At 38.3% G+C, this 144179-nt stretch overlaps 3 protein-coding genes across 21 annotated transcripts; 2 read left to right on the forward strand and 1 right to left on the reverse strand.

The window, feature by feature from the left end:
* Positions 1-30103: 30103 nt before the first annotated feature.
* Positions 30104-66052, forward strand: CCDC80 (coiled-coil domain containing 80). Of its 2 annotated transcripts, none has more exons than XM_005548157.4 (8): positions 30104-30812; positions 31224-33112; positions 41179-41335; positions 52637-52773; positions 54550-54698; positions 61480-61583; positions 64055-64135; positions 65554-66052. In XM_005548157.4, exons 2-8 carry the CDS (start codon positions 31235-31237, stop codon positions 65898-65900), a joined length of 2853 nt encoding a protein of 950 aa, XP_005548214.3. In that variant the 5' UTR covers positions 30104-30812; positions 31224-31234; the 3' UTR covers positions 65901-66052. The 2 variants fall into 2 exon arrangements, with proteins under 2 accessions (XP_005548214.3, XP_005548216.3); XM_005548159.4 differs by having other exon boundaries at positions 30104-30220.
* A 20420-nt stretch (positions 66053-86472) lies between these two features.
* SLC35A5 (solute carrier family 35 member A5) lies at positions 86473-107236 on the reverse strand. Of its 15 annotated transcripts, none has more exons than XR_012431708.1 (9): positions 107046-107236; positions 105738-105886; positions 101014-101112; positions 99547-99677; positions 96547-96614; positions 89910-90070; positions 89290-89371; positions 87864-87932; positions 86473-86584 (listed from the first exon to the last, which is right to left on the reverse strand). XR_012431708.1 is itself a non-coding variant. In XM_065539197.1 (8 exons), coding segments are annotated over exons 1-7 (651 nt in total). In that variant the 5' UTR covers positions 107048-107236; the 3' UTR covers positions 86473-86584; positions 87864-87891. The 15 variants fall into 15 exon arrangements, 11 of the variants coding, with proteins under 11 accessions (XP_065395269.1, XP_073889560.1, XP_045241365.2 ...); XR_010584659.1 differs by having other exon boundaries at positions 89290-89437; XR_012431709.1 differs by adding an exon at positions 92029-92144 and having other exon boundaries at positions 86473-87932; positions 89290-89437.
* An 82-nt stretch (positions 107237-107318) lies between these two features.
* Positions 107319-135925, forward strand: ATG3 (autophagy related 3). Of its 4 annotated transcripts, XM_074033461.1 has the most exons (13): positions 107319-107826; positions 110889-110930; positions 112051-112184; positions 115023-115072; positions 118241-118311; positions 119834-119941; positions 124384-124433; positions 126579-126660; positions 130282-130316; positions 130569-130724; positions 131811-131938; positions 134107-134175; positions 135654-135925. In XM_074033461.1, the coding sequence occupies exons 6-13, from the start codon at positions 119860-119862 to the stop codon at positions 135733-135735; spliced, it is 684 nt and encodes a 227-aa protein (XP_073889562.1). In that variant the 5' UTR covers positions 107319-107826; positions 110889-110930; positions 112051-112184; positions 115023-115072; positions 118241-118311; positions 119834-119859; the 3' UTR covers positions 135736-135925. The 4 variants fall into 4 exon arrangements, with proteins under 4 accessions (XP_073889562.1, XP_005548217.1, XP_005548218.1 ...); XM_005548160.3 differs by lacking the exon at positions 112051-112184; XM_074033460.1 differs by lacking the exons at positions 107319-107826; positions 112051-112184 and adding an exon at positions 108086-108255.
* Positions 135926-144179: the final 8254 nt, after the last annotated feature.

Genomic DNA, 144179 nt, shown 5'->3' on the forward strand with positions numbered 1-144179 from the left:
GTGATTCTGTTTCTGCCCCAGGCCAACCTTAACACCAAGGCCCTTCACCAGTTGTTACAGCAAACGATTTTTGGTAATTTTAGTGGTGATCTGAAGATTCATGGGAAAGAGTCACATCTCCCAGTGCACTGCTCAATCCCCCACATTCTGCAGCTACCTATTTCTCTAAGCCTCCCACCACTTCTCCAGCCAGACTCCCATCACTCTTCACATTTCCCCTGCAGTGCGTGGGCCCAGTCTTCCATCTACTTTCTTTCTTCACTTAAGACAAAGGCATGTCTTTTACCCACCTCATTGCTATCAAAGCCATTTCTCCCTTAGGAAATTCTCTTGCCACCTACTAAGAAGATAAATTTGCTTCTATGTCCTGACAGAAGTTCTTGCTGTCTTCCCAAGGCTGACCTGACAAGTGTGTTGCTATTGTAACCACATCTAAAAAATGTGTGGCCACTAGCAAAGATATGGAGTCAACCTAAGTGTCCTGTCAATGGATAATAGGATAAAGAAAATGTGGTATATATACACAATGGAATAGTATTCAACCATAAAAAAGAATGAAATAATGTGTTTTGCAGTGACATGGATGGAACTGAAGGCCATGGCCTTAAGTGAAACAACTCACAAACAGAAAGTCAAATACTGCATGTTTTCACTTATAAGTAGGAGCTAAATAATGTGTACTCATGGGCAAAGAGTGTGGAATAATAGACACTAGAGATTTGGAAGGGTGGGGGGCACAGAAGGTGGGGAGATTATGAGAAATTAATTACTGGGTACAAAGTACATGTTTCAGGTAACAAACCAGTAAAAGCCAAGACTTCACCACTATGCAATACATGCATGTAACAAAATTTTGCTTATACCCTTTAAATTTATACAAATAAAAATTGCATAGAGAACCTTCCTCTCAAAGAGAATCTCAGCCCTTGGTTATTAAAACAAAGGCTAGAGCTCATGCACACCTCAGAAATCAGGTATAGAATTTTCAGATTGATATCAGATATCCACTGGTGGCTAGCAGGCTCATCTGCATCAATTTGTATGAGTTCATTAAGGAGGGGATAAAAAAACGTTTGCACACTTCTGTCCTCCTTGCAAACTTTGCACAGCTGCCTTGCTAGGGTTTGCAAAATACAATTTCAAATGTGAAGGGGGCATTTATAACTCAGTATCTCAGGTCTCCAGGGGCAGGAGAAACAATACTAGGATAATGTCTGCCACCAACCAGGATTGTCTCTCTTACCTCCTCTGTGGCTGCATTTGGGAGAATAAGGGCTAGAAAGGCAGGGAGAGAGAGTGGATGGGGCCTCTCCAACAGTTTGGGCAGGATGAGGTGGAGAGCAGAATAAATACTGCTTAAGGAAGTGAAAGCCGCTATGGGATTTGTAATGCCTCTTTGCTGTTCCGCTAGCTCCCGCACTCCAGAGATGACTAAGCAGCTGATTCATTGTGACACACTCAGAAAAACAACTCAGCCTTGAGAAAGGAGGCACACAAGAGCAGAGAGCATGCATGTATGTGTGTGTGGTACGGGGGAGGGAGTGGTGTCTGTCAACATGTCTTTTAATGAGCTGTCACAATGTTTTACAAAGGCTTGAATTAGTTACCAATATGTTTAAAGAAACACAAAGATGAGGTTTTTTGTTTTTTGGTTTTCTTTTTTTGCATGAAAAATCAGAATTAGTGAATATCAGCTGATCCAACACCCTATGTTACTTTAATAGCTTTCTAGCTGGTCTTCCTGCTTCCATCATTTTCTCTTTTACAGTCCGTTTTCGACCCAGCAGCCAGAGGGATCCTTTTCCAATGTAAATCAAACTATGTCACTTCCTTGATTAAAATCCTCCCATGATGTTCCATCTCACTCAGAGGAAAAATGAGAGTCCCAGAAATGCTCTGTGAGACCCTACCTGCTGAGGTACCCGGTTACCTTTCACCTGTCCTGTTCTTCCCTGTCCTCTTCCTCTCCTTCCCCTTCCAGTTTCCTCTCCAGCTCCTCCTCTTTCTTTTCCTCCTCCTCCTAGGATAGAAGATGGAACCAGATTATTCTCTGGCTCTATTTTCTGTATGTTTTTGAGTAAATTACTTAACTGATCTGTGCCTCACTTCCTCATTGGTGAAATGAGGCTAAAAATCATATCTTGTTTGTAATGTTGTTTTGAGGACAAAATGAGTTAATATTTTTAAAGCCCTTAAAACAGTGCCTGACACATAACAAAAACAATCCCATTGCTCTTTTAATCCAGCCATGTAGGTTTTCTTAATTTTGCTCAAATAAGATAGGTTTGCTCCTGCCTCAGCACCTTTGCAGATGCTCCTTTCTCTGCCTGTCTGTGGCTTCCACAAATACCATCTCTTTCAAGCCTTGCTTACCCATCTTTGAGGTGAATCAAAAATTGAAAAACAAAAACCCAAGTGGACCAAAAAATAAGCAAACAAAAGCCAGCCGAAGAAATGAAGAGTATTGATTAAATTTGGGAAATAAATGGAAGGAAAAAAACAAACTATCTCAAAATAAAGACTCATTTACAAGGTGGATTTAGGAAAAGAGATTCAAATTAAAATTTAACAAGAAGCATTGAAGAAAACTGGAAAATAACCAAGAGAATTAAAATTTATAATAATTTTTTTTCTAGAAAATCATGACACCTAAAGTGTAAATTAGATACGGACCAGCACTGTCTAGTTTACAATTTACCTTATAAAGTCAACTTATTGCTCTAAGTATTTGGATCCAGGCGTCTGGGACCAGCTTGTCACCATCTCTGACTACTGGAAAACTTTTGCCAATTGCTTCCCCTCTGCTTCCTTTTCTAGTCCCGTCTGAACTGTCTTGTCTGGCCCTGTTGCCACTCAGGAAGCCACAGATCCTGACTCCTTTTGTTTATTTCTCTGCCCGGATGAGAAACACCCATCACCCCTGACTTTCCAGGGAGCAAATCACGCTCCATGCCCCGCTCCCCCACAATACCCCTCCCTTTTCCTACGTACCTTCCCTTGCAATCTCCAGGTCCTCCTTTGACACTTCACTTCTCCGGAGAATCACACTGCTTCTGTTTCCACTCTGCCTGCCGGAAGTTATTGCTTTCATCTATTCAATAAAGATTTATTTTAAGCAATTGAGTACCTGATATGTTTTCTTTTTTTCCACCAGGGAATTTTGTACAATTTTATGTTTTTAAAAATTATTTCCAGAGTCATCTGAACAATTACAAATGGAGACTTCAGTATGAGTAACTTAAACAAATATCACCTATTATTCAGAGACAAAGAGAGGATGGGAAAGACACATTCCCTCTCTGGTCCTGGGGAGTTGAGGCTGCATAGAGGGGTCTCCTCTACGGAGTCTGGAACGTTGTTTATACCTCCTGGTTGGCGCTGTCCTTGATCATGCCTTTCCTGGACTCCATAGCACCGTGGGGCTATGTAGAAAGGCTCTGTTCAACCAATAAGAAAAAAGACATTTTATGTCATGCCTGGCAAGAACCTGCCTCCCCACTTTATCCTGAAGTGACGCTTGTCTGGGAGACCGGGGCTCACTAAAAGGACTCAGAAATACATAAGCTGTCAAGGTGTGAAAATGAATGTTGTATGACAGAAAAGTTTTCAAAATATTAAAAACTTCAGGAAGGGGAAGAGGAACAAAACTATAGAAAAAAACGAAATCTCAAAATAAGAGTGTGGATTTTGTGTGATGCTTGAATTAGAGCTAGAGGAAGAGTGGAGAGGAGAGAGTCATTGGATTTCCCCTCAGCAACTTTTAAGGCACTTATGAAACTCAGATGTTGATTTTATTTTTTCCTATTTAGTAACCTTGTCTGATGAAGTCTTCATCTAGCCATTCTCTGCCCCTTCAAATGAGATCATTGTTTTCCTAACCTGTTTTGGGGTGGAAAAGAGTTCGGTGAATTTGTTCCAGAATAGACAGTGTCAATTCAACTGAGGTTTATTCTTTGATTACAGAAGATTTCCCTTCTAAAATGCCAACAATATCACCATTCTGCCACATCCCTCTATGCTTCTCTCCTCTTCTTAAACCAGATGCAATGCCCTTTGACCAGAGCGGGGAGGAGGCGAGCTGACTCCACATGTCCACCCAGATGGCATCTGATGAGCATTGGAATGACCTGTTCAGGATGTCACTGCTTACTGTCTCTGACTTTTGGCAGAAAGAAGAAGTTGCTCGAAACAATTCCAGAGAGAGGGATAAATTAAGAGGCCAAACAACATTCATTAATGTTTTTTAATTAAAATTGATGTTCACACAAATGTCAGTCAGCTCTATAAGTACTAATTCTAGAGAAATACTAATGAGTAAATTTTAACAATTGAAGGCTATGTTAATATTCATTTTCATAGATACACAAAATACCACTTACCCCAGTTTCCCCTTGAATCCCAATACTACTGCAGTCTATGATTATGGAAGATTACACCACTTGAGTACTGACTTTTGAAACTACCTATGTTTTTAAATATAAAATGAGCTGATTCTTAAAATTCAGAAGTGAATGGCTTTCAGGGTTTTGGGGGCAATTCTGTACATGTCCCCGCTCCCTTCAGATCTTTCCATCTGCCCCACACATACCATTGCCCACCCCTACTCTCTCCTACCGCCCCTGGATGAAGCCTGCCTGTTGTTCACACGTTTTATGCTGTGTTATATAGAAGAGTAACAGCCTCTTAGCTCCATATGACGTTGGGCAAGTCACTAAATCTCTGTGCTGTATTCCTGTCATCTTTAATATAAGAGATCATTTAGAACTTGTCTCATAAGACTCTAAGGAATAAAATAAATTAAGATGTATACAGTGCCTAGAACAGTTTAGCAATGTAGCGTGAATGTTAAATATTATTTTCCAATCCTGTGTTTACACTATTCGTCTGTGAGCCCCTCCAGAATTGTTCTGTCTGATAATTTAATACCTCCCTGTCCTGTCAATTCAGATGAATTTCTTCTTCACGTGAAATCATTACCTGTACCTTGTACTTGTACAAATCAGTACCTTGTACTTAATACATAATATATTCCATGTGTTATTTATGTTTTCTTATGAGCCTTTTTTACTGTCTCAATTAGACTGATCTCAAGGACAGTAATGCTCTTCACACATTTTTTTTTCTGTGTCCTGTTGAGTGCTTTGCACACAATAGATCCTCAAGTAAATTTTTGTTATTGAGACTATTGGAGATAACAACAATGTAGAATCTGGAAAGAAAAGCATGGCAAAAAAAAAAAAAAAAAAAAACCAAAGCATTTTGGTATGATGTGTTGGTTCCTGTTCTTACATTGAAGAATCCAGATGATCTATGCAAGCAAGAAGACAAAATTTTCATCTTGTCTGGATGGGTGAGCCTGAAATGAATAATTTCCTTTGTGGATACAATGTGGGTTTTATTTGAAATGTCTCTACAAACCACACAGGAATTTTTATCTTTCTGCAAATTGGTCTGCTAAGGAAAGATACTGAGATCTTTCAGTCAATGCAGTTCTCACCCCGTTCAGCACTTCTCCCACCATAGTCTGCAGTCCCTCTGCAGAAATCTCTGCAGAACTTTGGCCTAAGGGTAGCTCAGCACTCTGACACCACATGTGATTATTTAGAAGGCAGGGACCCTGCAGAGACCCATATGACTGATGTTCCTGGTGGGATTCTGGTAGTCAGATGGACCCACAAAGCTAACTGCTAGGGAGTGGAGGACAGACAGAGACATGCATAATGATAACTTTGCACCTCTACAGCTTAGGGGGAAGAGCCTGATCAATCTGACTTAGTTTAGAGGATGTGGGTTTGTCTTGGGAAAAACTGAATGGTAAGAGTTTGCTCTAAGTCTGATCTTAGCACTCGGAAAACAAATGTCAAATTGCTGTCTGTTGAATTAAGAAATTAGTGAATGAGAGAGTGGCTTGAGGAGATCTCGGTAGTTCTAGACCTTCAACTCTGAAATATGGGAAAAAGACCAGGTTGGTCTGTGTATCTGTTTCTGTGGCTCAAGCCACACCTGGGATATCTACTGAGTTATGAAAGAAAATGATATCATGAACTATTGAAATTTTTCTACCCAAGGCTTTTTTCTACCTTAGCCTTATACAATCCTCTGGTCCATTCTTATCTAAGTTACAAAAGTTATCTAAAACACGAATGTGATCATGTTACAGACACTCCTTCAATGGTTTTTTGTTTGTTTGTTTGTTTGTTTGTTTGTTTGTTTTTGCTGCGCTTGGGAAAAGTCCAAAGTCCTTAGCATAGCATGCAAAGTTCTCCGTGTTCTGCCTTCTGCCTTTTATCCCCATCATGTCTCTTATCTCTCCTCTGTTCAGTATCCAAAATTCTATATCTTACACTCTGACTATGGAAAGAATGTACTGTTCTGCAATGTGCCAGATTCTCTTAAGCCTTCCTGCCTTTGCATTCCTCTGCCAGGAGTGACTGCCAGCCTTTTCTGCCTTGCTAATGCCTATAATTCCCCAAAGATTAGCTCACGAGTTTCCTCCTATGTGGCACTTTCTCTGATTCCCTCCAGGAAGAGTTAGGTGCTCTCTTTTCTCTGTTCTCCCAGCAATCTTTGCCAGTCTCTTTTGTTACGTACTTGTCTTTCCCGCCACACTGTGACCTAATTTAAGGCAAATATTCCATTGTACAACAGAGCGTAATTTTGGTAGATAGCTATTGTTATCCATAAATATAATTATGAATTATAATACAGCATAATGCTTATATTACGCATGTTTAAGTTAGCTGAGCCTGTGTTTGCACCATAGGACCTCCATTTTCTGAACTGTGCGAGTTTTGTAACCTCTCTAAGGCTCAATTTGTTCATCTGTAAAATGGAGATAATAATCATATCTTCTTCATAGCCTTGTGTGAGTATTAAATCAGACAGTGACTGTGAATGTTTTAGCCCAGTGCCTTGAACACAGTATGTATTCCATTTTGTAGCAGAGGCCCAGCTGGAGATAGAATTTGGTTTTGTTTTCTCTACTTCAAAAAGAAAGGAGTGGCTGGGCATGGTGGCTCATGCCTGTAATCCCAGCACTTTGGGAGGCCAAGGTGGGTAGATCGCTCGAGATAGGAGTTCGGCACCAGCCCAACCAATATGGTGAAATCCTGTCTCTACTAAAAGTACAAAATTAGCCGGCCGTGCTGAACCCAGGAGGTGGAGGTTGCAGTGAGCCGAGATCACACCACTGCACTCCAGCCTGGGTGACAGAGCAAGATTCTGTCTCAAACAAATAAACAAAAAAATCTATACAAAAATTGTATTATAATAGTTTATGACACTGTTTTAGTCCAGAACTCAGTGGACATCCCAGGTGTGGCTTGAGCCACTGAAACAGATACACAGACCAACCTAGTCTTTTTCACATATACTATACTGATGTCAATTTTTCTTGCAAGTGAATTGCAAGGCATTGTACTTTTATGGTTTTTTGTTTGTTTGTTTGTGTGGTATTTTTGGTTTGTTTGGTTTTTTTTTTTGAGTCTTGCTCTGTCTCCAGGCTGGAGTGCAGTGGCATGATCTCAGCTCACTGCAACCTCTGCCTCCCGGGTTCAAGCGACTCCCCTGCCTCAGCCTCCTGAGTAGCTGGGACTACAAGCGCATGCCACCATACCTGGCTAATTTTTTGTATTTTAGTAGAGACGGGATTTCTCCATGTTGGCCAGATTCACAACTTATACTCAGAAAGCTGGAATTCTAAGCAATGCTATTCAACGTGTGACCCAAAAACTGTTGCTGCAGCCTGTGACAAGATAAGGACAGATATTGACAGGAATATTTAGAAACGTTTGTAGCAGTTTGGTGTTTCTGTGACATCTATGCATGTGTTTGCTTTTCTGGCAATTATTTTTATTGTGTTGTACGAAAGAACTAGTCTGCAACCAAATGTATATAAAACAAAAACAAAACTAGAACTTCACCATACACAATTTGAGAAGCATTGACTGAAAGTACTTAAAAATCAACTAGTTCAGCCTTTTTCATATTGGACTGGAGACTACCAACACCCAGAGAAGTAAAGCGAGAAAATAAGGAACCAGACCTAAAACCCAGGTGTACCAATCCCTGTTCCAATGTACTTTCTCAAAGACTCTCAATCCTGAAACTAGAATTACAAATTGTCATCTGGGTTAGAATATCTAGGTTTACTACTACCTTTTCTCTTCCCTTCTGCAGCTTGTACTTGAGGGCCATTTTCGTGCTCAGAAACATCTCTGCTAGCAGGGGATTCCAATGTATCTTGGAAGAAGGTTCGAGAATGACCCACATTGTGGACTCCTTGGTCCCTGTGTTTTTCTGTTCTGCCAAGTAAGGTGGCTAGGCATCAGACATCATGTACTCATACATAGTATGGACAAGAGCCTAATTTCAGGAACCCTGCCTGTCTAGACCTATATGCACCATTATTAGTCTGTGGCCAGGGATCCCAAATTCCTATTACTAGAGCATTGAAAAGCACCCATTTACCCTTTACCATAATATGGAATTCAGTTTGTTACATTTCTCTCTTTCCTTGGAAATCTGAGGTCTCTCTTTACCTGAAGATGGCTCATTTTTTACTGAGTCCCATTGCCCATCAGGAAAAGCAAACACAAGACCTTGGTAGAGATGGAAAAGAGAACGATGATCAATGGGGAACTGAAAAGGGGCTTGCAAACCTTAGTTCCCAGAGATAATTTTCCAGGAAAGGACCCAGGAGACCAGATTCCCACAACAGTAAGACAATCCAGTCCAAACCATTTGCATTCAGATCTGAGTCTCTCTGAGAAAGGGCATGTTTTCCTTTTAGCCTGTTTCTTCCCATTGGTATTCCCCCAGTTTCCTCTAAAATCTTCTCCTGGAAAATGCCAACTCCTCTCAGCTTATCAAAGGGAGAGATGAAAACTTAACCTAAGACAAGATGCCTATGAGGATCTGAAGGTACTTGGGGCCAGGGGTGGTGGCCACATGCATCTGGGGAGATAAAAGAGAAGGGAGGAAACCATGGGATGACTCTGATTGTGGATCCCTTTCTGACTGGCATTTCTTCAGAAAAGATCCTTTTCCCTTGTCCCATAGTCCCTTGTTTGCATTAGACAACCAAAGGCAGAGGCACGCTCTCCAGAAGTCCTCAACACTTAGGGGGATGGGAAGAAAGACCCATAAAGACTTGAGGCTTCATGAGTACCATCATGAAGATGGAGGAATCCTATTGGATAACTGTCCTCTTGGGTACACAAAGGGCACAGGAATGGAGATTTTGAGGGCAGGGCAGAGCACATAGAAGGGGATAGGAATGCCTAAGGAAAGAAGGCTGGGAAAATATGGATGAAGAGCTAGAACTGAGGGACAGACCCTGAGACAGGAACTAACTATAGAGGGTTAACCCCTTTGTGATTTCCCCAGGATAGGTCTATGATGAAGAGATAATGTAATATAACCTTTGCATGGACCCCTTTAGGCACATACACTCTCTTCAGGTCTCTTGGGTCTGAATGTTTTTAGGAACTACTTCTAAATTGATGAAATTTTATTTTTAATAAAAGCAAGAGTGCTGTGTGAGAAACAATATAAATTATCATTAGAAAAATGAAATTATAGGGACTACACCACCAAATAGCTCAATGTTTCTAAATTTCCAGATATTAAGGAATTGTGAGATCTCAACTACTTGCTAATTGACCATTTATCTATTTATATGGATGTTTTGTCTTCATTTTGTCAAATCCCAAATTTTGGAAAAATAATCTTCTTGGTGTTTCAGGTTCTTTTGTAAGGCTTTTGTGAGCTATTTATGTCTACCATCCCTCATTCAATACCAATCAAACCCACTTATTGATCGTTGCTAACTTCCTAATTTTTCTTCTCTAGTATCTTTAGCATTATCTTAAAATTATGAGCATTCTTCTCAGCAATTCATAAAATTTCTAGAAGAATTTCTGATAATGGAGGCATATATATATAAATGTGCATAAATATGTAATCGTGTGTCTCCTGCTTCAAGCCCCACAGAAACATCTTTATGCCAGGAAGATGGAGACTGAGAGATCATAGAGATTTCTAAGCATGCTTAGCCTGTACTCATGTGTTTCCTTCGTTAGTAGTTTGTACAAAACACTTTTGATGTGGCTAACTGAGCAAAGAAAACATGCAGTACACTGTGCATGGTTGGTCATTGCAAAGTATTTCCTATAACTCACTGTTAGTTATCGAAATAGAGGACTTAATATTAATTTACATGTTTGTATAAAATGGTTTATACCTTTCAACTGGCCCTCATGGATTCTCTAGTTTATTTCTCATCAATTAAAGGTGTCACTATTGTTCCCTTCGTGTTGTGCTTGTGGTTTTGTTTTGTCTATTCTTCTTCACTCATTCTGATTCATCTGCTTCATGTCAGAATAAGAAGAGAAGAGAAAAAGGAAAGAGAGAGAGAGATGGAGACACATAAAGAAGGAGAGAGAATGACAGCTTCTATGGGTGTGTAGAACATCATGACATTAGTCAGGTAACTACTTCCTTCAACATTATTTTCATTTATTATTAATAAGCTCATTGCGTATGTCTTGTCCAAACCTAGAAAGTCAACGCCCCCTGGGTCAACCTTCTAGGGTTATACCTGCTTAGACCAGGCAGGGGCAGTAAAGAGCTACTATGGTAGGAAATTCCAGTGGGAGAAAGAGACTGGAGGGTTTTATAGGAGGGTCGTATGACTGTAAGTAAGCCAGAGTTATTCCAGAACCAGACATCTGAAGGGGGAAACCCTGATGACCATGGAATGACAGTTAACACCAAGGTTCATGACAGTTGTAAATCCTGAGGGGTCAGGACTAAGAACCATGATATAAAAAATTGTTCTCATCACATGCAGGCAGGTAAAGTTGACAGGGTAGATGAACAGAGCTTTAGAGGTATTTGCAAGGACCTCTCCTCTTGCCTTGTGGTTCTTGAAGGATGTTGGTTTCTCTGGACCCGGAAACTCTGCAGAGCTGATCTACAGCCCAGAAGCATGTGTGAAGATAAAGGAGCCAAAGAAAAGACTAGTTCCTTATCTTCAGAGCTGGAACTTCTGTTTCTATTTAAGTTGATGTGATTATTTAGAAAACTCTGTTTAGGGGTATGTTTTAAATTTTTTTGGTGTTGGCATTTTAATGTCCTAAACTTTCTTTACAGATGTTTCTTTCAAGGGGGTTCTTGCAGTGAAAGTGTCTAGCACAACTATTAAGTAAGACCATGAAGACAGTAAAAAGGAGACACACTATAATACCCTTTTGATAGTTCTTTGCTTTGAAAAATTTGTGTTCACAAAAATATTTTGCACTGCATGGGTAGCCACGCGATCAGAAATTTTTACAAAAGATTCTGTGTAATGTTAGTTTTGGATCACATTTTGAGTGTAATGGTTCTATACAAGGATGATTAAATGTTGCTAATCTGTCATGCTTTTAAAATCTTTCTTTAAATCCATATCACAATAATGAGAACATGCTGTGGATACCAAGAAGGGCTCATGGGAATGGTCAAAGCACAAAGCTTTGGCCTTAAGGTCTTCTGTCTTGATCTAATATACTTTGTGATTGACCAATACCTGTTGCTTACCAGTAATTGAGGCCTGCACATAAATTAAGAGAAAACCATTCTGACTACAGTCACAGTGAATATCAAAGATGCAAATTAGATGCGGTAGTAAAAGTAGAATAAGTTAAGCTTGTAAATATGGATAAACTGGATTCCCATAATATTGAAACATTCTTCCTTTCAAAGGAATTAATATTCAAACTTGGCTCCCTATAGGCAAGTTGAGATAGAGATACTGCTAGCATGACAAAAAGAAGGCAAAAAGTTTTAATAAATAAAAATAATAATCAGACACTAAACATTAAACTCCCTCTTTTGCATGCTTGTGTTAACCAAACACAAAATTGCAAGCACAATAATTTGCCCACCAACCACATTGTGAAAACACTATGAAAGAAGACTCAGAAAAATACAAAGCAAAGTTTTCCCTTTTGACTTTAGGTATGAAGAATGCTGTTAAATCAGAAGAAATATATCTTTCCCCAAATTTCATATTAAAGAGAAGGCAGAAGATCTGGACATTCAATGATAAATCAATTTTTTATTCAAATTTTTAAAAAGTCATGCTTAGGAATAAAAGCAGGAATGTTTTTACTTTTAAAGTAGAAGTGATAGAGCAGAACTGAATAAAATTGAGACCCAAAAATCCATACAAAGAATCATTGAAACAAAAAGTTGTTTATTTGAAAGGATAAACAAGATAAATAGACTTTTAATGAATAAAAGAGAGAAGATTTAAATAAACACAATAAGAAATGACAATGGTGATGTTACAACTGACCATACAGAAATACAAAAGATCCTCAGAGGCTACTATGAACACCTATTCACAGAAACTAGGAAATCTAGAAAAAATTGATAAATTCCTGGAAACACACAATCTCCCAAGATTGAATCAGTAAGAAATAGAAACCCTGAACAGACCAACATCAAGTTCCGAAATTGAATCAGTAATAAAAAAAAAACCTATCAGCCATAGCAAGCTCAAGACCAGATGGATTCCCAGCTAAATTCTACCAGTTATACAAAGAAGAACTGGTACCAATTCTGAAACTACTCCAAAAATTTGAGAAGGAGGGACTTCTCTCTAACACATCCTATGAATGCAGTGTCTCCTGATATCAAAACCTGGCAAAGATACAACAAAAAAAGAAAACTACAGGCAAATATCCCCTATGAACACAAATGCAAAAATCCTCAACATAGTACTAGCAAACCAAATCCAACAGGACATAAAAAAAGTTAATTCACCATGACCATATTTGACTTCATTCCTGGGATGCAGGGTTGATTCAACATACATAAATCAATAAACATGATTCATCACATAAACAGAACTACAGACAAAAACATATGATCTCTCAATAGACATGGAAAAAGCTTTTGATACAATCCAACATCCCTTATGATAAAAAAAAAAAACCCTCAACAAACTAGGCATTGAAGGAACAAACCTCAAAATAAGAGCTATCTATGACAAATCCATAGCCAACATCATATTGAATGGACAGAAAGCAGGAAACATTCCCCTTGAGAAATGGAATAAGACAAGGGTGCCCGCTCTCCCCACTCCTATTCAACCTGGCACTGGAAGTCCTAGCCAGAAAGGTCAGGCTAGAGGAAGAAATAAAAGGCATCCAAATAAGAAGAGAAGTCAAACTGTCTATCTTCACTGATGCTATGATTCTATACCCAGAAAACCCTAAAGACTCTGCCAAAAAGGCTCCTGGAGCAGACAAATGACTTCAGTAAAGTTCTAGGATACAAAAGTCAATATACAAAAATCAGTAGCACTTCTATTCACCAATAACGTTCAAGCAAAGAGCCAAATCAATAATTGAATCCCATCCACAATAGCCACAAAAATAATAAAATACTTAGGAATACATCTAAACAAGGAAGTGAAAAATCTCGACAAGGAGAACTACAAAACACTGCTCAAAATAATCACAGATGACACAAACAAATGAAAAAATGTTCCATGTTCATGAATTGGACGAATCAATACCATTAAAATGGCCATACTGTCAAAAGCTATCTACAGATTCAATGCTATTCCTATCAAACTACCAAAAACTACCAGAACTAGTTTTTTCTAGCTCTGTCACTTTTCTCAGAACTAGAAAAAAACTATTCTAAAATTCATATGGAACCAAAAAAGAGTCTGGAGAGTCAATGAAATCCTAAGCCAAAAGAACAAAGCTGGAAGCCTGATTTCAAATACACTATAGGGCTAGAGTAACCAAAACATTATGGTACTGGTACAAACCCAAACACATAGACCTATGGAACAGAATAGATAATTCAGAAATAAAGCTACACTCCTACAGCCATCTGATCTTTGACAAAGTCAACAAAACTAAGCCATGGGGAAAGGATTCCCTATTCAATAAATGGCACCGGGATAGCTGGCTAGACATATAAAGAAGAATGAAACTGCACCTACTTTTCACCATATACAAAATTAACTTAAGATCAAGTGAAGACTCAAATGTAACGCCTCAAACTCTAAGAATACTAGAAGAAAACCTAGGAAACATCATTCTGGACTTTGACCTTGGGACAGGATTTATAACTAAGTCCTCAAAAGCAATTGCAACAAAACCAAAAATTGACAAGTGAGGCCTAATCAAAATAAAGAGTTTCTGCACAGCAAAAGAAACTATCAACAGAGTAAACAGAATGGTAGAAAATATTTGCAAACTATGCATCTGGCAAAGGTCTAATATCCAGAATCTGTAAGGAACTTAAACAATTCAACAAGCAAATAACAAATAACCCCATTAAAAAATAGACAAAAGACATGGACGCTTCTCAAATGAAGACATACAAGCAGCCAACAAATGTATGAAAACATTCTCAACATCACTAACCATCAGGGAAATGCAAATTAAAACCACAGTGAGATACCATCTCCTATCAGTCAGAATGGCTATTACTAAAAAGTCAAAAAACAACAGATGCTGGTGGGGCTGTGGAGAAAAGGGAACATTATATGTTGTTGGTGGGAGTGTAAATCAGTTCAATCACCATGGAAAGCCATTTAGAGATTTCTCAAAGAACTTAAAACAGAACTACATTCGACCCAGCAATCCCATTACTGGGTAAATACCCAAAGGAAAATAAATCATTCTACCAAAAAGACACATATACTTGTATACTTGTATGTTTATTGCAGTACTATTCACAATAGCAAAGACATAGACTCAGCCTAGGTGCCCATCGACAGTGGGTTGGATAAAGAAAATGTGGTATATATACACTATGGAACACTACACAGCCATAAAAAGAACAAACTCTTGTCCTTTTCAGCAATGTAGATGCAGCTGGAGATCATTATCCTAAATGAATTAACGCAGGAACAGAAAACCAAACACTGCACCTTCTCACTTATAAATGGAAGCTAAGCATTGAGTATACATGGACATAAGGATGGGAACAGTAGATACTCGGGACTACTAGGGTGGAGAGTGAGGGAGAGAGGGACAAATCTTGAAAAACTATTAGGTGCTACGCTCACTAGCTGAGTGATAGGATCAATGGTACCCCAAACGTCAGCATCGTGCAATGTACCCATGTAACAAATCTTCACTTGTACTCCCTGAATCTAAAATAAAAGTCGAAATTATAAATAATTAAATAAATACATAAATAAATAAAATAACATATCAGTGATAATAATATTTACTTTATCAGGTTATTCACCTAAAAAGTTCTGGCATTGGTATGGGTGTGGTGGCTCACACCTGTAATCCCAGCACTTTGGAGGCCAAGGTGGGCGGATCACTTGAGGTGTTCAAGACCATCCTGGCCAACATGGTGAAACCCCATCTTTACTAAAAATACAAAAATTAGCCAGGCATGGTGGCACGTGCCTGTAATCCCAGCTACTCAGGAGGCCAAGGCAGAAGAATCACTTGAACCCAGGAGGTGGAGGTTGCAGTGAGCTGAGATAGTGCCACTGCACTCCAGCCTGGGTGACAGAGCGAGTCTTCATTTCAAACAAACAACAAAAAAAATTCTGGCCTGACGAAGAGGTCACTTAGCACATATTCATTTCCTCTCTTCAAAGAGAATCACCAAAATGTAACTATGAATATTCCTCTGGATTACTTAGCACAAAATAAATTGAGATGGGAATTTAATTATTATTTACTCTTAGATTTAAAAAAACAGTTATTTTAGAGGAAAGTAGGGAACTACAGCAGAGGGAGAGAAATCTTTAGAAAAGTATCCCCTCCCTTCAAAGAATGCACCCCCAACTACCCTCACACAATGATACTATTGGACTTGGCAATAGTGACTAACACCTTATCCACTATTTTTAACTCTGGTGTCTGTAATTTACGAAGACAAATATTTAAGTCAAGTTACAGTAATTCTGAACAATTCTTTTAAAACATGGAATTAGAAAGCAATTAGGGTAAACAACAACAATAACATCAACAAAAGAAAAACAACTTAAAGGCACCTACCTCATGGGAAGCTGATTGTGTGAGGCAAAACCACACGCTATCTATAATCGTATAATCTAATCATATAAACAGGGTTTTATAAGGGTTTTAATAAAATAATACGAGTTGAAGGGTATTATAGGGTCTCAATTCCAGCTACAAACATAAGCACTGTGTGCCCTGGAGACTACATTTCCTTGGCTGTGAAATGAAGATAATATCTGCAGTGAGTAAAACGGTGAATATAGTACACTCAATCCACTGCTTGGCTGATGGTATTCACTCACTTATTCATTCAACAATGTTTGTCTTTTTTAACACCGTATCAGGCAATGTGCTGGGCAATAGAAATATAGCAGTGAAAAAATAGGCATGTTTCTTGTTTTCATGGAGTTTAACAGTATGGCAGAAGAGGCAGATATTAATAACGATATGAACAATAGTTTGATAAATAAGTAAAAGTTAATTCTGATTAAAAGTTAGTTGCCTTTCTCTTCTCCTTATTTGCTATTTAAAAATCCTGTTCTTTCTACTTCCACTTTTGAAAATGTAGTGAAGTCATGAATGTTAACCTAAATTCAGAATGTAAATTCTGAAGTTCTCTACAAACATTAATTGCTGTATTTGAAACAAAAATATATCAAGCACACACTATTTGTAAGGTCCTAAGAAAATCGAAAGGTAAACTAGACATAGGTTCTGCCTGCCCCTGCTGGAGGAAGGTAGGACAACTGGCACTATGAGCTATTAATGTAACTCCAGGCAGAAAGTACTAACAGGTGCTTTGAGAGAGGGATGGGGAAAGGGATTTGGTATTTGGAGGAGACAGAGATTGGTCCAGTTGGAGAGGGCTCAGGGAAGACTTTATGGAGCAGATGCATTTGAACTGGATCTAGACAATTAGGGGGCATTTGGACTTGAGGAGATCAGGGAACAACATGCAAAGGTGCAGAAGTGAGAAAATGAGGGGCAACAACAGTAACAAAACAGTATGTAGCATTTGGTTCGATTGAAAGAGGCATGAACGGCAGTAGTCGGCAACGAGTTTGGACGAGTCGTTTGGGATCAGAGGATCGGAACATAGAGGATCCTGAAGGCTGAGCTAGACAGTGTCACCTGTACTTTTGACAGCTGTGAGCCACTGGAGGAAACTGAGCAAGACAATAACTCGGCTGGAGCTGTGAATCAGAAATAGTGTGCCCTCAGTCAGGAAGGGTAACCTACAAACCTACAACTGCGTATAGGATGTATCGTTATGACTGTCAATATAATTTTGCTGAAGATTTTGGAAAGAGTGCTTTTAACCTTGTGTTCTGGCCCTCTTGAAATACAGGGTCTAGAAGCTCACAGTTTGAGTGGTCTATGGAACCTGAAGTCTTTTTGTATTCAGGAGTACGGGGACATATTGAAGACAAACTTCCTTCTTGAAATAATATGAAACTCATAAAATGGACCCAAAGATCTTATTTCTTTGGAAAAAATAAAGCAGTTTTTTTTTTTAGTACATTTACCTTAGCACAGGTCACATTCTCTATAATTTAATATCATAGAAATAGGGAAGAGAAACACCAGGAGGTAAAAATGATTGCTCTAAAAACTAAGCTGCTATGATTCAACATCCTAAAATGCACATACCAAACCCTCTCCCTCCTTCACACCCACTCAGGGCTGTGACTTTAGCATTCAGTAATGACTGATCAAAACATCTATCCCTGCTCCTGGAGCTCCCATGGGCTGTGTGCACAGAACAAGCTGACCCTGACCGTCTCTTCTCCCATGAGCCTCTCAGAGCCAAACCAGCTGTGGGAGATGTGTGGCAGCTGGTCAGCCAATCAACAAAAAGCTGCTGGATGACAATCTCCATTTGTGACTTTACAGAGATGGTGGATGAAGCCAAGTTGCCCTGCTCAGCTGTGTGGAGAACCTCTCCACTGAAAGAGAATAACAGATGTTCATTTTTTAAAAAAATTTCCAAACCCGAAACATAATTTTACTACACAAATACATGCCAGTGAATATTTGGAGAATAAGAACAGTTTTTGCCAGCCTTCACAGGGTGTCTGGATGACAAACACAAAGAGAAAGATCTACATATTTGTAATTGACATCAGCTTTCTATGATGAATGCCAGAGAGCATGAGCCACTGTCTTGGTATGTCCCACAGAGCAGTTCTCATTGCTGGCGCTGGATGTGTTTGGAGCCGGGGCAAAGATGAGGGTAAGCTACCCATTCCCAAGGCAAGGAGAACTAATGAAGTAGGAACAAGATAGGTAGCTGAAGACTTTGTCCTATTACCTCACGTAAAAGTCGTTGTGTTAAATAAATATATCTGGCATGAATTTATCAACATAGAAGAAAATGATACCAAACCAACCAGATAAGCTTTTAACAAATTCAAAGTCCAGAATTTAAAATGCCCTTCATTCAAATAAGCAACCAGTGCCTTAGGGTTGGGCCCTCAGGGATGAAAAGATTATGTAACCAACGAAGGCAGCCAGAGGCTAAGCCCTTTCTCCTAATGATGAACAAGGAACTGAAGAACTACCACAGAGAATGGTACCTCAGAACCCGTTCTTCAAACACTTTACCTTGCTGCCTTGTCCCAAAGGTTGTATATTTATGACCAACATCTGCGTTCATACATTTTATAAAAGGCACCCAATGCTTAAGTTCTCTGTTAAGGATCTCTCCTCCCACTTTAATTTAACACCTTCTCCAACAGGGTGCGCTCTGCCTCCCCAAGCATCTCTCCCCATCTTTACACAGCTCTTATAGAACATTTTCCTTACAGTAAGCTGAAATACTCTCTAATATTTGGGCATGTGAAAGTATAGCTGAAAGGACGCTGGAAAGCACAGTAAAGAAAATGGAGAAAAAAAGCAACTGGGTTATTTTTTCCACAGAAGTAAGTTGAATTTGAATAGTTGAGTGAACATTTAACTGGCTGTGTTGTAATTGAAAAACAGGAGATAAATTGGTTCTTTAAATCATCAGTTTGTCGAGTTCTGAATATGTATAAAACAGTTTCAAATATTTCCCCAAGTACCTCTGTCATATCAATAAACTGGGTGGATATTATTCACTTGCACATAATAAAATATTTGTTTTCAAAAAACTCAAAAATAACCTCTGGATTTAAGATATTGTTTTATGCTCTATTTCTACCATAATCACTTGTACAAAAATCTCGATACTTCAGATATACTTGTTCACCATGTATAGGTGTACATATGTCATATTTTAATGGCCATCTATTTTGAAACACTATTAAATTACAAATAAAATTAAAGCCACAATTTTTAAAAAACAAAATAAGCGTCAGGCAAGGTGGCTTATGCTTGTAATCCCAGCACTTTGGGAGGCCAAGAAGGGTGGATCACCTGAGGTTAGGAGTTCGAGACCAGCCTGGCCAACATGGTGAAACCCCGCCTCTACTAAAAATACAAAAAAAAATGTAGCTAGGCGTGGTGACTTGTGCCTGTAATCCCAGCTACTTGGGAAGCTGAGGCAGGAGAATTGCTTGAACCTGGGAGGCAGACGTTGCAGTGAGCCGAGGTCGCGCCACTGTCCTCCAACCTGGGCAACAAGACGAAACTCTGTCTCAAAATAAATAAATATATATATATACACACACACACACACACACACACATACATATATATATATATATAGAGAGAGAGAGAGAGAATAAGCTATTTTGTTCTTAAAATAAAACTTAAACCACATCTTCTTTCTGCCTTTTCTTTTTCTTAAAAAAAGCAACTCTTTGTATAGACAGATTAATTTAGGCCCAACATGGTAAAAACAAATTCTTTCCATCTTATTCCAAGTTTAGACCCAGGCAAACTTTCTAATAACCAAGTTGTTAAAAGCCTTAATTAATGGAATCACTGCTTCCCAATTTCCAAATCATGCTACTAAGCTGCTGTTTAACTAGAAGCAAAGGCTCTGTGGCTCTGTGGCTCTGTGGCTCTGTGGCTCTGCTCTGCATTCATATATGGGAATGTTCACGATTCAATATGCCCTGTGAGGTGTGTCTAGCATGCTTCATAATTCCAGTAAGTCTGTGCAGCCCACACTTAAACCGCCAAGTGGTTTTCTCCTGATGATCACAGCCCTGAAGCCATGCATTCCTCTTGGACTTCCCCAGGGCGTCTTCTGTGTCATACTCATCTGGTGGTTAGAGCTCAAAAACTTCTTTGCAGGAGGAAATCTCAGGGTAGCAAGTTCCGTTCAGATATTACATTGTAGGCATCTTATTACTCCTTTCAGCTGGATCCAACTTCAGACCGTCATTCGATTTCCACTGTTACTACCAGGATCACTACCTATGTCTCAGCTCAGAGAACTTCTAGGCCCGGGGAGCCTTGAGTTATCTCTCTGAAGTTCTCTGCTCACTTGAGAAAGCAACATCTTTTTTTGCTCAATTCTCCAGATTTTATTTTTGATTTCATGCTGCATTTTAGTCCAAAAAGTTCCCAGGCCTCTTCCCTGGTGTCCTGGGCTGCTTCTCACAGCCTGAGCTGGTTACACCATTCTTCACTGGTTACACCCAGTGACAGTTTTTTTTTGGCCGATCTCTTTTCAGGTCAGATGACATATAGGGTGACTGCACGTCCTGGTTTTCCTGTAACCATATCAGTTTATACCTGGTGTTCTCTTATAATTATTAAAAGTGTTCCTCTTTCACTCTCACAATCCTGGTTTGGATAATAATGAAAAGGATACTCAAGTTGATGTCTTCTTTGCAACCCAGCAATGGAGTCAATTCTATGAATTTTTTATTGCTTTCAGTTGCTTTTAAACATTCTTTATGTTTTTAAAAATGTGTGAACCTCCCCAACATATATGTCAAGGATATTAGTTATCTATTGCTACATGATAAACTACCCCCAAACTTAAAGCAGCAATAGACATTTACTATTTCACACAGTTTCTGTAGGTCAAGAATTTGGGAGCAGCATAACTGAGTGGTTCTGTCTTGGGGTCTCTCATGAGGTTGCAGTTGAGAAGTTCATTAGGGCTGTAGTCACCCAAAGCCTGGAATGGAGCTGGGGAATGTGTTTCTGAGATCACCTACTCATGAGGAAGACAAGTCGGGGCTGGCTGTTGCCAGGAAGCCTCATTTCCTTAACACATGGAGCTCTCCAAGGAGCTACTTGAGTGTTTTCACAGGATGGCAGTTGGCTTTCCTCAGAGCAAGTTATCCAAGAAAGGAGAAGCAGAACTCACAATGTCTTTTATGACCTATGCTCAGAAATCACACGATGTCATTTCACAGTATCTGATTGGTTACTTGGCACATATTTGAAACGGCCACGGAGTAAAAAATATCTCATTGTATTCTTTGAGAAGAAAAACTATTCCCTGCAAGGATGAGATAATAGCAACACTAAGTGTGAACCTTATAGGTACAGCAATGTACAGATATGTATATGTATATATATGTGTGTATATATCTGCACACACAAATACATACATATTTGCTTGTGTGTTTGTATGTGTATATACATATTTACAGATATGTATGTATCTGTAAACATATATATTTGCTTGTGTGTGTAGATAGATATAGCTATAAATATAAATGTAAATATATTTAAGTAATGCTGAACTTTGGGTGAGTTTAAAGAAATAAAATACAAATACCTAGGCATAGTCAGAGATTTTCACATTTATATTTAACAGTTATCAATGTTTGCTTAATCATTGAGTTTCCTTTTCTGACTAAACTAGAAAACAGTTCTCTGCTTACTCCGAAATGCTGTCTTGAATACAAAGCTTATGAGTTTGCATTTATTTGTTATATCATTCACTCATTCAACAAATTGTAATTGGGAGTTTACCATCTGCTAATCAAACTGTGCTAGATGGTAAGGACATAGTCCTTACCTTCAAAATGCTTAATGTTTAGAGTAGAGGAACAGACTAGAAATGATACATGTTAAAAAGTGAAACCCATAGGTTCTTACAGAGGTATAGAGAGGGGCACCAAATTCAGTCTGGTTGGAGAGAAGCCAGAAAATTATTCTAAGTTTTATGACATGACATTTGAGTAGAGTCTTGAAGGGTAAATAAAAATTTACAGGCAGATCCAGGGTGAAGAAGAAGGAGCTTTCAAGATGGAAGGAATATTATAACCATGAATGCCAAGATGTGAGAGAGGAGGTGTCTTAGGAATGGTGAGAGAGCTGGTCTGAAGAGTAGGCGTGCAACAGTGTAGGGAAGCCAACAAGATACAAGTGGAATAGATCATGGGAGGGCTTGTGAGCCTCATTAAGATGCTGAAATGTAACTTGAGGACAATGAGAAAAATGTTGAAGAATTTGCAGCAGGAATGAAACACTGATATTTTAGGAAAATTATAGTGATGGCCACTGGAGAATGGATTAGAGAGGATCAGTCTGCTGGTTGGAAGACCAACTGAAAGACTACTGCAGCCGTAGAGTTGATAGCAAACAGGAGACACAAAGTGCACATATTGCCCTGGCTTCTGATTTCATGACAAACTGGCATGGCAATACTTAATACTTAACAGGTAAATCTACTATTTTTCAGTAATTTCTGTTTGTGTTAGGTGCTTAGCTCCTTTGTCTGACCCTTGAGTTCCTTCTGACCCTGGAGTACAGTGTTGTGATCCTAACTCACTACAGCCTCAAACTCTTGGGCTCAAGCAATCCTTCCACCTCAGCGTCCCTTGTGGCTGGAACAACAGATGCATGCCATCTATGTTGTTTTGATAACCTTTTGCCTTAGGCTGGAAGTTAAGAGTTTATGACTGCTCTTGTGCAGGTATTATTTCCTCCACCATTAACTGAGTATTAGCATTGTGGTAGGCACATTTCATTCATTAAAAATAACTATTTGCAGTCAAGTTCAAAGGAATGGAAAGTAGAATAGTGGTTACCAGGGGCTAAGGAAAAGGGAGAACAGGAAGTTATTGTTTCGTGGGTAACAAGTTTCAGCTTGAGATAATGGAAAAGTTCTAGAGATGGATAGTGGTTGTGATTGCACACAGTGTGAATGTAGGCTGGGCACGGTGACTCACACCTGTAATCCCAGCACTTTGGGAGGCCGAGGCAGGGGGACACCTGAGGTCAGAAGTTCGAGACCAGCCTGGCCAACATGGTGAAACACCGTCTCTACTAAAAATACAAAAAAAAATTAGCCAGGCATGGTGGTACATGCCTGTAATCCCAGCTACTCAGGAGACTGAAGCAGGAGAATCACTTGAACCCAGGAGGTGGAGGTTTCAGTGAGCTGAGATAGTGCCACTGCACTCCAGCTTGGGTGACAGAATGACACTCCATCTCAAATTAAAAAAAAAAAAGAGATTTAATTTTGATTATTTACAGTGCTATGTCTTCTGTTTCCACTCTTATTATTTAGTACATAGAGGCTAAAGAGACTCCCTGGTTCAAAAGCAGTGTCGAGTTTTTTTCTTCTTTTCTTTCCCTCTTTAAAGTGATAATTCATAGTTGGGTTGGCTTCTAGGGTTTTTCCATCTTTTTTTTAAATGTATTTGATTGACATGCACTTAAAATTCTTGTACCTTTACTATATACCAGAATGATAAGGAGGATGAAAAATAATGTAAGAATAATCCATGTTCTCAGAAGCTAAAGATCTGCTTAGAAGAACACGAACCTGTGCGTGAAGTACAAAAAGATCAGATGAGTGATGCTCTACAGAATTGCTTCTCAGAGAAGAGGGAGCTGTCTGGGTTGCAGCATCTGGGAAAACCCTGTGGAGGAGGTGATGCAGGACCTGGACCCTGATGAATAAGCTGAATCTGGACACATGTAGCAAGGACCTATGGAGAAAGGGCCAAAGAAGTAACATGGTCCCAGCTTCCGGCCACTGAAAAACACTGCGTGCTCCTGCCTTTCCCCCATCACACTAGTTGTTCCTCTTTCATGTCCTTTACTCTTTTTCTTCCTCTACCAGTCCCTAAGTAATTTATTCGAGCCTTAGGCTTTAAATCAGGGGTGTCCAATCTTTTGGCTTCTCTGGGCCACACTGGAAGAAGATGAATTGTCTTGGGCTACACATAAATACACTAATGAGAGCTGATAAGCTAAAAACAAACAACAAACAAACAAACCAAACTCATAATGTTTTAAGAAAGTTTACAAATTGTGTTGGGCTACATTGAAAGTCATCCTGGGCTGCGGGTGGCCCATGGGCCATGGGTTGGACAAGCTTGCTTCAAATAGCCTCTCAAATTTATAATTCCAGCCTCAGTCCTCCTCAAAGTCCAGTCTCATGTATCTAACTGCTTGCTTGACATCTGTATCAGAGTGTCTGACGGGAATTTCAAACAAAATGTTTGATTCTTTCTGCCCCAAACTGCTCCTGTCACCACTGTCTTCAGAATATATATACCAAATCGAGTGACTTTTCTGCACTTACCGTGCTACAGCACATTGGTTTGATAGACTGTAACTTCCACTTGTACCACTGCGTTACCTTCCTCAGCAGTTGGTTAACTGTTGTCATTCTTGCCACCATACTCTATTCTCCAGGCAGCATTCCTAGCATTCCTTTTCAGTCACATATCAAGCTTTGCTACATCCTTGCTTAAAATCCGCCAACATCGCTCTTCTGGAACACGCTTGTCAAATAGCCCTGGTGTCAGTGCCTGTGCACTCACCGTTCCCTCTACTCTGAATGTTCTTCCCCTCTCCCAATACTTGAGTGACTTGCTTTCCATTCTCACTTAAAATCCTTTTCTTTGGATAAAGGTATCTAAAATGGCCTCTTCCCCTTCATCAACTTTTACTCCTTTCCTTTAAAAAAAAATATTATTTTAAGTACATATGTAGTTTTAGGTATATTTGTTTTTATTTTTATTGTCTGTTTCCCACCATTGTAATGTAAGCTCCCTGGGGTCAGGGAATGTTCATTGGTGGATCCTTATTGAGTAGAATAGTGCCTTGCATTGAGTAAATATTTGTCGAATGAATGAGCTGCCATCCTGTCGGTTCACACTTTCTTATGTAAGGTGATATTCTAAGTGATGTGGTCAAGACTTGCCATGCAAGGTCAGTACAGTGAACCGACCACTGAAGGATAGGGCAATCCTAGCAAGACTGGTGCAGGGCTGAGATTGGGACTGGGAAAATGAGATACAGCACTTGTCTGTCAGACAAGAGTATCTGGAACTCTTGGGGACTCTAGAGCCAAAAGGACATCCAAGCAAGATCTTACAGGTGACACACGGTTGCTGCCATGGCAAGCCTCTTTCAGTGGAAAGCCTGCTCAAGGAATTGAAGAGGCAAATTCTCCAACAGAAATGAACTCTGTGCATACGGGCTGCAGCCATAGTCAGCACTGAAATTTTACGTGCAGAGAAAATTGGCAGCACTGCTGTGGAGAGTATAATATTTATCTTTTCCAATGGGCTGTGAACTTCTAGTGGGGAGAGGCTGCTGGTTCTACCATCTCCAGCCCCCAAACTCCCACAAGTCTATCTCCTTACCAACCTATATATGCTTCCCTGCCAAAGGAACGGAGCCCTGCTGGGGTTACCTGCCGTGGCACCTCTTACCTTCCTGACTGTTCTACATTATGCCCATTTAGAGAGGTGGCCAAAGGGGATGCTGGGATCATCTGGGTACACGTACCTCTTTCAGTGTGTGATCTAGCACAATGCAGGCAGAGGTGGGGCTGATCTTTAGAGGATCCAACTAAATTCATGGAGGAGTTTTGGGCTTATTTGAGTTACCTTGGGGAGATATTCATATTATCTTGTCCACGATTTGCACCCCTGGGGAAAAGCAGTGTATTTGGGTAGAGGCCCAGGCTTATGCTTACAACTTGTCTGCTGGGGATCTTGAACAATACACTGTGGGGAGCCACATCCATGCTTAGCAGTGACCATTACTGGAACTATCAACAGGGCCAGGTTGACCTAAGAAAAATCATATGGTGACTTGTTTAGTGGAGGGAATGAAACAATATACCACTAAGCCTGTGAACTATAATAATAAAAAAAAAGAAATAAGAACAGGATTGAAATTCAGCTTTGTTTCAGGGGTGCCTTTGTGGAGACCCTAAGAATATATACTAACATTGATCTCAGTACTGATGCTGGCCAAATTGTACTAGAGACACACTTTATTAGCCAGTCAGTATCTGACAGAAGAACAACATTATAGAAATTGGCTTTAGGACTCTACATGCCTATTAATGACATATTTGATGTGGCTTTCGGGGTATTCAATAATAGAGACGGGGCTCTATTGGCTGAAGGGCTGAAATGGCTGAAATGACCCAGAATGGCAAAAAATGGGATAGACAGCCAGCCCAAATGATAGCAGTCACTGTAAAGAGTCCCCTGCAATCTCAGGGTCACCCAGAAAGACTCTTCACTGCAGACCAAACAGGCTCAATAGCAAATCTGCAGGCAACGGTTGCTGCTCCAAGTGTGAGAAGTCAGGACACTGGAGCAAGGACTGTGCCAGCCAAGGAAGCCCACCCAGACCCTTTCCTCACTGCAAGCAGGAGGGCCATTGGAAAAGGAATTGCCCTCAGCTCTGAAGGGAGAGGAGGAAAGCCGGTGCCGTAATGGCCATAACTGAGGACTGAAGGGGCTTGAGGTCCCTGGCAGCTCCCATAAAAGGCATGGTCATCACAATTGAGGAGACTCTTGACATGACAGGTTAGAATATCCTTGAATTCATTCTTTTGACGGTGTCAAGAGCCTGGACACCAGCTGGGGTCAAGGTCCCACCAACACCTGGAAACCCCCCAGCTCACTGGTATCACCTGGGCTGCAGCAGCACCCTGCATTCATCGTCATCCTCGGCTTTCTGACCTGGCAACTGATTTCTTTAGTCTGTCCTACATGGCAAATACTGAGAAAGAGAAGAATTCTTTTTTCATTCTGAAGGACACAAATCCTGCCTAAGACTGAACATTTGATAGAGTTCTGCAAATGGAAAAGAAAAACATAGCAGCATCCTCAGTGTGAGTATCTGTGCCTCTGCCACAAAGATGTGATAAAATGGCTCAGCGAATTTTCTTGCTGGGGATACTGATGATCACAGAGCAGGAGAGGTGGTTTCCCTCCAAAATCACACTGAAGAGCCTGTTGCTTTCCCTCCTTTTCTTTTTATTCTTGTTTCTTCTTAAGCAAATGCTTTTTTTTGAGCAATAGAACAATATTTTGAATTCAGTTCAGTAACATCCCTGAGAGTTACTCTGTGCAAGAGAATCAACAGTATGTGACAGAAACCCTGGTTTCTCTAGCGTGCCTGGCACAATGTGTTACCCTGAGCCTTGGTCCCAGGTCGCTGAACTCTTGCATTAGTGTGGGTCTGACCAGTTCGCACACTCCTTTTTGGATGCCTTCTTACATTCACTCCAGCTTTCATCAGATAACTATCCCCACCCTAGTTTCTCTAAAGCAGTTCTGGTTTGTGCATTCTTTCCTTTCCTCCCCACAAATTACTACAAAACCAATGTCAGGTAGTTTCCCGTCAATTAATTCCCAAATTAGCATTTCTAAAGTCTACTTTAAAATTTTCTTCCTTTTATCTTTTTCTGACTCAACATTAATGTCTTCCTTTCAGATATCACTAACCCCCACCGCCCCCATCCCTGCCCAACCCCTAGCACTAATTGGTTAATTGTTTCTTTCTTAGATTGCAGAAAAATAGAAATATCTAAATGGGGGACTCAGAAAATACAGAGCTCTTAAATAACAGACTTGGAATTGAGAATCATTACAAGCCATTAATCATTATAGGCCTCACCGGAAATGAATGCATGAGAATTTTTCATTGCTCTTATTAGGTATGTGCCTACCAGACTTCTTCAGGAGGATTTTCTGAAGCCCCAGGTAAGGGTTGGGGCACTGAGATGAAAACAAACATGAGAAGCCCCACTTTGCCAGTGTGTGTATGCCAGTGTATGTATCTGTGTGTGAGAAGAGACTGGGAAAAGGCGCTGGGTGTGGGATGGGGACTAATGGAGGTGGTGGAGTGTTAGGTCCTCTCTGATGTGTGTGTTTAGTGCGCCATCTGGTGACTGAAGCTCACAGAAGGAAGAAAGCCTGAGGTCCCAGGAAGACAGGCACAACTCAGGGTTGGGATGGCTCCTCAGGGTCAACTCTAGGTTGCTAAAGTGGCTGTTTTTCAGCTTTACCAGCGCACAGGTGACAAATGTTGTGCACATCATGGAGAGGTTTGTGTAAGTCATGACTTATTCAAGAAAAATAATAAAGGACTTTAAGGACCTATTGAGAAAAGCAAAAAGTACTGTTACACAATTATTCCAGACAGTAGGACTCTGAAAGTATAAGTACTCTGGTTGAACAAATAAATGAAACTCTTCTATGAACATGGGAAATGCAAAAAGGAATTGAAGGAAGAGAAAAAACTGAAGGCATGGGTAGAAAATGAAAGAGAGAGGCAGGATAGCATCACATTTTGTAGGCTGTTCTAAACCTGGGTTCACATTTCAGAGCTCCTGCTTACCGTTTATGGGACAATAGGCAATTTATTTAAACTCACCAAGCCTCAGTTCGCTCATCTATAAAATGAGGATCATTCTATTTACTTCCTAAGGATACTGTGAGGGTTAAATAAAAGAATTCACAAAAATACTAAGCCCAAAGCTTCACATGAAAATGCTCCATAAAGGGTAGTTGTTATAAGCAGAGAGAAGAGAAAAGGAAATGAAAAGACAGAAGGGAGAAAGCCCAGTAAGGATAGGGTAGGATGCATTAGGAAATTATGAGAAAGGAAGTAACATCTAGGACCCTCCAACTTAGCACAAGGCCAGGTTGGTCAGCCCAACAGGTGAATGCCATGAAGGCTGCAATCTATGACTCCAGTGGACAGAGGGTCTCTGCCTGAAGTCCACTTTCGTTATTGTCCTCACAAGTGTCTGAGAGAATGCCACAGCAGGGCCAGCCATCGTTCTTGGTACCCCTGGGAGTTTAAGGTGTGGCCTGGCAGCTCTACAGTTAACCTCTATACAGGACTTTCTCAGTTCCATGCTCGTAGCTTATGTGAAAAAATGTCAAATGTGACCAGGGCCAGATGGGGCTGATCAAGGCATAACAACTAGGGATGAAGTTTGATCCAGTGAAGGTCGCTATTAGCATGACTGAGCTTGCAAGGAGGTTTCTGAGAACCCTGGCTTGCCACCGTTGGTGGCAGTTAATAGTGGCCTGGAAGGTCAGCTCGCCCAGCATGGCCAGAAGAAACATCCATGTAACCTGAGGCCCCTTCCTTCTCCACTGACAGAATCCTCATGGCAGACTCAGGAGGTAGAAGCCCAAAGCTGCCTCACCCTCCCTTCTGGCTACTTCTACGGATTGCCTGAAGCCCTTCAGACATCTAAAGTCTCTGCAGAGGAACATATTGCACTACACACACACACACACACACACACACACACACACACAAAATCAATGACTCGGGACCTCCAAGGAAGCCCTTAGTCTACCATCTGCAGCCAGGGCTTTGAAGCTAGAGATCATAATGCCCATTCCCTGATGTAATAGTCAACTGCAATCTCGACTCGCAGCCATTGCCTGCATTTCTAACCTTTTACCAGCTTCCTTCCATGCCGAGGAGAAACTAGGACCAAGAACACAGTAATATGATCCCCAATTAGCATAAAATAAAAACAACCTAGTCATGTTTTCCATGGGGTTTTCCAACCTCAAACTAAAAGCACAAAACAGGGAGAAAGATATAAAAATATACACATGGGACTATAAATACATATATACGGTCTGTGTCTGCACAGTCAAGCACCCTGACCCAAATGAGTATCTGTCTCTAAGAAAAGCATGTAGCCTGATGCAGAAATCTGAGAATTTTCTCCTTCCAAAGCGCAGTGTAAGAACAGACTGGAAGAGGAGGTACCCCGATGACTTGGTTTGGAAGGGGTTAAGTCACCAGTCATCCTATTCTAGAGTGATTTATGATGATGTGTGGAGTTTCAAAACTTTCCCCCACCCCAAAGAACAGCCCTCGCCCTCCTCACTGAGTCCACTCCGAACGTGCTGAAATGGGAAGGAGGCGGTGTTTTGCTGATCTGTTAAATTCTTAGTGAAGTTTCCTTGATTTCCAGTGGCTGCTGTTGTTTGAGTTTGGTTTGGAGCAAAACTGAGGTAGTCCTAACATTTCTGGGACTGAATCCAGGCAAGAGAAAGAAGAAAAAGAAGAAGAAAAAGAGGAGGAAAAAGGTAGGGAGAAATAAAGGGAGGAGAGAAGCATAGGGAAAGAAAAAAGTCCTTTTTCGACATCACATTCCTGTGTTTTCCCTCAGCCTGGAAAACATATTAATCCCAGTGCTTTTACGCCCGGAAACAAAGAGACTAAGCCAGACTGTGGGGGAAAGGGAGATAAGAAGGATCCTGGAACTTTAAAGAGGGAAAGAGTGAGATTCAGAAATCGCCGGGACTGGACTTTAAGGGACATCCTGTGTCGGCACAAGGGACTGGCACACACAGACACACAAGACCAAGGAGAAACTGCAGACAAATGGAGATACAAAGACTTATAAGGACAGGTCCTTTCACCTCATCCTACTTGTCCAGAAGGTAAAAAGACACAGCCAGAAAGAAAAGGAACCGGCTCAGCTCTCAGATCAGGACGGGCTGTGGATCTGTGGCGGTACTCTGAAAGCTGGAGCTACAGCACACCCCTTTTGTATTGCTCACCCTCGGAAAAGAGAGAGGGCTGGGAGGAAAAGTAGTTCATCTAGGAAACTGTCCTGGGAACCAAACTTCTGATTTCTTTTGCAACCCTCTGCTTTCCATCTCTATGAGCCACCATGTAAGTGTGTAATCCTTTCTGTCTTTGGTGTGTTTATTTGTTTCTTTGTCGCTTATTTTGAAGGAATGAAATGTGAATGTTGTCATAATTAATATGCCAGTTTGCATTTTCTTTGGAGCATCCAGAGCCTTAGTTGAAACAGTGCAAGCATGCTGACTGGGAAACTGAATTGGATTTCCTGCTTAATGTAACTGTCTGTGTTAAACACTAACAAATTATAGGGGCTTGAAAGTAACAGAATCTCATCCCATTTTCCATCTCCTGACCTCCCTCCTTCTTCTCTAACCACCCTTTTCCCCTCCCCTTGGCTGAAATGCAGAAAAAGAAAATGACCAGCTCTGTTTCCAGTTAAATAATTTTCTTCCTTTTTTCCCCCTCCCCTTTGTCTTATGACCTCGGTGCATCGCAAAGTGGATTACACAATGACATGGAGAATGGGACCTCGTTTCACTATGCTGTTGGCCATGTGGCTCGTGTGTGGATCAGAACCCCACCCCCACGCCACGATCAGAGACAGCCATGGAGGGCGGAAAGTGCCTTTGGTTTCTCCGGACAGCAGTAGGCCAGCTCGGTTTCTGAGGCACACTGGGAGGTCTCGTGGAATTGAGAGATCCACTCTGGAACAACCAAACCTTCAGCCTCTCCAGAGAAGGAGGAGTGTGCCCGTGTTGAGACTAGCTCGCGCAACGGAGCCGCCAGCCCGCGTGGACGTCAATGGGGCCCCCATGAGACCTGAGCAAAGACCAGCGGCCAGGAGCTCTCCGCGTGAGATGATCAGAGATGAGGGGTCCTCAGCTCGGTCAAGAATGTTGCGTTTCCCTTCGGGATCCAGCTCTCCCAACATCCTTGCCAGCTTTGCAGGGAAGAACAGAGTGTGGGTCATCTCAGCCCCTCATGCCTCGGAAGGCTACTACCGCCTCATGATGAGCCTGCTGAAGGACGATGTGTACTGTGAGCTGGCGGAGAGGCATATCCAACAGATTGTGCTCTTCCACCAGGCAGGCGAGGAAGGAGGCAAGGTGAGAAGGATCACCAGTGAGGGCCAGATCCTGGAGCAGCCCCTGGACCCCAGCCTCATCCCTAAGCTGATGAGCTTCCTGAAGCTGGAGAAGGGCAAGTTTGGCATGGTGCTGCTGAAGAAGACGCTGCAGGTGGAGGAGCGCTACCCATACCCCGTTAGGCTGGAAGCCATGTACGAGGTCATCGACCAAGGCCCCATCCGTAGGATCGAGAAGATCAGGCAGAAGGGCTTTGTCCAGAAATGTAAGGCAGCTGGTGTAGAGGGCCAGGTGGTGGAGGAGGGGAATGATGGTGGAGGTGGAGCAGGAAGGCCGAGCCTGGGCAGCGAGAAGAGGAAAGAGGATCCCAGGAGAGCACAAGTCCCACCAACCAGAGAGAGTCGGGTGAAGGTCCTGAGAAAACTGGCCGCCACTACACCAGCTTTGCCCCCACCTCCCTCAACCCCCAGGGCCACCACCCTTCCTCCTGCTCCAGCCACAACAGTTACTCGGTCCACGTCCCGGGCGGTAACAGTTGCTGCAAGACCTATGACCACCACTGCCTTTCCCACCACGCAGAGGCCCTGGACCCCCTCACCCTCCCACAGGCCTCCTACAACCACTGAGGTGACCACTGCCAGGAGACCCTCAGTTTCAGAGAATCTTTACCCTCCATCCCGGAAGGATCAGCACAGGGAGAGGCCACAGACAACCAGGAGACCCAGCAAGGCCACCGGCTTGGAGAGCTTCACAGATGCCCCTCCCACCACCATTTCAGAGCCCAGCACGAGGGCTGCTGGTCCAGGCCGTTTCCGGGACAACCGCATGGACAGGCGGGAACATGGCCATAGAGACCCAAATGTGGTGCCAGGTCCTCCCAAGCCAGCAAAGGAGAAACCTCCCAAAAAGAAGGCCCAGGACAAAATTCTTAGTAATGAGTATGAGGAGAAGTATGACCTCAGCCGGCCTACTGCCTCTCAGCTGGAGGAGGAGCTGCAGGTGGGGAATGTTCCCCTTAAAAAAGCAAAGGAGTCTAAAAAGCATGAAAAGCTTGAGAAACCCGAGAAGGAGAAGAAAAAAAAGATGAAGAATGAGAATGCAGACAAGTTACTTAAGAGTGAAAAGCAAATGAAGAAGTCTGAGAAAAAGAGCAAGCAAGAGAAAGAGAAGAGCAAGAAGAAAAAAGGAGGTAAAACAGAACAGGATGGCTATCAGAAACCCACCAACAAACACTTCACGCAGAGTCCCAAGAAGTCAGTGGCCGACCTGCTGGGGTCCTTCGAAGGCAAACGAAGGCTCCTTGTAAGTAGCCTTCTCCTTGGCGTTGTTCTATGGGCTGAGGCAGGGCATGTTAATGTCTGTCTTATTAGTTATATAAAAATCATATTGCTAGATGCCAGATTGTGGCTGAACCTGTACTGTGTCAAGAAGCTCAGAAGTCTGGCAAAAGAGGGCAGCAGGCCAATAGCTCCTTCTGGTTTCGTGCCCTACGAAGTTCTGCTCACACAACTCATGGCCCTGTAGCACAAAGTCAATGGCTGGGGGACCCTACACATGAGCCCAGGAGAACACCTGTAGTCAGCTTCTTCCAGACCTGTAGGGACCCTTCCCCCATTTCTACCACTCTCTTCCAAGGGATATTTCTGGACAGAGCTCCCTTTTACCAAGTCCCAAAGATGAAAAGAATGATGAAATTCCTAAAAGGAAGTGCATTGACTTCAGTCACATCTTATTAAAAGGGTTTCTGTCTGTCTGACTTAGGAACTAGAATCATGTCTATGGGACAATAGCAGAGGTCCCCTCTTTCCCTAATTAGGTCTATATCAACACTGGAATGCTCAAAAAAAAGACAGCTTGGGTGGGGAGTGGGGATGACTGGGAGTAGGGAAGGGTCCTTGTTAGTGTGACCCTCATGGATCCTTTTAAAATGAGCTATCAGAAATCTTCTCCCCTTAAAGCCTACCTCTCCCATCGCTGTCCAACTACTAGGAAGAGCCAAAGGGTGGAATGTGAGGAACTGAGTTAATTGCTTCAATTTCCACTACTCTAGAAATACACCTGAATTTGAAATCTAGATGTCAGTTTCTCCGGGGGCTCTGTAAAATGTGTATGCGTATGTGCATGTGCCTGTGCACCAGTGTGTGAAAAAGGAGACAAGCTGTCCCTACTTGCCCTTGGTCTGTGGTTCTGAGTGCCACTCGTGTTGAGTAAGTCACAGATGCATCTCAGCAACCCTCTCTTTTGGCCATCACTTGCCACCACCAAATGAGGGCTTTGGGCAGGAATGAGCCAAATAAAAGGGCAGATTTTATCAGTGATGTGCAAATGGCTCCTTCTCCTCTTCATGTCTTCTCTTTCCCTCTTACTGCCCCTCCAAAATTTCTACCCCTGGCTCTTAAGGCTAGCTTTTTACTCCAGGCTGTCAAGGAGGAAAAGGATATTGTTGCCATTAATTCTGGGTAAAAGATCAATAAATTGATGTTGGGTAGCGTGAGTCAGGAATGATTTTTTCAGATGCCTGGGTGAGAGAATCAACTCATGCCGTTGAGGGCAGCACCCATCCTCCTGAAGGCACAAGGTGACTGCACACCCTGCATTTCCCCACCAAAAGAAACAGGCTCTCTTTTCTCAAGGCATTTCTTAGAGAATCTTTTAGGTTTTCCAAGCTAGCCTAAATTTTGGTTAATGATCTGGGCAGAGGAACTCTGGTGCCCATTTATCATATGTTGTTTCAGAAAGTTTAAATGTACATTTGAAATATTACTCAGAGCAAAGTTCTTTATGATGTTTATCACGAGTGGGACATAGTGCAAATTCTCTTAGCTGTTTACATGGATAGTAGGTCTGTGTATGAGAGCAAAACCTAGCTCTGGTTGATTCTAGGGATTTATTTGTATGCCTCTGTGTGTTTTGTTATATATTTTCTGTATATTGGTGCAATATCTAACCAGAGCCTTAACATGTCTATATAAACTTAGGTTATCAGGTGATAGGCCGCTTGGATATTCTCAGTGTACATATATTTAAATGGGAATGTTCCCATTAGAACAAAAAAGAAATCAGATTTCAGAGTAAAACTCTACCTGACACTTGAATGTCTGTTAGGGAGTCCCTGAGGGCAAACTGCTCTCTTTGGGGCATGGGAAAGCGTTAGTGGTTTGCTCCAATGCTCTCCTCCTGAGTATCTACAACTTTATCCAACCCATTAAAATACATCACCCAACTCTGTTCATTTAGCCAACAGGGCAGGCAAAATGTTCCTCATGGTCAGGTTTAAAAAAAGAAAATCACGGGTAAAATGTCAGGATTGTAATTGTGCACCCGTCTGGCAAATATTTCCCATTGCCGCCAGCTTGTGAGTCAAAAGAAAGGGGTTTTCATAGTGTATTCCTGATATTAGTCATACTTTTCATTTCTCCCTCCTTCTCCCCACTCCTTTAGTAGGGGATCTGAAAGCCCAGCTGGGCCATTCCTGCTTTTAATGGTATCCCTGCTTATAAATTTCTAGCAAATGAAACTCAAATGACAGCTTCTGCTGATGTCATGTGAGGCAAAACAGAAACCAGCTGGAATTGCTCCTGGCAGTGTTGGTTCTTTGGGCTAGTGAGAGAACCAGGTTTGTTATTAGAAAGAAAATACTAACAGAAGGCTTTTCAGACTTTTGATCCTATGTGCGCCCAGCTGATGATCATATCAGAAATGTGTCTTCTGAAGAGCTAATGATGTCTAAAGTAAGAATGGATTAGAAAAGACCAAATGAAATAAAGATGATACCAAAGCAAAAGATGGAGAGAAAAGAAGTTTTCACCAGAGAGGAGACCAATGGGTGAAAAACATTGTTGGTGCGGTTTAGCCTTTTCCACTCACTTTTCCCATCAAACTTGGCTAATGTTACTCAGGAACCTCAGTGATTCAATTACTATTCATTAAGGCTTAGCACTCTCAAGCTATTTAAGTATGGCTGAGAACAGCTACCTCCAACTGGCCTTAACTTAACCCAGTAAACTCAAACTGAAAGCAGGTTGACATTCCATGAAATTTTGTGCAGGACTTTCAGCTCATCTTCTCAGCTTTTCAGTAACCTGGTACTTAACTACCATTTATTGTAAACCCTTAGTGCTTTGTCCTTATTTATACCATCATTCTTTAGATGTGGACATATCACATAACTGCTACTTAACAATTACAGAAACACAAACAGCAATGGTGTAGGTCCCAGGTGGATGGCTTCCTAGAGGCCTTCACAGGAGCTGCAGGTGGAGCCGGGTGTCCTATTTTTAGACTAGTGTTCACTCTTTCAAACCTCCTGCCTCTAAACCTGTTGATGAAGAAGGGCACATCCTGCAAGGTACTTTGCCAAGACTGTGTGGTTTAATTCTCGAAACAATCCCTCAGTGAATGATTTATTAACCCCTTTCTATACATGAGAAAACAGAACCCAAGATATATAGCTAATATGTGGTGAAGTCAAAATTAGAACTCAGATCTGTTTGAGTTGAAAGCTCAAATTCAGGCCAATCTCCCTTTCTGATTTCTTTTGAATATGAACTTCCTGTGGGACATGCCATAAAGTGAAGGGGAAACTGAGGAATGATCTTGCCAGTTAATAAATATGAATTTAAAAAGTTAATACATATGAATACAAATAAATTTAAAACTTCATTTTCAACCTTGAGTCACCCAGATAAGTGGTAAAGGATTGCTAAGCACAAATGTGGAGTTTCTGCCTTTAATACACAGCTAGTCCTCTGCACTCAATTCTCTGGCTTTCCAGACAGTCAGTCAAAAACAATAGATTGGATTCCAGTTAACCTAATCCTTCAAACTGCTTGGTGTCAGTTTGAGGTTGAAGATAGTGAGAGTATAGGTAAGCTTATCACCAAAGCATTGCGCTATGGGGAGTATAGCTGACAAGCCATCATTCTGCGCTCTGAGATCTATTCACTTGTCAATGAACAAGGGACCTCAAATGCTGACTTGAATGAATTCAAGTTCAAGTTTAAGAATTCTTTGAGGCCGGGCGCGGTGGCTCAAGCCTGTAATCCCAGCACTTTGGGAGGCCGAGGCGGGCGGATCACGAGGTCAGGAGATCGAGACCATCCTGGCTAACACGGTGAAACCCCGTCTCTACTAAAAATACAAAAAGAAATTAGCCGGGCGCGGTGGCGGGCGCCTGTAGTCCCAGCTACTGTGGAGGCTGAGGCAGGAGAATAGCGTGAACCCGGGAGGCGGAGCTTGCAGTGAGCCGAGATCGCGCCACTGCACTCCAGCCTGGGCGACAGAGCAAGGATCCGTCTCAAAAAAAAAAAAAAAAAAAAAAAAAGAATTATTTGGTGACCGAATCTCCTGTAATTCAGGTGGGTTAGTATTTCCAACCTTACTTCAGACATCTGTGTATTGGGACAACAATCAACTTATTTGGTTTAATTTTGGGAAAGGATTTAAGGTTTCCTGCTGTACTAAGGCAGACTATTAGCTTGAAAGTTATTTTTCAGAATCCTGTAAAAACAAAACAAAACAAAAGACTCTAGTGTTTTGAGCCTAACACAGTATTTTGAATAATCTGAGACTTAAAATACCTTCCCTCTAGCTTTCTTCCATTGCTGTTTGCTCTCTTTACTTATGCAAACAGGCTTCCTTATCCTCTGAGGCTCATTGAGCCAAGACACCAGTTGGAACAGAAGCATGAAAAAGAAATACAACACAGTTTTAAATTCATGATACATGCCCTGATTTATTACCATCAAACTGGAAAGAGGCCAAGTGACAGAAAATAGTGTTTACTGAGGAGCTCTAAGCTGCTCTTTTTAGGAAGAGGGGACTGGAAATGGTTCCCATTTTAAACACTGTCTGAAATACTGCCAAACTAGAAAGTGAATGGGATGGAGATGTCAAAACATAGGGAAAGAGTCCCTGAAATGGGTTCAGATGGTCAGTCTTCCCTAAAAGTTGCAAACTTGAGGAGCAGACTAAACGTAAGAGTGTTTTTACCAACTGGTAAGGTTGTAGCCTGCATCTAGACACTCACAACAACCAGGGGACCCCTTTGTTCCTGAGTCCCTCTCCTCTCCTCTGACTGGGGTGATCTATACAACCTGAGGAGTACTGGCCAGCATTTATGCCCCCACCATCTGCAGGATGGTAATAGAGTCTAAGGAACTTACATTCTGCCTGGGGAGATGCGACCGTTATATAGTGAATTAAGGAAATACTTAAATTCCAAGTGGGCGGGGCAGACAATAAGAGCAGTAATTAAAAGGAAGAAGTGATAGAAAAGACTTTTCTGTGTGCTAGAAAAGACTTTAAGGAGGATAGTACATTGAAAGAAAGAATCAGATTTAGAGAAGGGAGGGGGCAGGTTTCTGAGGTAGGAGGAGTGACACGGGCAAAGACAGAGGAGGGATTGTGAGTGAATTATTCAGAGGCAACATACCTGTGTGTGCTTGGGGAACACATATTTATTTATTAAGAATAAATCAACCTGTAATAAGTTCATGTTATGTACTTATAAAGATATACAGATATATTTACTTTTGCTCAGATCTCACAACCTGATGAGGTTGGCAGGAAAATTGTTTCATTGTAACGACAATGCTGAGCTTCAGAAGATTAAGTGGATTTATTCAGGCTACAAGCTAGCCAGGGGCCGAACTAGGACCGAAATGACAACCCCCTGACTTTGACTGCAGTTATTCTTTCTCTGTGCCTCTCTGCCCAAGATTCCTTTCGTTTCCTAATTTAGACTGGGTCTGGCTCTAGGGGGTAAAGAGGTCAGGTAAGGGAGGTATAGGAGGACATTAGCAAAAGAGAGCCCGGGATCAGAACGTGGAGGGCCGGAAGTTAGGGAATGAGTCCTGCAAAACTAATGTCACCCCCCTGGTGGTTAAAGGCATTCTTGGGCAAAGGGTCTGCAGTGAAAGTAAATATCAGAGGCTCTTATTTATTTAAATGAGATTCCCACGGGGTATCCATGGCCTCTCATTACTACATATAGAGCCATGTGGGAGAATCTACCACATAAGGGAGGATAAGGTTCTGTGTGATTACATACTGTCTGATATTCTTAATATACACAAGGAGGAGAAGACTAGAGGAGGGTTGAGGACTCAAAATCCTGTCATACCATGGTCTGTCCACAGATTGTAAGGGTCTATGGCAAAGTATGGGATGAATGAAACGGAATCTATGTATGAATTTGAAGTTACAGAAACAGGTAATTTTCTGTCATCTAACATCTAAGCAGCTTTGCCCTAGAAACTCCTCTAAATATATTCTAAATATGTGCTTATCCTTAATATAGAATAGAGAGTCCAAAACCATTAACAGTAAGTCCCTTTCTCTTACCTTTGTTTTTACTGTTTTGTGTTTTTACTTAAACATTCATTTTATTTATTTCAGAAGAGTGTGTTTTTGAGCACAAAACAGTCAGAAAAAAAGACCTAAAACATACCAACTTAAAATAAAACTTCGGTATCTGGGCTCCCATTGAAATCTGAAGAAATATTTTCAGATGCCATAAAGCTAATGAAAAACAAACCAAGTAACTAAAAATACCATCACCACATCTTTTTGTAGCTGCCTTAAATCTTGTTTTAAAGCTAAGTGTGAATCAATGAATATATCTGGAGAAATTTTGTTTTTCCCCTTGAAAAATTGTTGTTCCTAAAACAAACATTTCCTACCCAGAATATCCATATGAGCAGGCATAGAAACACAGGAAAAATAAACTAAAGCATGTCTATTTAGAATTAATTGTGATCTGAAAAACAAAACAAAACAAAAACTTCATCCCAGAAAACCTTTGTTAATGTTCCATTCAAAGGCGATTGAACACGTTTAATTTCCTTGAGGGAGAGTATTTTGTCATGCGGAGAGAATTCTTAGAAGGGAAAGCCTGCAGGCAGCAATACAGACATCTCTGATAGAGAAAAATAAACAGCAGGATCAAGCTGAGACCAGATTTATTAACCATTTTTGATAAAATATTTGGAAGAGGTACACAGCCTGGTGACTTGCCCTCTGAAAAATGCCAATAGTCATAAACTTCAGAAATATTTTATAAGGTTAGGTGGATAAATAGAAAATTGGTTGATAAATTTGAATTTAGTCAAATGCAAGAAAATTGTCTGTTACATTTGTATTTAGTCAAATGCAAAAGTTGTTTACAGAAAAATGATTTATAGAGGCTTGCTTCTGAGCTTAGTGATGACGCAACAAAGGGCAAATAGGCAGCGTTCATTGCAGACATCAGCCTGGTGATCTATTTGGGATCAAAGATCTCAACAAAGACCTGGTCATCATCACAATAAAATTTCACATCCTCTCACCTCCAAGGTGAGCAGCACTATGCCCACTAGCCTGTGGAGTGTGGAACACAGTTCTAGCTTCAGCTCAAGAAGACCTGGTAAAATTGGAGAAGGCTCAGGGAAGGGCAACTAAATTAATCAAGAGAGTGGAGAAGCTTTTGTATTAGGTTAGATAAAAATAGTGAGACATTCTCAGAGAAAAGATTCAAAAGGACCTCTTAAAAATAGGGTTATCCTCACTGTATCCAAAATAAATTACATTTTCTCAGATTCCTGGTGACTAAAGTATTTCTTTTGATTGCTTTGTCTTTCCTCTTTTTTCTTTTCCCCAGGAAACAAGGGTCACAGAATGAGGATGAAAGACAGAGGGGTAGGTGAAAAATACCAGGTCTGAACTAAAGAGAAGGCTAAACTTAGAGTAAAAGACATCCTGTTGGAAAACTGCAATATCAAAAGACAAACACCACCAACTCTGTGCAGGCTGAATGTGACAATGAATACATTCTATGTGACAAAACGTAGGCCTGAAAGTCATCATAAAACCTTTCTGCAAGGTTTTCTAATAAAAGTTCTAAAGTTTCATAGTGCCCAGGACCTGGCTATGAAACTCTCTTAACCCTGTGAAATGTGAATAATAGTAGTAACCATTGAATTAACCAATATCTAATCAGCCAATAAGAATAATGAAGATCAAAATTAGGGAAGGAAAATAACATTTATTGAACAATTACTGCGTGCCAAGTATTCATGTAATGTTCACAGCAGTCTTGCAAAATAAGTATTCCTTTGCAGAGTTCACAAATGAGAAAACTGAGACACATGGAGAATAGTAATGGAGGTAAATAATGGAAGTGAGTAGAAAACTCTAAGCTGTCTTGGAGACAAGAAGAGGCCTTTTCAAATGGCCCTTTTGGGCCATAATTATGCTAACTGTTCAGCAGAATATCTGTAGCGTAGATGCAGTCACTACCAGCCCTCTCTTCCAAATCATCTCTTTGGGTTTTGCCCCAGTGTGAAACTATCACTATAAATTAGTATTTGTTTGTCTTCACCCACCTCCAGCTGATCACTGCTCCCAAGGCTGAGAACAATATGTATGTGCAACAACGTGATGAATATCTGGAAAGTTTCTGCAAGATGGCCACCAGGAAAATCTCTGTGATCACCATCTTCGGCCCTGTCAACAACAGCACCATGAAAATCGACCACTTTCAGCTAGGTTCTCTTAAACATTTTAATTATATTATTGTTTTTCTCATATCTAAGGTGGGACAAACTTTATGGGCGAGGCACATGGGGGATCCAAAAGAAAATGCGGATGTTCAGAGGGCTCTTTGGTTGTGATAACACAGGTCAGTTTGCCTGCTTATTTAAATAGCCATTCCAGGATGGTTCTGGTTTAAGTTTTCAGCACTGTAAAAAAGGAAAACATGCAAACACTCTGTTGTCTGAAAGTCAGTAAGGTGGAAGAAAATGGGAAAAGTAATACAGTGTGGGAGAGAATCAGAGAGACATTCAGACACTTTTTCTGGGTACTGAGTCTCCTTGCCTGTGCCAGCCCCATCTGATCTTCCTGCAGACTCTGCTGCAGGTGACTCATCACAGATGGGACTTGCCAGACGCTTGGAAGTACTTGACTCTGGCAAGCCTGAGGAAGGAATTAACCAGAACTGAGAGAAGCTGTTAAGATAAATGAAAAGTCACTGAAAATATGGACTGAACTGCACCCAAGTCGTTTGGGAGAGCAGAAGAATTTGGCTGAATTTAGAGTTTTCACAATTTTACATATTAATAGTACATGTGAGACTCATAAGGCGTACAGCCTAGTGTTGGGCAGCTGAGATCTAACTCATTGCAGTTCTCATGGGAATGTTGTAAGATTTACTGTGATTAGTTAAGCCGCATAGTCAGAAGCCCAAAATATGACCCACCCAGTTTATTTTATAATTATTGCATCTCTGGGGCTTTATTTTTTAAAAAGCTTTTTTTCTTATATGTATTTTCTACTGTTTTGTTGTTGTTCATGGTTTAACTACAAAAAAAAATCCCTTAGAGTAATCCTTTGTATTCCATTGTTTGCATATTCTGCATGGTTGCCATAAAATATATTTCATCTAAAAGCACCTGAAAGAATATAAAATATATTTTAGTAATATATAATATTTGTTAGTCAACATTTAACTTCAATACATATAACATTATCACACAGATTTTTCTGACATGCAATTTTGGTGTAATTGAAGACATATCAGTTATACTATGTCACGATAATGTCAACTTGATTTGAATATGGTCTAGCTTTCTAAGTCATATTTTTTTTATTGTGGTAAGTACACTTAACGTGAAATCTTTCCTCTTAATACATTTTTAAGTGCACAATACAGTACAGATAACTATAGGTACAATATTGTATAGCAGATCTCTAGAGCTGATTCAGGGTTAAGTATCAGTTATGCATTCTTTACTTTAAATAGCCCACCTTCCTCTGAGACGGCTACAAAGGAAAAATAAATAGCATCCTTTCCAATGTTCCACCATAAATGATTGTGGATTGATGATTCATTTTTGGACATTTATCCTGCACCGTATGTATAATTTAGAGGGAGAACAAGCAAAAAAGAAATTCTCTTAACCAAAACAGCAACAATAATGATCATACGAACAAAAGACAAAAAATGAATTCTGGAGACAGACAGATTTAAATCCAGGGTCACAATTTCTTGGGCAAGCTACACCTAAGTCTTAGTTTAGAAGATAGTCATATCTATTTCTATAGATAATATACAGAAATATACAGAAATATACAGATAATATACAGATAATATACAGAAATGCTGGTCAGGTAACAGGCACTATTATGTGGTCATCCTGTGCATCACCATTTGATCTGGTAGTTATCTGGAGATCAATGAGCTGTCACACTTGTCACTAGAGCACCTATAATGGCAAAACACTTGTTATTGCTTTGTGCTGATTGCAGAATGTTGACACACGAACCCTCACAACAGCTCATCCAGATCAGGCTGCATTATTATTCTTGGTGATAAAACTGACGCCCAAGAGACTACTACTACAAAGCCACATGTTTATTGGCTAACTAGGATTCAACCATTTGTTTCCTGGATTTTTCAAATAATAGCATGAGGGCAGTGAGCTTAATTACACTCCAGATGTCCAGAAAGGAAGTAAGTATTCAATCCAGCCAGAGACTGGTGTTGGCTAGTGATGAAAGCCCTCACAAACCAGGTGTTCCCAATGTCAAATGTGTTACCTACCATCCCTTCCACAAAGTGTTCTCATTCCTCATTTCAGAGAAGTTTGGAAAAACCATTACATCTTCCACCTCAACTTCTATACGGTCCCATTATAAGCATCTGGTACTGCCTTGGCAAATTTTTAGCATAATCCTACTGTTTTCAAGACATCTGGATCGAATATGAACTGTAGAGGGGGCTGCGGGTTTTTTGTTTTTTTTGTTTTTTTTTTTTTTCTGCCTCATTGGAAATCAGGTATTATGATTTGGGCATTTTCCTCACTGAATGGCAGCCTGGACCTGATTTGGGCAGGGGGATCTTTTACTTTGCTTCTCATCTAATTCCTGGAAGGCCTCTCTCTCCCTGTGTCATGTCCCAGGTTACCCTTATGGGAAAGGCTGTAGCACTTTCAGCCAAGACTGGGAGTCAGCCATGGGAAAATAAGAATTGGCATGAGCCATGGACTCAGTGAACCAAAAAACTCCAGCCTTGACTGACTTTCAGCTGGAAATCCATCAGATGGCCTTACTTTTCCTTACAAATAAATCAAGCTCTGCCTACTATTCCAGACTTTTACTGGGCCTTGAAAGCAGGGGCACACATCCAACTATAGTGTAGGCCGTACTCACCAGCTGGTCCATCTTGCTAAAAGTATTTGGATATCACCGATGAACCTACAAAAGCCAAGAAACTTACCTTAAGATTTTAGGCTTTCATGTAAATAAAGTTATTTATGCTTGAGCGAATTCCAGTGCCTATCTGGTTTTGCCAGCACAGTGTATATTGCATGTAGGATTTACAATGGCCTAACACATAAAGGCATTCTTTCTTGTTAGTGGTATTTAAAATGTCAGTCTAGGATAGGAATGTTGGGTGTGTTTGTTAAGTGAATGGATTACAGACAAATTTTGTCAGATAGGAAAAACTTGCTGGCTAAAGGCACTTCATTGCAGAATGAAAAAAAAAGTAGGGGGGAACGCACAGCAAGTGTGCTTCTTTCTTAGCAATATTTAGAGATGAAAAATATTTTGACATTGGCATTTTATCACCAAATTTTAAGAGCTAGAATGCACAGGACATTTAATAGGGCAAGGGAAGTTTTTTGATAGCTTCCTTCAAAGAAGGGAGAGTTTGAGGGTAATCAAGAGAGGTGGCAAAGTTCATGGAGGTGGAATATGGCAACAAGGAGAGAGAAAATGTTGATTTCTTACTAAGGACTTCATAAGTGAATTTTTAAAATGAGAATGGTAGGCCGGGTGCGCTGGCTCATGCTTGTAATCCCAGTATTTTGGGAGGCCGACATGGGCGGATCACTTGAGGCCAGGAGTTTGGGACCAGCCTGGCCAATATGATGAAATCTCACTTCTACTAAAAATACAAAAATTAGCTGGACGTGGTGGCAGATGCCTGTAATTCTAGCTATCTGAGGGGTTGAGGCAGGAGAATTGATTGAACCTGGGAGGCAGAGGTTGCAATGAGCCAAGATTACACCAGTACACTCTAACCTGGGTGACAAAGTGAGACTCTGTCTCAAAATAAATAGATAAATAAATCAATAAATAAACAAAATGAGAATGATGGTATACAAATCAGTCTAAAATACCCCTTCTGTCTGATCCTGTTGAAGAGAATTGTTCTTTCTGGAGAAGCCTCACAGTCATCAGGATCCATAACAATTCAGAAATGCGCTTTGCCTCTGGGGCAGTCCTGAAAAATTGACCCTCTGCCCCCAACTTCTCCTTTCATCAGTGGTGACAGTGCCTGGCAACTGCCTTCTCTAGACCCTGCAACACTGAGCTGGGAGGAGAGGCTGGATGAGTGCTCAGACTTCCACACAGTGGCCGTGTGTTCCCCTCTGCTTTGATAAGTCTTTACTTATCAATCATTCTGTGCCCTAGAGACTAGAGAGCCTGTCACCTAACCTACTCAGTCTTCTTAGTCCACTGCCGTTGCTGCCTCCAACATCAAGCATATCAGTGTCAAGACCAATCCCTGACATTCCAAGGGGGAAAAGTGCCTGATATGTCAAATGTACAAAACAAGGGTTTGAAGAATGTAGTGGAGGGATTGGCTCTTCCAATTGTAGTCATCAGGTAAGGTATTGAAAATGTCAGAGAATTTTGAAAAGTAGGTTGATTTAATGGAGGGACCTTGAAAAATGAGTAGGTGTTGTTGTTGTTGTTGTTGTTTTTTGATAGGGTAATGACTTGATCAAGGTATTTTTGTTTTTGTTTAATTTTTCAAAGAAATGATACTTTTTAAAAATTTTTCAAAGTCAAAGCTATATAAAAAGGTGTATACAGACAAGTCTTGTATCCTTCCTGACCCCTTTACCCTGCTACTCCCTGCACCCACAGGTAATCATTTTTGTAATTCCTTATTTATTCATTTAGTGCTTTTTTAGACAAATACAAAGAATACCTATATATTTTTTCTTTTTATACAAAATATAGCATATTATATATACCGTTCCACACCTTGCTTTTTTCACTTAAAATATTTCTAGGAGGCCGGGCGCGGTGGCTCAAGCCTGTAATCCCAGCACTTTGGGAGGCCGAGACGGGTGGATCACGAGGTCAGGCGATTGAGACCATCCTGGCTAACACGGTGAAACCCCGTCTCTACTAAGAAATATAAAAAACTAGCCGGGTGAGGTGGCGGGCGCCTGTAGTCCCAGCTACTCGGGAGGCTGAGGCCGGAGAATGGCGTGAACCCGGAAGGCAGAGCTTGCAGTGAGCTGAGATCCGGCCACTGCACTCCAGCCTGGGCTACAGAGCAAGACTCCGTCTCAAAAAAAAAAAAAAAATATATTTCTAGGAAATCTTTCTTTATGAGTATATCGCAATCTTCCCCATTTCTTATCAAAAAATTGTGGGATTCTATCACAGTTTAAACATTTTGTCCATGGACACTTGAACTATTTTCAATATTTTGTTCTTATACATATATCACACATACATAGAGTGATATATGAACAAGGTTACAATTAAATTGTGAAATTGTGTGTACATCTTTCCAATAGAGTCTAAGAAGCAGGATTGTTGGACCAAATAGAAAATGTAGTTTGAGTGGATACTTTCTGATTTCTCTCCATACAAGTTGAATCATGTTGCAATTCCAACAGTAATGTTTAAAAGTGTCTATTTCCCCAAACCTCTCCAATTAATGTGTGTGATCAAACTTTTGGGTACTTTTGACCAGTGTAATATGTGAAAAATGGTATCAGTATAGGGTAGTGTTGGTTTGCATTTCGCATTTTGTGAGTGTGATTGAACACCTTTTCATGTTTAGGGAGCATTTATATTTCCTTTTTAGTGTTCTTTGCCCATTTTTCTACTGAGTTGTCATCTTTTTCATCTCAATGCATAGGTAGGCTATATAAATTGGAAAAAATTCAGACTCCCACCTCCCCTTTCTACTCCAAGATAAGGACTCATTTGTTTAGGAATGAGGTCCAGGAATCTATAGTTTAAAATGTTGCTCAGGTGATTCTGATTTGCTATTAGGTTTGATCTAGAGCAGAAGGCTGGGTAGAGGATAGGAGAGGAAGACAGGGCTAGAAATGTAGTTTGGTACCTGAAATTAGATTTCTAATACCAAGACAAAGAATTCAAACTTTATGTGTAAACCATATGAAGTCACTAAATATTTCTGAATATATTTTTCAAATATATTCATAACTTTAAGATTGCATGGAGTCAATCTGTAGGACAGCAAATCACTTGGACAGGACACACTTTTTATTAATAAGACAAGTTGTTCTTTCTAGAGAACAAGTGATCGGGAATGGCCAGGGGAGTCCTACCTATCAATTCAATCAGGTCACTCATCTCACAGTGGGGTAGTAGATCGGAAAATGACCCACTCATAGAGTAAAAGAGGAGTAAGCAGATCAATTGCAAAGTAATTTAAACATGTCTATTTCCAATCAAAAGGAAGTAAGTTCCAAGCTGGAGGCCAAGGTTATCCTAACTGAAACAACCTGCCATGGACTGCTCAGCACTCCTGGCAATGTTCTTGAGAATAAAAGCAATTTAGCTTCTGCTGGCATCTACCTCCTGGCTTATCTATAACACAGCCAAGAGAGTTTTGGCCCCTGCTGACTTGTTGAAAAGAATAGTTATATTTTAAATGCCTTACAAATATGTTTTATGTAAAAGACCTAATGCATGCAAAACCAATTTTAGAAAATAAATATATATGAATGTGTTTTCTTAAATTACATTAGACTGTGTTGCGGGTTCACAAGGTCAAAGGAAAATGTGAAGGTTTTATGGCGGGTTTTCTACACAGTCCCAGAATCACTCACCTTATCTATACCTTATTACTGTCTTTTTCATATGATATCCTTCTTATGGGAGCATTCTTATGATTACCAAATCCTTACTGAATGCCAGTTGTATGCTAGGAACTGTGCTAGGCTGAAAGAATATAAAAGGTGACCAAAACTCAGTTCCTATTGTTGAATTATTCATATCTAGGGGGAAGACAGATATGTAAACAACTGATTGCAATGCAAGGTGATTAGCTTGAAGAATACCAAAATGTTAAGTGCACAAGTGAGGTAAAGACAGGTTTCGCAGACAATGAGTACTCATGTGGATAGCATTCCAGGAAGAGAGGACAGGTTTCTAGAGACTGAAAATAGAGGGCTGGAGCATGTGTGGAAGAAGAGTTAATAGATAAGTTAATAATGCCATAAATGATCTTGCATGCTATGACAAGGATTTAGATTTTCTCCTCTGGGACAGTAGCTCTTTGTCTTTAGAGTGCATAACAACTACCCAGGACAAATTTTAAATGCAGATTCCTGGGCTTCACCACCAGTGATTCTGAGTCAATTGATCTGGATCCAAGGATTGTAATTTTAACAAGTACTCCTGGTGATTGTGATGAAGGTGGATAGTGGATCATACTTTTAAAAACTGCTAGAAGAGATTGGGAACTTTGGAAGCAATGTGAGAGGCTAAAGTAGTCCAGGCATTAGTGGAATTACCTGAACTTAGGCAAGAAAGGGTTGGAGGCGGAGAATCCATGGATGTCACAAGGAAAGCAGGTACAGATGGAAGCTTTAAGCATAATGCCTAGCACACATTTGGTGTTTAATGTTATAACTGAAGCTGAATTTTCTGCAATGTCATTGCTGCCTATAATTAGTCATGGAAGGACAAATACATGAAGAAATTTAGTACCACCTGAATTTGACTGCTGATGTTTGGGGTTGGAATTTTTAAAGAATGGCACTCTAGGCAAATGTCCCACTTCTAGGGCCAGACCTTATCGGCACGTAACAGAGTTCACCTTCCCTGGGAATCCCTTACCTCAATAATCTTAGGTCCAAATCCCACAAAATGGGCTTGAATCTATGAAGCATTTCAGCTGGATCAGGTGCACGTAGACAGTTTAGACAATGTTTCCTAAAGATTTTTTTCTTCTGGCTGGGCATGGTAGCTCACACCTATAATCCCAGCACTTTGGAAGGCTGAGATGGGTGAATCACTTGAGGTCAAGAGTGCGAGACCAGCCTGGACAACATGGTGAAACCTCGTCTCTACTATAAATACAAAAAAAGGAAAAAATTAGGTAGGCATGGTGGCACATGCCTGTAATCCCAGCTATTCAGGAGACTGAGGTGGAAGGATCACTTGAACTGCAGATGCAGAGATTGCAGTGAGCCAAGATTGCACCATTGCACTCCAACCTGGGTGACAGAGCAAGACTCCATCTCAAAAATAATAATAATATTGTTTTTAAAAAAAGAATTTTTCCTTCTAAGCCCTGTAATCCGTACAATCATTAGTGAGCTTAAACAGAATTTGGATAAATTTAACAAGAACCTGCCAAGTCTATGTTGCTTTTCCAGACTAAACAGAACATCAACACTGAGCCCTGATTTAGATGGAATGCAGAGCTCAAGAAAGACCTGTGGCAGGAGCAGGAGCTGAGACAGGATGTAGCTTCACAGATACTGGCCTAGAGTGGACTCTGTCCTGCTATAGAGTTGCCACCACCCTAGTCTGATCCAGTGTTGATTAGGACTTTCATTGTTTTGCTTTGGCAGATTCTCTTACTCAGCACAAACAGGTGGATATTCCTGTAATCTGTGAGTGCAAAATATTTTATTTCTAATGTTTGGTTGAAATATTTCAGAAAACATTTTGGTTGAAAGAAAACAGGCTGTGAAATTGGTTTCTTGCCATATACTAGTAAAGCAAAGTTTGGTCCTGGGTCCTCTCTACCCTTGAGTGTGAGGCATTTTGGCATAGCAGAGAGAACACTGGGTGGGAGTGAGGTGATGTCACCTGAGTCCCAACCTCACTCTGTCATTAACCTGCAATGTGAACTTGAGCAAGTCACTCCTCATCTCAGGGTCTGTGACAGATTGGGTTTTCTGAGAAACAGATTCTGAGGCTCTGAGTTTTGCCTGCAAGCAGTTAACACAGGAACAATACTTATGAGGGATGAGGGATACGAGACTGGACAGGGTGAATTTGAGCTGCAATAGAGTTGGCTCTTCCGAATTGTCCACTTTGAGACAAAGGGGATAGCTTTCATATCTATCCCCTCTTCTACTACATCAACCATTGAATGTGAGCTGTCCCATGGTAGGGGTGTGACTTGGGGAAAGGTGGCTCCCTTCTAAGCAGATCAGTTGTCAGAGATCTAACTGCTTATATTGACAGCACCCTTAGTTCTGAAGGTAGCATCTGGACAGCACAGCACAGTGTCCACTACAGTGTCCTTAGTTTCAACCTTAATAATGTGATGGGGTGGAGCCAGATAATGTCTATACTCAGTTGTCTATTGCCATAATAAGGTGAAGTAACAAAGACCACAAACCTTAGTGGCACATACAGTAGACATCCATTTAGTGACAAGTTTCTAGGGTTCAGCTGATCTGGGCTGGGATTGATTAGGTTTGCTCATGCATCTACAGTCAGCAACAGGGTGGGTAAGAGGTTCTGCTGATCTTGGCTGGGCTTGTACACCTGTTGGGGGTCAATGGGCTGTCAGCTGACCTGGGGTAGCCTTGGTTAGGATGAGAACAGGGTAACTTGGCTTGACTGACCCTCCAGCAAGCTGGTGTGGGCATATTCTCATGGAAATGGTAGAAGCAAGAACAATCCCTAATGCATAAGCCCATTTCTAGCCTCTGTTTGTGTCATTGTGCTAATATCCCATTGACCAAAGCCAGTGATATGGATGAGCTCAGAATCAAGAGGCAGGACAGCTCAACCCATTTCCCATATGAAGAAGCTGCAGTTACTGGGCAAGGGTATAGCTATAGGGAGAGGGAAGAATTGGTGCTATATTAAAAATCTACTACAATCTCCATCTTCCTTCCATCTGAGCCATTCAGTGGTTTTGTGACTTTATCCATTAAGTGGATGCTAATGGTCTAATTCTGGTTCTAATTAGGAGCTTGAACTCTGTCCGAGTTATTGGTTCTAGCACTCAGCACAGAACCAACTCTGGACATTAGTGATAAATATTTCATTGAATGAACAAAAGCAAGAATGAATGTATGTTGGGAATTAAAAATTATAATTTCCAAGTACAAGATAAAATCTGGTTTGTAAAGTCTTAGAATCAGAACATTAGTTGTTAAGAACATTTTTTAAAAACCAGTTTTGGAATGGTTTTCTTTATGATTATTATTATTACTATTCACAAAGTAAAATATGTTCCTTGTTAAAATTTGAATAATGTAGGTATGCAGAATAAACAATAAAAGTTTTCACTTCATCTTTTCCTATGGACTTTTTCCTATGTGTATTTCCATATTAATGTATCTTCTTTTGTTTTTATTTCCTTATAACCAAGAATAAAGTCATACTATGCATTTTGTTTTGCAACTTGTTTTTATACTCAACAAGATACATTTAAAAATATAAATCTAATAACTGTAAATTAATTTAAATTTTTCTAATAACAAAAATGTACATTTGAAAAATAGTTTATATGCATGAGACCTATCACCTTTTATGTTGCAGACAGTGCTTGGTTCTCATCTAGGCTCTCAGCTCCTTTTCCTTTGGACCACCTCCATGAAGCACTGTTATGACTTTGGGAAGGAATACAGATTGATTCTTTCCCCTCTCATTTTGATTTGCTTTGGAGAAATAAAGTTCCTTGTTTATACACTTTCAACAATCCTAATCAAATAAAAGTAACAGTTAAGTTATAATTATCCCCTTTTTATTAATGAAGAGTAATGTCTGTGGTACTCAAATTATAACATCTCATTTGCAAAATTGTGGTTGTTTTTACTGTGGTATAGTATTGCAGTACAGTACTGTTCACTGGGTAGTGCTGTTGGTAATAAGTGATAGGCTCTCATTGCTAATTTTCCTGTTATCACATATTTGCTAACGTTAATTTTTCACATATGTTTTTAATATAGGGGATTATTTTGCAGATAAAATCTTAGGTAGGGTTGAGAGATACACTGTGACTTGTTTGAGAGGGAAGAAGTAAATAAAGTTCTTCTGTCCTTGAAAATGTTAAAATGCTTTCCCGACATACAAGTTGCCATGTAAAACCACTGGTATCTTGATTTTCATGCTTCCCATTAATCCAGTGACACCTTCTGGAACCATTCTGAATTATAAGGATTTATTTGAGGGGGTTGATAATTGAAAAAATATATAGTGATTTAAAATTTCCATAAATTGTCACATTTTGTTTGAAACTGTATTCACTTACAAAAGTTGCATTATGAATAGCTTGACTTCTTTTGGAGCCAAAATGAACCTGTGACTAGGTTTCAACAGAAACTCTATTTTTCTCTATAGATATGACATGCTTACTGGGTCCCAAAGTTAATTCTATACCAAAAAAGAGGAACAGACACAGATTTTAGACTCAGAATTACGTTTAATGGAAAGAGAACTTAACAAAAGTGTCTGGGTTGGTCCAGTTCCCCGGTGAGTTGGGGTGAAGACTGACTCCCTGGGTGAGTTGCAGTCTTCTCCTAGGTGTGACTCAACAGTCTCCACTCTCACTTTGTTCCTGTTTGCTACGAACAGGATGGACAGAGATAGAGCCTTGATCATCTATAGAAGAGTAGCTTTCAAAACTTTATTCATGTATTTGTTTCGATATTTATTAATTCACTCTGAAAACTTTTGTTCAAACACAATGTGAGTTGAATATATAAAACTAATGAAGGCTGCTGTGATTAGGCCCAGAGCCTTCACCCATTCACTTCCCAGTGATTTCTGTCTTGCCACACCCATATTCATTCACATTTGATTTCCCTTAAGATAATGAGAAGCCCATGCGAGTGGTGGATGATGAAGACTTGGTAGACCAGCATCTCATCAGCGAGCTGAGGAAAGAGTACGGAATGACCTATAATGACTTCTTCATGGTGCTAACAGATGTGGATCTGAGAGTCAAGGTACAATTGCTTATTTTGAATAATGTAGTGCTATTTTTTAGAATAGCAAATCTGAATTGTTTTGTTAATGAGTCCCTTCAATTTATGAGTAAGCATAAATTATTTTATAAGTGGGAAGGTTTTGAAATGAGCCAAATTTTCCATGTTGTCGTATGAATTTGCATCCAGAAATGTGGTATCTGGCAAAGACTGAGTTGGAGTGACTTCCCACAGCCCAGCTAGTTGACTCAGACTAAATTCTTTTCTAACACCAATGTTTTACATTCATAAGAAACTGGTTAAAGAGCTATGATGTGCCAGGTCCTGGAGATAAAAGGTGAAGAGTGGTCTCTGCCTTCAAGAAACCCATATTTAACGTAGGCCTATCTCAGAGGGGTCTAAAAGTGTGCTTCCTGATCCAATGTGGACAAGAGTTTGGGGTTTTACACCTACTTTCTTTCTATGCTTACGGACAAAGGTTCTGAACCATGAAAAACTATGCCATGTAATAATAACAATAACAAAAATAGTCACTTTATCAAGTGCTTTCCTTATGCCTGGCACTTTCTTCAACCCTTTGCAATCCTTATCTTACACGTCTAAGATAAATGCTAGTATTATTTTTGTTTCACAGAGGAAAAAAAACAGAGGCCCAGAATGGTTAAGTAACTAGCCCAAGGTCACCATGCAGTTAATGTTGAACTTCATTCCCACAGAGGCTGGCTCCAGAACCCACTATCTTAACAATTCTGGCATACTGGCACTATATCACTGAAAATACATTTTACTAAAGTTTATCTTAATACCTTTTTAAAGCATTCCCTAAACAATTTTTAAAACAACTTATCAAAATATTCTTTTAAAGTTCCAGGCTTCTGAAACTATGTAAATGGGGAACATAAAAAATATTCATGAAAAAGTCATCCATGTACCACGCTTGTGTGAGAATCTTCAGGGGAAAAAAGGCTGTCTGTGCTATCAGAATAGCTGACCCAACATGCAATATGTTTCTGGATCTGGAGAGATGTAGCTAATTCTGAACATGTGTTGTCCCATCTCTAATGAGAGAGATTGGGCCAGATAATCTCTAAGGTCCTTACCAGCTCTCACATTCTGTGATTTACTGAATTCCCACAGAGGGTGGAGCTTCGAGCCATGTCCAGACTGCTCTCCAGCTTACACTGATTATGCTCAGCCAGCCCCTAAATCCATCTAAGGTTGCTTTTGTAAGTCCAGGCAACTGTGATTCAGGAACCTGAATTTCATTGTCTTTAAGTTGGATCCCAACTTATTTCTGAGAATATGTAAAAAGCATGACTTAATATTAAGTGATGCTTACTCAGTAAAACAATCCCTGGGACCACAGAACAGGCCTTGGTGGAAAACTACTCTTATTGCTCAGGTTACACACTTGAACATGTCATTCCATTTAGTTTCCTGTGTTAGGTACAGTGTTTCTCACTTCTTCTCCAGTTGTTAGTCAATAGGAACCTTAGTGCCAAAGGTAGAGAGGTGAACATAGGACTTGTATGGTGAGGAAGGCATGGACCCTTTCCAACAAAAGGAGCGTAGTTAAGAATTCCTTGTAAAAGAGGCAGTTGTTTCATGGAATCTAACCCTCAAAACATCAGCAGAGGGTACTATTGCAGGAAAGCATTTATGAAGCAATATGTCCTCCAGGCTCTGATTTCAAAGATTTCCCCAGAGCTCCTCCAAATTCTCACAGGTTCTCTATCCTCTGAATAGAGAAAAGAAATGCACTTGTACATTAAATGCATTCTATTCTTTCTTAAACAGCAATACTATGAGGTGCCAATAACAATGAAGTCTGTGTTTGATCTGATCGATACTTTCCAGTCCCGAATCAAAGATATGGAGAAGCAGAAGAAGGAGGGCATTGTTTGCAAAGAGGACAAAAAGCAGTCCCTGGAGAACTTCCTGTCCAGGTACATCACCTTTGGAGTCGTGAAAGAGGAAGGTGCAAATTTGTTCTGAGTGAGCTCATGAAAATGCCAAAGAAACACAGAGCCCACATGTGTTTACAGAGAGTAACCCCCACTGGAGAAAAACCTACCCATCTTTGACCACTGGGCTTTGTCTTGTCCTGTTGAAGTGTCTCTGGCTACAAGGCTGGCTGGGTTCAGCTCCAAGCATCAGTGTTGATTTGGTGGCTCTGGATAGTTCTTTTCTCCTTTTTTTTTTTTTTTTTTTTTTTTCTCTTTTTTTTTGGTACAGAAAATAGAATCCTGACCTCCCAAGAAGGTTAATTTACTCAGTCAGTAAATCTGGAGATCTCTGCATCTAGCATTTCTGTTTTGCATATTTATTTATTAGGCCCCTTCTGGTTCCAAACAGGATTTGGCACACTGTGCTGGATTTTCCGCTTCCTTCCAACTCTGCAGGAAACAACAAAAGCCCCACTAAGACCTCAAAAGGAGAAATCCTCTTGACCCAGTTTCATGAATTTTTCGACAGTGTCATTTATTGAAGGCCATCTTGTGACAACCCCAGTGTCCATGGGGGAGCAGCATACCCAGAGAAGAGTGTAAAAACAACTCAATCTGTTACAGGACAAGGGTCCCAATCCAGGGTTCTTGGATCTCGTGCAAGAAAGAATTCAGGGCGAATCTGCAGTGCAAAGTGAAAGCAAGTTTATTAGGAAAGTAAAGGAATAAAAGGATAGCTACTCCATAGACTGAGCAGCCCGGAGGGCTGCTGGCTGCCCATTTCTGTGGTTATTTTTCGATGATATGCTTAACACGGGATGGATTATACTTGCCTCTCCTTTTTAGACCATATAGGGTAACTTCCCGACATTGCTATGGCATTTGTAAACTGTCATGGTGCTGGGAGTATAGCAGCGAGGATGACCAGAAGTCACTCTCATCGCCATTTTGATCTTGGTGGATTTTGGCTGGCCCCTTTACTGGAAACTGTTTTATCATCAAGTTCTTTATGACCTGTATTTTGTGCTGACTTCCTGTCTCATCCTGTGACTTAGAATGCCTTAATCGTCTGGGAATGCAGCCCAGTAGATTTTAGCCTCATTTTACCCAGCTCCTATTTAAGATGGAGTTGCTTTGGTTTAAACGCCTCTGACAAATCCACTTTTCTCCCTTCTCCTTCACTCCCCCGATGTAGGATGAAACTTCTACAGAGACTTTGGGGCCCTAGGAAGTGCAAAGTTGCAGAAAACTATACGCAACAAACTTACAGAGGTCCCAGTATAAACGCCACTCCAGCTATACTGTGTGGTTAAGGGGCTCCAGAAACCAAGCAAGCATGTAATACACATTTAGTGCTTGAGCCTCCAAGCCAAATCTTTACTCATGTCTCTAAAAGCACATTCTCCATATGTGAGACAGAGCTTTAAGAAGGATATGATTAGGAAGTGGATAATCTGAATTTTTACAGATTTGTGAAGCTTGGGTCTTCTAGGATGTAACATCATGATATATAAAGAGTACAGAACTTACCATTCATCCAAGTTTTGAGTCTGCAACTTACTAGCTATGTTGACCCTTTTCAATTAAACTGCCTGAAAAGTCTCTCACCCATAAAATTAAAAACAATAGCAAGCAGCTCTATCTCCATCCATCTCCATTTCACATAGCCATTATACCTGTGACCACTTTTTGTGTGCTAATCTCTGGGCCAAGCACTTCACCTTCATTGCCTAGTTTTACCCTTACAAGAATCCCATTATCTAAACACTGTGACTATTGTCATGTTGCAGGAGAGACAACTGAAGCCAATGGAGGTTAAGTAACTTTCATCACTGAGCTAGTGTCAGCTCTAGGAGTCAGTACCCTGGGACAATTTGACTCCCCAAATCTACCTTCTCATCTTATGCTCCTTTTGAAAATATGACGTGAATTATTATTAGTTCTGAACCTAAAGGCCTAGAATTTGAAGCAAAACGAAGAAACTCTTAAAACCACAGAATTTCAGCTCTGAAAGGAAACCAAGGCTCTTCCTTCATCCAAATTCTCAATGCAGTGCAAGTATCCAAAATGGAAATAGAAGGCATACACCTTCATAAGGATTTAAAATCAACTCAGCCTTAGGGTCAGCCTCCACTGAGAAAGAGCTCTGAGCTTCACTGGACAATGCATTCTCTTTGTCTGGTCTCAGGGGTACTAAAAACCAACTTCTGATCCAAGATCATCACTTTAGGTGACGATAATTGAAATAAATGTATTAAATGTATAATGCCTATGTGAAATGATGAAGTTGTTTAATTACTGGGTTTATAAGCAGGATCAAACATTATTCAAAGCCCTCTTAAAAGTGATGGCAAAAATTTGCTGGGTTATGAATTGGAAAATAACATTTAGAAGACTAATTCAGAAGTTTTTCTTTTCTTTTCTTTTCTTTTGCTCTTAAGGTGCTTTTGTTTTTTTTCTTTTTAAGGTAGAAATTCTTTAGAAGTTTATTTTTGATTTTAACAGTGTTAAATATATTTCAAGTTATAAATTCAAGACTTCAGTTCCAAAACTTCTGAATTAGGCTTCTAAATTTTATCTTCCAATTTGTAACCCAGCAAACTTTTGCCATCGCTTTTAAGAGGGCTTTGAATAATGTTTGATCTTGCTTATAAACCCAGTAATTAAACAACTTCATCATTTCACATAGGCATTATGCATTTAATACATTTCTTTCAATTATTTGAAATTAAACAAACAAAATCTTTCTGAGTACTTAAAGATCTGTAAGTTTAATAAGTTAATTTTACAAATACAGTGAATCTAACGTTCTCTCAGATATTCCAAAAACTGCATACACTGTGAGATTTCAAGTTAGCCACACGTCTAAACCAATTACTTAATTACACATTCTAATTTGGAGTTTCAAGTTGTCATTTTATTAGGCCAAATTCTCTTAAGCTTCACAATAATATAAATTATATATATATATACATAATACATATATAACCAGAATTATATATACACAAACATATATATAATTATTACTATGTTACTATAATTTTGATTATTTGGAAACTTTTTCTTCTTAATTCTAAATCTTCCAGGGTTAGTGCTCTATCCCAGTAAATTCAGGTTGCCCACCCTATAAAGCAGACATTTATCATCCAATTCATTGATGTTACTTAAAACCAGAGATTTGTCATGAGACTGGCAGTTATAGATATCCTCAGAGATTCTTCTTACCATCCCTAGGTAGAGTGTCTTTTTATAACCACTGTCATGGGTTTCAACATTTTAAAGGGAAAGCTGACATCATCTCAGTTTTCTTCATTCACAAAAGCTTGTAATACTCCTGTAGGTTGATTACTTAAATTTTGTATTTTTTTGATTCTTAAGAAATGTACAAATACTATAAAGTCTTTTGAACTAGATAGGGTCCTAAGATGTGTAAATGTATTTTCCACCTAATGTAAGAGTTTTATGGGCTCTTATCTTCATTACTACTATAGGAATATACATCTTTTATGGATATTCAGAGATATATATAATTACAATTTGGATGTCCCATAACGGTACCTGACTTGTGGTCACAACTCATAAAATCATTCTGCTAATAATTCTAATTTATTGGAAGGATTAAAGTGGAATAGTGTACTACTTAAAGGCACGAGCAAGACAAAATGAGTTTGATTCCAGGTTCCTCCATTTACTAGCTGTGTGACCCTGAGCTAATTACTTAACCATTCTGGGCTTCAGTTTTCTCATTTGCAAAATGAAAATTGTAAGTGTATTTTTGTTTAAGACTATTGTGAAGGGTACATTCAATACTAAAGGTAAAGATGGCCCAGGACCTAGTACAAAGCAGGTAGTCAATAAATGCTACTTATTAGTAGTCCTAGGGTCAGTTATTCCGGTCCTATAGAGAACTTTGCCATCAAGGAAGAGTTACCAGAAAGAGATTTAGTAAATACTCCAGAATTGAAACCTAGGCAAACAGAAATGAAAAAAAAAAAAATTACAGTCCTGCAATTAAACCAGTATCCAAATGGGAATTTTCCTTCAAATTTGCTGAGTGGTTGGTGGGTTTACACAGGCTAGTTTCAGCTGACCAGACTCTGAAGCCAGTCTAGTCTTCAATAGCATTCATTTGGTTCAGGGTATAATCACCTTTCCCTGAGACAGAAGCCCCAAAGAGTGGGCAAATGCATACTAATCTGGGCATGCCAGTTAAGAGAAGCAAACACATTCATAGCTTGTAAAGTTTTTATTTCCTGGGAAGCTAAAGTGACAGAAAAACAATTTGTCTAAAATAAGGGTCTGGGTCAGTTTCACAACTCTTGTTACATCTTTTGGAAGTTTCCTTCTGTGTCATGAGCTGGGACCTTGTATCTTAATGTGAAGGTCTGTGGGAAGCTGAATCATGACTTAGGGGAAATGACCTTCTCTTAGTTGTGTCTGGGACAGGGAGTCTGAGATCCCATCCCTCTCCAATCAGGACTGCATTCAGTGTGCACATAGGTAAACAAACTAAAATAGACCTCACCCAAAATAGCTCCTTCCAAGACACCCTACAGCTCTGTGTGAGGCCAGGAAGGCTGGTCTGGTTTGGATGCTGGCTAGGGGGCCAGTGCTGGTCTGGCATGCCTCCTAAGGAAGCAGGAGAAGTACCTGAGACTGTCATGTTTGTGATCCGACAGCAGTCACTGTTCCCTTCCTAAGAAACACTGGATAGTCTCAGAGGCTCCTCTCTTGTCCTTCGTGCCAAACACATTCAGCTCCCTGTCCTCAGTAGAGATCTTAGTTTTTCTTTCCCTTTAAAAAAAAAAAAAAAAAGGGCAGAGGAAGTGAATGTAATGTCACAGCAAGCAATACTTGGCGAACCTTGCGACAGGCATCCATTCAGAGGTTGTATTTCATCAAACTATCATTTTCTCTTATTCACCCAAACCACTATTCCCTCAAGAGGCCATTTTCTTTGGGGTTGAAAACTCTCATGTTCACTCCTGATGCTAGAAGGAGCACAGGGATCAAAGCCATGAATAAAATTAACTGGCTGTCAGCTCTATGAGTGCACTAACACCCTGCAGTCACCTGCACTGAAGGCAAAAAACAAAACTCCAGTGAAGATGGAAGTTGAGACAACTCTATACAGTTGCCCCTTAGATGCATACCCTCTCTCTTTTATACCCTCTTGCAGACCCTGATAGCAGCAGCCAAAATATCATGTCTGAGGGTAGCAGATCAGGGAAACCACTGGACCAGGAATCAGAGAAGTGTCTGTATTTTGGTAATGCTTCTTAGATTTACTAGTTGGGCAAGTTATTCACTTCTCTAAGCCTTGTTTTGTTATCTGCATAATGGGGAAAATAATCTGCAGCCTCAATGAGCTCTAAAGAAGAACCATATTGCATTGGTGAAAGTGAGCTATAAAATGATACACAAACCTAAGGACTGAATAGGTTATTTGATGGTGCTGTGATGGATAATGTCAATGTCTGTTAATGGATTAAGTTCTACATCTAGAAGCCTGCAGATTAAGACATAATCTTCTATATCCATGTCATCATGTGGATAACTTGCATTGGTAAGTTTGAGAGCTGAATTCTTGTAACATTCCTGTGAACAACATACTGCTATTTTTTATTTTAAAAATAAGGAAGGCCGGGCACAGTGGCTCATGCCTGTAATCTCAGCACTTTGGAAGGCTGAGGCGGGCGGATCACGAAGTCAGGAGATCGAGAACATCCTGGCTAACACAGTGAAACTCCATTTTTACTAAATATACAAAAAAATTAGCCGGGTGTGGTGGCACGTGCCTGTAGTCCCAGCTACTCGGGAGGCTGAGGCAGGAGAATCACTTGAACCCAGGAGGTGGAGGTTGCAGTGAGCCGAGATCATGCCACCGTACTCCAGCCTTGGCGACAGAGTGAGACTCTGTCTCAAAAAAAAAAAAAAAAGGAAAGAAAAGATAAAGAAATAAGGAAAAACTGAGACTTTGGTGAATTGAGTGATATGTTCAACGACACCCCAAAAGACAAAAGCCTTTTCTACTACTCTACTGTGTTGGAACTGTAAAAACAGAAACTAAGTTTACTATACATTCTAAAATCTTATGGTTCTAGGCTTAATATCATTCCACTTCATAGAAGTACTTTGTAAGCATTGGCTCTTATTCATAATAGGGTACATTTTAGAAATTGCATTTGCCTCTGGAAGAACCACTGGCTACTGAGGAAGGTACATAGGGTTTTGTTTTTCCAGGAATCCTCTTTGAACCTTTAAACCACTATTCCATTTTCCTTTTTCCTGTCACTGTAATCTACTTAAAATTCAGTTACCTTTTTCTTCTCTATCTCCTATCCATATATTCATTTCTTAACTCCCTCTAAACTCTAGCAGTAACTCTACTAAGACCAGTTCTCTTCGGTTACCTTCTGAGTTTCTCATTTCTGTTGCTACAGTCTAATATACAATTTTGGCCTGTCTTCATTGCATCTGAGAGTTTGTCTCTCCCCAAGTGACCTCATTAGGCATGGTGACCACAGACTCATGCTTAACACATCATGCTAATGCCAAGGCAGAAAGACTGTGAAGTTACAACAGAAAAACTACAAGAGTGTGGCAATGCAGTTTAATGGCTTTGAGAAGCTATGGGACAGTTCTAAGCATGTGTTTTTTTCTTTTTTTTTTTTTTTTCTGGGCACAGAAAAAAATTGCTAGCCTAAGTCACTCTGGTTTCCTACACTGGTTTCTATTGTTTGAAGCAGTAAAGAATAATGGTGTCCTGCTTTTTTTCCAGGTTCCGGTGGAGGAGGAGGTTGCTGGTGATCTCTGCTCCTAACGATGAAGACTGGGCCTATTCACAGCAGCTCTCTGCCCTCAGTGGTCAGGCATGCAATTTTGGTGAGTGGGAAGCCACCTCATTACTGCTTTCCCATACCACTCTCCTCCCGGTCAATTCTAAAATGGAACATAGAACCTTAGATCATCAAAATGATTCCCAGTTCAGACTGTTCAGGTTTCCAGACACATACTCTATTATATTGAGTATAAAGTTGCTTTTAGACTGGAGCTTTAGTCTACTGTGGATTTTTTTTTTCCCCTCAATATTCTCTCCTCTCTAGTTCTTCTTCATTCATGTGTTTGAAAATATCTTCTGATTTACTTTTAATGATCTGTATCATTTGTCTTCAGTTACTTTTTTAAATTGTCTCACTTAGGTATTATCATTCACTTAGGTAATACTTGAATATCTACTTACATACCATCATTGGATACTCCATAGATTAAATGTCTTTTTTAAAAATAGGAGTGGCTCTGGGAATTAATATATTAATTGAAGCAGACTATATTGCCCTTCTCTTAAAAATGATTTTTATCTTCAAAACTCAGAAGACTTAGTGAACAAATTTTATAAAAAAATGATTTTTATAACCGAGCACGAAGAAAGTAGCAAGATCTCTTAAGTAAAACCTTATTTGAAAGACAAGCAAGCCAAAGAAAAACATAGTTTACTGTTTTTTTGTAGTGAATCGCTCAGTATTTTGAAAACGAATATATGCTTTATTTACCAAACATTTTTATTCTAGTGTCCTGAAGGAGCTAATATCATTTTGGATAGGCAGTAAAATGAATAGTATATAGAACTTAGTAAGTTCAATGATAAATCAAGAGGATGACTACAATTTCAAGAGTAGAAGTCATGAGTGAAATCTCATATGAGATATGCCTCTGCAGAAGGAGAATTTTGAGAGATTCACTGGGCAGGGGCAGGGGCAGGGGCAGGGGGAAGTAGCTAAGGGCAACAAATTAAAAAATTCTCCGGTAGAATATAGATGAATCACCATTATTTTGATGCCTCTAGTAGGAGGAAGAATCATCTACTAGTTACAGAACTGTGCTTGATTTTTTTTAAAAGGGAGGAGTGTAAGTTTTGTAAAGCATTAACAGAGCCAAGGTCCTTGTTATGACCTAGTATGTGTAAATTATAAGTACATTTTAATTTTAAGATATGAAATAACTCAAAGGAAGGCCAAAACCAAGCTCATAATAGTAAGAACAATAGAAAATTCAGAAATTTTTATTTGTACTCCTATTATCAAGGTTAATAATTTAAGACTTTATATTAACATATAAATTTGATTGTGCCAGTATTCTTAAGCTCACTTTATTCATGGCCACCAATGTTGCCAGTTAAGATAGAAGTTCTTACAGCAGTTAAGAACCTTTACAAAAAAAATATAAAGCCACAGTTTGTTAATTTTCCAAAGATGCTTTTGTAGCAGCTATGTGGTGGTACTTTATTTTTAAATCTCTGCACACAGATCCTATGTCACATTGTGAAAGCAAACCCTTTTGTACTATACCCGAAACGTGAACAAATAATGTTCACATGTATTAATTAACGAATAATGAAATTGATGATCTTCCCTTTTGAAAACATGACTAACCAATATGTAGAACAGAATACTTCACTTCTCTGGGAAAAGAGTAAAGGTGAAAAAAAAATTTCTTGAATAGCATTGTGCCTAGATTTTAGCTTCACCTTAGAAGTGCTCTCCCATGGCAGTGTTCAATTTTCTCTCCTGGACAATAAACAGCACCAACAATCTTATTATTAGTTCCAAGTTATTACCCTGACCTGGTTGGGATTTTATTTAAAACTATGAAAGCTTGATATGATGGCTTGACAGCCCCTTTGTCCTCCTATTTTCTTTCTCCGGAATTCTCATGTGCACTTCATCTTCAAAAGAATTCCAACAAGCTACCAAGGCATGACCTTCCCCCCTGTCCTGAAACTTTAGCAGAGATGAAGGCAAGCTGTGCTTGCTTAAATGTTTTGCCTTTGAATCCTCTAAATTAGTGGTTTAAAAAAAAAAATATCCTTTAAGCTAACACTGTTTTGTGTGAGAAAGCAGAACAATTTCTTTAACCATCACAATTGATGGAGTCTATAGTCTTTTCTCTGAAAGTTAAGTTAGCCATAAAAGCTGTTATAAATTCAGAATACTAACTAGTTTAGATCAGCTCAGATATTTTAATGTTCCAATGGCTTCATCTTTTCTTTCTTTCTTTCTTTCTTTCTTTCTTTCTTTCTTTCTTTCTTTCTTTCTTTCTTTCTTTCTTTCTTTCTTTCTTTTCTTTCTTTTTTTGTCATTTAGTAGAATGAGAATCACAGTTGGTCTTCTTCGAGGTTTTGGAAGTATTTGCTTCCTTATGGTAAAAATTTTAAATGGATGATTCTTCTCAATCAGGTTATGCTCTATATTCTTTTTAAATTTAAGAGATTTTTAATTGTCAGATATCAAGGCTTTGTGGAAAATGATGACTTCTAATCCTTTCCTCTAATTCTATGGTTTTCTTTTTTCTCTCAGGTCTGCGCCACATAACCATTCTGAAGCTTTTAGGCGTTGGAGAGGAAGTTGGGGGAGTGTTAGAACTGTTCCCAATTAATGGTAATGTGTTGTTATTTTGAAGCAGTATGAACTAGTGTTAAGTTCAGTTAAATAACATTAAGCTATATGCTAGCAGTGGGTGTATCTCTAAGGTGAACAAAGTTCACTGATTCCTCCTCCCACTTCATGCACTTGTGCATGTGTGCATGTGTGTGCACGGGACATGTAGGGGAAGGGGTGTGGAGTACAGGGACTTATATTATTTCTAATATAAACCATTCAAAGTAACAGTAAAACTATCCATTTTTCTTAACTAAAATAATGCTTTTGGGGGGTCCATATAGGCCCTTATGGTTTACAAAGCATTTTCTTCTATTTTACATCATTTAATTCTCACAATAGTTTTGTGAGGCACATAGGTCATATCTCGTTGATTCCCTTTCAACAGATAAGGACATACACTAAAAGGCTCAGAGAAGCTGAAAGATACACACAGTAAAAGGCTCAGAGAAGCCAGGCACAGTGGCTCATGCCTGTAATCCCACACTTTGGGAGGCCCAGGAGGGCAGAACACTTGAGGTCAGGAGTTTGAAACCGGCCTGGCCAACATGTTAAAACTCGTCTCTACAAAAAATATAAAACTTAGCCAGGTATGGTGGCATGCACCTGTAATCCCAGCTACTTGGGAGACTGAGGTAGGACAATTGCTTGAACCTCAATTGCTTGAACCTCAATTGCTTGAGGTGGAGGTTGCGGTGAGCCGAGAGCACACCACTGCACTCCAGTCTGGGTGACAGAGCAAGACTCCATCTCAAAAACAAAACAAAAAACAAAACAAAACAAAACAAGACTAAAGGTTTCAGAAAGCAAATTCAGTCCTTTCTTCCAAGACCAAGCTCTTTAAATAAAATAATGTGTGTAAAATACTTAGCAGAGTGTCGAAACAGCAGACATGAAAGTATCAGCTCCTTTTCTCCTTCCCCTTTATTCTTATCACTATTCACAATAGTTTAAATATTCATCTAGATCTTAACGGAATTGGTATTTTCACTTTTAACAATGAAATAAGCTTTTTATTATAAAGATATGTCAAAAGGAAAGCTGTAGTTACAGAGAAATAACTAAGCTAATTGGAAATAAACTTAGAAATGTAAACTATATAATCCTTGCTAGTGACAAATTTTAAAGAAATTAATCTTGCCAGGATTAAATTAAGGAATTGGTTTCATACTTTGTAACATTCCTACAAAAGACACATCGTGTGCCCGAAAGTTTGACCCTAATGATGTTGCAGAACAGCAGGGACATTTAATTTCTAGTAGAAAAAGCCCCAGCAAACTTCTTTAATTGGATTTTGAACTAAAGAGAAGAGGCTCGTGGGTCCTCCCTATTCGCGCAGTGATTTCCTCACACTTCAATGTTTTCATGGGCTCTGACTGTTTAATGCACTAACAATAACTATTCCAATGTTATTCTAGGGAGCTCCGTTGTTGAGCGAGAAGATGTACCAGCCCATTTGGTGAAAGACATTCGTAACTATTTTCAAGTGAGCCCGGAGTACTTCTCCATGCTTCTAGTTGGAAAAGACGGAAATGTCAAATCCTGGTATCCTTCCCCAATGTGGTCCATGGTGATTGTGTACGATTTAATTGATTCGATGCAACTTCGGAGACAGGAAATGGCAATTCAGCAGTCACTGGGGATGCGCTGCCCAGAAGATGAGTATGCAGGCTACGGTTACCATAGTTACCACCAAGGATACCAGGATGGTTACCAGGATGACTACCGTCATCATGAGAGTTATCACCATGGATACCCTTACTGAACAGAAATATGTAACCTTAGACTCAGCCAGTTTCCTCTGCAGCTGCTAAAACCACATGTGGCCAGCTCCATTCTTCCACACTGCCTACTACATTCCCTGCCTTTTTCTTTCAGTGTTTTCTTAAGATTAAATAAATAGCAAACTTTCACCTATTCATGAGTTATTATTGAAACCTTAAATCATAAAGACATTTAAAAGAATTGTTTTTCTAACTGGAGGAGCTCTAGTGCTAAGTAATGGTACTGAAAATGGATATGATTTTCCTTTACTTATGTAAAGGACCTTATTTGGTATGAAAATTTTATAAAATATGTATTTATAGCTCTTTTTCTTATTTTTGTATTAATTGGTAAGTGAAAACTCTGTTAAAGATCACACCACAAATGTTTTCAGGAAACATCTGAAAAGATAAAACAAAGAACAAGTAACTTTCAATACTTACTGAAATTGACACTTTTTGAAATGTCAGTCTGAAAATAATTAAGATATCTCTGCTTTGCATGAGTTTCTTTTATGAAACTTGATACCACAGGAGTCCAGTGATACTGGTCACAAAAGCCAGAGAAAGTACCAAGCCCAGCTTTGTTATCATAGCCACTTTCTGCCCAGCTTCTGTTATTTTTAGTGTTTTTTCAGATATAAATCGGGGTCCAGGAAATCCCCACCAGAATCTGGCACTGCAGCCAGAGGTGACACTTCCAGAGTTCTAGTAGGCTGCTATGGAATTTCTGGCATGAAAATTCCTGACCCCTCACACTTTACCCCCTGTACAGCACAAGCATACCATGGAGATATTACAGGATCAGTTCCAGACCACCATAATAAAGTGGATATCGCGATAAAGTGAGTCACACAAAATTTTTGGTTTCTCAGTGCATATAAAATTTATGTTTACACTCTTTTGTAGTCTATCAAGTGTATAATAGCTTCATGTCTTAAAAATGTACATATTTTATTTTTAAAATATTTATTGCTAAAAATTGCTAATTATCATAATCTTTTTGCCTTGATGTTGATGGCTGCTGAATGATCAGGGTGGTGGTTACTGAAGGTTGTGGGCGACGGTGGCAATTTCCTAAAATAAGACAGCAATGAAGTTTGCCACTTTGATTGACTTTTTCTTCATGAAAGATTTCTCTGCAGCATGTGATGCGTATGATAGCATTTTACCCATAGTAAAACTTCTTTTGAAATTGGAGCCAATCCTCTCAAACCCTGTTGCTGCTTTATTAATGAAACTTATGTAATATTCTAAATCCTTTGCTCTCATTTCAATAATGTACCTAGCAACTTACACAAGAGTAGATTCTATCTCAAGAAATCACTTTCTTTGTTTATTCATAAGAAGCAAGTCTTCATTTATTAAACTTTTGTACCGAGATTGCAGCAATTCAGTCACATCATCAGGCTCCACTTCTAATTCCAGTTCTCTTGCTATTTCCACTGTATCTGTATCAAAGCTTCCTCCAATGAAGACTTGAGGCCCTTAAAATAATCCATGAGGGATGGAATCAGCTTCCAAACTCATTAATCTTCATATTTTGACCTTCTCCCATGAATCACAATGTTCTTAATGGCATCTAGAATGGTGAATCCTTTCCAGAAGGTTTTTAATTTGCTCTGCCCAGATCCAATAGCGGACTCACAATCTGTGATAGCTATAGCCTTACGAAAAGTGCAAACCACTCCTTGATCCATGTGCTGCACAATAGATGTTGTGTTAGCAGGCATGAAAACATTCATCTCCTTGTATATCTCTGTCCAAGTTCTTGGGTGACTAGGTATATTGTCAATGAACAGCTACACACACACACACATACACACACACACACACACACATTTTTTCGAGACGGAGTCTCACTCTGTCACCCAGGCTGGGGTGCAATGGTGCGATCTTGGCTCACTGCAACCTCCGCCTCTGGGGTTCAAGTGATTTGCCTGCCTCAGACCCCCGAGTAGCTGGATTTACAGGCACCTACCATTATGCCCAGCTAATTTTTGTATTTTTAGTAGAGATGCAATTTCACCATGTTAGTCAGGGTGGTCTCGAACTCCTGACCGCAGGTGATCCACCCACCTCGGCCTCCCAAAGTGCTGGAATTACAGGCATGAGCCACTATGCCTGGCCCGAACAGCAATATTTTTAAAAGATTCTTTTTTTCTGAGCAGTAAGACTAAAAAAGTGGGCTTAAGATATCCAGTAAACCATGCTTTCCATAGACATGCTGTCATTCAGGCTTTGTTGTTCCATTTATAGAGCACAGGCAGAGTAGATTTAGCATAATTCTGAAAAGTCATAGGATTTGAGGAAATGGTAAATGAGCATTGATTTCAACTTAAAGTCACCAGCTGCATTAACCTCTAACAAGAGAGTAAGCCTGTCGGGTGAAGCTTTGAAGTGAGGCATTGACTGCTTCTCTGTAGATACGCATGTCTGAGATGGCATCTTCTTCCAATATAAGGCTGTTTCATTTCTTTTGAAAATCTATTGTTTAGTGTAGCCACCTTCATTAATTATCTTAGCTACATCTGCTGGATAACTTGCTGCAGCTTCTAAATCAACATTTGCTGCTTTACTTTGCACTTCTATGGCTGGACAAGGCTTCTTTTCTTAAAACTCACGAACCAGACTCTGCTACCTTCAAACTTTTTTTCTGAAGCTTCCTCACCTCCCTTAGCTTTCATAGAATTGAAGAGAGTTAGGGCCTTGTTCTGAATTAGGTTTTGGCTTAAGGGAATGTTGTGGCTGGCTTGATCTTCTATTCAGGTGACTCAAAGTTTCTTCATAACAGCAATAAGGTTGTTTTACTTTCTTATCATTCATGTATTCACAAAGTAGCACTTTTAATTTCCTCCAAGAACTTTTCCTTTGCATTTACAACTTGGTTGTCTGGCATAAGAGGCTTAGCTTTCAGCCTGTCTCAGCTTTTGACACACCTTCCTCATTAAACTCATTCATTTCTAGCTTTTGATTTAAAGTGAAAGATTGCAACTTCCTTTCCCTTTAATACTTAGAGGCTATTTTAGGGTTATTAATTGATCCAATTTCAATATTGTGTCTCAGGGAGTAAGGAGGCCTGAGAAGAAGGAGAAAGATGGGAGAAAGGTTGGTTGTTGGAGCAATCAGAACATACACAACATTTATTAAGTTTATTGTATTATATAAGTGTGGTTCGTGGTGCCCCCAGTAATTATAATACTAACATCAAAGATCATTGACTATGGATTTTAATAACAGAGATAATAATGAAACAGTGTGAAATATTGCAAGAATTACCAAAATGTGACACAGAGACATAAAGTGAGACATGCTATTGCAATGATGTCAACAGACTTCCTTGATGCAGGGTTGCCACAAACCTTCAATCTGTAAAAAATGCAGTATCTGAGAAGTATAATAAAATAAGATGTGACTGTACTTACTTGCTAATGGACCTATTACCATACTGACATCTTACAAAAAAAAATTACAAGGAAGGAGATTATATCCAGGGATTCTCTTTGTTTTCAAGGCAAAGGTTACCAAGTTACAATGGACCAAAGTAGCTGGAATGCAAAGGAGTATAATCCTTGTCTTTGAAAAAAGAGCATTTGTTTCAATCATATGGCATATCAAAGTAATCTTTCTCCCTTCCTCCCTCCTTTCCTTGCTTCTTCTTTTCTTTTTTTTTTTTTGTCTCACTTTGTCACCCAGGCTGCAGTGCAGTAGTGCAATCTTGGCTCACTGCAAACTCTGCTTCCCTCAAACAATCCTCCCACCTCAGCCTCCCAAGTTAGCTGGGACCACAACCATGCTCCACCATGCCCAGCTATCCTCACTTCTTTACTACATTTCTTTTTTCAACAAGTATTTATCAAGTAATATTGTCAAGTAATATTTATGAGCTTCCGCATTTAGCATCATGATGGCACCATCCTCTAACAATAATGGGAAGGCTATTTTCCACTATTATTAATCATTCTCCAAATCATTTTGGTATTATTATTAATTCTAATAAGTATAGAGATTAATAAATGCATTCAAACCACATGTGAATATTTGCTATAGGCTTATCTGTGCCTACTGTATGTTCAGATTTGTCTTTATATCTGAACTTTGTTATAAATTAATGACAGTAAAAATGGAATTTATAGTTCAATGAACTTGACAAATCACTTATTCTGCCATTCATTTTCCATAAAGACCATTCATTCTTCCTTGTTTTACAGGCAACTGAGCTCCAGAAAGCTCAGGTGACTTTAGAACTCAGTTCTTAGTATGTGAATTATGCTCCCATCTCACCCCTCTTCCTTGGTGGAACACTTTCCTCCTCATTTTTTCTTGGACAGTCTGTACAAGCTGCTCGAGGTGTGCAGGAAAGTGTGCCACGTCGAAGTGTACTGCTTTTAAATTTTTGCCAGGATGAAGCAGAGCCCAAAGTTGCCAATAAAAATGGATTTCTTTATCTTTGTTTCTGAAATTGTGTGATGACAATTTCTAAGGGCCCAAATCATCTCAATTTCAGGGAATATAATAATGAGGGAGCCAGGAGCAGTGAGGGGCTCGCACCTGCTAATACCAGCACTTTGGGAGGCCAAGGTGAGAAAATCGCTTGAGCCCAGGACTTCGAGACCAGCCTGGGCAACATGGCGAAACCCTGTCTCTACAAAAAATACAAAAAATTAGCTGAGCACAGTGGGGTGTGTCTGTGGTCCCAGCTATTCAGGAGGCTGAAGTGAGAGAATCACTTGATCCTAGGAGTTCGAGGCTTCAGTGTGCCATGATGGCACCACAGCACTCCATCATCCTGGGTGACAAAGTGAGACCCTGTCCTCCCACCAAAAAAAAGAGGGAGTTTCATCTCTCAAGAAAATGAATTAGATAGGAATAATAGAAAATTTTACTCTCAGAATAATAGGGTTCCAGCTCCTGCAACCAAAAAAAGATAGTACTTTTTTACAACCTGAGATTACTTTTTCAAGCATTTCTCCAGTTTCACTGGCATTGAAGTAAGAGTTAGTAATGCATCTGAGCTTTTCTTCCTCTAACGAGCAGGCAGAGCAGTCACAGATCATCATTTGGAGGACTATAAAATAAGCCATAGCTTAGCAAAAGGACCAAAATACATTCAGAGGAGGATGCTATTGGTAAATGTCTTCAAAGCCTATAATCTGGAAAAATACAAGGGTATATCTCTGAAACTGTGAGGATTAGCAAACTAGCTAACCTGAATCTCTGTCTTCTGGTAGTATAGACTAGGTAGTTTCAAATCTGAGTAGTTTCTCCATAAAAGCATTTCTTTCCAAACATTTCTTGCCAAACTCCCAAATAAATGAGAAAAATAAAATACAGTTTTATAATTTTTAAGAAAGATTATGGGATTATGGTATTTAGAAAGAAAAGCATTCTGTAGAGTTGGGGAAATCTGGAAGACTCTTGAGGACACAGCTTTGCTGAAGTTGCTCGTTGTCACAAGACTCTTCAAAAACTACTTTCCATCAGACATCTCCCAGGGCTCTGAGGTGAATATTAATTCAGCAGAAAGATCCTTTTCTGCTACACAGGCAGGAGGTCCAGACACAGGGGAGTGGGCACAACCCAGCTGGTCTCATTTTCTGTAATATAGTTAATAATGAAGCTCATACTTTCTCAACTTCTAGAAGCCTGGAGGATGAAAGCAGCCCAAGAGTAGGGTGAATGATGGCCTCAGTTAGCCCTTCTTAATGTATCTCAGTACTGAACATGTGGAGATTCTAGATAAATAGAAGGCCCTTGGAAAGAACCTCTGTCGTTTCTCTGCCACCACGCTCCCTGCTCTCCCTGCCAGATTGCCTTTCCTTTCTCTTCCTTGGCTGTCCTTCACTTCATGGTGTGGGGTGTGCAGATGGCAGGCTGTGGCTTGGTGAGTGCTCTTCACTTCAGGTCAAGGTGAGGCACAGTTAACACGCTAACTACTTTTCCTCAGTTCTTTCCCAGTTGTGCAAAGCTCCTGATGCCAGACTTCCTCTTAAATTTGCACATTATTAAAGTCCAGAGTTAAGATTTGGTGATGAGGGGCAAAGCGCCAGCTGTAACAGAAATCAATGGGTATCATGAAAAGGCCACTGGACTTGGGAAAACTGGGTGCCTGTCCTTGCCCTGCCATGTACTTACCTGTGTGACTAGAGGTGAGATGTTTTACCTATGGGCCTCAGTTTCTCATTACAAAATGACAGAGAGGACTAGATACCTAAGTTCTAAGTTTGTGACATTTGTGAATATTTCTTTGCCCTTGTGAGACGAGTGCTAAATTTAGAGGCTTCCTGTGGTTGAATTGATGTCCAATTCTCAGGGAACCCAGACTTCCCAGTTCAGAACCCAGTTCCAGATTTTTGTGGGAATGGGGAAAGGTATTAAATAACTCCATTGAATTCTTTCCTGCATAATGCATTGCTGTGGTTGAGACTCAATAAGGTCATCACCTCCAACACACAGAACCCCTCATCATCTCCTTACAGCCAGACTGGAACTTCCAAGGACACCAGGTTGGCAAGGATTCTGAGCATCCTAAATATCTAAAGAGTCCCTCTAATAAGGCACATATTTGTTCTTCAACACAGTTTCCTAACTTGAGACCACAAATGCGTAATCTCTCTAATATCCTAAAGCTTGGACAAACTGGGCAGCCCCTGAGCAGACCGCACAGAGCTTAAATGTCAGTGCTTTCCTTCCAGAAAGCAAAAGAATGATCCTACACCTCCCAATCCATGGATTGATACATGTGCCAAGGGAGCCTGGTGAAGAAGTGGGTGATTTTAAATAGCTAAGACTGCCCATGGGCAAACGTTCTTTGGCTTTTCTCCTCTGCAATAAGCATGCCTTCCTCTCTCCTGGTCCTTTTCTCCTTTCCCAGGCCCCTCTATCAATAATAATTCTGGCTCTTAGATGACTACAACTGATTAGGTGTAACTGATAGGGTAAAGGTGACACCCTTCCCAAGGCTATCTATAATGCAAAAGGATATCCAAGAAAAAGAGGTAGGGAACACCTTGGGAAATCATTTCTGGAAGACAGCCAGTCCCTGCTGTAGACAAGCCTCATTTTCCTTCCCCCAAATGTTAAAGAGTAAATTCCTCCTGTAGCCTTAGCTCTCTTTTCTATCTTTGGCTTGCTTCTTATCATGAACTATCTTTAGACTGCCAAATTAGAACAGGGTAGGCAGAGGCAGGAATATGCCCAAATTTGGGAAGAACTGGTTGGGAATAGTTGAAAGCCTTGATATGTGCAAAGAACCATTTGATCAACCCAGTTCTTAATACAGGATACTAACTTAAAGTTTAGACTCAAGTTATATGATAATTCAAACATTTATTGTATTTATACTATTTTATATGGACCTTTCCAGGAACCAGGAATACAAAACTGATATTTCTCTGTACAGAGGCTCAGACTAGTAGAGAACAGTTAGGTACACTGTTAATTATAAGCTAATATGTATCATCAATTATGGGTTTTTATGGGGCTATGGCAGGTGGAAGGGACCAGGGAGAGATGATGAGTGATGATGGTTATGTAGTCTTTCGGAGGATGGAATTATAACATTGCTCTTCCTTTCAAGCACCACATGATTTAGCAAGTACTTCATATTGGCTCCACCATTAACATGGTCAATGGCTTCTGGATACTCACAGTTCAGGCACAGTTTCTCCTGAAGATTTTTTACTTCTCCCATCTTTAAGAAGTTGTCTGGATGTCCATGAAAGATGCTGACATTTGTATTAATTCATTAAAAAAACACCACACCTTCCCAAAATAAACTACATAAAAAGTAATGAATTCATAGAAGAAAATTTCACCAAGATTGAAACTAGAGAATATCCTTAGACTTGCACTTTGAGCTTTGAGAAATGTGTGTCTATTCACCATTCCAACATGAAGAAACTCTGCAGTAGGAAAAAATAATTAACACACTTATAGTCTACTGCCCATGCAAGGATCAGCTCTGGCTGGGAGGCCAAAGATGGGTGACATCGTTATGCTCTGCCTCTATTTTTTCCTTCTGACCCACTTAGCTTCCTAATTGGAGGAAGGAGGTGTGGTAAAGCTATATGAAGACTATGGTTTAATTAGACCAGAAAACACTGTCATAATCTCTGGGGTCATCAGAATGTCCAGGTTTGTCTCTTGGCCAAGATAAGGGCAGTGGGATTTATGATGTGTTGTTTACAGTCCAAAACTACTCTGGTGATCACCAGGGTCAGTTTCTTTGATGATGGTTTCCAACTAGCCTAACACATTAAGTAAGCCTGGCTGGTAACATGACCAGAGAGACATAAAGACCCTGTTGGGAATGACTTTGAGCTCTCAAAGTCAAGATTTCTTACACGAATCTATCAGCTGGAGAAAATGAAGGCAGTGTGGTATATGTGTGCAAATAAGGACATTGTGAAGCTTAAGTATGGAATGCCTCTTGGACCCCTGATGTCATCTGTATTCTCTTTTTCTTCATGTACTATATCCTTTGCCTGTAAATAAAAGGTTTATTTGATTATGCTGTGTGGAGTCTGGTTTTGCAGGGTGGCATATGTATATTAACATATATACAAAATATTAAATCTAAAATGTTAAAATATTTTATATTGTATGTTAAGTGTATAAGACATAAATATAAAACATATAAAATATTATATAGTATTTATAAGTATAAAATATAAAAAATTCTACCAATTTCACAACTTTAGAGAAAAGTTGTGTGCTGCTTTCAAGGAACTTCACTTAACCAGATTTCTCACCAAATTAGGGGGCTTAATCTACAACAAGGGAAGAAACTAAAATTCAACTGATATTTCCTCCTCACAAACAGCAGACAGTAGTGATTGTGTCTGTGTGGAACTGGCTCTCAAAGCAGGAGTTTCAAGCAATGTAGAGGAAAAGCACACACCCACAAAATTCCCTCACTGCAATTTTCTATGGCCCCTGCCTTCCTTCTACATCCTTAAAGTAGCTTCCAGCCCCTTAGAATAAGTTAAAGATAGCATTCAAACATTGTCCAGGAAAAGAGGGATTAGGTAAGGAAGATTCTATCTATGCTATTTTTTTTGGCAAATACTAGGCCCAACTGGAATGTTAAACTCTTTAAAGATGAGTACACAGGAACCTTAAAGAAAGGGCCTATGTAAAAGGCATACAAACACTCAAAAACTGCTTACCTACAAAGAAAATACACAGTCACTTAAAATAGAGCAGGGAAACCTTTAACTTCTTGGTAATTCTACATGAAACAAAAAAGATTAATTTCTGATGGAAAAAAAGGGTGACTCAAATTATTTTCCAGACAAGTTGTCCTTTGTATTAAATGGCTACAGAAAGTAATAAAAAATGCAAAACCTCTTTGAATAATAAGACGAATAGAAAAAGTCTGGAGTTAGTAAATAATTATTAAATGCTGAAGATATATATACCAAACTTCAGGAAATTTATCAGTCAAAACTCTTTCAGAAAAGAAAAATCTATTTTAAGACTGCTTCCAGCTGATAGATGAATTAGCATTAAAAAGTTATGAATGAGGAAGTTATGTCATGAACAAATTAAGTTTAATTACTTGAGATAACTGGGATTAATAAACTAAAAGGCAAACTATTCATTGTTGAAAAAAAACTATATATAGTAAAACATTTTTTAAAAGGAACTTACAAATTAACAAATTATGACAGCATAAATTCCAAGTGGCACCACAATTTTACATCCCACTAAGAAAGTATGCTGCTAACTAAAAACAATGCCTTTTTATTACTTAGAATTTGTATTTTATATTTGTTTAAAGACTGCCTAAAGACTGATTTGTCATGTATCACTCTCTAATAACATAAAAGGGAAACAATAAGCTAAATAAATAAAGCTATTCCTAAAACATTTTCCCATTTCAAGCCAGAATCTTTTGAATCACTATTTGATTCATTGCTGTAGATGTCTGAAGTTTTCCACACAGAATAGTTCTCTGCACCATTGAGAGAACTGAGGATGTGCCTAATTTCTTAAGGGAGTTTCTCTGCTGTCTCCAGGATTTTTTCCTAAGCTATTAACATCCATTCTGTATAATTTGAGGCTGTCATGTTCTTGTTCCTAACAGGAGGCATCAAAGGAAGATTTTCAGACAAGTAACACAGTTATTCTCTCCTCAAATGGTCCTTCAGTGGTGTGTCGACTGAAATGTCAAGAAGTTGTACTTATTCAGTCATGCCAAATACCTGCATGCACAGGCAAAGGCAGCTTCATCACTACCATCACAAGGCAGCAGCTATTTTAACATGCTATTGTTTAAAACATTCCAATTTCAGAGATAGTAATATGTTAAAACATGAGTCTTACAATCGACGCCATAGAGGATAGTAGACCTGGACAAAATACGCAGAGCTTATTAAAACAAACTGGGAGTTGGGAGGAAACATATCCTAAGTTCCTCATCTTTCAGTGAAGACAGTAAATTAATAATTTTATTTTTTGAAGTTGATAACATCATAAAGTTCTAAGTTGCTTTTAAAAGTGTAAAGGTAAACACTAGTAACAAAACAGGCTAGGAGTATAGGTATAATAAATTTCAAATATTATAAAAAACTTTCAGATCAGTTCAAAATAGCAAACCAATACTAACTTTCTCAAAAAAATTATTGAGTACCAAAGATAGGCCAAACTACACCTAATAATTCAATTAAAATATGCAAATAACAATTAATAGAACATTAATGATACCAATATTAACATTAGTATCAATATATTAACATTAGCAATATTGATTGCATATATTTACATTATTAAAAAATGCAAACAATACTATCCATAATAATATTGACCAATAAAATTTAATATTAAATAGCATTAGATGGGAAAAAGTGGTAACTTTTAATTATTAAGGACATATATAAATCAGTTAAGATATAACTGGCATGAAGCTTTTTGCACCAAAAAAACCACAATGGTGAATGACACAAAATAAAAATAGTCAGAAACAAAATACTAGGGGAAAATGACAATAACCTTGTAATAAATTTTGTACTAAGAAACAGCATATATTCTGTTTAAATGCTCATGAAACATTCACAAAATTTGTCATAAAGGAAACAGTCATAATTCTATAAAAGGTAGACTATAGATATCAACCCCTAACCAAAGACATAAAAACAAGAAATTAATCATTAACAAAAATTGAGGTTATTGTGTATAAAAGCTTCAAACACACTACCCTTGACTCAAAACAGAATAGTTGGAAAATAATGATAATGATACTACTATATTTCCAAGTCTCTGAAGATTGGCCTAAAGTATATATACTTCAAGCAATGATTCTACTAGTTATAAATATATTAACTAATAAGAAAAAAATGTCTTTCAACTACACATAAAAGATATTAGACCATAAACCCTAGGAAAAAAGAAGATAAACTTTAATAAAGCAAGAATTAATTAAAGAGAGGATTCTAGGAAGATGGCAGAGCAAGAAGCTCTGTCATCCAAACATTGGATATCTGTGCACTGATCACTGATTGCTGCTTCTGATCACACAAAAGCAGACAAAATGGTGGCAGCTAATGGTGTTACACTTCCCCTCATTGTTCTAAGCCACTTTTTGTTGGATTGAAGTGGCTTCTAGGGTATTTAAAAGACTGGGGCCCTTTTCCTTTTCCCCATCCACTTCAATTTTTCTCTTTCCTCCCTTTTGGGAACCTTTCTGGAGCTGAAAGGCACAAAAACTGAAATGAAAAATTCACTAGAGGAACTCAGAGACAGATTGGACCAGGTGGAATAAAGAATCAGGAACACACAACAATGAAAATAACTGAGTCTGAGAACAGAAAGACTAAAGAAAATTGAACAGAGATCAAGGGACCCATGGAACATCTTCAAGCAGACAAACACATTATAAGAGTTCAAAAGGAAAAGAGAAAGGGGCACGTAGAATATTTGAAAAAATAATGACTGAAAACTTTTCAAATCTGATAAAAGCCATGAGTATAAACATCCAAGAAACTCATCCAAGTATCAAGAACTCAAAGAGACCCCATACCAAGATACATTATATCTAAACTGTTGAAAGACAAAGACAAAGAGAGAATTTGGAGAACAGCAAGAAAAAAGCAACTCATTATAAACAGGGATTCCCAATAAGATTATTAGCAGATTTGTCATCAGAAACTTTGGAGACTAGAAGACAGTGGCCTAATATATTTAAAGTGCTATAGGGGAAAAGAAAAAGAAAAAAAAAAAAAAAACCTGCCAACCAAGAATTCTCCATCTGGCAAAACTGTCCTTCAAAAGTGGGGGAGAAACAGGCATTCCCAGATGAACAAAAGCTGAGGGTGTTTGTTGCCACTAGATCTGCCCTGTAAGAAGTGCTAAAGGAAGTTCTATAAGTTGAAAAGGAAGGACAGTAGACAAGAGGAAATGAGAAATTTAAATGCTCACTACAATAAAATTAAACACAAAAGAAACATTAATGCAAAAAATGAGAGGAAAACAGCTTTAAGACATACATAAAACAAATAGCAAAATGATAAAAGTAAGTCCCTCTTTATCAGCAATTACTTTAAATGTAATAGGTTAAACTGGAGAGACACAGGCAAAAGACATACATAGGCAGAACGGATTTTTAAAAAAACCACAATCCAACTATCTGCTTTCTTCAAGAGATTTACTTTAGTTCTAAAGGCACAAATAGGTTAAAAGTGAAAGAATGAAAAAGAGTATTCTACGCAAATAATAACCAAAAGAGAGCAGTGGTGGCTATATTAATGTCAGATGACATAAAGTTTAAATCAAAAATGATTATGAGAGACAAAGAAGGACATTACATATTAATAAATGGTTCAATATAGCAAGAATATATAACTATAAACATTTACATATCTAATAACAGATCATCAAAGAATATACAGCAAAAATGGACAGAATTGAAAGGAGAAATAGAAATATCTACAACAATATTTGCAGAATTCAATATCCCACTCTCAATAATGGATAGAATAACTAGACAGAAGGTAAGTAGGAAATAGAGGGCTTGAACAACACAATAAATTACCTAGATCTAACAGACGTGTACAGAACACGCTATATATCAACAACAGAATACAAATTCTTTAGAAGTGCACATGGGGCATTTTCCAGGATAGAACATACATAGGTCACAAATTATGTCTCAATAGATTTTAAAAGACAGATGTCATACAAAGTATCTTCTTTGACCATAACAGAATAATGTTATAAATCAGTAACAGAAGGAAAACTGAAAAATTCACAAATTTGAGGAAATTAGACAACACTCTTAAATAACCAATGGAGCAAAGAAGAAATTACAAAGGAATTTAAAAATATTTAGAAATGAATGATAATGGAAATACATACCAAACTTATGAGATACAATACAAGGAGTGCTAAGGAGAATATTTATAGCTACAGAAACATTAAAAAACAAAAAAAACAAGATTTGAAATGAACAATCTAACTTTACAACTTAAGGAATTAGAAAAAGAACAAAATCACCCAATACTAGCAGAAGAAAGGAGTTGAGCAGAGATGAATGAAATAGAACATATGAAAATAATCCAGAAAAACAACAAAAGTTGTTTCTTTGAAAAGATCAACAAAATTGACAAACCTTTAGGTAGATGGACTAAGAAAAAAAGAGAGAAGCCTCCGATTACTAAAATATACAAATGAAAGTGGGACCATTATTACTGATTCTACAGAAATAAAAAACCACTCAACATAGAAAAGCTATGGACTGGAGGGTTTCATTGGTGAGTTTTACAAACATTTAAAGAACTAACACCAATCCTTCTCAAACGTTTTCAAAAACTTGAAGAGGAGAGAACACTCCCTAACTAATTCGAAGAGGCCAGAATTACCATGATACTAAAGCCAGACAAATAAATTACAAGAAAACAAAACTACAGACCAATATCTCTTATGAACAAAACTACAAGCCAATATCTCTTATGAACATGTAAAAATACTCACCATCCACAGAGAGCAAGTGTAGATAAACTCAACACGTCTGAGACCTGGTTAATTAATAATACTGACTTCTGGGGAGTTGAAAAGAAGGGACTTCACAGTACAGAGGATCAAAGCTGCCAATGTTGGGAAAGGCAGATTGCTGGGGAAAGAAGTGAGATCTGGACCAAGGTAGCATCCTCTGGAAACTTGTGATGAAGGTAAGAATGAAGAAATTACAGGTCCTACTAGAACAAAACAGAATCTCTGAATCAGAAAACACACTATGCCTATGCTCCAAAACATTTACTTTTATTAGAGTAACCGCATGTGCACACGTGCACACACGCATGCAAAGACACACACACACACACACACACACATACACTTCTCAACAAAATAGTAGCAAGCTGAATTCAGCAGCATATTAAAAAGATTATACACCATGACCAAATGGGGTTTATTCCTGGAATGATCAATGCAATACATAACATTAACAGAATGAAAAAAAACCATGTGATTATCTCAATTCATGCAGAAAAACATTTGATACTCTTTCATGATAAAAACCCTTAGAAAAGTAGACAAAAACTACAACATCCAATCCATATATATAACAATACATACAATCCATACATAAAAAACACACACCAAATATCATAAGCTGTGTTGAAAGACTGAAAGTTTTTCCTCTATAATCAGGAACAAGGCAAGGATCCTCACTTTTGCCACTTCTATGAAACATAGCACTGGAAGTCTAGCTAGAGCAATTAGGCAGAAAAAAAAATGCAAGGCATCCAAACTGAGTAGAAAGAAGTAAGATTATCTCTGCAGACGATATGATCTTATGTGTAGAAAACCCTAAAGATTCCACAAAACCACCACTAGAACTAATAAATGAATCCAGCAAAGTATCAGGATACAAAGTCAACACAAAAAATCTGTTGCATTTCTACATACTAACAATGAACAATCCAAACAGCAAATTAAGAAAACAATTCCATTTGCAACAGCCAGCAAAAAGAATAAATTACTTGGCTGAGTGCGGTTGCTCATGCCTGTAAACCCAGCACTTGGGGAAGCTAAGGTGGGTGGATCACTTCAGGTCAGGAGTTCAAAATCAGCCTGGCCAACATGGTGAAACCCCATCTCTACTAAAAATTAGCTGGGCATGGTGGTGCATGCCTGTAATCCTAGTTACTCGGGAGGCTGAGGCAGGAGAATCTCTTGAACCTGGGAGGTGAAGGTTGCAGTGAGCCAAGATCACGCCACTGCACTCCAGCCTGGGCAACAGAGTGAGACTCCGTCTCAAAACAAAAACAAAAACAAAAAGAACAGAATAAATTACTTGGAAATTAACTTAACCATTGAGGTAAAAGACCCGCACAACAAAGGCTACAAAACATTTCTGAAAATTAAAGACATAAATAAACAAAAAGATGTACATAAATTGGAAGACAATTTTATTAAGCTGTCAATACTAAAATGATCTACAGATTCAACGCAATCCATATCAAAATCTTAATACTTTTTTTTTTTTTTGCAGAAATAGAAAAACCCATCGCAAAATTCATATAGAATATCAAGGGACCCTGCATAGCCAAAACAATCTTGAAAATGAAGAATAAAGCCAAGGACTTATACTTCTAGATTTCAAAATTGACTACAAAGCTATAGTAATCAAGAGTATAGTACTGTCATAAAGACAGACATACAGACCAATGGAATAGAACAAAGATTCCAGAAATAAACCCTCACATATGTAGTCAAATGATTATTGACAAGGATAACAAGACCAATTAATGGGGGAACAGACAGTCTTTTCAACAAACAGTGTTGAGAAAATTGGATGGCCACACGCCAAAGAATGAAGCTGGACCCTTACTTAACACCATATACAAAAATAAACTCACATCAACTCAAAATGTATCCAAGACCTAAGTATGAGAGCTAAAACTATAAAACTCAATAGAAAACACAGGGAAAAATTTTCACAACATTTGATTTGGCAATGACACCAAAGGCACAGGCAATAGAATAAAAAATAGACAATTTGGACTTCATTAAAATTTTAAAATTTTGTACATCAAAACATATTATCAACAGAGTAAAAAGGCAAGACACAGAATTAGGAAAAATATTTGCAAATAATATATCTGATAGGGGATTAACATCAAGATATATAGAGAACTCCTAAAACTCAACAATGGCAACAAAACAACCAACCAGACTCAAAAGTGAGCAAAGGATTTAAATAGGCATTTCTCCAAAGAAGATATACAAATGACCAACAAGCACATAAAAAGATGCTCAACATTACTAATTATTAGCGCAAGGGAAATCAAGTCTACATCATCATACCCATTACAATGGCCACTAAAAAAACAAAAAGAAAAACAGAAAACAACAAGTGTTAGTGAGTATATGAGGAACTTGGAACCCTTGTATACTGTTGGTGGGAATGGAAAATGGCAGAGTTTCTAAGGAAAACAGTACGCCAGATCCTCAAAAAATTAAAAATGTACCCTTTAATTTACAAAGAATTACCATATAATCCAGTAATTCCACATCCAGGGGTGTGTGTGTGTGTGTGTGTGTGTGTGTGTGTGTATCAGCTATACCCACCAGCATTCCCACCAACAGTATACAAGGGTTCCAAGTTCCCCACATACTAACACTTGTTGTTTTCTGTTGTGTGTGTGTGCGTTTTTAGTGGCCATTGTAATGGGTATGATGTGATATCTCACTGTAGATTTGATTTGCCTTTCCCTAATAATTAGTGATGCTGATCATCTTTCCATGTGCTCATTGGTCATTTGTATATCTTCTTTGGAGAACTGCCTATTCAAGTCCTTTTCCCACTTTTCATGTATATACACTCAAAAGAATTGAAAGCAAGGTCTCTAAGAGATTATTTGTATGCTTACGTTCATAGCATCATTATTCACAAAAACTAAAGTGCTGTAAGCAACCCAGGTGTCCACTGATGGATGAATGGATAAAGAAATGTGGCATATACATAAAATGAAATATTATTCTGTCTTAAAAAGCAAAGAAATTCTGACATACTACAACACTGATGAACCTTGAGGACATCACGCTATGTAAAATAAGCCAGTCACAAAAGGAAAAATACTGTATGATTCCACTTATAAATGAGGTATTTAGAATAGTCAAAATCATAAAGACAGGAAGTGGGATGTTGGCTGCCATAGACTGAGGGGAGGGAGGAATGGGGAGTTATTGCTTAATGGGTATAGTTTCAGTTTTGCAACATGAAAAGCGTTCTGGAGGTAGATAGTGGTGATGGTTGCACACTATAAATATACAAATGTGCTTAACAACTACTGAATTGTACACTTAAAATGGTTAAGACAGGAAATTTTATGCTGTGCATTTTACCACGATAAAAATGGAAAAAATAAATAGAAATAGCTTGTTAGAACCTATACTTTTACAAAACAAGAGAAAAAACTTTCAGACACAAAATTAAGAATGAGAAAAACAGAACAACATCAATGGAAAATTCAAAGGATTATGAGAATAAATAATAAATTCCTATGCAAATAAATTCAAAAATCTGTATGAATGGCTTTTTTAAGCAAAACAAATGATCAAGAGTGAACCAAGAGGAGGAAAAGGAAGAGAGAGAATGTTGTGAGAGGGAAAAATAAAGTATCTCAAAAAAGTGCCAAGCCTAGGCAATTTTACTAGTGAGTTCCTTCAGAACTTCAGGGAACACATAAAGCTGATGTTTTAAAAATCTTTCCAGGGCGCTAAGGCCAATGGGAGTTAGTAGCTTGACCCCCACCACATCCGTATGGGATTGTCAGGAACATGGGTTGATAAATCCCCAGCAGGATTAAATGCATGATTTGCAAAGTCAGCAAGTTTCAGTCATCTTGACAGCCACAGGGTGGTACTTGAAGCAACTAAAACAGCAAGCGAGGGCAGAAGTTCTGCAGGACTGTTGGGGGGTCTGTTATGATTCTATTTGAGCAAAATATCACCTTCTCATTACATTCATATTTGAAATAGACACTTATTGGTTGTAAAGCTTTGTATTTTAATTTGTAAATGTTTTGGTTTTCCTCTAAAAAGTATAAGCAGTTTATACTTTATTATATTATGTTTGTATGTATTTAAATAACAGTAAAGTAGAAAAAAGTCCATGCTGACATTTATGACATTTTTTTTTTCCTTTAAAGGGAAGTTTAAGAAACTCTGCTCTAGGTTTCAGAGAAAAAAATATTACACTTTATTGAGCTTGGCTTTCTCTGCCTCTTCTCCCCACAGGAAAGGCAGACGTTCATGGGAAAAATCAGGAAATCAGGTAAAGGAAAAAGAAGCCAAGGAGGATATGGCCTATTTAATCAAGCCTATTGGGTCTACACAGAAAAGCAAAAAGATTCTCTGCAGATCTACCAAGTCTAGTCCAGCTTACAACTGACAAGGCTTCCACATGAGACTTCAGAGGCAAAAAACGCCTCAGAGTTACAGAGTAATTCTGTCAATTTATCCCCCCTCTATGTGGATCTTGAAAACTTATGGCAGCAAGATGCAGCTGGACAAGGATTTGAGATATTGAGTCTAAGCCATCTTTCTCTCTATAACCAACAGCCATGTTGCTGCTTTCCCTCAGGATTAGGCACATTCCTGGACAGTTCAGTCCTAGGACCAATGACAGAGTTAGACCAGGTCATTCACCGCAGGCCACACTTGTGGCACAACCAAAGGCTATGCAGAAACTATCAAGGGAACAGATTCAGTGCATTATGTGTAGGTCATAACTGTGCAGAAGAGAATCTAAAAATAGAAAGGAACTTTAGAAATCAGTCCAACTTTTATACTAATGAAGGAATATCTTCTAAAACATCCTGATGACATAATCTCTTCCTAAAAACTTCACTGATAATTTATTACTATTCTCTACTACTCTTCAGGAAGGTTCCTTTAACTGTTGAAAAGTAACCTATTTTTGGGAAAGTCCTCATTATAATAATAATCACTACCGTATAAATCTTACTGTAGTTTGGTTCTCCAGAGCAGAAAAAAAGTCTGCTTCTTTTTTCACATGACAATTGCTCCTCTCCAGGCTACACTATACTGATTTCAGGAGCATGTAGGATATGGTTTCTAGACCTCGGACCTTCTTAAAACAGTGGTGCCCACAAGACCTCCAGTGGATACACATCAGAACTTCGCATCTTAAAAAAAATTACTTTTATTTCAGATTGAGGGGGTACATGTACAGGTTTGTTACATTGTGTATATATGGTATATTGCATAATGGTGAAGTTTGGGCTTCTAGTGGACCCATCACCCAAACAGCGAACATTGTACCCAACAGGTATTTTGTCAACCCTCATGCCCTTCCCATCTCATACGGTTAGGCTTTGTGTCCCCATCAAAATCTCATCTTGAATTGTAATCCCCATAATCCCCAGGTGTTGAGGAAGGAACCAGGTGGAGGTAATTGAATCATGGGGACAGTTTCCCCCATGCTGTTCTCATGATAGTAAGTTCTCATGAGATCTGATGGTTTTATAAGCATCTGGCATTTCCCCTGTTGGCACTCACTCTCTCCTGCTGCCTTGTGAAGAAGATGCCTGCTTCTGTTTCGCCTTCGGCCATGCTTGAGTTTCCTGAGGCCTCCTCCCCAGCCATGCAGAACTGTGAGTTATTTAAATCTCTCTTCTCTATAAATTACCCAGTCTCGGGTATTTCTTTATAGCAGCGTGAGAATGGACTAATGCACCACCCTTCTCACTTTGGAGTCCTGTGTCCATATGTACCCACTGTTTAGCTCCTACTTACAAGTGAGAATATGTGGTATTTGATTTTCTTTTCTGAATTATTTCAGTTAGGATAATGGCTTCCAGCTGCATCCATGTTTTGTAAAGCACATGGTTTCACTATTTTTTATGGCTGCAAAGTATTCCATGGTGTATATGTACCACATTTTCTTATTCCAGGCACCACTGATGGACATTCAGGTTGAGTCCACGATTTTGTTACTGTGAATACTGCTGTGATAAACATACCAGTGGGATGTCTTTTTGATAAAACGATTTATTTTCCTTTGGGTAGATACCCAATACAGGGATTGCTGGGTCGAATAGAACTTAACATTTTTAGTTCCAGCACATGATCTTGTGCTCTCACTCTTTCTCTCCCTCTCTCAATAAGTGGCAAGTTAACATAAGTAAACTTAACTTTGTGCAAAAAATGCTTTCCAAAGAGGAAGGTGAGGAACAAAAATAATTGTAAATAAGAAAATCAATCTCCATGCACTACTGAAATCTGCTATTTATGTATTCTGCATGTGATAATTTTGTAAAAATAATTTTGTAATTTTTGTTTTATAAGATAAAAATGTTTTGTATGCCACATTTCCTAAAAAGGTCCTGCTGTACCTCATTTCCCTTACCTTTAAAATAAATTGCCATAATAGATATAATCTTCCTATTTCACATAACTGATTAAAATGCCTTTGTTATTCTTAGAAGTTAAGATCTACTTAAAGAGAAAGTTTTAAAAGTTGTGTGGGTTTTTGTCTCACTCTATTTTTTAAGATTAAAAGTACTCCACATCACACCCTATATGACAGAGTGGCAACACAAGACATAGGTTTAACAACTAATTTAATACAGATTTCCACCAATTCTTGCCAGTCATATTATTGTGGATATCACAAATGAATTTATAACAGTATTACCTCATATTCATCTGCATGAAACTTAGGAGAAAGGAGAGAAGAAATGTATAAGTTTCTGAGAATGACACCATAAAGCTCATATTTACAGTATGGTAGTCTGTAAACATACAGGCCTGCCAGTTAAAGCCCACTCTTCTATCATTACCCACTTTTGTTTGCTCATTTTTAAAATAATCTATCACCTGACTTCTCTATCTACGAGAGTTAACTGGCTGCATGCAAAATACCATGAAAAATACCATGCACTTTTAAGTGTGAAGTAGCACTGTAAAGTGACTTATATATTACTGGTCTTTCTATTTTTAGAGTAATAATATTCATACATCAGTAAAAGTCAACATGTGTTTGCTAAGTGATCCTTTTGAAAGGATCCCTTTAAAAGCTCCTAGGCATCAGCTTTACTGACAAGCTGGTATGATTCTGAAGCCAGCGTCTCAACTCTTGGAAAGATATGCAATAGTCACAGCTTGAATTAGTAACCAATAAAATAAAATGCCCTCTTATTCTCCAAAATGTAATAATTTAAGAGTAATGACGTCAAGATTTTTCTCCTCAAACTGAGGCGAAAAATGCCCCACCATGGCTTGTTTAAATGACTTAAAATACAAGTGGTAACTATGGTGACTAGGGAACCAATGTTTAAAACATCAAAAGATTATTACGAAAATCAAATTTCCCATGAATTTCTAAAAATTAAAATTCTGAGATTTTGTGTCTGAGAAACCGCTTCTTCAGCAAAATATTTAGCACATACTACATCATCCCAAATCTATGGTATGGCCAGGTATTTAGGTCCTTCAACCAACATTTTTAGAAAGGGTCCCATTGCTCTTTACTCGCAAAATGACTATCTCTAGGGCCTCAAAATTCAAGAGACAACCTAGATAATCAAAACGTTAAAAAAGGGAAGACGTTGGCATGTAAACTAGAACTAAATAATTGTGAATATCTGGCAAATTGATTGCTATGTGTATATATGAGCTATAGCTAACATGATTATTACAAGTTTTTTGGAAACTTGAAGGCCAAGGAAAATAATCTGCAAATATAACTTGCTGATTTATCAAGTACTGAGATGTTACTGAATTCTTCATATTGTTACTCCTGTATCAGTTCTTTAGAATTTCATAGCCTTTGGGTACTCTAAGCCTTGGATGGAACCATTTAGGGAGTAGCTAGATATATGCAAAGAATATTAGGATTTAGAAACATTTCTGGTTTATCAAAGTGAAAAGATAAGTATTACAAATACTGAAAATGTGAAAATAAGGTTCAAAAGAGCTGCCAACTATGTGGGTACCAGTTAGAAAGTATCTTCATCTGACTCATCACTCTTGGGTTTGGTAAGTCTTTCTAGTTCTTCTCCATCCTAAAAGGAAACATGAAATCAGTAATTAGAACAAAACTGGAAAGGTAGCATTTTTAAAGATTACTAAGGGGAAACCTTACTAACAAGTCATTGGTCGTACCTTATTAGGCTACAGATATAACCTGGTCAAATTAAATAAAAACGTCCTTGGAAAGTTAACTATATAAGTATGAGAGGATAAAAAAGTGAAGGGCACTCAGTACTCAAAATTTCAAAGCTAACATGAGCAAAGTGAGGAGCACCACCTGCTGGTCTTGCAGAAAAATGATTAAAGGTTAGAGAAATAGGCCTTCATAGGCCTTGTTATCTATATATATATATTTTCTTTTACTTAAAAATTAGAGCAAATGGCATTATCAGTTGTTGGAAAAGAATACAGGACTTCTGGATATATACCCTGGCTAAGAGCAGGGTATCTGAAACTCAAGATCCTAATTTTTTCATCTTTAGAATCTGTTGAATCACGACAGAGGCATTACACCCAGGGAAGCTCTGCCATGAATGTTATTAAGCAATAGATTATTTTTCCCAAAGAGTGAAATGTTCATTGTATAAAACATTTCATATTTTGTGTGTTCAAGAAAATTGTAAATCTAAAGCTAGATGTCTACTTCACTTATTTAAACATATATTTAACTCCTTAATTGAATCTTCAAAGAGATCATCAATTTGCCAATAAAATGACTGACAGAGGCTTCCAAAACAATTGCAAGCAACTGGGAGATATTCGGAATAATTGCATAAGCATTTTTCTAGAAAATATTTTCCTCCTACTTGCCTTGCAAGGATCCTTTTGAAAACTACCTTGCTAGTGAAGTAAACAAACCCTGCCCTTCTGGCATACTGGCTTATGAATAACTACAGGGAGGACTGAGGAGCCAGGTTTTCTATTCAACAAGACTTACTAATATGAAAGGCCAACTTCTCTCACAAATGAGCTTATTTTCCTAACTATGGTGGAAAAGAAAGAGCAAGGGACTTGGAGTCAGACATAGGTATACCAGTTCTTTCATTTACTATCTGTAAACCATTTTGCCTGTTTCTTCACTTGTAAAACTATGGAGACAAGACAAGACAACCTGTGAGGTGCCTTCCAGGTGTATAATTCTATAGTACTCTATGAAATAACACATAAGGTCCTTGAGATTGACTTATACTTTTTCTCTACACCTGACAGCATTGATCATGAGCTCTTGCAAACATCAGGAGTCCAATGAATGTTTGTTGATTCAGTTTTAAAAGTCAGAGATCCAATACATTCTTTGATAAATCAGTACTGATTTTATTTTTTCCCTTGAATTAACTATGCTTTAAATTTGAGAAGAACAAGCAAAAAGGAGCACCCTCACAAACTTACCCCACTGGAACGCTCCCAAAGATTGCCACTTAGATCTCGGATCCTTTCTTGCCTAGGTGCGTATTCTGGACCTTGAGGCTTGCTGGCATTATAAATAAATATAGAGAGAAGGACAGATGGGGCTTCCAAGAGAAATTCCAGGGAGGGCCTGAAGTCAAAGATCAGGACAGACACTGTTGTGATAATGACAGTGGTAACCTGGGCCATCAAGACATGGAACATGTTATCCAGGAACTTCAGAATGAAAGCCACTGAAAGGCCCTGGAATGCAGTTACAAAAATAAGGGCTACTGAAAATGCATTGTGGCCATAAAAAAATCCACAGTTCTTAATCTGATCACGGTTACTCCTCTGAAGGCCCAGAGTCAGCCCATTAAACAGAATGCCAAAGAAATAGAGTTTGCTGTTCTGTATGAAGATGCTTTCAGAGAGCTGGTTCCCTTCCTTCAATATCTTTTCATTATAAATACTAGCCATTGAAGAAATAAAACACTGGACTATAATAAGAACATGGCCCATGCCAAGACGGATGTGACTGAAAACCCTGGCTGTGGTGTTCCATTTAGCTTCAGGAAAAGTCCATTCCTTTGTTGTACAATTGTCTTTTCTGGGACACTCACTTCTGAAAAGAAGGCAGGAATTGGATGGGCTGAAGAAGGCATCGTGATGAAATCCACGTCCTGCCAAGTTGTGCTGTAAAGTTTTAGTCCTGGCAGTCAAGGCCACAATAGACAAAAATAAAATCAGGAGGGAAGCCCACTGGATCCAGTTTAGACGCCTCCTGTTCAAAGATGAAAAACAAGATTTTACTACTGTTTTCCCCCCATATCAACAGTTTCTACTGAAAACTCAGACACTTGAGTATTTGGTTGAATAAACTGGTCCCAGTTTTTGTTAGCATTTCCTACTATTCAAGTTCAGAGAAAACCTGTTGGTGCCTGTCTCTCCAATTTAATGTTTTAATTCATTTTTATAACACGTATCCCTTAAGGTTGCTCAAGTCATTTCCCCTCTGTGTAGGTCTTTTTAACCTACAACTTTAACATGGCCTTCTTTCTACCTCTAGAGCTGATCTTGGACCTCTGGCACAATAACTTTTATCACACTATAAAGTTACAGCAGAGATTCTCAACCTGGTTTCCCAGAACCAGAAAGAATGTAGATGAGCTTCAGAAATCTTGTGCGTAGATGAATTTCTCCCTATGCAGGAGATCCTGCAAAGTTTTGTCAAATCTTTAAAGGTGTCCATAACCCAAAAAAGATTTAAAGAAGAAGGTTAGCTCTAGATTCATGGCCTAATCATAGAGCATTAAACAGCAAACTGATGGTTGACAAGGCAAAGAAAAATGTTATTTTGGGCAGTATTTCAGTTTACATAGTCCTAACAATCTTTTATTTATTTTCCTTAGCAACAAACTTGTGATATATAAAGGATATGTACTATTGTTATTCCATTTTGCTGATTCATTCTATTCAACAGATGTTTAATAAGCAGTTACTACGTGCCAGGCAAGCTGGGGAGATAAAGATGATTTATCTCCATGTTCAAGGAATTTATGCTTTAATAGTGAGAAAACAATGAAACTAAATGATCTCAGTATGTGTGAAAAGTGATTAATGGGACAACTGGAGTATACTGAGGAACACTAGAATCTGTAAATAGTCAGGTATTGCTTCAAAGAGGAAATGACACTTGAGCTAAAAGATGAAAAACAAATTGAAGTTTATCATGTGAAAAAGGAGTTGGTGATATATCCAGGCAGAGGGAAGAGTCTATGCAAAGGCAACAAGAATGTACAATGTTGACAAAGAAAAGAGGAATATCTCATTCTCATTGGCGTTGTCAGGAGGCCTCTTGGGGGAACAAAATCTTGATGTTTGAAGATCAGTTAGTTAGGCAAAGAAGGGGAACACCAAGAAAAAAAGAGGAACATAAAAAATGCAGAAGTGTAAAGCAATAGGTGGGAACCAGAAGTTATGAGAATTTGTATAACATTGGAGCATTTATTGAGCACCTACCATGCACTTAGGCATTCCTGCTCTAAGGGAGGAAACAGTTAACCTAACAGATTTCCCTAAGGTCATGTACTTAAAGACTAAGGAAGGAATCGGATCCATGGTTTTATATGTCTTCCTTCTGCATCATCATACCTCCTAAGTATAATTATAAGTTTCCAGGATGCACATATAGGAAGTTGTATGCATATAAAGCTTCATGCTCTGAAACTGCTAAATGCACAGACTAGCCTAGATAGCAGCACACCTGTGCACACTATTATATGCTTTCTCATACGTAAGTAATTTTCAAATAGCCAGATCTAGAGCTTACTGATGGGGTTAGTGCAGTCTTATGTCATCAGGTGAGAAACTGTGAACTAATCACTTAAATTTCTGAAGGTGCAGCTGGTACACATTCAGTAGCAGAAAACAAATAGAATGACCACAGAGATAAAAAAATGGGTGTCCATTTTACAAAAAAATTCTAAAATTAATTATTGCAAATCACATACAAGTGAGGCAATGATGTAATCTACAGTTCCTTTAAAAGTTTTCTAGCAGCTACACACTTGTCACTAATATTGATATTAAGAAAAAAGAAATCCTTAAGCTAAACAACACCTTCTGTAAACAATTACTCATTCAAGGTAATGCTCTAAGGAATGTAAAATTTATTAAGGATTAAGCTAAAAATTAAAAATGGTAGATTTTTAGGAAAGAAAATAAAGCTTAACAAATTACCCTGTAAAGTCAGCTGACAATCTGAAATGACAACTGAGTCTGCATGACTGAATTCGTTCTTCAGTTTAACTGATACAAAACAGTGGAAGCTCACTCCACTCATCTCTCCACTGCCTCTGTAAAACATAGTAATGAATGCTCAGAGCTGAATGCCTGTGGCTAGCAGGCTACTCTTTTTGAGGGCCTCTGCTCCCAAGTGAATTGTTTGCTCACAGAATCTCTGTTCCTAAACATGTTTTTGCCAGGTGACCTCACTGTTGTCCCTACATAAAGATTACACAAATGAGAAACTATGAGTAAAAGACAAGAAGCTGTGTTTATGGAAACTAAGTTGAACACTTTGGGAAGATTAAGGGAAAGTAAATCATTCAGAAGCTAAAAAGCTGTTTTCTAATAACATACAGGTGAGCTAAGGAACTTCAATCAGTAACATACTCAAAGGAGGCGCTTCAGCTCAGCATTAGAAGAATGATGAATACATGTATATTGACATACTCTAAGTTAAAATAAATTGTTTATTTTCTATATATACTTACGTATATGATTCACAACTATAAGTTTTCCTAGCAACTAAGCAATAGGTTCAAATTGTGTCAGATAAAAGCACTTCTATATTTGGTAAACTAATGCAGGGTATGAAGACAATTAAATGGAAAGACTCACAAAATTGTTTTCTCCAGAAACTGTACAAAACACATTTCTTAGTAGCACAGAGAGAGTGACAAGGGGCAGATTTATAATGAGAAATCAAAGAGAAAATTTATCAAGTGAATGAACAATTCTGGAGAAATGCTTGTACTACCACTGAGTGGCACTTTTCTCTGTTCTTTGTACAGCAACTAAACTTTCCCTTTACTTCCTACACATCCACCATGTTTGAAAATGTATTTTTAGATAATTTTTTTCCATACCCTCTCTTTGAGGAAATCAGAGAAACTTATATACATTTTTTAGGTAAAAGTAAGTGCTGGTCTTGGTTATCTTTTGCCTCCAATCTCAATGTTTAGGTTGGTATCATTTCCCAAAGCTAAAGCAAACAAGATTATACAACTTTGCTTAGGTTACAAGCAAACCAGGGAAGCAGGCTACAAGGCATAATGCCTGCTACCAGTTTCTACCATGAACCAGTGGCTCATACTTCAAAGAACAAATCCATACATTCACATTAAGTTTGAATCCTTGGAAAATAACATGCCAATAATCTAATATTGTCTTTTATGAGAATGCCTTTAGGTATTTTATTCTTTTTAGAAAAGACAATAGGACATTTAGATAATATTTTTCTTTTTCCCACTTTCAAATTCCTCCAAGTAATCCTTGCAGTAGTTACCAGACTTACTTTTGCCTGCTTTTGTAGCTTTATATTCTTTTTAAGAATTTTTTAAATTATTTTTTTGTTTTTTTCTTTAAAAAATTTTTTTTTAATTATTTTATTTTATTTTGTAGCCTTGTATTCTTTACCTGTATGGGAAAGGTATTTGATAGGTCTGCTACAATCAAGTATGACAACAGATTTAATATTATAAATGAAACGTGGCAAACAAAGAATATGTGATAGAACTATTAAGCTGCTACTCCTAGGTCAAAACTTAATCACAAAGGGCAAAAAGACCATCAAATGATTCACAAAGAGTAAATTAAATAGGGAAAACCAGTGCAAACCACCAACTCCAAAAAGATCAAAATAGAACAAAGTTAAGTTGACTTCAAAATGTAATAAAAGCATATACATCAATGAGATATTTTTCAGCTTTAAAAAACAGAAGGAAATCCTGTCACATGCTACATGGATGAACCATGAAGACAATATGCTAAGCTAAGTGAAATAAGCCAGTCGCAAAAAGAAAAATACTGTATGATTCTATTCATATGAGGAATCTAAAGTAGTCAAATTCATAGAAACAGAGAGTGAAATGGTAGTTATTAGGGGTTAGGGTGAAGCAGGGAAAGGAGAGTTATTTAATGGACTTAGAGTTTCAAATTCGTAAGGTGAAAAAGTTCAACATCTACTTCACAACATCATGAATATACTTAACACTACTAAACTGTACGCTTAAAAATTGTTAAGATGGGCCAGATGTGGTGGCTCATGCCTGTAATCCCAACACTTCCGGAGGCTGAGGCAGGTGGATCACAAGGTCAGAAGATTGAGACCATCTTGGCCAACATGGTGAAACCCCGTCTCTACTATAATACAAAAAATTAGCTGTGCGTGGTAGCATGTGCCTGTAATACCAGCTACTTGGGAGACTGAGGCAGGGGAATCACTTGAACTCGGGAGGTGGAGGTTGCAGTGAGCTGATATCGCGCCACTGTGCTCCAGCCTGGCAACAGAGCAAGATTCTGTGCCCACCCCCCAAAAAAAATTAAGATGGCAAAAATTTTTTTTTCTTTTTATACCACAATTAGAAAAAAGAGTTAAAAAATGTAGTAAGGCCAGGCGCAGTGGCTCGCACCTGTAATCCCAGCACTTTGGGAGGCCAAGGTGGGTGGATCACCTGAGGTTAGGAGTTTGAGACCAGCCTGGCCAAAATGGTGAAACTCTGTCTCTACTAAAAATACAAAAATTAGCTGGCCGTGGTGGTGTGCGCCTGTAGTCGCAGCTGCTTGGGAGGCTGAGGCACAAGAATTGCTTGAACACGGGAAGAGGAGGTTGCAATGAGCCAAGATGGTGGCATTGCACTCCAGCCCGGGTGACAGAGTGAGACTCTGTCTCAAAAAATTAAAAAAAGTAATAAAACACTTAAAAGACATTCTCATAAAAGACAACATTAGATTATTAGCATGCTGCTTTCCAAGGATTCAAAACAGAGAGATGTCAACAACAAAGCAAATATATGTCTAAGAATCAATATTATTCCTCTGAAAATAAGAAAGTATGTAGAAACGTTTTTGAACTTTAACTCATACCAGAGTTAGTTATTATTAAAATTAGCAAAATGTAATCAATATTATAATTAGTATTAAAAGCAAATATTTAAAATTTAATTTAGATTTAAACTTAGAATGAACTTTCTTAAAACAAATAGTTAAATGCTTAAAAAGTTAACAAGGAATACTTACTATAGGATAGAACTAGAGCTACTGGCCAATTTCAAGTCAGGCAATACATACTTTTAGTCTTTAGTAAATTCAGTTTTAAACTGATGTAATTTTGATATAATATTTTTATATTATACAACTTCAGTATAACACCATCTGTACTCATTAAAAGTAAACGACAAACACTTTGAAAACACATGTTTTTGAGACCTGTACTCCCTTATTAAATAGTGATCCTTTTATCATCTTGGAATATGGAAATGGTCTTGGAACCATTCTATTTATCTTCACAGAAGTGCATCTCTCATCTATCACAGGAATCAATATACAAATATTATTGCTTGTATACATTTTCTCAAAAGTCAACTTTTTATACTACAAAGTGAGATTCAAATTGATTTCAAAGACTTCAAAATGTTTTTGGAATATCATTTTTAACTTGCTAAAGAATTATTTTCACAATTCACAAACTGAAAAACAGATATGTAGAACAAACTTCGATGAACGCTAACATTTAAACTGGGCTAAATGTAATGTTCATTTTTTCCTTATCTCTCACATTAGCTATCAAATTAAATGTTTCCTCAGGGTAAAAGAAAATTTATCAGGAATCTTATATAATTTATATAATAAATATATCACGGACTCAACAAATTAAATCTTTGTACCAAGCCAGTCACCCTTTCATATACTCAAATTATGAAAGAACATACTATCAGCACACTGAGAATCAATAAATCAAAAAGATAATGTAAAATTACAAAAAACGCAACAAATTTAATAAGAAATTAATTTTATTTAATCATTATCATTAAGTAAGAAATTAAACTAAAGTATGCAGATCCTGTATCATCTTCCTGCCTTAGGACACTCTGCCTTTTGCTTTGAAGAGAGCTCAATTTACTTAAAAATGTACTATTCAACGGTCTTCTTGGAGATAGTAAAAATTGGTGACAACATTTTTAAAAGTTTAAAAACCTATCCTTCTTAATGGTAATTTTGACTAGATTTTTCACACAAACCCTGTGCTAATTAGTGCATAAATCACGTCCTCATCTCAAATAGTTTAATAAAAAACTGGCCATTATCTATCATCTCCAAACTCCAAATTACAAATATATTAACAATCTTAGGAATCATTTGCTTCCCTATTAGTGCAGAAAGATTTTGCACAAAAAGCTCATTAATTCTTTGTTGAAAATCTGGCACTAAATATGAAAATGCTAATTATAACACAGTGAATTATCTTATTTTTAAGATGCTCAAGACATTTTCATTCATCTGATCACAGAGGATTTAGATGGACTAGCACTGGAGTTGCTTTCTACATGGCTTAAACATGCCCAATACACAAAGCCAATTAGGAACAAAATCCTGGCTTCGGGATTCTGAGGGCTCAGTGTTCTGGGTGTATCATTTGAAATTGGGCTGTGTTATTTTAAAGTATGATATATGTTTTCACAGCAAGTTACTTACTTCAGCACTATCCTGAATAGAAGAGCTGTTGTTATAATGCTAAAATTTGAGAAGATAACAGCCATGGCCTAGAAAGAAACAGAAGATAGAGTTACAATCCAAACAAAGTACTGACCTCAGAAATGTCCTAGCTTGGCAGTTCACCTGACAACAAAAGCTTTTTGGTCAAAAAACAGAGGGGTTATTAAGGTAGCAATTTCACCTGAGGATTAAATTCCAGTTTTGTCGCTTGTCAAATTTATGTAGATGTGATCAAATTATTGTCCAGGCATTGCCTGTGAAAATAATCTTTATATACAGATCTGAAATTACTTGTAAATTCCAAAGGTTTAGGTCTAGAAATGACAGTTACTATGCTTATGAAGCCTACTTTTCAAAGTTCTCAAAGTGCCTTATGGATTTTTAACACTGTTTCTATGGTCACATAGAAGGCAGGTACTGTTTGGACCATTAATATAGTAAGAAAATTGAAGTATAGATTTTTTTAAGCATCTTTACCATTCTAAGAATTGTTATGTATCGATTTTCCTGGTTGAACTGCAGTAACTCAATACCAAACTCATACTTGACAGTCCTGGGCACTGATTCAAGTTGTTCTAAACACTTAGAAATGTATCAGCCAGATTTTAAAACCATTTGTTTTTACGAATTCAGTCCTATTTCACACATGAGAGTATTAATCTGAACATGTATACATTATGCTCGGAAAGCATGAAATTCCATCATTGCTGCCCATAATCAGATGGGACAACAGTAATAATTTTTTAACGCAAATCTTAGGATGTACTTCACCCTGCCTTCCTGCTTGCTATCACTTTAAGGTGATTAAACCCCAAAAGATATTAATAGTCATATATACCCACTAATTAAAATAAACATGGCTAATATGCAGCTAAATTAAACATAAGAGTAAACTCAATTAAAAATGACAACAACTCCAAGAATATAACATTGTTGTTTTTCTACTGAATTCTTATGGGAACCACCATTTTAAGGTTTTCTCAGTGTACTTCTCTGTAGAAAAATGCCTGTGAACCCATAGTTAGGAGATGAGTAAGAGGAGAAGAGGAAAGTGGCTGCGAAGTGTGGAAATAGTGGCCTTGATCAATCACAGTAAGGGCAACGCAAAAGTGCCTAACCATGCAGCCTGACTGGCTTGATGAATTCTGAAAATTCTGAAAACTCTTTCCATGCAAGAGGATAAAATAAATAAAACATCAGAGCTCTTTGCCCCAAACATTCCAGGCATCTCTATTTAATTCCTTCAATAGGCTCAGGCACAGCAATACACAGAGTATGCAAGTGTTTTATTCTGTAAGATATATGGTTGTACAAAATCAGGAAGGAAGAGCAAAGCAATAAGCTGGAAGAAAAATAAGGAAGTTGCCATTTTGCTTTGGTACTGGGGGACACAGAAAAGAGACACAAGTTTAGAGCAAATCTGTGATAAAATACAATAAAATTTATTTATTGAATTTGCATAATTATGTTGTTGGGGACGGCAATTCTCTAAGAATTTAGGAGAGAACAGATTTAGATGGACTGGACACTTACTAGCAGCATGCATTACAGAGTCGAAGAAAACTTCAGGTCATCAACTGGCCCAGTTCGCTGCCTTTGAACTAATATATTATTATTATTATTATTATTATTATTATTTGTTTTATAGAGGAGGCAATTGAAACTTTAAGCAGTTGGACCTGCCTAGTTACGAAGCTTCTAAATTGTGGAAAGTCAAACACCTGTTTTCTACTAAAATTCTTGATAGGGTTTGGCTGTGTCCCACCCAAATCTCACCTTGAATTGTAATCCCCACAGGTCAAGGGCCGGGCCAGGTGGAGATAATTGAATCATGGCAGCAGTTTCGCCCATACTGTTCTCGTGGTAGTGAATAAGTCTCATGAGTTCTGATGGTTTTATAAATGGGAGTTCCCCAGCACAAGCTCTCCAGCCTGCTGCCATGTAAGACATGACTTTGCTCCTCTTTTGTGTTCCGCTATGATTGTGAGGTCTCCCCAGCCTTCTGGAGTCTATTAAACCGTGAGTCTATTAAACCTCTTTCCTTTATAAATTATCCAGTCTTGGGTGTATGTATTTATTAGCAGTGTGAGAACAGGCTAATACAGTTCTGTATTGAGCCCTCCTTTTCACCCCACTCTAAAACTGATTTGCTTATATTTAAGAAATTTCACAGAGAAGACTGGTAGCAATAGAAATCCTATTTATAATCAAATGCCTAAATTTACTTTTTAAAGAAATTTAAAACACATTTTGGCAATAAAGGCAATAGCAATCTTCATTTTATAAAATATTATGGGGAAATATCCATGTGACCTATTGTGACCCAAACTGAGTAATAGGTGAAAGCAGAAAACCAAACTCCAGTTTGGATTACTAATGGCTTTCTAAACTGACATAAAGGATGCCAAGAAAGATGAGAAGTATTTCCAGCATTATCAATTATAGATGGCATTTCTAGTTGGGAAGACATGATCCCTACCCTCGAAGAACTTGTTGGTTAAATGATAGGACTAACAGAAAAGAAAACCATACAAATAAAATTCATACAAACTACACTAAAACAGGTGTAAGAAAGGTACATTGAGTGTGTAACTTTCTGAGTTAATCAGGGAAGTTCTCTTTGATGAGGTCCTGGATGCTGAGATTAATATTAGAGGTTAGTGGCCACAGGACGTCTCAGAAAATAGGTATACTAATTAGGGTTACATAAAAAGAGGTGGCTTCGGATTCCTTGGCCTAGGGAGAAACTCCCCCATGGTAGTCAGCCCAGTTTAATACAGTAATCTTGACCATTTAAGAGAATCTGGAATGCGTATTGATAATTCAGTACTCAGATAATTCTGGGGAAATCTCAGGAAGGCCAGTGAGGGCAATGAGGAAATAACAATCCCAACAAAAATGATTTAAAAAAAAAAATTAATTCTGGGATTTATTTCTCCATATCTTTTCAATGATAGTTTCTTTGTTATATTTACTTACTGGTTGAAGATAGGACAGGACATAGAAGACAATCAAGTTATCCAGGAAATAAAGAAAGGCAGGAATGGACCACTTCATGAAATTGGAGAATTCCTTCCAGGAAGCATATTTCAAATTTGTACTTTGATGATCTTAGAAAGAAATACAGTGTAAATAAATGACCTTGATGAGAATGCCCACGTTTTTAGAGAAATTCCACTGCACTTGATTACTGATACAATTATTTAAAGGGAGCTTCATAAACGTGCCTCCATAAGAGAATATTAGCTAAAAGTAATCAAAGACAATAGGGAATTTCATTACTGTCTCTCTTCAACCCACCAGCTTCATCACTGACAACCAGCAACAACCTTAGGACTACTGGTTATCCTAATTCCCATTAATTTGAGATAACAGAAGTATTACTTAAGGCAACTCAGGATATATATGTGGTTTCACTTACTGCTGTAAGAGCATAAGGCCAAGAGGGAGATCAACAAGTGAGAATAAGTTAAAAAAAAAACAAAAACAAAAACAAAAAAAAACAAAAAAAAAAACCAAGCCTTCATACTGGAATTTTTGCCCCCCAGGGCAAATCAGGAAAGGGATACTAAATCGAAATTGATACATATGGAACTAGAGAAAGTTAACTTTTAGTAATCCTAGTCAGTTATTATTCCATCTCTAGGTTTCTAAAAACTTAGGCACTGTAGCAGAGAACGTAAAACAAAAAGAAAACAAAGGTAGTTTAAGGCCCTGCAAATCATGAGTTTTATGAGATTAAGAAAAGTAGTCACTAACTAGAAACTGCAAAGTTTGAAACCCTGGGGTATGAAAAGAGATCTTGCTGGGCAAACACTTTAATGCTCTAAAGTTTATGTTTACCTCGTGTGAAAGTAGATAAAAGAGGCAGAGGGAGCAGAGGTGCAATAATTGGAGAACTAAGGTGAAGAATTAATATACATTAAAGAGCATATACATTCCATGAAGACTATATACTTTACATTTGAGAAATGAATTAGTATCCCTATGTGATAGCTCAGAAAACTGGAGCTCAGAGAAAATAATCTGCCCCAGAACAGTCTCTGATGCCACTGCACTATTCTACCTTCCCTGTAGGAAATGGGAACTATTTTGAAATATGATACATCTCAAGTTAGACAGCACATGATTTAGAAAATCTTTAATTTGAATAAAAACTAACTTACTGCAACAACTATCACAGAACAAGCAACAAGATAGAGTAATAGGAAGGGCATTAGGAAACGTAAGTTGGTGTCCCAGCTCCTCCCCTTCCTATGCAGCTCTGCATAACACTTTCTCTTTGAGCTTGTTTCTCTACCTCTAAAACAAACTTATGTTTGTATCTTAGCTTCCTCATATAAAATTTAATAGACTAAGCTAAATGATATAAAATGTTCCTTTCAGTTCTAACATTTTTTGGTCTTGTGATTTTTAACAAGTATATAGCACCATTTCAAGACTTACCTTTCTTTATAACACAGACTGACACAAGCACACAGAAAACTAGCTTCACCAGTTCTGAGCACACATTCACAGTAGTTGGAAGATAATCATACTTGTTTTCTGAAATGTAACAGAAATGTTTTTTAACTATACATTTTATTCTATATATGTTTATATACAGTATAACTTATAATTATTTAAAAACTTAAAAGCTGGATTTACTACTGGCTATATTAAGTTTCTTCCAGTTAGCTTTGCTCCTTTGGATTTTTTAATCAATTCACCTAATGTATTGGCTATCCCTATCCCATTTGGCTTTTTATTATCCTTGAATTTGTTAAACATGCCTCTCATGTCTTCATCCAAGTTGCTAATAAATATGTTGAGGAGGCTAGGACTAAGGGCAAAGAATGCTCCGCGGCATGGCATTAGAGACTGCCTACTAAATTGACCATCAGTCAACACCGACTCATCAGTTATAAACTGACCTGCTGAATTATTACTCAGCTCATAATTTTTCTTGTGATTTGTTTGCCTTGCTACAATTGAGGTACATTCTGTCTATGACATTCCCCTAAGAGTCTTCCAATCTGTTTTATATCATCGTACACACGGAAAACATTAATATTTGTCTGGCACTCTGGGATAAATGGAAGAAGGAAACTATCTGAGGCAAGAGGCAACTGGCCTAGGGCTCTGCTACCTTTAGGGCCGAGAGGAAATACTTGGACACATCCAAACCCACTAATGAGTTGGAAAGCTAAGTCCTAAATTGCAAATCAATAGAATTAGGAAGTGAGGTTTGGTTGGTATGACTTCATCTCAACTTTTACCCATCTCTTCTAAATGCTTACAAACAACTTGCTTTACAATTTTGCCAAGGATAAACATAAACTTTATTGGGTACTATTTTCAGGAATGCATTTTCCCCACTTTTGAAAATATTTGCTTGCTTCTCTCAGTCACATTAAACCAAAATTGGCCAAGTGTAGGGGGAAAAAAACCAAGTGGACACTGTCTATCCAGAACACTTTCTTCCTCTCTTCTGTGGTTTCCCTTGACCTTCTCAAACTAATCAGAATCAATACTTCATTCATCTCTGTTCTTATAGCACTACCTCTAAACCTCTATGGCACTACTTGTCACATTGGAAGTGTGCGGAATGAAATGGAATGGAAGATCCTTACAAGAAATGGACCATGTTTGTCACCCTCATATACCTGGCACTTAGTAGGCACTTAATAAATGTTCACCTGAATTTAAATATCTGCCTGTTCAACTTACCCCATCATTCAAAGCACAGTCAAAACATCTCCTTTTTCTCAGTTAAATGCTAGACTTAACTCACACTGTTATCCTCCAATGATACTTCTCATGATCCATCATGATACACATAAGCCAACATGTGCACATAAGAAGGAGGGACTTTGGATTATAACTTTCAAACCCTTGTCACTGTTCTTTAGCTTGTTCTTGCTTTTCAGTGGTTTTCTTGCAGTTCTTTCATGGCCGATCCCAGACCATATGACAACATGGTATGTGACTTCCCTCCACATATCTCCTGCCCACACTAACATACCTTTCTACATGGCATTCATCCTCACTGGTTTCCCTTCAGCCCCAGAGGAAAGGGCCAAGGCCTGGCTATTCATCTAATCTCCCCTTTAAAACCTTCCCTTCAGGCCGGGTATGGTGGCTCATGCCTGTAATCCCAGCACTTTGGGAGGCCAAGGTGGGTGGCTCACTTGAGGTCAGGAGTTTTGAGACCAGCCTGGCCAACATGGTGAAACCACATCTCTACTAAAAATACAAAAAAAAAATAGCTGAGCATGGCGGCACATGCCTGTAATCTCAGCTACTTGGGAGGCTGAGGCAAGAGAATGCTTGAACTCGGGAGGTGGAGGTTGCAGTGAGCCGAGATCGCGCCAGTGCACTCCAGACAGAGCGAGACTCCATCTCAAAACAAAACAAACAAATCTTCCCTTCTCCTCAGATACTTGGCTCCATTTCCTTTGGCTTCAGTGTATCCTTTTTTTTTTTTTTTTTTTTTTTTTTTGAGATGGAGTCTTGCTATGTTGCCCAGGCTGGAGTGCGATGGCCTGATCTCAGCTGACTTCAAGCTCCGCCTCCCAGCTTCACGCCATTCTCCTGCCTCAGCCCAGCTAATTTTTTGTATTTTTAATAGAGACGGGGTTTCACTGTGCTAGCTAGGATGGTCTTGATCTCCTGACCTCAAGATCCACACGCCTTGGCCTCCCAAAGTGCTGGGATTATAGGCGTGAGCCACCACGCCCAGCCTAGTGTATCTTTATCTTCCTCTCTACTAACTGGTTTACTGCCCTTGGCCTACGAACATGCTCAAAACTCTCCCATCTGAAAAACAAAATATAAAATACTACACCCTCTAGCTACCATACCTTCTCCATTTCTCCCTGAAACAGTATCAACATTCTTTATGTGCCCTTTACTCACTTTCCATTCAGGTCTCACCTCCAAGTAATCTGATTTCTGAAACTAACTCCTCTCTGAGATTATCAAACATCTTCTCATTCTTAATTCTAAAGGGTATCCTTTAATCTTTAGCTTATCATGATGTCGCAATTCTTTATCAGTCTTCAAACTCTTTCTTGCCTTTCTATGAGTCATGTGCATTTAGTTATCCCATCTTGCTAATGATTTCTCCTTAATGCTTTTGAGTGTCCTCATGCCACTTAAATGCTGGCATTCCTCGGAATTTGGCCTTCTTTATTTTCTCATTCCCTCTCTCTGTTCCTTAAGTTTTAAGTATCAATTTAATATTAATGTCCCCAAATCTATATTCTAGAACATTTAACTTATTGCCCACTATAAAAATCCAAATGAAAACCTACCTCTTATTAATATAATTGGCATTTCTTTCATGTGCATGATATGCCAGATACTGCAGAAAACTGCAGTAAGGACATAGCCCCTGACCTCTTCAACTACAATCTTTTCAAACTCTGCCCAACCTACTCTTCCTCCTAATAGTCTCCATCTCAGCTGAGAACATCAATCCACTCGGCATTCAAACCAGAAACCCTGGAGCTATACAATGTTATCTCTTTTAATTTTCATATTTAACACATTCTCCAAATCCTGTCTTTTCTATGTTCTGAATACTCCTTATCTATCTTACTACTTCCAAAACAATGTTAGTCTTCATCACCTATGGCTTTAATTTGCAATAACCCCTTAACTGGATATTGAGCTTCCTGTCTTTTCCACTGCCATCCAGTTACCACAATAGGCCCTCATTTTACCTTCCTATTTATAATCCTTCAAGTATCCTTTATCCCTCAGACTGGCCTAGAGACTAAGGTCCTAGCTCCTTACCATGGAATATGAAGTCCTTAATAATCTGAGACTTACCAACCTCTCTCCAGCCAACCACTCCTTCTCTCTCTTCTGAGTCCTTATATTTCTTTTTTCTTTTTTTTTTTTTTTTTTTGAGACAGTTTTGCTCTGTTGCCCAGGCTGGAGTGCAGTGGCATGATCTCGGCTCACTGCAACCTCTGCCTCCCGGGTTCATTCTCCTGCTTGTCTCCTGAGTAGCTGGGATTATAGGCATATGCCAACACACTCAGCTAATTTTTTGTATTTCTAGTAGAGATGGGGTTTCACCATGTTGGCCAACCTGGTCTCAAATTCCTGACCTCAAGTGATCTGCCCGCCTAGGCTCCCAAAGTGCTGGGATGACAGGCATGAGCCACTGCACCTGGCTGCTAGTCCTTAAACTTTTTGCTTGGTAATTTCAAACTACATATCCTGCTTTTTATGCCTCTGTTCCCTTTTACAGGCTGTTGCCTCTGTTTTGAATACTCTTGTTCACCTTGACTTCTAGTGGATCAACTGTCCCCTAATCAGAGAATTGTTCTCTGATCCATTTGAACTCCACATCGTCCCCTACCAAACAGAATATATAGCTTTATCCTCTAGATAATCTCTGCATCTTCAGGATATATCAATTATTGCAGTTATTATAATGGATTTTCATGTGTTTACATTTATGTCTCTCCTAATAAACTAAGTCTTGAGGACAAGGTCTATAACTTATGCACGTTGAACCTGCTGCTAATACTTAGACTAGTGCCTGGCAGATAAATGTTAACTGCAGTAGAGACTTAGGTACACATCTGACTCTCCAAGTAGACCATTAAAGGTCATGTCATGATTGTATGTATCCTCACCTCAATAACTAGTAAGAAGTACTCAATACAGTTTTGTGGAATTAAAGTGTTTGCTTAAATCCTTACATAAAAAAAATTTCTTAAATACATACTTATCAGAGCTTATAATTTATACTGTTGACACAGTATCATTGCCCAATATAATGCTGACACTTTACCATTGATACAGTAATTACAATAGTAAGTACCTCACAAATGCCAAGTGACCAAACAAATATATCCTTCTACTTCAAAATAAGGTGCAATTACACATTTTGCTATAGGTCCAGAAACATCTGCTGATTGAAGCAATAGTCAAATGTTATGACTGGTTCTTCACTAAAGGGTTTGATTTTTGTATTTGACTCACATTTCATCCAGTATCAAACATTTTTTCTTGTTGAGGAATGCAAGGTTAAATAATCAATTTCAAATATGCTTTATCACTCACATGAAGCAAAAGGCATTATTATCTCCATGTTATATATAAGAAAACCAAAGATGAGAGAGATGTGATTAGATGGAAGTGCTCCATACATATACCCAGTCTTAACTTACCTTCATTGGCAGAATACTTCACCAGTAAGATGCGACTTGAGCTTAAAGCAATGAATACGGCACCTAGCAGGAACGTATACATTGTCGACAAGAAGCATATTATAGGATGACTACAGCACTGTTTTTCCATTCCACTGTTTTTTAATTGCCTTAAAGAGAAAAACACTTTCTTGAACAACCTTGTTGGCAGACCCTAAACGCAAATACCATCGATGGTGAGAACAGAAAAGGAATTTTTAAAAAATGTTTGGCTATGACTATATCAACACCAAGAAAGCTGAGGCGTACAGAAGAAACTATGAGAAAAGGAAAGTGAAAATCTGATAAGAGGAGTACTCTAGAGACAGAAAAGGTAGAACCAGATTAGACGTGCTGACAAAGATAGCAGACGAGCAAATGACACTTTGCAACAGCAGAAAAGAATTCTTCAAAGCAATTTTAGCTTTTATTTTTAAATTTTATTTATGTATTTTGAGACAAGAGTCTCGCTCTGTCGCCAAGGCTAGATAGACTGCAACGGCACGGTCGTGGCTCACTGCAACCTCCACCTACAGGGACTCAAGGCGATTCTCCTGCGTCAGCCTCCAGAGTAGCTGGGACTACAGGCGCCCGCCACCACGCCCGGCTCATTTTTGTCTTTTTAGTAGAGACGGGGTTTCACTGTGTTGGCCAGGCTGGTCTCGAACTCCTGCCCTCGTGATCCGCCCGCCTCTGCCTCCCAAAGTGCTGGATTACAGGCGTGAGCCACCGCGCCCGGCCTAGCTTTTACTTTTATTAGTAAATAGTTTTGCTGTAAGACGAGACTTTCAGAATTGTATTTTCCTCCTCTTTTCCCTCTAAGGAAAAAGCTTATTAGGACAGACTTCATTACAATAACGACCAAAATGGAAATATCTGAAACACTGCTGTAAAGTTTTACTGAACTAGTGTTTGAAATGGAGGAGATCGTAGGAATCAATGAGTCTAAGGCCCTCTTTTAATAGGTTGAGGACACTAAACCCCAGGTTGGGTAAGTAACTTGCCCAAAGCCTCCCAGCGTACCGTAGGAATAGCGCACAGAGCCTGCGGGGAGGGGGGACAAATGCCAATACTGACAACCCAAGTGGGCGCACGCGTACAGGAGACCAATAAGACGCCTCCCCAACAGGAGGCAGCCAGGTTTCCCTTCACAGTCAGGGAATACCCCTCTAGTCACACATGCGCAGTAGGGCTCTTGTCTGGCTCACCCTCCCCTCAGACGCACGCGCAATTCCTTGCCCGCGGGGCGCGGTTACCTCCCTCAGAAGAGCTTTCAGTGGAAGAACGCACATCGTAGAGTTGAGACAGTAACTGCCCGGCCCCGTAGTAGCAGCAGTAGCCTTTCGGGTCCATACGTGGAGAAGCTATAGTAGATATAGGCGAAAGAGCCTCTGCCTCTAAGCTGCCAATTGCGGAACAAAAACACAATTACGTCGGGACTGGGAAAAAGCGCACCCAACACCCATTGCGCAGCCGCGTTCAGTGTTAGGCTTCCGGAAGGAGGGGAGAAGCCGCTTATCCCGCCCCAACCCGGCCTTTCTCACGTCACGTGCCGGGAGAGTCAGTGTCACGTGAGGCCCAGGTGGCGGCGCAGCTACGGCAAGAGAGTGAGAAGGAAGGGGAAGCCGGAAGGGGCGCGAGTGAAGCAAAGCGAGGAAAGGCAGCTTCCGAGAGGGCGAGGGGTGCGCGTGCTGCCGCTTATCGCCTCAGGTCTCCTCTCGGCTTGGCTGCCCTCCCTCGCGGCTGGGTGACAGCTGGGCCCGGTCCGTCGCGGGCTGCCTGGGGCTCAAGGATCGAACACCCTGTCTTCGCGCGTGGTGCCTGCCGCCCCGCCCCCTCGTCCCGCCCGTCCCGTCGCGTCGCGTCCCGTCCCCTCGGGTGCTGCCAGCCGGGTGCTGATGTGAGTCGGTGGCAGCGAGGACATTTTCTGACTCCCCGGCCCCTGACCCGGCTGCACTTTCCATCCCGTCGCGGGGCCGGCCGCTACTCCGGCCCCAGGATGCAGAATGTGATTAATACGGTGAAGGGAAAGGCACTGGAAGTGGCTGAGTACCTGACCCCGGTCCTCAAGGTAAGCCAGGCCGGGCTTGCCAGGGGCTGTCTGGCACTTGCTCGACTCTTCAGGGACCGGTCGCCGCAGGAGTCCCCGCCGGTGTAGGAAGGTGTAGGAAGGCGGTAGGGCTCGGGACCCAGGGAAACGTGCAGCCCTCATCCGTAGTCTTAACTGGCTGTTCGTTAGGGCTTTCTGACCCCTCAGGGGTAAACTTGGAGGGACGCTCTGTGCGTGTTCCTGCCTTCGCCCGTCATAACTCTGCGCGGTCGGGTACGTCGAGTTGGAAGGGTGTTTGGCGGCCGAGTAGATTGAAGATCGTTAAATCCAAAGACTGGAAGTCTTTTAGCCTTTTTAAACAAGGATTTTGCTTCTCTTTTTAAAAAATGAATTCAGTGTTTGACATATGTCACTTTTCCTTTAAGTTTCATAGAAAGTTCGCTGTAGTGGGTAAGTTGTGACTGGGATCTCAACTCGTTTAGATTTCAGAGGAACGAGGTGAAATTGGCAACATTATCTAATTCAGTAACCTTGAACCCATGTAACGAGCAAAACCTTTTTCCCAAGGTTTTCAGATAGCCGTAACTGATTGTTAGTGATAACAAGGCACGGTTTGATCTTCCTGGCTGTGTAATTTTTTAAAATATGTTGGCAGCAGTACAGCATTTTTAAAGTAAAAAATTGTGACACATTAGCTGTTACAGTAGTGACTGATTTTTTTTTTTTATTTTCAAAAGTAAATTTCTACAACTGCCTTCAAGCTTTGCTTTTGTAACTCTTTTGGAGTTAAGTGTTTTGTTGTAACTTCATTTTTGCTTTCTGAAAAGTGAGCAATAATAGTAAATTAATGAGAAGTTCTTGCTTAGTTTTTGTTTTTTTTTTCTAGTTGTTTTTAAGCTTTCAGTTAGAATGTACCAATCTCAATGTGGGGGTGAAATACCCTAATATGCTAAGAATAGTGGAGAGTTTTGCTTTTCTCCCTTTCCATGACAAAGGAAAATATTTGGTCTGTACTTTTTTAAATACGTTTTTGTAAAACTCCTTTTAAAAGAATAACTTATTGGCCAAGTAAGAAATAAACCAGCGATTATAAATGAGAATTTCAACCGTTGCTTTGCTTACATTTGTTTACCGTGAAAGTCATTTTAAGATTATTCAGTCAAACTAAGATTGGAAAATAATTTTCACATTTGAATCAAATGCTTTTACATATTATGGTAACTTTTCAGAATATCATATCTGCCTAGGTATGCAGTATTTTAATAATACACCATTGTTACAACTTTTTAGTTTCAGGGAGAGAGGAGCAAGAGACTGCCTAAATTAAATATAAAGTTTATGATGTAGAATTAGTTTTCAGGAGTCATCTTACTTGCTCACCAAACTGAAAAGGAGCTGTTAGCATGTCAGTATGTATGATCTATGTTTTTAGTAAAAAGGAGAGAATTAATGACTGTCTCCTTGATACTCCTGTGCAAACTGTTGGTTTACAGAGAGAATCCTTAGTTTCCTGCTAGATAAAGGAGGGCAAGGAGAAAAAACAAAGTCCTCAGGAAATAAGTAATAGTCTTTTCCTAGCAAGTAAAAATCAAGAAGAATCATGTTTTGTTTGGAGTATGTGCGTGCAGTAAACACTGAAGTTCTTACAGTCATCGCTAAGGTTCTGCTTAATTGGTAGAGGCCCCAGTCTCATCTACTCCATCCCCTGACTGCTCTTGGTTAAGCTAACCTGATCTCCTCTTTATTATTCCGTTAAGCACGCTCTTGGTTCGGGGTTTTGCATGTGCTCTTCCCTCTATCTGAAACGCGCTTCTCACTTACAGCCTTATGGCATGTTCCTTTCCTTGAGGTTTTCAAGTCATTATTCAGTGAAGTCTTTGTTCTCTTACATTTTATTTAAATGGCCATCTCTCCCCAGCCACCCCACAGATTCCTCTCAGCTTCGTTTTTCTTTATGGCATGTTATTCATTACCATTTGGCTTTTCTTCCTCAACTGGAGTTGAAACTCCTTATGAGGGCAAGAATACATTTGTATTTGTTATTCACACCTACATATCGCCACTGCCTCAAATAGTGTCCGGTACATAGTAAACATTTGTTGAATGAATAATGTTTATAAATGAGTGTTTTCATTTTTGTAGACTCTACCAGAAAATCTTACGTATAACTTAAAGTTTAGAAAAATTTAGTCAATAGCATTCTTGCTTTAGAGGAGAGAATAGTGTGTCAATATCTTGGTGGAGATGAGAATTAGGGGAAGATTCTAAATGATTTCTAGATTTGGTTTCTAACATTATTCAGTGTAAATAAGACTGGCTGAATTGTAAGATGTCTAAACATCTTTAAGACATTTTTGCTGTGCTTTAAAATAAAGATATTTATTCATTTCACAGAATCTCTGTAAGGCTTTATTTTTATTTAAATCTTAGAATGTTTATACATAGATCTTGGCTGGGCGCGGTGGCTCACGCCTGTAATCCCAGCACTTTGGGAGGCCGAGGCGGGCGGATCACCTTAGGTCGGGAGTTCGAGACCAGCCTGACCAACATGGAGAAACCCCGTCTCTACTAAAACACAAAAATTAGCCAGGCGTGGTCGCGCATGCCTGTGATCCCAGCTACTCGGGATGCTGAGGCAGGAGACTCGCTTGAACCCGGGAGGTGGAGGTTACCATGAGCCAAGATAGCGCCATGGCACTCTAGCCTGGGCAACAAGAGCGAAACTCCGTCTTAAAAAAAAAAAAAAAAAAAAGGAATGTTTCTACATAGAGCTTTATTATAGCTCTGATCCGATAGTATTATAATTATTTTCATGTCTGTTTCCTACATTAGACTTTTGTATATTCCTGTGGTCATTACCAGTGAGTGAAACAAATAGATAGATATAGATAGATACCAGTGAGGGAGGTAGGTAGGTAGATAGATTAGATAGATAGATTATAGATTACATAGATTGATTTTTTTTTTTTTTTTTTTTGCATGTGCTCCATTGCCTGGCAGGGCACCAGGCAAATAATTGCCCCAAAAATATATTTAATTGATAGTGAAACATAATGTTTTTCTTTGCTTTTTTTTTTTTTTAGGAATCAAAGTTTAAGGAAACAGGTGTAATTACCCCAGAAGAGGTGAGTGCTGAAGATAATACTGAAGCCCTTTTATTTTACAATTATATTAAACTAGGTGGCTTTTCTGCTTCATAAGAAAATATCTTGAACTTTAATTTTGATTTGAGTAAAATTAGGTTTTATGACTGTTTGTGATTTATGGGAATTTCTACTTCCCATACAGGAAAAGATGTAACTTCCCTGTCAGTTTGCCACTTCTCGTATTTCTCTGTAGTTCCTTTTTATTTAGAAATGAGGGTGAAAGAAGGGATCGAAACGAGTCCTATATCACTTATCCTTCATTTGTATTGGTGTTATATTGAGCTGTGCAGTAAGTTCTGTAGTGTTTGTGGTGTCTTGGTTCTGTCTACATCAAATGTGAGTTTTCATGCTTTTCACTGGAAAACTTTGCTCACTACTTAGATATTGTTTATCTTAAGAGTTCTTTTTTGTTTAGTTTATTTTGTTGTCCCTGGAGAAATAAATACTGGGCTAAAAACCTTTTCAGGCTCCAATTTTATGAATAGTTATGGTTTTATCAGATTTATGTTACTCTTAATAAAAGACTGTTTAAGCTTTTTATTTTATTTTATTTTTACTGTCAATGAAAACACCACTTATTGGCAATAGAACTTTATTCACTGTTTTGAAACAAACTTTTTAAACCTCATTGTATGATGAGGCTGCTGCTGTTAAGGTCCAGGGTGTCGAGCTAGAGAATTAACTGATCTTTCAGTTTTCAGTTGTAATGGAATCTGTCCAAATCCTTGTGAGTTTTAAGAATGGTTTGGCCAGGCGCAGTGGCTCACTTCTGTAATCCTAGCACTTTGGGAGGCCGAGGCAGGCAGGTCACGAGGTCAGGAGATCCAGACGATCCTGACTAACGCTGTGAAACCCTGTCTACTAAAAATACAAAAAAATGAACTGGGCGTGGTGGCGGGCACCTGTAGTCCCAGCTACTCGGGAGGCTGAGGCAGGAGAATGGCTTGAACCTGGGAGGCGGAGCTTGCAGTGAGCCGAGATCGCGCCACTGCAGTCCAGCCTGGGCGACAGAGCAAGCCTCCGTCTCAGAAAAAAAAAAAAAAAAAAAAAGAATGGTTTGCCTAACTGATCTTTTATCTCAAATTGTCTTTTATTTTAGGTGAAGACACATGGTAGTATGGAAAGAATCTAGGAGACCTGCCTTCTAGACCTATATCTGTAATTTCTCCTAGTGAGGAAATCAGTTATGCTATACCTGCCGAGGCTTCGTGTTTCTTCATCTATAAAATAACGGTTGTGGGCTAGACCTTCTGTAAAGATCCTATTCTGCCTTAGGTTTTATACCTCAAATGCCAAATAAAACTAAGTTTTGATTTTAAGGATATCATTAACATTCTTGCCAAGCAGGTGTAATTTGACCGCGGCTCTTTATCTGAAATCAAGAGCGGAGATGAAAGTATGCTGTTCTTGCTCTCTTTGGTTTTATTTCCTCTGTGAAGATGACTAATTGTTGAATAGATAGTTGCAGTTAGAGATGCAAGTCTGTGGTCATTGGATAGAATTAAGCAGTTTCAAAACAGGAATTCATCCTAGAATAAATAACTGTTACACTTAATTACAACATCAATCAATTTATGAACTTTCCTCCCTCTAAAAAAATCCAAGGCCAAATTAGCCCAGCTGGGTGCCCAGCACATAATGCAGCGTTGGGATAGAGCACAGTTACAGGATTGAGCTAGAGTAGAATGAGTCTGGAGAAGGAAATGGGAAGGCATCATTTGCTTTGTGTAAATATTATATACTGAGTTGATTTGTTCATTTGTTTCCTTTTACTGTTTCTGGGTTTCTGCCAGACATCAGCTGTCTTTTTATTTTCATTCAGAGGTGTGACAGTATTGTGCTTAAAAAGAGGAGCAGCTAGTATCTGATATTGTATTGTCAAAAAAAAAAAAGGAAACACTAATGTTGGATGTGTATGATTTGATTAAGTAGAATACTATTAATTGAGGTTAGCTTGAGGAGTGGAATTGCTCACCAAGATGTAAACATTGATTCTTGTTGGAGTTAGTCAGTATTATATACTGATAATAAAGATCACAAGAGAACATTTTTAGTCTCTAAGAGAAAGCTACTGCAAGCAATATTGATCATTTAGAAATTTGAATCTTATAGTATTTGAACACGTGAAGCAAGTAATAGTGGCCATTGCTAATGAGGGCAGATGTACACGTGTTTATTATCAGTGCAAGTGTGGTTTTTTGTTGTTGTTGTTGTTGTTGTTTTTTCATTTTTCTTGCCTTCTAGTGTTCTTGTTTTTAAATAGAAGCTGCTATAGGGACTATGAGACAAAATATTTGTCTTGTTACCTCAAGGCAATACAATGAAAAAATTTTTAATTATTTATTTTGCTTTCATTTTGTTAAATTACTACTTTTAATGGTAATAAATTAGTTCCTGATAACCACAGAGCTAAATGTAGCATCTGGTTGCAATGACCTCAAAGTGCTCAAAACTTGGGGAAGAGACTATTGTTTTTATTTTGGTTTTTGTCTTTACTTAAGCTGTTTACTTAAGCTGTTTAAATAATAAGGTTATTTGAAGTAAAAGAACAGAAACAAAGTCAGGAATCCAGTTGCTGTATCTTGTTAATGTTTCATCTTAAAAGAGGTTACTCTTAGAATTATTTGATAGAATTGTATGCTCAAAATAGAGTATTTTATATAGACATACTTTCTCAGAAAAGTATTAGAGATTAAATATTTTGTAATTTTTTGCTGTATAATAAACCCATGAACGATACAAGATTTTAAGCTAGAGCTTTTGCGAAATAGAAGTAATTTGGCAAGTATACGCGTGTCACGCGCATCCGTGTGAAGAGACCACCAAACAGGCTTTGTGTGAGCAACAAGGCTGTTTGTTTCATGTGGGTGCAGGTGGGCTGAGTCCGAAAAGAGAGCAAAGGGTGCTGGGATTATCAAGAGTTCTTATAGATTTTTGGGATAGGCTGTGGAGTTAGGAGCAATGTTTTTTGCCGGCTAGGGGTGGATCTCACAAAGTACTTTCTCAAGGGTGGGGAGAATTACAAAGAACCTTCTTAAGGGTGGGGAAGATTACAAAGAAGCTTCTTAAGGGTGGGGGAGATTACAAAGTACATTGATCAGTTAGGGTGGGGAAGAAACAAATCACAATGGTGGAATGTCATCAGTTAAGGCTATTTTCACTTCTTTTGTGGATCTTCAGTTGCTTCAGGCCGTCTGGATGTATGATGGCTTAGCTTGGGCTCCGAGGCCTGACAGTGCGCATTCTGCTTGAGTTGAACACTGAAGTTATGCTTATGAGCAGGATTTCTGTTAGCCAGTAAGATCAGCTCATGTTCGAGTAAACTGATAATTCTCAAATGGTTAAAGTTTATCTCCCTGAATCTGGTTTTTATTTCTGAAGAAAAACAAAAACTTGTACAATATTTCAGCCCGCTTAGAAAGCCTAAGATTTGTTAGAGGATTCAATTTGTTAATTTTGTAGGTGTTTTCAGAGTGAGACCAAAAAGCTTCTAATTTTTTCCCATTGTTTTGGCACTGCATTTCTCTTTTAGGAGTGCAAAAACACTTTCAAAATTACTTAAATTTTTAAAAATAATAAAAGAGGAAGAAGTGTGCCCTGTGATATAATAAAGTAGATTTACATCATAGACTTATATCTATTTAGTAATTTTTTTGGATTTTTATTGTATTTTCAATCTTTGACAAGAATGTGTCTACATTTTTGTATCCTTAAAATGGATTTTGACAATTTAAATCTGATAGCCTTACCTTTATCAATTTCATGATACTGCTTTTGGCATGACTTAATACAATGATAAAAACTGAATTTTTAAAAAAGAGCACTTGACATTTTTTCTTCCAACATTAATTTGAATTTTTTTATGGACGTTAGAAAATGTTGCAGTTTAGTCATAATCAAAAATAAATCTTGAGGCTAGTAGAGCAGCTTTGGTGCTGTTTATATTTTAATTGCTTACTGGATTTCAATGTTACCTAGGGCCATCAGTTTGGTATTTTGCCACCTTGCACATTAAGTGATGTTTAATTTTTCTTTTTTCTTTTTTTCATATTACTTCTAAATCCTGAATAGTTTGTGGCAGCTGGAGATCACTTAGTCCACCACTGTCCAACCTGGCAATGGTAAGTAATATTGAGTAAAGAATAGAAAATTAGTAAAAGGCATGGCTTCAGAATTATAGCAATTTGCAAAACAGGTTGATGGATGAAAATTAGAATGACCAGTTTAACTTACTCCCCGCAGATTTTTCTGTTAAACAGTGCCCCCAGTGATACTCAAAGTAAAATAGAGGAAGAACAAGTGGGTGTTGTACCCACGTTATTTTGCTATGTTAGCGCGATAGGTGGACTTATTTGAGAAAAATGCATTTACTTCTTTACTATTATTTCTTTTCTTTATAGTGTTTAGGTCTGACCTTCTGGTTTGTTGAATAATAGTTTAATAAAATTTGATCGGGTTTTTGGCGGGGCACAGTGGCTCATGCCTGAAATCCCAGCACTTTGGGAGGCTGAGGCGAGCAGATCACGAGGTCAGGAGATGGAGACCATCCTGGCTAGCATAGTGAAACCCCATCTCTACTAAAAATACAAAAAATTAGCCGGGTGTGGTGGCGGGTGCCTGTGGTCCCAGCTACTTGGGAGGCTGAGGCAGGAAAATGGCATGAACCCAGGAGGCAGAGCTTGCAGTGAGCCGAGATGGTGCCACTGCACTCCAGCCTGGGTGACAGAGTGAGGCTCAGTCTCAAAAAAAAAAAAAAATTTGAACAGGCTTTTTTTCTTTTTTTTTTTTTTTTTTTTTTTTTTTTTGAGACGGAGTCTTGCTGTGTCACCCAGGCTGGAGTGCAGTGGCCGGATCTCAGCTCATTGCAAGCTCCGCCTCCCGGGTTTTTACGCCATTCTCCTGCCTCAGCCTCCCGAGTAGCTGGGACTACAGGCGCCCACCACCTCGCCCGGCTAGTTTTTTGTATTTTTTAGTAGAGACGGGGTTTCACCGTGTTAGCCAGGATGGTCTCGAACTCCTGACGTCATGATCCGCCCGTCTCGGCCTCCCAAAGTGCTGGGATTACAGGCTTGAGCCACCGCGCCCGGCCAAACAGGCTTTTTTTCAAATTAACAAAATTTATTGAACATATTTGTGGCATTAATAAATGCAGAGATTTTGCAGTTTTATTTTCTTTAAAATATAAGACATAAACATTTTCCATTAGGTTCAAAAGTATGCTCCATCTTTAGGAAACTAGCTAAAGCTAAAAGAAAGGTTTATGATACCAATTAAGGCCTTCACTGTAAGTCTGCTTTTAAGAGGCTTTAAGTTTTTGTTTTTTTAATAGCTTTTATTTTAATTACTAAAGTACTTTAAGCAATTTAGCAGTTTTCACAATCTATATTTTAAAATATTCTGAATAATCACAATGTTTTATTACTTTCAAGTACCCATGATAAAGATTCCTTGTTGGTAGCTGAAATATTGGCAGAACTTTTATTTAAACTAGAATTGCTTGGAATTATCACCTTGTTTGGATGTAGGTGCTTCAACTTGTTATATCTTTTTTTTTCTTAAAATTTTTTTTCAATTGTAGTTGAAAAGTATAGTTTTGACTGGAGATAGGAGTTCTATAATTAACAAGTTTCCAATTGATAATGTTTTTCTTAGTATCTAAAGACCTTGAAATGCTCTTTCATCTGTGGCCTGTTATTCTCCTGCATTTTAGTACTTACCATGTAGCTGAAACAGTTGTCACTGCTTTTTTCAATTACTCTTTATTTTGTAGGGCATTATTTATGTACCAAAAGACTAAAGTTTCAAGTTTGTTTTCTGTTCCATATTTAAAATTAAATTCATGTCATAGAAGTTCTCTGATTTAATGAAGGTTTTTCTTTTTTCTATATTCCAGGTATTCTGTTAAAACTATATTTAGCTAGGTTCTGGTCTATAATTTATGTGTATTTCAAGTCAAATAGGGACATGATGTTTACAATAATATTCACTTTGTGAAAATAAGTGATTTAGGATTTTTTTCAATATGATAAGCATTGAGATTTCTTTGTTCTACCAGCTTAATTGTTTAAGTAGTGTAGATATTTGATTTATAGCATTGTTGTAGGGGCTTGTATATATGGACAGGATCTCTTTTTTAGCGGGTACTAGTAGTTTTATTCCGTTTTATGAATTACAATGATTTTACTGTAACTTAGAACTCAATTATACCCCACTTTAGTGTCCACACTTTTGGCTAAATTGCTGGGCCAAAGGAAAAATTCATTTTAAATCAGTGCTAGAGACAGGTTATACCTTCATGTGCACAAGTGCTATTATGACCTTATTTTAACTCTTCCCTTAGAACTTCGGGTGTTGCCATGACATTGTTGAATTTGACACTTGGGACTAGTCAAAAGAAGCCTAGAAGACTGTCAAATAATTTTAGGGCTTTTCCTGACTTTACCTTGTGCCCAGATCAATGGTTTGAACTTTAGGCTGAAGCTTGAAAAGACAGCAGAACTCCAAATTTATGCTCATATGTTTGTGACAGACACCACATACCATTCCACCTCTCACCATTTTCAGATGACCCACAAATTCTTAAGAAGAGGTGCCAGAGCAGCTCAGAAATGTAGATAGTTGGCTCTGACCCACAGAGGGAACAGTGTTTAAAAGTAGGAGCCCTGAAGTCACTTGGCTTTGATCCTTGCTCTCCCACCTAGTTTTGTGATCATAGGCAACTTGATCTGTTTAATCTTTAGTTTACTTAACTATAAAATGGGATATTTATATTTTCTACTGTTTAGAGTTATGAAGACTAATTGAAAATAACATGTTGGAGACTTAAATTCTATACTTAATAAGCACTCAATGAAAGGGTTTTTTGTTTTCAAGAATTATTAATATTGTCATTTTATGAATCAAAGCATCTTTTGTCTCTTAGTTCTGATTTTAATACAGTGATAGGAACAGGGATTTTGCCAGCCACCTACATTGTTACATAATGTCTTGCAGCTTTTTTTTTTGCCTTGTTCTCAAGATGAGCAGCAGTACTTTAGGATTAAAAATGTGAGAGATTATACAATGGGCTACAACTTACTGAGGAGCAGCATATTTCACTTAGATTATTGTTGCACTTTTTTCCATGCCCTGACATACTTACTTAATGGAATCCTTCCCAAATCAATTTTAAACCAATTTTCTGAGAAGTATGGATTATGTCATTTTGAGATTTATATGTGATACTTTCTGCTCTATATTTGCCTATTAAAATATATTTTGTATTTTGGTGCTTTTCACTGTTTTTAAAGGGCTACAGGGGAAGAATTGAAAGTGAAGGCATACCTACCAGCAGGCAAACAATTTCTGGTAACCAAAAATGGTAAGAATTATGTTGCATATATTAATAAATTTTGCACAGAAGTATATTAAAATGAAGCTCTGGGTTTTTCTGTTGCTTGAAAATTTTTTCCTTGGTTTTATCTCCTCTTTCTGTTATTTCTTTCTGCCAAAAACATATAGTTGTCAAGATATAAAGGAAGAGGGCCCTAAGGAAAGTTAGACTTCTAAGTGGATTTTTTTGAAGTTGGCTTCATAATAATCTTTCTAGGTATTTGATTTTAATCTTCTTTAGACTGCAATTTTGTATGGAAAATGTAATTCATACTACCTATGATAGCTAAAAGCACAGAGCTGAAGATGTTATTACCCGTTGTGTCATAGAAGGGCACAAAAATGTTTTGAAACAGGTAGTGTTTTTTTTTATTTTTGGTTTTTTTGAGACAGTCTCGCTGTGTTGCCCAGGCTAGAGTGCAGTGGAGCGATTTCGGCTCACAGGTTCAAGCGATTCTCCTGCCTCAGGCTCCCAAGTAGTTGGGATTACAGGCCTGCCACCACACCCTGCTAATTTTTGTATTTTTAGTAGAGACAGGGTTTCGCCATGTTGGTCAGGCTGGCCTCGAACTCCTGGCCTCAGGTGACTTGCCCGCCTTGGCCTCCCAAAGTGTTGGGATTACAGGCGTGAGCCACCGCGCCTGGTGGAAACAGGTAATGTTTTATTTATGAAGTTAAATTTAAAAACAACATCAAAAGGTTGTTAATAGTTCCTAACTAATCACAGAACAGTACATTGATTTCTGTTCCAATTTACTCATTATAGGAAAGGGAAAATAATGTGTACAAAACAGTTTTTTCTTTTCTACAGTATATTCCTTTTTACAAAGGCTGATAATTTATATCCTGATTGTTTAAAAAAAAATCAGGAGATTAAAAAGCAATTTGTTGACCTTATACCATAATGCTTTTACCGTGTAATTACCCAATCTTAGGCTTGTGAATAATAATGCCTGTTAATTGACACATTTACTGTATGAACAACTTACCAGTGTGGTATAAAGAAGTAAAAATCAGAAGGTTGGTGAATTTTAAACTGTTTTATCCATTGTAAATAACTGGAACTTAAATATGAATTATAAAATTTGTATTGAAAGTTACTTTAGCTTTGAAAACAAGAGGTCACCTTTACCACCACTGAATATGACAGCTGGTAGCTCCATGTTCTGAGAGTAAAGCCATTAAAATAAGGTATTATTCATTAGACTGACATTGAACTTCAGCCTGCTGTTCTTCACAGACCATCATGGTAAAGGAATGCATAGAACATTCCCAATAGAGACTTTCTGCTTGTCTTCTGACAAAGCTATTTAGGAAAAGGTAAATGTAGCCAAATAATTTTGTGTCTGTGGGCTGAATGTAACTCTTAATCACCTTTAAAAGTGAAACATAATATTCACTTAGTATTTTGGTGGTATAAACACCCTATTTTATGGACTAAGCTCTTCTTTCTAATGGGTTTATGGTTAGCAGATTATGTGCTAGTAACTGTGTTTACCATTTTTTTATAGTGCCGTGCTATAAGCGGTGCAAACAGATGGAATATTCAGATGAATTGGAAGCTATCATTGAAGAAGATGATGGTGATGGCGGATGGGTAGATACATATCACAACACAGGTAAGAGAAGAATAGAATGACATACATTTAGTTTAAACTCTTTCACAATCTTTTATAATAGCCTAGATTTTAAAAAGAGGATACATAAGGCATAGTTTTGTCCCAGTAGACTTACATGAAAAAAGCAGGAGGACAAATATTAAAAAAGAAGCCTTTAGAGTATGCCAAATTTATTTATTTTTGTTGTTGTTGTTGAGACAGAGTCTCGCTCTGTCGCCAGACTGGAGTGCAAGCAGTGTGATCTTTGCTCACTGCAACCTCCACCTACCGGGTTCAAGCGATTCTCCTGCCTCACCCTCCCGAGTAGCTGGGACTACCGGTGCGCACCCCCATGCCCAGCTAATTTTTGCATTTTTAGTAGAGATGGGGTTTCACTTTGTTGGCCATGATGGTCTCCATTTCTTGACCTCGTAATCTGGCTGCCTCAGCCTCCCAGAGTGCTGGGATTACAGGCATGAGCCACTGCGCCTGGCCAGAGTATGCCAAATTTCTATAATACCTGCTACTTCCATTGCAACTTGAAAATACTCAATATTATTTTCTTAGTTCCTAGATAGAGGGGGAAAAAAGTCCATCAGAGATGCTGAATATGCATACTACTTTGCTTTACTGTCTCTTGCTTACATGTCATTGTCATTCCACTGCTGGATTATGTGGTCCTCTATGACAGGAACTATACTGTATTCACATTTACCCAGAGAACTGACATCTATTAAGTATTTAATAATTGTTAAATAACAACTAAAAGAAATTTTTAGTGCTGTAAGCTCCATGAAAGTAAAGATTTGTTGTTGAATTCTCCATATCTATCACAGTGTATGATATAGAAGTTGTTCAGTAAATATTTGTTAAATGAGTTGAATGCAAGGTTTTTATAAGTGTTTCCATGATTTATTTGAAACCCTGAATATACTTTTTTATTCTAAGTCCTAAAACACTGTTTTGCCACTATATTTATATAACTATGTAAATGCATATTAAGTGCTGCTGAAGCTAACTACCATTTATGACTTGTTTTGATGAAGAAAATGTGCTCTAAGTTTAAATCCATGATACTAAAAACAAATTTTTCTCCCTTTGAGTCCTAGAGATTAGGAGGTATATCCTTAGTAGTAGTAATAAAACAAGGTTTCTCAAATTGGCACTGCTCTTTGGAATGGAAAATGTGCTCTAAGTTTAAGTCCTTGATACTAAATACAAGTTTTTCTCCCTTTGAGTCCTAGAGATTAGGAGCTATATCCTTAGTAGTAATAGAACAGGGTTTCTCAACCTTGGCATTGTTTTTTGGAATGGATAATTATTTCCTGTGCATTGTAGAATGCTTAGCAGTATCTCTGGCCTGTACCCACTAGATACCAGTAGCATCCCCCAGTTTTAACAACCAAAAATGCCTCCAGACATTGCTGAATGTTTCATGGGGGAAAAAATTGCTGCCTTCAGTTGAGACTCACTGCAGTAGACAGAGGGCTAAGTATCTGCCCAAGTAAAAGTTTCTTCTTAGGTCAATTTCTCCTCTACTCTTAATAAAGGATGTTGCCTCTTTCCTTACGGAGATATAGGCAAAGATTTAGGACTTGGGTTCCTTGATCTGAAATTTATTGGCTTATTAGTGAGTTGAGTGCTATATCAAAGCCTAAAGGAAATAACAGATTGAAAAACTTTTGAAAGTAATTTCAGAAATCATCCTTCTTTTCCCCCCCACTGACTAGTGAAAGTCTATTAACTCTTCTGCTTTGGTTTTTCCATGCCTGGAAGATGTTGGCAAGACATCAGTAGGAAATTCTCTGTTGACTGACTGGAACCATTGATTGTGCGTTGTTTTTAATGTCAAGTTAGTGACTTACGAGGCCAGATACTGGTTCCTTATTCAACTCAGAGTCCCTTGCTTTATCCTTGCTTTTCCTGGGCTTTTTCTTGTATAAGCTTGTGTATTATTCGTGGTTCTCTAGAGAAACAGAACCCATAGGATGTGTACAGAGTAGGTTTTGCTTTCTGTGGTTTCAGTTACTTGTAGTCAACCATGGTCCAAAAATATTAAGTGCAAAATTCCAGAAATAAACAATTCATGGGTTTTAATTTTTGCCCTCACTGTTGGAGTAGCGTGATAAAATCCGTTCTGCCCAAGAGGTGAATCATCCCATTGTCTAGTGTATCCCTGCTGTGTATGCTACCCAGCCATTAGTCACTTAATAGCCAACTCTGTTATCAGGTCAACCGTCATGTACAGCCTAGGTAGGGTTTGGTACTATCTGTGGTTTCAGACACCCTCTGGGGGTCTTGGAATGTCCCCCACAGATAAGTGAGGACTATTGCATAGGTATAGGTATAGATATAGGTAGATAGGTTTGTTTGTTTGTTTGTTTGTTTGTTTGTTTGTTTTAGAGGAATTGGCTCATGTGATTATGTGGGCTGGCAAGTCTGAATTCTGCAGGGCACACCGGCAGACTGGAGATTCAGGGAGTGTTGATATTGCAGCTTTAGTCCTAAGGCGTTCTGGAGGCTGAATATCTTCTTCTGGAGGACCTCAGTCTTTTTCTTAAAAGGCCTTCAACTGATTGGATGATATCCCCCTATCTTGTAGAGGGTAATCTGCTTTATCCAGTCTACTTATTTAAATGTTGATCACATCTCAAAAATACCTTAACAGCTACATCTAGAATGGTGTTTGACCAAACATCTGGGTGCCATAACCTAGCCAAGTTGACATAAAATTATCATAACCCTTGAGAGAATTACTCTTATTAGTCATTCGAGCTTTCTTTTTCTTTGTCAACTATATCCTACTTTTAGAAGTGTTTTAATGGCATACTACTACATTATTATATTTTGGCAAATTAAAGAGATTGATTTTCTTTAAAATCAATCTGAATTGACTTTAAAAACAGTCAATTCAGTATGTTAAAATTTGGGTTTCACTGTTATGAAATAATCATACCTATTATATAGTAATTTCTAGAAAAACTGAAGTAAAAGCTTTGTGCTAGACCTATGGATTTTGACCTATTTTATTTGTGAAAGTGAGCTATTCTTTTGTTTAGGCATGTTGAACAGACATCTCAAATTTTAGAAGATTAGCAAAGGAGCTAAGCACATTCTGTACTCAGGGTTTTTCTTTAGTAAGTTTAGATGCTATTGTCTTACGGTACTTCTTGTTAAACTATTTTGTTAACATTGACAGGTACTTTGAAGTAGAAATGTTATCTAGCTGACAGGTGGTGCTGCCACCTGCTTAATGCTTTCTTTGAGACAAGTAGATTTTGAGGTATTTGCCCAGCAGAGTACAAGAGAATTGAACCAAAAGTTAGCTTGTATGGATTTTAATCCCAATTTCATCATTTAACTGGGTATAACACTCAAGCAGGTCATCTCTCCAGTGACTTCATTTCTTCATACGAATACATTATTACTGTAACTTCCTTATAGGATAGTCATTGTAAGGATTAAATAAGATGTGGAAACAGTAGAAAGCCCCATATAAATGTGATATGATATTACTACCTTTGGGTATCCTACATTTATGAAGCAAATAACAAACAGATTGAGTATCCCTAATCCAAAAATCCAAATGAAATGTTCCAAAATCCAAAACTTTTTGAGCACTGATATGATGCTCAAATAAAATGCGTGTTAGAGCATTCTGAAGTTTTGTATTAGGGGTACTTGACCAGTAAGTATTTATGCAAATATTCCAAAATCTAAAAAAACTGGAAATACCTCTGGTCCCAAGCATTTCAGATAAGGGATAATCAGCCTATATTAAGATAACTAATAGCTTTGAGAAAATTTTGATGCAAGTTTAATTAAAATGTACATACGAGTCCTGTAGTTTCTTAAACTCTTCTCTTTCCTTTTTTTTTTTTTTGCCCCCCTAAGATGGAGTTTCGCTCTTGTCTCCCAGGCTGGATTGCAGTGGTGCAATTTCGGCTCACTGCAACCTCCGCCTCCCGGGTCCAAGCACTTCTCCTGCCTCAGCCTCCAAGTAGCAGGGACTACAGGCACACGCCACCATGCCGAGCTAACTTTTGTATTTTTAGTAGAAACAAGGTTTCACCCTGTTGGCCAGGCTGGTCTCGAACTCCTGACCTCAGATGATCTACCCGCTTCGGCTTCCGAAAGCATTGGGATTACAGGTGTGATCCATCGCACCTGGTCAAACTGTTCTGTTTCTGAGAAAGTGTGATAGAGATTCTAACAAGGAAAGTAAGGAATAATAAGTGAAGAATGGCAGGATAATTCATGGTAAAATATTAATGAGGTTTTCAAAATTTGAGGAGGTGTCATTGTGACTATTCTTATTAGAGTTCATTTGTAAAGATACTATTATTTGCCTCCTTTTTTCAGAGAAATTGTGAGAATTTTCAGCATTTTTATAGTACTTTAATAAGTAAATAGGGTGTTTGCAGTTTAATTTTAATTATTCTTTTCTGCTGAATTTTACATAGGTATTACAGGAATAACCGAAGCAGTTAAAGAGATCACATTGGAAAACAAGGTACTGCTTAATTATATTTTTAAATTTAATGACTAGTTATTTGCCTATCTATCTATCTATCTCTACGCACACATATATAATTACCATATCTGTCTTATAAAAACCCTGGTTATTTATTATCAAGCTCTTTTAAATTCCAGCTTTCTTCCCCATTCATTTTTTTGTCTCAACACACCAAAACGCTACTGCTGCCTAATGCATCTCTTATTTTCCTTAATTTGCAGTATGGTTAAGTAAAACAGCTTTTAGATTGTAGCTTGTGCAAACTACTAATTTTCACTGACTGGAGTGACTTCTAGGCTAGTTTAAAAGAGATGACTTTTGTTTTAAAATGTATTTAGTACCAAATGTCATGTAAGTAGAGAATTTTGGGGTGGAATTAACTACTTGCTTACTAGTAGATGCTAAGGATATATTAACATTTAAATTTTATAGGTTAAATAGTGCCATAAGCAATTTAATCATTCTCTGTATTTTCTTCACCTACTGGTAATTTGGGGTTTATTTGTTTGAATATTTGAAAGCAAACTTTAGCTTGCATCATTCAAATTTGTAACATTTTGAATGAATAGAAGCTTAATCAGTTAAGTGTTATTGCATGACTTATGGGGTAAAACATAATTGGATAGAGTTTTTCTGCTTGGAAATTCTGAGTTATTTTAGGCTGTCGTAGGTATTAGATTAGCTTTTCATTTCTCAGATCAATTGCAGTTGTCTTCATGTTTTTATATACCTGTAGTTGTTTGAAATGATATGAAAATATAATATAAAATGCTCTCACCCTTGTCTTAGTTATTTTTTTATCCGTCAGATCACTTAGAGGATAGACTATTTAGGTGGAATAATTGTGTTGCTAGTCTTACGACACATTTGCTACAACAGTTACTAAAGATATTCTTTATGTGATTTTGTCATTTGGATCTTTCCGGATTTGTAACTGGGGCTTAACAGAAAGTGATAGAAATTAAGACAAGTTTTGTGGGGTTTTTTGGTACAGTTTTATGCTTTAAGATTTAGTTATTTGGCCTGAGAATTCTTCATTTTGAAATTCGACTTTTTGGAGTGTTTGAATGACTTAAGGAGAAATCACACAAATTGCTTTGCTGTTTCAGAAGATCTTTTTTACTCTGACCATTACTATGTATGCTTCAGACTTTGGGAATGATAAATGGCAGAGTAGTGTAGATAGTGATTTTCGTGGATGGGCTTATGGTAATACCTTTAATTTTTTTATAACTTAGAATACTTGCCATCCAAACGCAAGTATTAATCTTGGTTGTCAATTTCTATTGTATTCTACTTTATCAAGTATAAATATCACCAATATGATGAAAATTTTTCTTAATGATTAATTTGTTAGATAATAGCTCATATAATAATTACTGAGACACTGACAGTGGTTTTGTGGTTTCAATTTTGGGTGTAAGAATGATTTAAGTTTTAAACATATAGTGTTAAATAAAACCACCCCTAAGTAAAATGTAACCTAGGTAAAACTAAATGTTCAATTTATCCACTTATTATGTTGACTTCAGATTTTCAGAATATTAATTTTGTGAAAACAATAGCCAGATGTTAAACCTGTTGGTCAGTATTGTTCTTTCACTCTAGAGCTAATATAGTTAAGAAATTAAACTGATATTTTGTGCGTTTTAATAATTGTAAAGTCCGACAACTTGCCTAATTCAGCTAGGATATTGTTAACAAATTAGAATGTAATAGTGTTTGATTTATATTTTAGCTTATAATATATTTGATTTATAAATATATGCACTTTTTCCTCTTAAATTATAAGTGCACAAGTTAATATAATATTGACCTGATTTTCTAATACTAATGAATTGATTGACCAAAAATACTGTTTTATTGGAAGTGCAACTGGCGATTATTTTTAAATAGTTAGCTTAGATGACTCTTACTGCTCCCATAATAACCTTTGTTATTTTTCAGTCACAGCACTTAGCACATTACTTTTAATGATTGATGTATGAATTCATTATCTCCATTGGAGTTTAAGTTTTTTGTGGAGAAGAACTGCCTTATCATTCTTATTTTCACAGTGGTTACCACTGTGCTAGCACATGGGTGTTAAGTGTTTAAATATTGAATATATTTAAGTGAATTTAAATGTAATTAATTTCAAAGGACAATATAAGACTTCAAGATTGCTCAGCACTATGTGAAGAGGAAGAAGAGGAAGATGAAGGAGAAGCTGCAGATATGGAAGGTATCCCTGTTCTAGATTTGCTTCAATTCCACTAGAATATTGATTTAGAATATTTGTAATTTATGCGGATTGAGAATTCTTCATTGAGTTGTAAGTTTAGCATATAGCAGCCTAGGGTATATTTTATATATGTTTAGTTTATGAAAATTTCATTGGTGTAAAACTTACCTTGATCTTGGACTCTTCTATTTTACTCCGAACATAGTCTTGGACAACAACATTTTTATTGGAATAACTATTAGACATAAATATTTAATACTGGGTACAGCTGCAAGATACTAATTCCTAACCAAATTATTTCAGAGCAGAACAAAGTTTGCTTATTATGCATTTTGTATTTTCTTTTCCCCCTTTGATAGCATCTTTCTACTAAAACCTGAAGATAGTGAGTTTCAATGGGGCCTTTTTTTTTTTCTTTTTTGGAGACGGAGTCTCACTCTGTCACCAGGCTGGAGTGCAGTGGCGCAATCTCGGCTCACTGCAACCTCCGTCTCCTGGGTTCAAGTGATTCTCTTGCCTCAGCCTCCCGAGTAACTGAGACTACAGATGCACGCCACCACACTCAGCTAATTTTTGTATTTTTAGTATAGAGACGGGGTTTCACCATATTGGCCAGGATGGTCTTGATCTCTTTACCTTACGATCCGCCCACCTTGGCCTCCCAAAGTGCTGGGATTACAGGTGTGGGCCACTGTGCCTGGCTAATGGGGCCTTTTGAACTACACAGAATCCCCTCAGTTTCCCAAGATTCTGAGAAGTCCTCCTCCTAGAGTTGCCAGTTGAGAATCACTGCATTAGTGAATCATTGTTACAAGAGAGAGAAACCCACTAAAATCAGAGAAGTATGGGTCTGTTAGCACATGGTTATTCAAAGCTTTGTATTTCATGAGCATGATAATCTTTTTCAATACATTTGAAACCTCAGATATTTAAAAGTAGATGAAAAAATTGCTGTCACCAGGGTGACCTCTTTGTTAAATCCAGTTTATCTTTATTACACTTACCTTTTCTGCATTGATTCTGTTAACCGTATCTTCCTCTTTTTTTTCCTCCTTTGGTTTCTATAACACTGGGTTTTCTTCCTCTTTCCTGGACTCTTTCTTCTAGTAATCTATGATTCTTTTCTTTCCCTCAGCAATTAAATGTTACTGTTTCATGGGTTTCTTTCTTTCTTTTTTTTTTTTCCTTGCTTACTCTCTGTACTGCCAGATTTTTTCTTCTGTAATGGCATTCTGTAGTCTGGCATGAGAATTTCTGCAACAAGAAAGATAGCGTATAAATTACATCCAATACTTTGTGAGAGTTTAAATATGAATATATTTATATATGTAAATAGGGTGCATGTGTAAGAAGTCGGAAAAAGGAAAAGGATATGAAAAAAGGGCAGGCATTGAAGGCTGTAAGGCAGCTGAATCCCAAAAATACATAGACTTTAGAGTGAGATAGATTGTGTTTTGTAGCATGCAGAAGTAGAAGATGGTGCCAGGTAGAGTTGAAACACCATAATGGCAAGTGATGCAAAAAGTACCTTTCTGTTTGTTTTCAAAATTACTTTCAATTCCCCATGAAACCTAGCTATATCTCTTCCTAAATTTCAGTGAGATTCTTGTCCTTATTTTCATAGTAAACTGCTATTCCTTAAGGAAATCTGAATGAATTACTTGTAACCAGAATTGATCACAGCAGCCTCACATACCATCTGTATGCTAGGGACTTCCATATCGAATCCTCTAGCCTAGATATTCTCAACTTCAGATTTATTTCAGTTTCATTTCCACCTGGATGTCTCATAGTTGTCAGAAACTGAACTCATCACCTTCTTGCACAAATATTATTTCTGAATTTCATCTGTCTCTGAATGGTATAGTTGACCAAGTTGGGTTGGTGGGGTGGCATAGAACCCTTCGATTAAAGCACTGTTTTCAAAGTACAAGCTGTGGGATTGCCTTAAATATCTGATAGTCATTTAGTATGTTTATTATATTTCCCCTAGATAGAGTTAAAGAATTGCTATATATGTAATTTTGCTCAACAATAATGTTGATGGTATCTAATATAAACGTATTTTCATTTATTGAACAAATTATTTATTGGGCAGTACAGTATTTATCAGATATTGTCCTTAGTGTTGGAGCTAAAGCAGTAGACATGATCTCATGGAGTTTATATTCTAATCAATGGAGACAAAAAATAGATAAGCAAAAGATATACTGTATTAGTTATAATTGTTAAGGAAAAAATAAAGGAGGAAAGGGCTAGAGAATCTTGGGGTGGGAATGAGTGTTGCAATTTTTAAATAAGTTGGTCAAGAAAAACCTAACTGAAAGTACACACCATTAAAATAAAGCTTGGAAGGAAGTGAATGAAACTAGGTATCTGAGGGAAGAGTGCAAAGGTCCTGAGGTGGGAATGTGTGTGGCTTATGTAAAATACTGTAAGGTATGCTTATGTCCAGATAGGAGAGAAGGGAGAGTAGTAAAGGGTGGATTCAGGTAACCAGGGACCAGGTTCTATAAGGTCTTGACATAACTCAGAGTGAGAGAAGCCATTGGAGGGTTTTTTCTTTTCAAGTAGAGGAGCGACATGATTTAACATTTCAACAGAACCACGATGCAGTGGTAAGAATAGACTGAAGGGAGAAGGGGACAGCAGGGGGCTGTTTTGATAATCTAGGCAAGAAAAGATGGTGGCTTGGGCTAGGGTCATAACATTGGTAGTGGTGAGAAACAGTAGAATTCTGGAATATTTTGAGAGTTGAGCCAAAGAGATTTGCTGCTGGATTGGATGTCATATGTGACAAGCGGAGTAGTCAAGGGTGACTCCAAGGTTTTTGACCTGAGCTTCTAGAAAGATACCATTAACTGAGATGCGGAAAAATCAAGAGTGATTAGCTTTGGAGAGGGAGTCAGGAACTCAGTTTTAGACATGTGATATTTGCAGTGTTCATTAGTTATCTAGTGGAGAAGTGAAATAAACAAATATCCAAGTCTGCAGACAGGGAATAAATTTGAAAGTCATCAATATTTAAAGTCATTGAGTCTGGATGAAATCGTTACAGAAGTAAGTGTGGATAGAGGAGAGGCAAGGTCCAGAAACTGAGCCCTTGGTTACTGCAGTGTTTGATTTTATGGTTCTTTTAAAGTAGAGGTGATGAAGAGGAACCAGCCTAGAAGATAGTGAAGCAACAGTCAGTGATGTGGGAGGAAAGCCATATTTTAAAAGCCAAGGAAAGAAAATGTTCCAAGGAGAAGGGACTAAAAAATGCCACGTGTTCCTGATAGGTCAGTTAAGATGAAAACTGGGCATTTACCACTGGATTCAGCAAAGAGGAGGTCACCGATGACTTTAATGAACATGTTTATGCAATTATAGAAGTAGCCTTGTATACACTGTGGAGCCACTGAGGACTCTACAGCATTATTATGTCAAGCCTTAAACATGCTGACTTTCTCTGGGCTTTTGCCTTTGGAAGTATCAAATTAGCTCACTTATATCTATTCAATATCTTTGTTAAAAACAACGGCAAAATCCCAGTTTTTGAATGCTACTATGAAGTAATACTTAAATTGGTTTAGGCGATTTTCTTGAACTTGATTAATCTTTTGTTGCTTTTTATAACAGAATATGAAGAGAGTGGATTGTTGGAAACAGATGAGGTTTGTAAATTGAGTTTTCTTTAGTTAATTTTTAATGAATGAACTTGGGGATTCGTGTTCTTATTAATATATTGATCTTTCAAAGAAATTCTAATTTGTTCATATTGATTATAGCATATACAATTTAGCTTTGAGTTCAAGTTCATTTACCCTTAAGAAAACAAAATATAGAATGGAAAAAATAGGTTTTCTAGAATGTCACATTCATACTGATTTAATGGTTGTAAATTTTTCTCTTTTATTATGTGCCAGGCTACCCTAGATACAAGCAAAATAGTAGAAGCTTGTAAAGCCAAAACTGATGCTGGCGGTGAAGATGCTATTTTGCAAACCAGAACTTACGACCTTTACATCACTTATGATAAATATTACCAGACTCCACGATTATGGTTGTTTGGCTATGATGAGGTAAAAATTAGAAGCATTATATTTTAATATCAATATTTTAAATTGTTGGGTTTAATTTCTTCTTCATTAGGTCCATGGGTATTTATTGTAGTGTTTTAAATGTTGGAAATCATTTGTTTTACAGTTTTATGATTAATGTTGAACTTGATTCTTTCTTATTTTGAATGAACTATAAATTATTCAGTGTAGCAACAATAATGCTAAGACATAAACAGAAATAGTCTGTTACATATTCCTTGACCTCTAAGCTTATGCCTTCAAAATGTGAGGGAAATTTAAATTTTGTTTGGGATTACATCAGTTGGGTATGTAGGCATTTAGAGAATGACCATTGTCACATGTGAAGAAAGTGGATTGTTGTATGTATGTATTTTTCCCCTTAAGACAGAAAACTCATCTGCTTAATTGAATTAAAGGATAATTGATATAAGATTAACTTGTTTAATCTGTCATTCTTATGGCTATATATGGGAAACAAGAAAATAAAATCAGTCTAAAAGATGAGTTACAAAGCTATAAAATGTTTTGACAGCCACAAACTTGTCTTTTTGTGAGATTTTTTTTCTGCATTAGGGGGTAGCTGTCACAGAGCTTGGCTATGACTCCTTCCTGTCCTTCCCTTGATATTAATAAATTGTAAAATTTCCCGGAAATCATTCTAAACAGTCTAGAATTCTAAATTGCAAGTGACGTGAGATGGAGAACTAAATATATTAGAAACCTTGAGATTTAGGCTGAAAGTTTCTAAATAGTAAATTTTTTTTTTTTTTTTTTTTTTGAGATGGAGTCTCACTCTGTTGGAGTGCAGTGGCGCAATCTCTGCTTACTGCAAGCTCCACCTCTGAGGTTCACGCCATTCTCCTGCCTCAGCCTCACAAGTAGCTGGGACCACAGGTCCCCGCCACCACACCCTGCTAATTTTTTGTATTTTTAGTAGAGACGGGGTTTCACCGTGTTGACCAGGATGGTCTTGATCTCCTGACCTCGTGTTCTACCCGCCTCAGCCTCCCAAGTGCTGGGATTACAGGAGTGAGCCACTGCACCCGGCCCTAAATAGTAATTTCACAGCATTTTTTATGCTTTCAGCAACGGCAGCCTTTAACAGTTGAGCACATGTATGAAGACATCAGTCAAGATCATGTGAAGAAAACAGTGACCATTGAAAATCACCCTCATCTGCCACCACCTCCTATGTGTTCAGTTCACCCATGCAGGTATGTATATGTAGAGATAAATATATTTTTTGGTGTGATTGTATATTTCATGGATTTGTTACTTGAGAATCTTGAAACATAGAACCCTAACAGAAAAAAATTTTCTGAATAAACAAGTAAAATTCTCTCTTGTCCTCCTTAGAAATTTTCTTGTGCTTACATATATAAGAAAAAGGAAAAAAACAACTCACCAATTTAAGTTTAATACGTTAAGAATTTTTTTGTTCTCTGTGGGTGTTTGTAGAATAGATGGATCTTTGTGATTTTACTACACTTTTTAGCTCCCAGAACAGTTTGGAAGATTCTGTTTGTGACTCAGAAATAGTCATCATTTAGATATGGTTTGCTGTGTTGTGACTGCTTTTCTGTGAATGTAGACCATAGAGTTAACCTTGTGATTTTTTTAGGTGACCTATTTGCTTTCTTTTATTGATTAGTGAAGGGAGATATATGTATGTATGTTCTTCAGTTGAGAGTTCGTCAGCCTTAGCAAGTCAAGTGCGTTTATAAATTGGGATTTTCTTTGTGTCAGTGGCTTTTCACAGAACCAAATCTGTGAAGCTAAACCTATATACATGATTTGTTCAAAATTTTTCTTTAAAAAAAAAAGTTATTACATGCTAATTTCTTTAGGTTGGTTATTTCTAATAGATAACTTTTGCAGTTGATTGGAAAATACTAGTAAGTTTTTTTCGGTGAATATTGGTTACATACTAGTAACAGTATTTTTCAGTGAAACTCATTCTGTTGACCAATTAGATGAAACATTTCATTTTCTCTTCCCTCTAGTTAAAAACAACCTTTAATATTTTCTTCTGGTATTCTGTAACCTCTTTACTCTCAAACTTTAACCCCATGGGAGACCTTGATCATTTTTTCATTTTTCTAATGTCTGAAACTTTAATTGCTGGCTATGAAAAATAATTTAGGAGCCATTAGCTTTAGTTTTGAATTACGTAATCTAAAAAGTTTTCAGTTTTTAGAATTATTCTCTTGATTCCTCTTATGGTTTAAGGTCTTAGGATGGTGCTTATCAAACTGAAGCATATTTCTTTCTGAGGTGTAAAATTTACTCATTTGGGGGAAAAGTAATTTAACTGGTAATTATGTTAAACATTTTAATAAAATAGATGACTATATTGTGGAATGGGATGCAAATATTTCAAAAAATCTGAGTGCCTGTAAAATAAAACTTCAAGGATATTTTAGACCGTTCTATGGGCTGCCTCAGATTGTGCCTTCAAATCCTCTGGAATGATACATTCCCTCTCATATTCTAAGTTGACTTAGAATATGTGCTAAGGTTGTAGTCGTAAAAACTGAAGCAGCATTATTTAAGCCAAGGTATGTTAAAAAGACTTTCTTTAAAAATTGTCTTTTTCTTAGTTTCTGTGCCTAGATACTTTGATGCCACTATTTTCTGTAGCACAGGAGAGATACCAATTGGCCATGATGTATAGATAGGATAGAAACTTCATATAAATAAATACCTTTCTTTTTATAAGCAAAAATAATTGTTTTTACATAGAATTGGATAAATTTTAGAATACCCATTAGGACAAAGAAACAAATACAAACCTCTTAACTCTGACCAATTAGCTTTTCTTAAACCCTCTCAGTTTTGGCTTGTTCTCAACTAAATCAACAGCCCAGATCACACGATTATAGATACCTCTTTGCTTTTTTGTCCAACTGACACCATGTGCCTTTTTTTTTTTTTTTTTGTAATTTGCGTGATATGACTCTTTTTTGTTTCTTAGAGCAAACAGCTGTCATTCCACATTTTCTCCTGCATGATTTCCCCTTCCCTGGTTTTGTGCCTTCCTTATCTGTCCCAATTATCAGAACACTAACTAATGCCATTGTGCCTGCTGTGACTACCATAGCTTTTTAAGATTGCACCCTCCACTGGTAAAACTATTTGCATGGCATAACAATCTATAATCTTGTGTTTTGGAAGTGGAGGGGAGATATTTTATAATTTAACTATTTTAATAAATACTTTATAGTTATTGGGGAATGGTGGGAGAGATAAGTTTGTAATGTAACTATTATATTAAAAATTAATTCACTGACAGTAATACGGTCGATTTCTTTACAAATGAAAATGTGTTTTTCCTCTTTTGGTCTAATCGGTCTACATTAATAATTTTTTTTTTGGCTTCTAGGCATGCTGAGGTGATGAAGAAAATCATTGAGACTGTTGCAGAAGGAGGGGGAGAACTTGGAGTTCATATGTATCCTTCCCTGTGTGTAGGATTAATGGCAAAATGGCTTTAGGATTTTTTTTTTTTTTTGAGAAATTTAGTGTAACCTTAATGACATAGTACCTATAACTTGTTTTAACTTCTCATATCTGAAAATCCTAGTGGAAGTCTTTAATTTATTTAGAAAATGTTTTTTGTGGTAGTTACACCTTGCTTAGTTGATTAGAACATGTCCCCATGTGTAGCAGTAGCTCAGCCTTGTTACAGAGGTAACTACTAATTTAGAGTAATAACATGAGTATCTTTTTCTTAGGTATATTTCCAATTTAACTTGTTACCAAAAATGTACTTTCCCATCAGGTAAAAGTAAAATTATAGGTTGTGTCAATTGGAGGTGTCTCTGAAGCAAATAATTCAACTTAAACAAATAGGTAAATTAAAAAGTAATTAATGTACTACATGAGGTGCTTTAGATATTCTTAAAATATAGTATGTTCATTTTTCTCAAGACAGTAGCACCTTTCTTGTATCTTACTATAGTTTTCCTACTCAGTTTTCTTGGATTGACAAAAGTAATAAATTCAAGTTAATGCCCAAGCAAACTGTTGGATCCTAAAGTACCTGTACGCATAGCATAGATTCATCACACAGTCAAAATCAGTGATTAAGATGCCAGATAGCTTGAATTAGTTTCATGCTAGGTTAATAGTTGACATGGTGGTGGTTTCTGTTACTAAGTATTAGATTAGATATGGAGACTCAGACTGAGGGGCGTTGCTAATAAAGTGTGTCCCTAAGAAGAACTATGAGCTGATTTGATATTGAAACAAACCTAAAACTTCCAGTCCAAACCATATTTACTCCTAAAGTCCTATTATGCCTAACTGGCACATCTCTATGCTGGATACTAGGAAGCAACTGGGAAGACTGTCTATATATAATTCATAATAGTAATTGGTTTCCCCCAATGAAAAGTAAGCTCTTAACGTTTTTAAGTGCAATGAACATAAAAAAATTTCAGAATTTAATTAAAGACAGTCCAGTAAAGCAGTGTGACAAATACATACAGTAACCTAGAATCAGTCTACTATATAGGGTTTTCATTTAAGTTTTTTCTCTTTTGCTACAGTACTTTTATAGTCTATTCTGCCTTATTTTCTGACATAACTCTAGCAAACTTAAAGGGGTCTAGTAAATGAGTACATTTTGTACTCGATTAAACATGTATAGCTTTGTCCCTTTATTTTTATATCAAAGTAATTGTGCTTATATGAATGCCTACTCATTAAGAAGCTTCAAATTCAATATTAGAATGAGTGGTCAGGTAACTTTAAAGAGCCTCATGTTAAATAGACACAAATTTGCATAGTTGAATTCTTTAATAGACTTAATTTAAGGGTTTTTGATTTTTTTTGAGAAATTAATGGCTTAATAAAATGGATAATTACAACATGGGCTTAAAACATAGAACTGTTTACAAATCTTATTTTCCTTAACTAAACCTTTAGGTATCTTCTTATTTTCTTGAAATTTGTACAAGCTGTCATTCCAACAATAGAATATGACTACACAAGGCATTTCACAATGTAGTGAAGAGAGCATAAAATCTATCCTAATTACTGGTTCTGATTTTTAAAGAATTAACCCATAGATGTGACCATTGACCATATTCATCAATATATACAGTTTCTCTAATAAAGGGACTTATATGTTTATGCATTAAATAAAAATATGTTCCGCTACCAGCCTTATTTGTTTAATAAAAATCAGTGTAAAGAGACAGTTTTTCTTGCTTCTTATTAAGAGGTTATGATTTGATTTCCCCTAAATAACAATAAGTGAAGACATCTGTCTCATATAGAATGATGACAGATTATTTTTGGTTCACATTTATGAGGAAGGTATTAAATGTATAAGTCTCAAAACTAGGATTAGAAAACACTGTGTGCTAGACTGTCTTCTTTTCTTTGTTCCTTTTGTTTTCTCTTACCTTTTCCTGTCTGCTGATAGTTAATATTTATGATGCGCTTACTGTTTGCCATGAACTCTTAAGTACTATTACTTACATGTTTCCCAATTGTTGTATTAAGTTCATAGCACCAAAATTATTTTTTATTAAGGATTCGGGAATATTTCTTCTATTGTGATTGCCTGGTAGAATACTAGAATTTAAAGGGATAATAAGTTTATTCTGTCATATCAGCTTATAGATCTAGGTATAGGAGTTTAGAAAGGCAAGTATTCTGCTCTAGGATACATACTGAAAGCCAAGGAGGAAAACCTAAGCCCTTTGTTCTGTTTATACCACTACATTCCTCATCTTTGTTCTTTCAGTAGTCTGCATAAAGTGGAATGGCTAATCTTGTCCATAGTTTTGTTTTATTTTCTCCTCATCATTTAAGAATATCCTCCTTGCTTTCTTTCTTTTCCTCCCTTTTCCAATCAATTATTGTATTACAAGAAAATCTCCATAATGAAGTTAATGACTTGGAGGTATTGTGGTGTTTGATATGGTATAATACGGAGATGATAAACATGGACGTCATCCTCATACTTCAAAATATTCTGCTTGCTCATGTAGACAGAAAACTGCTCTCCTTTCTTAAATTGATCTTTTAAACCGATTTTACTGGAATTTTTTTTTTAGTATCTTTCATTTACATGATCTCAAATATTAAATGTTATCACATTGTCAGCATTTTTCTCCCAGTTAAGTTTTATTTGTCAAAAGTATAGGCATCTTCAATCCCTCAATTCTTTTGTTGTTAAGTAGTCATATTTATCTCAGTCACCACTAGGTGGCACAAATACTTTTTTGGTCAAACCTTTTAAATTTCAGGATATTTTTTACAATTGAAATATTTGTATGGTTATCCAGTGTATAAATAAAAGCGTGTGTGTTAATGGTATAAATGTGTTTTTATGAGTTCAGATTTATAGCACTCATTGAAAACAGTGAGTTTTGATGAACAATAGATTTGTTCTGAAAAGCTTGAAATTCAGATTATGGATAATCTTACAAATTTTCACTTCGAGTTTATTTCTAATTTTAGTTTCATAGTATTTTAAAACATTAGATTTACATACATAGCAAATGGTATTAACTTTTTTAACTTTTAATTTTAAAATAATTTTATAAAGATTTATAGAACCGTTCCAAAGGTAGCACAAGAGTCCTGTGTACTCCACTCAGCTTCCTATATGTCAATATTTTACTAAGAAATTAACACTGATACTATCAACTACAGATTTTATTCACATTTCCTCAGTTGTTTGTTCATTGTTTCCTCATTATTAGCCTGAGGTTATGAATTTTGGGGAAGCATACCACAGAAGTTATGTGTCTTTCCCTTTACATTATGTATTTCTCATTGCATTTAGTACTACTAAGTCTATAGTACTTAATTAAGGTGATGTTTGCTAGGTTTCTCTACTCTATATAGTTTAATATTTATTCCTTTCCATTGTTAGAAGTGAATCACTAAGTCTATAGAAGTTTATAGCCACAAGGGAAAAGAATTAATCTTTGCTTTCTGGAGAAACCACCACAGTAGTAATCAGTAAATTTTGGGAGAGATACTTTGAGGTAATAAAAATATCCAGTTTTTAAGTTTCATCTAGTAATTTTAGCATTAATCAATGAATCTTGCCTGAAACAGTTATTACTGTAGTGTTCTACTGGTATGCCTATTTTGCTTATATCACCCCCACATACACACACGGGTTTTTTTTTTTGTTTTTTTGTTTTTTGTCTTTTTTTTTGGAGACAGAATCTTGCTGTCACCCAGGCTGGATTGCAGTGATGCGATCTCGGCTCACTGCAACCTCCACCTCCCTGGTTCAAGTGATTCTCATGCCTCAGCCTCACAAGTAACTGGGATTATACAGCATGTGCAACCACGTCAGGCTAATTTTTGTATTTTTAGTAGAGACAGAGTTGCACTATTTTGGCTAGGCTGGTTTCGAACTCCTGGCCTCAAGTGATCTGTCTGCCTCAGCCTCCCAAAGTGTTGGGATTATAGGCATAAGCCAACATGCCTGCCTTTCACTCCACCTTGATTACTGTGGTAAACCTTGAAATAGCATAGTGTGAACCCTCCAACAATTGTTGTGGCTATTCTAGTTTCTTTGCCATTCCATATAAATTTTAGAATCAGCTTGCTGAGATTTTAAGTGCCTTCAATCTGTAGATCAAGTAAGGGAGAATTTACATCTTAACGACATTGAGTCTTCAAATTTATAAATAGAATATATCTCTAGGTTTTTAAAATTCCTTTCATCATGTACATATTTCGTTAGATTTATACCTAAGTACTTTGAGGTTTTTTGGTGCTATTATGTGGCTATAAACTTTCTAGGAAGTCCAGTATAATGTTGAGTAGGAGTGATAACAGGTGACATCTTTGCCTAGTTTTTGATCTTGGAGCAATTGAGTTTTTCACTATTAAGTAGAATGTTAGCTGTAGCTTTTTATGGATGCCTTCTGTTAAGGAAGCTCCCCTCAAATTCTAGTTTGCTGAGAGTTTTTGTCATGAATGTTGAAGTTTTCCAAATTATTTTTCTTTATCTCTTGGGATGATCAATATAGTTTTTAAAATTTAGTTTGTTAATTTGGTGAATTACATTAACTATTGAGACAGCCTTGCATTCCTTGAATGAACTCTGTAGTTTCTTTTTTTTTTTTTTTTTTTTTGAGACGGAGTCTCGCTCTGTAGCCCAGGCTGGAGTGCAGTGGCCAGATTTCAGCTCACTGCAAGCTCCGCCTCCCGGGTTCACGCCATTCTCCGGCCTCAGCCTCCAGAGTAGCTGGGACTACAGGAGCCCGCCACTTCGCCCGGCTAGTTTTTTGTATTTCTTTAGTAGAGACGGGGTTTCACCGTGTTCGCCAGGATGGTCTCGATCTCCTGACCTCGTGATCCGCCCGTCTCGGCCTCCCAAAGTGCTGGGATTACAGGCTTTGTAGTTTCATTTTTATGTGTTGCTGGATTTGGTTTTGTAAAATTTGGAGTGGGGGGGTGACTTTTGCATTTGCATTCTTTAGGGATGTTGGACTGTTTTCTTCTAACGTCTTTGTCTGGTTTCAGTTTAGGAATAATGCCTCATAATATGAGTTGAGTAGTATGTGTTCTCTTATTTTCTTGAAGAGGTTGCATAGAAGCTAAATTTGCCAGTAAAACATTGGGGCCTGGATATTTTAAGTTTTAAAATGTAGCATTATTATTATTATTATTATTTTTTTTTTTTTTTTTTTTTTTTTTTTTTTTTTTTTTTTTGAGATGGAGTCTCGCTCTGTCGCCCAGGCTGGAGTGCAGTGGCCAGATCTCAGCTCACTGCAAGCTCTGACTCCCGGGTTCACGCCATTCTCCTGCCTCAGCCTCCCAAGTAGCTGGGACTACAGGTACCCGCCACCTCGCCCAGCTAGTTTTTTGTATTTTTTAGTAGAGACGGGGTTTCACCGTATTAGCCAGGATGGTCTCGATCTCCTGACCTCGTGATCCGCCCGTCTCGGCCTCCCAAAGTGCTGGGATTACAGGCTTGAGCCACTCGCCCAGCCGGACAATTTCTTGTGTGAGTTTGATGGTTTGTGTTTTTTTAAGGAATTTTGTTCTATAGTAGATATAGAAGGGAAAGATCCTGGTAGTTTCTGTCCCTCGTGCATAGCTAACATTCCCCTCCCCTAGGTCTCCACCACAATGCATAGGTTCTTTTTATTTCTGTGAGTGCCAGGTGGAGTTCCTGGAAGAAGAGCCTGTAAGAGGATGTGGTTTCCTCTCCAGGGGTTTCAGCCTCAGGGCTTTCACCTTATTCTGCACTCGACTTTCACCAGTTTGTCAGCTATTTTAGATGAACTACCCCAAGTGGGCTTGTGTCATCTCTTTCTGTAGAGGAGATTTTGGACCAGTTGTTTTCTCTGAAACCTCAGGTCTCCTGAGAGTTTTCAGAAAGTCTTAAATTTGAAGTTAGTCCTGCCCCTTTTTTACTACAGGGTGAAATCAACACTTCCAACTTTCTACATCCTGAGGCGGAAGTCTCTATGTTGTTTAAAATGCCAATTCAGGATATACTCCTTAAGCTAAATTGTGGAAAAATGGTTCCAACCTCTGCCTATAAATGATTTTACTTGGAAGTGTAATGTGATTGTTCATGGTATACTAAGCATTTAGTATATAACATGTTTACTTTTTTTAGCAGTTTGAAAAATAGTTGGTATATGTTTAAAATGTAATTCTGTGGGGAAAAGAAAGAGATCAGACTGTTACTGTGTCTATGTAGAAAGAAGTAGACATAAGAAACTCCATTTTGTTCTGTACTAAGAAATTCTGCCTTGAGATGCTGTTAATCTATAACCCTAGCCCCAACCCTGGGCCCGCAGAGACATGTGCTATGTTGATTCAAGGTTTAATGGATTTAGGGCTATGCAGGATGTGCTTTGTTAAAAAGGTGTTTGAAGGCAATATGCTTGGTAAAAGTCATCGCCATTCTCTAACGTGGAGTACCCAGGGACACAATGCACTGTGGAAGGCCGCAGGGTCCTCTGCCTAGGAAAGCCAGGTATTGTCCAAGGTTTTTCCCCATGTAATAGCCTGAGATATGGCCTCATGGGAAGTGAAAGACCTGACCGTCCCCCAGCCCCACACCCGTAAAGGGTCTGTGCTGAGGAGGAGTAGTGAAAGAGGAAAGCCTCTTTGCAGTTGAGATAAGAGGAAGTCATCTGTCTCCTGTTTGTCCCTGGGAATGGAATGTCTCAGTGTAAAACCCGATCATACGTTCTATTTACTGAGATAGGAGAAAACCGCCTTATGGCTGGAGGTGAGACATACTGGCAGCAATACTGCTCTTTACTGCACTAAAATGTTTGTGTAAAGTCAGACATAAATCTGGCCTACGTGCACATCGAGGCACAGCACCTTTCCTTAAACTTACTTATGACACAGAGATCTTTGCTCACCTATTTTCCTGCTGACCCTCTCCTCACCATTACCCTGTAGTCCTGCCGCATCCCCCTCACCGAGATGATAGAGATAGTGATCAATAAATACTGAGGGAACTCAGAGACCAGTGCCAGCGTGGGTTCTCCATATGCTGAGTGCCAGTCCCCTGGGCCCACTGTTCTTTCTGTATACTTTGTGTCTGTGTCTTACTTCTTTTCGCAGTCTCTCATCCCACCTGATGAGAAACACTCACAGGTGTGTAGGGGCTGGCCCCTTTCATAATTCAAATAAATTAGTGATATAAGAACCCCCAAAGCACTCTGCAAAACTTACTCGTCTGAAGAATGCATAGTTCAATTTGTAGGATTTGAGCTTCTATTGCAAAAAAGGAGAGACAACCAAGCAACTTAAGCCCAACGTCTCCTAAAAAATATTAAGTAGAAAGAATAGCAGGCCTGTAGAAAAATATTAAGTAGAAAGAATAGCAGGCCTGTAGAAAAATATTAAGTAGAATAGCAGGCCTGTAGAATAGCAGGCCTAAGCGCATGAACTGCAGTAAGTTGTTTCATAGGTAAATCTTACTACTTGTTAGGCCACAGAATGGAGGATACTTTGTGTTTACAATTTATACTCTTCCTATTTCCAAAGATTTAAGGGAACATATTCTTGCAGTGACAACTCAAATCACTGGCAAATTGGTCGAGCTATATTGACTGCTTCTCATCTTACAGACCTTTCCAGAAGGCTGCTTAGTGTCTTTAGGACATGACAGCAGGTTCCTCCCAGAGCAAGTCATCTAAGAGAGTAAGGCAGAAGCTGCAATATCTCTTATGACCTAGTCTCAAAATTCACATGATGTGATTTCCTCAGTATCCTATTGGTAATAGAGGTCAGCCTATTCAGTGTGAGAGGGAACTACACAAGTGTGTGAATGTCATGAGATGATGATTGTGAACCATCTTGGAGGCTCACTAGCATAGCCAGGAATCTCAATTAAAAAAAATTTTGAGGCATCAAGATAGCTGACTGAAGGTGCCCAGCACTCACCTCCAAAAAGAAAAGCCAAACAACAAGTAGATAGCCACATGTTGAATGGAGTGTCCAAGGGAGAACACTGGGGATTCAACAGGGAAGTGACAGGGACCCTAAGGCACAGAAACTCAAGATGGCAACAGAGAGGGGAAAGCAAAGCACCCAACTTGGATTGGCTTTTAGCTGAGAAGGATTCCGCATTCTAGGGAAAAGATAAATGGGAGATCCCCAGCAGTCCTCGTTCCCACAACAGATGCTTGCAATCTTACCTACATGAGAGCCCCTTATCCCTCACAGGTCCTGACCCTAGGATAGGGAGCTGCCTGGAGTTCTTGCCAACTATACTGTTTCAGAGAGAGAATTCACACTGGGTCCCACTGACCCCCTGGTACCCAAGCTGCTATAGCACAGTGCCATTTTGAGAGTGGCACTACCACTGTACTACATTGTGCTCAGGTGCCCAGTAGACCCTGCATCTCCACATTCCCTGGGACCCTGTTGACATCCACTCCGAGGGTTGTAGCATCACAACACAAGCTGGACCCCAGCAAAGTCTTGTTCTCGGCACTTGAGCCCAGTCAGCATCCTATACCCTGGGAAAAGGAAGTCCAAAACATCCGGGAGGCTGCTCCCAGAACATAGCCAATATGTGCACTCCCCAGAGCCTGAGACCCACTTGCCCATGTGTGCCACCCATAGTCCAAGGACTGTCCTGCCCAGGGCTTGCTGCCACTGGCACCTATGCATGGTGTCCAGGAACCAAGGACTAATTTGCCTGTAACCCACCATCACCAGCAACCTTGCCCGCTACAGTGGTAAGGCTGCTGCATGCCTGCACCCATTGCCCAGGAGCCCCAAGGACTGGTTGACCTGGTATCTGCAGTCACCATCACCAGTACCCAAGCATGCCCCCTCTGAGAGCTAAGAGCTGGCTTGCCCAGCATTCTTGTCTCCAGCAAAGTCTTGCCATAGCCTCCACAAACAATTGCAGCCTAAAGTGAGTAACTTGCAGACACCACTGATTATTACAGTTTAAGAAAATATGGAGACTACACTATTGTGCCCACCCAGAATGAAAGCCAAAGCAACCTACCCAATTGACACTATAGATAAATGTAAGGAAAAACTCTGCTTATGGAAGCTGCTCCATAAAATTGGAAGAAGCAGTGGTTACAATAGATGCACAAATGTCAACACAGGGACACAAACATGAAAAAGCAAGGAAACAGGACACAATAAAGGGGCACAATAATTTTCCCCAGTAACAGATCCCAAAGAAAAGGAAAGCTAATGCCTAAAAAGAAATTCAAAATAAGGAAATTCAGTGAGGAGCAATAGAGCACAAATGGACAATACAAAGGAACCAGGAAAACAGTGTATGATCTAAGTGAGAAATTCAACATAGAATAAAAGAGAAAAAAGAGAAGTCCTGGAATTGAGGAATTCAATGAATGAAATAAAAAATGCAATTGAGAGCTTCAACAATAGACTAGATCAAGCAGAAGAAAGAATTTTGAACTTGAAGACAAGTGTTTTGAATAACACATTTGTACATGTAGAAAAATATATATAAAAGAATGAAGAATGTCTACATGATACTATCAGGTGAACAAATATTAGCATTTTAAGGATTCGGAAGTGAAAAGAAATGGGGAAAAACATAGACAACCTATTTAATGAAATAATAGCTGAGAACTTCCCAAGTCTTGAGAGAGAAATAGACAAAACTCAACAACTGTGTATAGAAGGAGCACACCTCAACATAATGAAGGCTATATATGATAAGTCCACAACTAACATACTGACTGGGGAAAAGCTGAAAGCCTTACTTCTAAGAACTGGTACAAGACCAAGATGCCCACATTCACCACTGTTTTTCAACATAGTACTGGAAGTCCTAGCCAGAGCATTTAAGCAAGAGAAAGAGATAAAAGGCCTCCAAGGTGGAAAAGAGGAAGTCAAATTGTTCCTCTTTGTAGATAACATGATATTCTATAATATATAGAAAAATGTAAAGACACCACGCAAAAGCTCTTAGAACTGACAAATGAGTTTAGTAAAGTTACAGGA

The sequence above is a fragment of the Macaca fascicularis genome, chromosome 2 (genome assembly GCF_037993035.2).
Source record: "Macaca fascicularis isolate 582-1 chromosome 2, T2T-MFA8v1.1".
Taxonomy (NCBI): domain Eukaryota; kingdom Metazoa; phylum Chordata; class Mammalia; order Primates; family Cercopithecidae; genus Macaca; species Macaca fascicularis.

Excerpts from the sequence above, each read along its gene's own strand:
- CCDC80 (XM_005548157.4), top strand. The coding sequence starts at position 31,235 with ATGACATGGAGAATGGGACCTCGTTTCACTATGCTGTTGGCCATGTGG. Across the intron at positions 52,774-54,549 it reads ATGTGGATCTGAGAGTCAAG|CAATACTATGAGGTGCCAAT; the intron begins GTACAATTGCTT and ends TTTCTTAAACAG. Across the intron at positions 64,136-65,553 it reads AGAACTGTTCCCAATTAATG|GGAGCTCCGTTGTTGAGCGA; the intron begins GTAATGTGTTGT and ends ATGTTATTCTAG.
- SLC35A5 (XM_065539194.1), bottom strand. Across the intron at positions 99,678-101,013 it reads AGTCTGTGTTATAAAGAAAG|ATCATCAAAGTACAAATTTG; the intron begins GTAAGTCTTGAA and ends TTTCTTTCTAAG. Across the intron at positions 96,615-99,546 it reads TCCTGTCCTATCTTCAACCA|GCCATGGCTGTTATCTTCTC; the intron begins GTAAGTAAATAT and ends GTTTCTTTCTAG.
- ATG3 (XM_005548160.3), top strand. The coding sequence starts at position 107,755 with ATGCAGAATGTGATTAATACGGTGAAGGGAAAGGCACTGGAAGTGGCT. Across the intron at positions 118,312-119,833 it reads ATTTCTGGTAACCAAAAATG|TGCCGTGCTATAAGCGGTGC; the intron begins GTAAGAATTATG and ends ATTTTTTTATAG. Across the intron at positions 130,317-130,568 it reads GATTGTTGGAAACAGATGAG|GCTACCCTAGATACAAGCAA; the intron begins GTTTGTAAATTG and ends ATTATGTGCCAG.